This window comes from Sparus aurata, chromosome 2 (genome assembly GCF_900880675.1).
Source record: "Sparus aurata chromosome 2, fSpaAur1.1, whole genome shotgun sequence".
NCBI lineage: Eukaryota > Metazoa > Chordata > Actinopteri > Spariformes > Sparidae > Sparus > Sparus aurata.
The window spans coordinates 19,378,610-19,522,788 of record NC_044188.1 but is presented as its reverse complement, the minus strand read 5'-3'; the positions used below and the strand labels follow the sequence as shown (position 1 = coordinate 19,522,788).

The window sequence follows — 144,179 nt, the reverse complement described above, 5'->3', positions numbered from 1 at the left end:
ACTCGTATGGCCCCCCCTACAGTAAGTCATATCAGTAACATATACATATAAATCACATTAGTTAAGAGTGACTGGCCTCAGTGTGGGAAATTGATTGGTAGAAGTCACATTGCATAACTCACTTTGCAAGCGGTTCTCAGTGTCTCCCACTGAGCAGAGAGATGAATTAAAATATTGAATCAGATTTTCTGCCCCAAACTTTAGATAAATTACAATGTGGAATCACATTTTCCATCCCATTGCTTCTGTTTCTCGCCCCCTCCTACCTCCTCCACACTCCCTGTCTGTGAAGATCTCTATGGGTCAGGGGCAGGCTGATGTGGCCTTGGCTACACTCAGAGAATGTTCCCGAAATGGAGACTGGCTTTGCCTGAAAAACCTTCACCTTGTCACTTCATGGCTACCCCTCCTGGAAAAAGTAAGTAGTCTGTATGTGTAAATGAGTCTTTCTGTGTTTTAAGGCTGTTTTGTTGCTAGGGGTCATGACTAATATTCTGTTATCTCTAATTATTGGATAACAGCACAGGTAGAGAGTGATCAAAATGATTCTAATGTGATACAGGATGTGTGTCTGTCCACAGTAGCATCACATTAACTAGCATCACATAAACACGTACTGTAAAATGATATTAGGATCAGGATCTGTGGTTGGAAAAAAGTTACATGAGAAATTACAAAAGATAAATAGAATATGTTCAACAAACTTTTCTAATGCATGATGCAGTGATCCAGCAATGTGACAATTACAAGTCCAAGAAAATGGTCAAATAAACAGTTTGAGTTACATCCAGTGAAACAAGCACCTCCAAGATCATCTCAAGCCCACGGTGACAATTATTTAGTTTGGGGGCTATGGGGAATGGTCAGTGGAAACAGGGAGCCTGGAGGATGTTGTGTACATAAAGTGTATGTGTAATTTCATGTTTCACACCGCTTGTCAGTGTTTATCTGCAATATTACAACACTGCTGCACACACCCAAACACTAGAGCACATTCTGCTGACTGCCCAAATTTCCATATCTAAAATTACCTTCTGTCCTCGCACTGCACAAACACATTTTGCTCTCTACCTGTCGGCCCATTTCAGTCACTTTGCTGTTGTTTGTGTGGTTCTGTTTGTCATTGTATGTTTGTATTTTTTGTTTTTTCAAATGAGTTTGTATTTCTGTGTTTGTCTGTTTCTGGGCATACATGCATGTACAGTATGTATTTGTATCAAGCTTCTACACTCAAAGGCCACATCATTTTGAAGCGCTCACTCAATCTCAACCACCAACCTAACCCTCTGTATTTACACTCAAGCACTTTTGTCAATACTTTCAAATTTACATTCAAAACACAAAATAACATCAGACTGCAAGAAGGAAAGAAAAAGGACGAAAGGGGACATGTTAGGCGGACTCCAGAATGGACATATGGGAAGATATGACATTTCACCATTCTCTTGGAGTCACAGAGTAATTTAGTGACCATCCCAGGATGCTGTCACTTCTACCCTTCATTTCCCAATGCCACAAAGAAATACATTTCCTCCAGTGTTGGATATCTGGACATAACTTCAGAAGATTATCAGGGAATGGATCAGGCATGCAAAAAATAAGATTTTCCGGTCGTATTGTTGATTTTTGAAGTCTGTGGCTAAATGCAGAAGACAGGCTTGACCCGCATGGTTGTATATGCATATCTGTAGCTATCCTATACAAATGCGTGTAGTTAAAATGTACAGTTTTGTTTTGCAATATTGGACAGACTTAGGCTTAATTTTTTTTTAAAAAAGGCAAAAAGATTTAAAAAAAAAAAAAAAAAGCATATTGCAGCATTTGTGATTACTTTCTGTGACATTTACTATGATCGAGTGGTCCGTGCAATGAAGATGTCCCCTTCTTTTTAGTAATCGTGGAATCAAGGTTTATATCAAATAGATAAAGAAAAGATATTTCAAAGGCAATAGTGATACATATTGTAATGTTTAAATTGTTAGCAGAGCCGGGCAATATGGTCTTGAAATAAAAATGCAATATTTTTGGCTATATGGCAATGTACATAATACATCTTGTTGTTTTAAAATCTCCTCCAAAAATACCTGTGTTAGTGGATTTTCGATGTTAGATTAACTGTGCCGAGCCGCATGTCAGTAAAGAGAAATGTCTGAGCATTAGAAGTGAACTCATGTGTCCATGAGCTTTTCCCAGGGTTCTGTTTAGTGCTGTGTCACTGTAGCAGGTCATATCACACTGGGAGGCACAGCTGTTGGCGGTGATTGGCCTGTGTGTGTGTGTGTGTGGGGGTGGGTGCATGTGTGTATGAGCCCTCACCTGTGTGTGTATGTGTGTGTGTGTGTGTGTGTGTATGTGTGTGTGTGTGTGTGTGTGTGTGTGTGTGTGTGTGTGTGAGTGTGTGTGTGAATGAGTGAGAGTGCGTGCCCTTTGGTTAGCCATAGATCCTTCCTGTCTAGAGTTGTCTGTGCTCAGTGTGACTGAAACCATAGATTATTACAGCTCTCCTCTTCTACTTTTCCCCCTCTCCGCCACCAGTTTTTCTTAACACCCTGCTCCCCTTATATTGGATAACTCAAACTCTCTTTTTGTCTGTTTTGTCCTGCTTTCTCTCACTGCCTCGCTCCTTCCCCGGCAAACCGATGAGGTTAGGTCTCGGCAGTCAAGCCTGAAATGAAAAACTGACGCAACAAGGGGAACAAGGGAGACAGGGAGCATAGAAAAAGAAAGAATGAAGACACAGTGAATGTGAAAGGGCGGAAGTAGGGAAAGATGAACTGAGCCCCTGCCGGCAGGTGGATATTCTGGATGAAGAGGGCTATGTTTTAGGTTCTGCCTCTGTTGTCTCTGTGTCCATCTGCTCTGTCTCACTGTATTTCTCAATGTTGTGTCTAAATTTTCCGGCTTATTTTCTTGCCATCTGTCTCTCCGGTCCGTCCCTCCTTCACTAAAGCAGTTGGTCAGTTAGAGAGAGGAGAAAGGAGGGAAGAGAGGCAGAGAAAGAGAGCGGTCAGTGTTTATAATTGAAGTTGGCAGTGCAGATGTCCTCTCATCCCTGTCCACTCACATTCTTCCACTTGCACAATTTACTGTCTCATTTTTCATATCACCCACACCATCCGTCTACTTATGGATCTATCTTTTTAATCTCCCTGCCAATCTAAAGGTCTCTTTGTCTGCTATTCATGTAAATTGAATTAGGACTGAAACCCTTTCAGTTATGTGTTACAAGGAATAAATTAACTGTATCTTGTGAGATCTAATCACAAGATACAAATGTCCATCTGCAAAAATATGTGTGAGTAAAGCCTGTGGGGTATGAGTATCTGTGTGTGGTGCATCTTTAACACTATAATAAAGATTGGTTTTGATGTGCTAACAACACACGCATGCACGCACGCACGCACGCACGCACACACACACACATACACACACACACAATAATAGACAGAGAAGTTTTTCTTCAAGGGATGTCGGTTTCTGTGTTCTTTGACTTTCCGCAATCATGTCTGCTTCCATGGGAGCGAATTAGTTTCCAAATGATGCAGAAACACATTGATTACGATTATGTGTGTGTCCACGCACGCGTTTGTGTGTGCGTGGGTGGGTTCTTGTGCGTGGGTACCCAATCAGATGACACAAGACCCTAAGGTGTCAGTATGCTATTTTTAACTGCAAGTCTTTGAGAAAGATAGAAAGCGAGGGGGGAGCAATGTAAGAAGAGAAGTGAGAAAAAGAAAGATGGAAATTGAGATGAAGCGACAGTGATGGAGACGGTGAAAAGAAGTGAAGCAGAAAGGGAGAGAGACGGATACTGTATATCAATGTGAGGCAAATGACGAAGAATGGCATAGGAAGAAAAGGAAAGAGGATTAGAGGAAATATATTTGATTTGTTACTAGATATGCACTATAAAGCTCTTCCTCCTTATAGTTTTTTGAGCAAATATAGTTAACAGCTCTCGTTGGACCACACCTTATGAATAAAGGTTGAATATATCATCATCTTTACAAAGATCCTTTACAAAGATAAAAATATGAATAGTTAACTGATCAGAAATGTGCTTAAAGGGAATCTGTTGAAGTAAGTCTATTGTTTCAAGCTAGTGCATATGAACAAGGGCAGCAAATTTATACTGTGTGATAAAGTTATTACTCTATTATTTTACCTCTCGGCAAGAAGGTGCTGTGTTTAAATCCAACCCAGCTGACTGAGGTCTGCCTCTGTGGATATACTGGGATAGACTCCAGCTCTTTCCAACCTTAACAACATAAGCAGTAGAAAATTGATGGACCTGTGTGATACAGTATCTGGGCTCAAGTCTTCTCTAATTGCTACAATTAATGAGCAAGTTTTGTGTTTTGATATACCTTATGTCTATAGCCTGATATTGGCGCAAAGGTAGTCTGCTTCCCTATAACTCTCATTTTCTCTAAGAGCTGTATGTGTATAGGTGTATAATGTGTGTGTCCTGTCTCTCCTCCACAGGAGCTAAATGTGCTACATCCTAAAGCTGGCTTCCGTCTCTGGCTGACAGCAGAAGTTCACCCCAGATTTCCTCCCATACTGCTGCAGTCCAGCCTCAAGATCACCTACGAGGTACCAACACACACATATAGGTTTCAAAACAATAAGACTACAGGGTTCTCCCCAGAAATTTTGAGTGTAGCGGCGCACCGTCTGATACGTCTACAGCAGCTTACGATTGACCCAACTTATATCACAAAAACATGCAGGCACACATTCTTGTAGTCGCTAATTTGGGCCATGTTACCAGGATGGCAAGCTCATAAGAGGGCAGATTATGTAAGGACGTTGTGTCTCCGAAATGCCATTTGAGTTCATGACCATGTGTGTGTCTTTTATCCTCTATATAATGGCTACATCTGCAATGCAGCCACACACACTGTACATTTGTCAGGAGACGTAGAAGCCTGCAGCTTGTGTGTTACTGATGCGTGCTTTAGCGCTTAGTGTGTTTCTGATGGGAGTCCTGCTCAAGGGGTTAGCTGCTTCAGCAGCCAAGCATGCTGCACAAACAGCCCCTCTTTCTCTCCCTGTCTCTCTCCCTTTGTCTCTCTCGCTCTTCTGTTCTTTTCTCTTTCTCAGACACACTCAAACTCAAACTTATTGACATGCTTTACACTGAATGCACAGTGCAGACAGGACAAGGACAAATAGGCTAAATCAAAGCTAATCTGTCAAACCAAAGAAAAACAGTATAACAACATAAACAGCAAAAAAGTAATACATGTCATCTTACAGAACATGACATGACATGTCATTTTCACACACATCACACAAACTCATCAGTATAGGAAAATCACTGTTGCTAAACAACAGTCTGTATCTCAGCTGCTACAGTTTCTCCACCCTGGAGCCCAAATACCTCACCCAACACCCAGCTCTCCTTTGCAGTTTAGCGTTGAAGCTGCTTTACTAAGTTCATTTATTTAGTTCCTTGTTGGTGTGGTTGGCAGTCTGTTAGATTTTAAGTGTAATTCAACAGCTCAAACCTAGTGCAAATGATAGATTCTTCAAAACAATTTCAATGTAAAAAGCACAGAGGCAAAGGTGATTTATTTGTCAGTGTTTAAGCAGGGCTAGTCAACATGGTGCCCACAAGCTCCTGGTATCCCGCTGTGAGCATATCAGTCGCCCGCAGGGCACCTTAAACCTAGACTGCCTCCTAAAACATGTAGCCTACTAAAGACATAATGTTTATCATTTAACAGTAAACTGAGCAAACGTGTAGTCTTCCATATTGCTCAATTTCACTGAGGTGGCTCACAGTCTCCAAAGGGTTGGTGACCCCTTTTCTAAAGGTAGAGTGAGCGTATTGCTTTCTTACGTGTGAATAAGAGTATAGATTGAAACTGTGCTGCAGCCGAAATGGGTAAACACAGCACCTTGCTAATACGTTTAATCTACTGAAGTTGGTAACATATGTAGTAATTTTGCCAGTTTTGGCAATTTTAGCACATATGCATTACTGGCTGTGCATATGATCAAAACCTCCAGATGGAGGTACCAAATGTTCAGCAAAGCTATTAATGTGTGAACTGATTTCAATGTATGCTCATTGTTTCTATTATATACAGAGCATATTGTTGCGAGAGGAATCAAATATGCATATAACTAACTAAACACTATCCAAAGTAACTACACTGTATAACAAAGGAATACAGCATTTATATACATATACATACAGTGGGATGGCTGTATACAAGAGTGTCTGTGTTATGGGCTGTGGTCCTAATAATCCTTGTGGCAAAAAATGCTATTGGGTGTACAACACTGACCAAACAATGTTCTTTCACTGTACTCATAAACTGTTTGTAATTCACATAGATACTGACAGTGAGCTATAAATGACTTCATTTTTCTTTCTCCTCCTTCACTTGTTCCATTTTTTCTTTCTTTTCACTTGTGGTCACATGTAGGCAGGTCCTGCATTCTGGCTTGTGCTAAAAGAGCAGAACAACACTAAACAGACTGTGAAAATAAACAACATGACTCCTTTTTGGTCTTGTCAGGCACATATATTTGATAGAGTGGATTTGGGAATCACACTGTGGGTTATGTCAGGATCAAACACTACTCGTTTCTTACAATAATACAAGCTCAAATATTAATGTAACATAGAGATAATTGTTTAGCATTCTAGCAACACACTAAAACTTTGTAATAGCTTCTGGTTCCACATATGATCGCCCACCCTTTCATTCTGATTAGTCCTCCTGGATGCTATATAATACATAATACAAATACATTTGCGCCACAGAATTGTCTTTAGATATGTAGCATATATATAAGAGCACGTGATTCAGTTTTCCTTTAGGCAATTCCTGTGGGGTGCTGTGGCTTAGTTGGTTAAAGCGCCTGTCTAGTAAACAGGAGATCCTGGGTTCAAATCCCAGCAGTGCCTTTTTTTTTTTTTTTTTTTTAGTGCCTCCACAGCATGTTCCATATTAATTTACCACGGAGCACATAAGTCTTTCACACATGATACATGTCCCTGTATTATTTCCATGTTTCTGTGCCTGTATCACAGAACTATGTTTGCTGTTTTTGATTTGAACTTGAATGTTACACGAGACTCTGTAATAATAAAACCATTTATTTCTTCCCTTTCCCCTCTATCCTTCTTAATCTTTTCTTAACACTGTCTGTCTGTATGTCCTCTATTTTTTTCTCCCGCCTTCAGGCGCCCCCTGGGTTGAAGAAGAATCTGCTGAGAACATACGAGTCATGGACTCCAGAGCAGATCAGTAAAGGTTTGTCTCTTCTTTATCTTCTTGTTCAGCTTCTTGCTCTTATTCTTATTCCAAGCAATAATGATAGATTTCTCTCTGACTTTTTTTAAGGGACAAATATCTTACAGTATACCCTACATTTAAGCAGCAACCAGCTTATGAGCTAGCCCTATGTTTAAAAGAATTTGTGCTTTGTTTCCATTTACAGTCAAGGGATTGTTATCAGTATGTGATTATTAGCTTAGACTTTGAGTCCTGATCAAAGGAATTCTAGCAAGCTTGCTGGTTCTGGGGCAAAGAAGGAACAGCAGCAAAGGGCTCCAACATAGAATTCATTAAAAGTCCAAACAGCATGCTTCATTCTCCTCTCTGTCCTTTCTGTTGAATATTGTTTGATGAATAATGAAAAAATAACTGAACTCAAAGGTTTGGACAACACAGATAATGACTGATTATTCTAGTTATTTTGGTTATGACATGCTGTTGATTGTTTGTGTGTAGGGGGCGTCCTGGCCCGAGCCCAGTCTCTGTTCTGTCTGGCTTGGTTCCATGCTGTCTGCCAAGAGAGACGCAACTACATACCACAGGTAAAATACACAAACACCCCAATATAAGTGGGAGTAGTCATAGTTGTACAATTTCAATTCAGGACAATAAACTCAACTCTACTGTAGAATTGCAATGTTATTTAAAAGAGGAACACTACAGCATGTTTGAATGTTGTTGCAGTAGATGTAGAACTAAGACAGTGGCACCAACAGACAAACTAACAAACCAGCTCATTTTCTTCAGTTTTCCTGCCTTTGGAATGAAGCTTTTTTATAAATGTAACTGGCATTAGCTGCTGTCTCATGTAGGTACTTAACTCAGACGCTAACGGCATGATAATGTCCTTTAATGCCCTTTAAAATCACGAGCTTTTTGTTGGTTTTTACTTGCAAAACCCAAAAATGTGTTTACGTACACCCACACAGAGAGTCTATGGCCTTATCAGAAGTGCTTAATGACTGAAAGTGCAGTACATATTCACAGGACACATGTATTCACACGACAGCTGTACAAATGCATGATTTTTGTATTTCTTAGCCATTTCTAGTTGACAACAAGTACATGACATGAAAAGCCACACAGTCCACACACAAACGCCCACGGAAAGGGTAAAAAAAATCTCCCCTGAGATCAGTTTTCTCTGTCCTTACTGACCAGCAGAGATAGCAAGCCTGTTTGCTCTTTGTGCTGTGCCTCCGGCGGTGTCTTTGTGTGTGTTGATGTGTGTGTGTGGCTATGTATGTGTGTCTGCAGCTATGGATATAAGCCTTTGTTGTATACTTGCCTGTCGGTCAACCCGCACATTGTACACAACACAAAAGACATTGTATAAAACAGGCACACACAACACACTGGTGAGGGTTCAGCACAGACTGGCTGCCTCATACTTTTCAGGCACACTGCTGATAAACCAAAGGATTTGCAGTGTCAAGTCAGGACAATGGAGGCATGGGAAATATAATCCTGTGATGTCATATACTGTTAGGATATTTATAGGAGACGTATAAATGTCAACCAAAAATGGATTTCATTGACTCACTGTATTATGTATTTTTACACAAGTGTTATTCAGCTTTAACGCTCTCACAGCAGCTCTAAATAAATCAAAATGGTGTGTTTTATGCGTATTTACTCTTTTGAACTGAAGGCTTGGTGATAAATCGACTCCACATAACAAGATAGAGGGTGTGAAGAATGACATAATTTGCATCCCTATGGGGAAAACCAGACTATTTATTTTCTCAGTCAAACCCCCAAGGCGTTGACGAATCAGCACAAAATAGATAACAAATCGAAGAACATTGCGGGAAATGATACTGAGCAATAGCCTGAGTGAGAAGGCTATTAGCAGTACCCTTATGTCCAAAAGAACACATGTTTGATAAATACTCAAATCAGGTTCACAAACTAAACTGTATACATTTTATATCAAAATCTATAATCTGTTTAATTGCTGTGCTAAAGTTTATAAGGAAATTAATCAAAATTGAAGATTTCGATTAACCTCATCACTGACGCATAATGAAAGACTAAATAATTGGATTTTAGAGAGGATTTCCGAATGCCCGATGCAGCGGCAGCCATGACCCATGAAGACAAATGCCCCTGTGCTTTCTGTGATTCTCTGCCTCCTCCTCCGTCTCACTTTTCTTTCAAATGTCTTTTGTTCATTCTCAAAGTGTCACACAATTCCTGTAACTTTCCGAAACTAACAATCTGACATCCAGACCCAGTTCACACACCCTTAGGTCTGTTAAGTTTAGGTCAGAAAGTAGGCGTTGAGCAGCGTGAGTCCAGACTAATGAGACATGAACACACAGACACGTTTTAACTCAAGCAAAAGGAAGATGCGGTTGTACCTGTAATTGCTTGCAGTTTACTGCGTCATGTTTCCACTTGTCAGCTTAAACAGATGCTTTTGTAGTTTTGGTAGCATGCGGGTGTGTGGCAGTCTAACCATGCACTGGGACTCATTTGTCTCTGTGTGTATCACCGTGATGTCTCAGAGTGGTCTGTCTAATGGAATAGTACAAGATGTCTGCAGTTACAGCGGTAAGATATCCCTTTTTGTCTGCTGAATCAACACACGACCAGCAGACTCTCAGTGAACCCAAACTCTGGGGAGGAGTGTTGCGGAGAACATGTTTTTGTAATTAAACTGCCACAACGTTTGCTCACTTGTTTCTCCTCTCGGCTGTCTCTCTCACTCCCTTAAGCTAGGTCCAAATATTCCCCTTTAACCATTTCCCTCATTGTAGCGATGTTTGGAGAAAAAAGTGTGAATTGTCCCACATGATGATGTAAACCCTACATGACTTACGTGCAGTATGGATGTGTCTTGTATTCTTGTGAATCTGTCTCCAGGGATGTATGGTAATCGGTTGCATGTAATCAGGATTATGTAGTCAGATTATATAACTAACTACAATCAACCAAGATTAGATTTGAAAAAATGTGTAATTAGAGTAAACTTCCTTTTTACAATTTCAGTACGTCTTTAAGATATGGCAATTTTTCATGAATATGACCATGCAGAATATGATGAAAGTGGTCACTTTAAGTGTCTGTGAGCTTTGAAGCTAACTCCCTGCCCGTTTTGCAGTTAGCAATTGCCTCCCCCCTCTCTACGTCACCTCACTTGCAAGACTCCTTTCTTTTCTTTTTTTAAGGCAGCTAGCTTTGCCTCTTTCTTTTCTTCAAGCGTTTTTCATCACATGGCTTGTTTGGTAGAACGACCTGTCACAGGGAGCGCTGGAATTAGTAGCTTTCCCTGTTCTGCCATGAGCATAGGTACAAGAAAAGGAGGCTCCTGCTCTCTGCGTGTCCTCTGAGCGAAGTGAACACCTCTCTGGAGTTTTCTGTCCTGATTGGATAAAGTCGGTAGGGATACCAGAAAATGTCTCTTTTACTGCATGACTTGGGGGAGGAGAGACACGTGTTATTGACCAAACACTCTATTACAGAGCTATTCATTACTTATTTTGATAAGAGAATAATGCTTACAGCGACTTCAACTGATATTTGAGCCAGTCCAATAACAGATCTCCTGTGTCCATTTTCTTAGTATCAAGCGCAATATTTGCAATGTTTGATTTTGAAATAATCCAAAAGTATTCAGATAATCTAGTGGATTATGTTACTAATCATAAATAGGGCCATACAATCTTAACTGACTACATTTCAAAGTAATCTGACCCAACCCTGTCTGTCTCTCTCTTGCGCCTTGCTTACTCATTGTTTTCCCTAATTTTCTTGTGACTGGCGTCCCTCCCTGGCTGGTGTCGCCTCTCTCTCTCTCTCTCTCTCTCTCTCTCTCTCTCTCTCTCTCTCTCTCTCTCTCTCTCTCTCTCTCTCTCTCTCTCTCTTTTTTCCTCTCAATCATTGAATCTGTGGTAAGTGTTTCCATTCGAGAGGGTAATGTTGTTCCTCATCCAAGAACATGATCGCCCAATTATTGAAACAGTCACAGCTCCTTTTGTCCACTTCTCCATCGCTCATTCCCTCGTCTCTTCATCTACTGTCCTCCCTCCTTTTCTCATTTATTCTCTCTGTTTTCATCATTGCATGTCTATGCAGAAATCTTTTGAAAAGCGTGTGTGTGTTTGTGAGTGTGTGTGTGTGTGTGTGTGTGTGTGTGTGTGTGTGTGTGATCATAGCGCTGCAGCAGAAGAAAGATTAGGGTCTCTGTTTGATGGCCATAGGAGAAAAAATACTGTTGCCAGTTATAGCTGGTGAGCACAGCATGCAGCAGGTAGTAATAATTGAAAACACACGCACACAATTATGCACCTTTATAAGAATGATGAATAAGCAGCCGCTATTGTGTACATAAAACAACTGAATACATGCATGAGCACAATCTCACTCATACACATTTATCACATCAGTGCACATTTATCCAGTGCAGTAGAAGCGTGCCCCTTTTCAGTCTGTAATACGCACAAACTACATACACTTAATCGTTCAAAGAATAACTGAACATGCCTTCACAGTTTCCTCCACCCCTGACCTCATCCACCCAGTCAGTGGGCAGATCACAACCGCTGTTTGAATAGCAATGAAGTGCAACAAACACGTCCTCACTAACTGAGCCTGCCCTCACACTCAATTTTGTTTTAACACTTGTGATATATATTTTTTTTTTCTTAGATGGTCAATACTCTGTGTATCTGTGTGGTTAACTGTGTGTGTTGCTCTCTACATGTGTGTGATTGCAGCAGACATCTGTTTTCCACCTAGATGTTTCAGTGCTAATTCCTTGATGGGAACATGTCTAGATTCAGCCGCTAACTATAGGAGATTTGTTTGTGATCGCTTGCCAGATGGTTGGATCAAGAGAGAGTGAGAAAATGATCCAACAATAGCCTTCATGCAACCTAATAGTTTATTACTATAAAATCTTGGTTTCTCTGGGTTTCTGAAACATATTAACAAAGGTAGCAGTGTTACATTTCAGCAGGTCAATTAATAGGCAAGTGAAATAATGATGATGTGTGGAAGTGGTGATACACATGATGGAGAGATATCTGGAAATCGTTATTTTCTCAGGTTTCTGTACTCACTTCGAGGACAGAAAAATAGGACAGGCATGGTAGTTTAGACTGTTCTTGCAGACAGTTGTTAGAAGATTAAAAAGAAAAAGGAATATGTGTGAGCGATGAAACTTCAGTCCTCGATCATGGTGTGACTTTGAATGCCTTCTGTTCCTGTTTATTTGACAGATTCTGAAAGTAATCCATTAATACCATATCAGTCAGGTAAGTAAAAATAAGTAGTAAAATGCTGTGAATAAATTGTCTTTTTGTACTTCTTCCTTCTCTGCTTTGCTTCATCCAGGGTTGGACTAAGTTCTACGAGTTTTCTTTGTCAGACCTCCGTGCTGGCTTTGAGATCATCGACAGGCTTTTTGAAGGTAGGGGGGCTGCTAACAACCATTACAATGCAGTGAAGGGCTCTGCTGTGCTCTGCAGCACATATGGTAATGAGAAGTGGAATCTGTGGGTTCTTTGATCAATTACCTCTTTAATTTACTCTACCCCTGATAAGCATGACCTGCACAACTCAGCATTTGCATTTATATTTGAGTACTTGCCCTTTGTTGTATCTCCCTGCCTTTCCCTACGTATGTTTGTGTGCACAATTCTTTTGTTCTGTGTGCTCTCATTACACATGTTTGTAGCTTTTTTTGTGTCTGTGTGTATTTCTATCTGTCAAGGTGGTAAAGCTTTCCAGTGGGAGTTTGTCCACGGCCTGTTGGAAAGTGCCATCTACGGCGGACGCATCGACAACCCCTCTGACCTCCGCATCTTACGTTCCTACCTGGAGCAGTTCTTCTCCGCACATCTCTTCTCGTCCTCCCTCTCAGCTGGTCAGAGAAAGAGCAGAGGAGGAACGCGCTTCTTTCCTCCTCAGATCAGCCTTCCAAACTCCTGCTCTATATTGGTAGGTTGTCAGGGGTGACGCAGTGGTGTAACGTGTGCATTTGCCAAGTACGCATTTAAACACGTTTACAGTTGCAGGCGTAGTTGATGTTTGAAGGGCTCTTGAAGATGATCAAGAACTGAGTTCTTGCTACAGTGAAAGTAGGAGCTGCACTTTAAAGCTAAAGCTGCAATGTCCTCCTCAGCTCTCTCTAATGGTCCCAGGTGCGCTGGCAGAGAAGCAAAAGCAAATCAAAGAAAGACTACTGAATTAATGCATCCGAGCTTTTCACTGACTCGATTTACTGTTTGGTCAGTATTGAAGATTCATTAATCCATGTTGTGTGTAGCTTCATTTTAAGTTGGTTTATAAAGAAGCTACTACAAATACATCCAATCAGTTAGCCTTAATTTGACACAACCAGTTGTGGTCTTTTCATTACTTTGCTTTCTATTAATGCAGTTCAGTATATAAAGGAATGAAGTGGGTATACAAGCCCAACGCTGTTCATTAGGTCCCTGTTCATTTGAAGTCCTGCTAGAATGTGTTAGTATAGTGCAGAGACAGGGAGATACTATTTGCTATACAAAAGAAGTCAATATGGAAATGTACACTTTGAATTGGCAATCGCTGCAATTTAAAGTCAGTAGTAAGTGGGAGTGCAAGATGGATTCCTTTAGAGAAGCGGCATCAAACCGTATAAACAACACACCTAATAAAGGACAATACAGCTTTATTAATCCGATACTCCCAAACAGCAATCCAACAAGCATGCTACAGGGTTTTACATTTTCAGTTTAGTTGCTAAGAAACGCTCATATTTGTCTTGTATCCTCAAGCCACAGTATAAATAACCTTTCTCTCTTTAGCCTTTCCGTGTGTGACTAGTACATACCTGTGTGTCTTCCCAGGACTACCGCAGCGTAATAGAGAATCTCCCCGAGGATGACAGACCTGCATTCTTTGGTCTGCCTGCCAACATAGAGAGATCCTCCCAGAGAATCATCAGCTCCCAGGTGCACCGACACACACACATACACACACACACACAGCCACCTGCTTTTTCTCACACACACACACACAGACACCACTACCACTACCGGCACAGCCTCCATCTCTACCTTGCACATGCAGAAATGCAAATGCAAAAGGCACACACACGTTTATTCACATACATTCAGGCAACTATGCAGATGTGCGCTGACTCGAACTCATGCAATCGCACAGGAGAGCACATTCATCAGTATACATGGATTCACATAAAGCGTTCCAGTGCACACTTAGACGCTCATGACCATTGTGTGTATCAGGACTATCCTGTGCTGATGTGGCCAGTAATTGAAAGGAAAATGTGCATATGTAAGATCACACACTGTTCAATAGTATGCTCTAATATATGAATTTGTGACATGGGTATATTATCACATTGAATTATGCTTACTGCTCACAAAGCGGGACCGGCAGAAAACCACGCCATCATAATTTGGTGTCCTTTGTCATATAATAACAAAACAAAATGAACAATCAAAAGGTCTGCCATTCCCACGGGTTGTGGATTGACATCTGTTTCACACAACATGATTGGTTGATGCCTTCATTCATTCGCATTGCAAAAGCTTAGAAAAAGTCTCATTCACAAAAAACAGTCATATGACATACGATTTAATCACAGGAAATAAATGCCCCGGTGAATCATGGCCTTTAGTTTTCAGCGCATATTTAAATTGATCAGTATGGGTCATATTAAACTGATTAAAATCTGTGTTGTTTATTTTTTATCCTACTGCAATTTTCCTTTGCTATGACTCTACAGTTTGTTCCTAACACACATTATTGTAGACCAGCAAACTGCACAAATGCCTGAAAGAAATAGCAACCGGCCATCCCCCTGATGATATCCAAATTGAAAGCCTGTGTCACGTCGAGACACACATGGATCTGGCCACTTCAGATGCGGGTGTTTTCCAGTTTATGAAGCTCAAAACAAACGATTAGTTACTGCCAAAAGGAACTCACTTTTTCACTCTGGCAGGCTTTTCTTTTTGCCCAGTCACTGCACTCTTTGTACAGAAAGGCAATTCATCTCCTAATTACGGTTTAAATTACACAGTTGATTGCTCTACCAGATTGTGGGTGAAACCTGTGGCGATACATTGTATGATACTGCAGTTATTTTTCTATTTTAGCAGTCAGCTGTAATCTGTATGTGATTGAGTGTGCGAGTTAATACACATGTGCGTGTTTGCCCTTCAAACAAACCCCCAATCTCAGTGATGTTGCACTGACTGTTCAGGGGACATAAAAGCAGTTTATTTTAGGGTCAGGACTTGAGGTTAAAGCATTATACCAGGCAGCCATCCTTTTCCATTTATTTCACTACAAAATAAAATTCACCTTGCAGAGACATGAAACAAGGTTTAGATGGGTAATCCATCACAGTGAATACCATGTCTGCTTTTATCAGTTTCAAGGTTATGTTGTCATCACACCCGTGAGCATAAGTTGGTTTTAAAGAGTCTGCACGGCAGCAATAATGTGAATTAAAGGAGCAGAGCAATTAAGCATACTACAAACAGGAAAACAGATTTATTTAGATTATTACTGACCAAAAGGTCTAGTTTCTTAACTCTCTTGACATGCGGGTCTCCAATGATGGTGATGATAATATGGTCAGCATCTTCGTATCAAAAGTTGATCCAATCGACATCTGTACATCAACTTTGACTGTGTTTGAGCACCAGACATCAATACCACCTCTCCTTGTCCAGCTGTAGTCCTGCTCTCTGTTGGCACAGAATATGGTCCGCCCAGCGAGTGCAACAGCTTGACCCAGCATGTCATTTAAGAACTTACATCTATGTAATTAAGATCCTGGGACCCAAAACTGGGCTCATGCACAAACAGAAAATAAGGACCCCAGATTAGAAGCTACAAACTGAATTTAAGCAACGGAAGATCGCACAAGGCTAATGAGGCATGTCACCATGAGGATATGTGTGTGTGCGTGTGTGTAGTGGTTGATGGTCACTGCAGATTGTGACGTAACTCAACGCAACACCAAATGTTTTCTGCAACTGTCGGCGGTGTGTGTGTGTTTGTGTGTGTGTGTGTGTGTCTCTGTGTGTGTTTTTCAAAGAGAGAGATTGCACCATAAAGAAACGAAGAGAAGATACAATCATGAGAGACAGAAGAGAAACAGGATGTAAAATGACAGGTGCACGGCTGCACTGCTCTCTGTTTGTGACCAACCCTTTTATTTGTTTCTTGCATGATTCACACAGAACAAAAACTGCTTTTGTAACAGAACTTCATACACCTGTTCATGGAAATGCAGGGAATATGAAAGAGAGTGATGGTGACTGTTAAGGGAGTGATGGTTTTGGTGTTTCTGTGTTTGTACGTGTCTTTCTGTGTGCAGTCGCCCTCAACAAACACACAGAGCTGTTACAGCCTCCTGCAGTTCACGTGTTGTGTTAATGTGTTTAAGTCCATTCATACTGTCAGTGTGGTCTGCTAATCACCGCAACCACCAACGTAGTTTAATTCACACAACACCCACATGACCAATTGTGTGTGTGTGTGTGTGTGTTACTGTGTCTCTCTCCGTTCGTGATCGTCTCCCCTCCTGCCGTCATTTGTCACTGTCATGTTCATGCTCTCTCGCTCCCTCTCTCTGTCTCTGTCTTTTTTACCTTAATTTATGCCCTCTCCTCTCCTCTCCTCTCCCTAAAGACCCATGTCACTTTCTGCAGGTCGGGCACTTAACCACACACACACGCACGCACACACACGCATGCACGCACACACACACACACACACACACACATAAACATAACACAGCCCAGGGGACTGTCTGTGGGTTTGGGGGTTGCCATGTAAAATTAATGCATAATCTTAGTGTGAATGACTCAAAATGGGTTAGAATGGTCCTTAATGTCTACTGAGGATTCCCTTTGGGAATGTGTGTGTGTGTGTGTGTGTGTGTGTGTGTGTGTGTGTGTGTGTGTGTGTGTGTGTGTGTGTGTGAGACAAGCAGGTGGAAATGTATTACTAGGGTGTTAAAATCAACAGAATATAAAGATGTGAAGTATCAACAAAGTATATATTTCCCCATTAGTCTCAAAAAGTGAGATCTCTCTAAATGTGCCTCTATACACATACGTCTGGGTAAATAGCATCTGCTTTTGTTTTTTACACAAACACCATCTTGACTGAGACCATAAGAAATTGTTACCTGATTAAAAACCATGAGCCACATTTATGGATTGTACTGAATTAAAGTGAAAGCCTACCTAAATTGATTGCATCTGCTGCAGTTAACAGTGAAGTTGCTTGCACAGAGACGTTGTCTACTAACCTTTTACTCCCGGTTAGTTATGTCAGTAAATGCAGTTGCCGCCTGGTAGTCAGTGGATGAGATAAGAGTAAATCGTAATGTATTTAAATCCCTATATATTTGAACCCCAATACATTTCAAATCTCCATCCTCAGCTGCCCTAATTTTTACTGCTATCTGGTTTTTATCCTTCTCTCTCTCTCTCTCTCTCTGTCTCTCTCTCTCTCTCTCTGTCTCTCTCTCACACACACACATCACGCATGCCCACATACATATACACACACTTCCCCTCCTGAGCAGAGAAGATAAAGCAGGTGTTAGTAAAGAGTTCTCCTGGCCCAAATGAAAGCCATTTATCAGACGCTTTGCCTTCCTCACAACACACACACGTATAGAGACACACACAAACACACGTACACACACACTGAGTCAAGATAAAAGCACTATCCAGGACTCTAAGCCTTAAGCTAAGCATGCTTGATTAGGTGTGTAAGGAGCTGTTAGGAGATGTTTTGGGGGTTTGGCCTTTTTTCATTTGTAATATTCCAGGACATGAAACAGTGTTGACTGTCGCCGGAGAGTGTAGCCACTGGAGATGTCACTGACATTTTATTACAGGATTTTAAGAACTTGTTTTTTTATCGTACATTGCTGAAATAAACTGCACATTTTTCACAGAAGACAGGTGGGATATAGCAAATACCACATGTGCCTCTTTTGTGAGGGTTTTTTATCATCATTCACTCTTCGACTTGAAGGAAGCTGCAAGCAACATATGCCATTCATTTTTGGCCAACCTTTTACAAATGTGCTAAAGGACCTGTCTCATAAATATATATGACATTCAGGTAACAGATATCTCTGTCTCCACTTTCTTTATTAATTCTGTGTGTTTAAAATTGATTGCCTCACAGGTGATTTCGCAGCTGCGTGTCCTGAGCCGCTCAGTGGCAACCGGCTCAAAGTTTGACAGGGAGCTCTGGTCGAACGGGCTTTCACCCGTCCTCCACTTGTGGAAGAAACTCAATCAGGTCAGTTCATCTTTCCCTCTCTTCCTTTTCCTCCTTTTCCAAACTGAAAACTCATGCTAGTCTTCAACAAGAATCAGACCTATTTCTGTGATGTTGCCAAACTGCAAAGCTAGCCCCATAAATTTCATCTGTTCACATCTTGATCAGTTTGATTCAAAAGTTTTAAAGGTCTTTCCGTGTTTGAATCTTTCCCTCATGCATTGAAATTGCATACCATGTTGTCATCAAACTAATAGTCCTGCTCAGTATTTGCTATTTGGTGAGATTAGTTTAAAAAAAAAAAACACTAGAGCTGCAATGATGAATCAATGCCTTTGTAAAGGTAAACTTAACAACTGTTGGGTTGTGGGAAAAAAACAAGACATCTGAACAAGTCATCCTGGGCTTTATTAAACTCTAATCAACATATTTCGCCATTTTATGACATTTTATAAACAAAACAACTACTGTTATTAGTTAACTGAGTAAATAATCAACAATGAAAATAATGATATATAGTTATAGTTATGATAAGTTACAGCCCTAAACAAAAACACTAACACTTTCTAGTCAAGCTTTGACAGTTCCATGCTAATCTTTTTGTATGTGAAAATCATGTTTTTACATTTTCACACAGTAGCAACAAGTCTAAATTAAAAGCTGTGAAAGTTCATTGGAAATTAGCAGGGTCTACCTGAGCTCTGTGTGCGATAGCCAGAGGCTCGTCTGGTCGGGCAGCCCTCCTGAGTGTGGTTGCTTGGAGACTGGCACCTTTTCAAATCAAAAGGACATCTACCTCCACATTAAATAATTTAGCCACCATATTCCCTCTCTGGCGCTCTGCCTCTCTTTTATTCACTCTCCGGCTGTAAATCACACATGATCTCCCGCTCCTTTTCTCTCATTTTAATGTGTGGCTCTCTTTCCATCTCCCTCTCAGTCTGTAGCAGGCACAGTTGTTTTCTACTTACTGAGAAGAGACTGATTGACTGTGTTAATTGTTGCCATTGTATCACTAGCAAGCTTCCCATAGATCACAATTTACCCCCGACTGCTTTCAATTAGCTGGCCCTTTGTCGTCAGCTAACCCTCCGAGTTTGACCATCAGTGGATGTGTGTAGCTGGAATGCACATCCTTTTGCATGCCCATTATTTCTGTGTGTGTGTGTGTGTGTGTGTGTGCCCTTGTGTGAGTATATGTGTGTTTCTATGGATGCACTTTCCTGTCAGTGCCTGTAAACTGTGTGTGCATGACTTTGTGTATATGTGGAGATATGAATGTATTCATTTTGACAAATCTTTATGTAGTCTCCTCAGAGGGGAGAGAAGCACCAGACAGCGGATACTGTTTATTTGGCTGTTAACTCACATTTTTGAATGGAGACAATAGCAGAGCTGTAGTCAAGCTGAATTTTCTGCTCATTGTCTCATTTATCTCCAGCTCTCCATTGTCTCCATTTCGCCATCTATCCCTCCCTTCCTCCGTTTTTTCTTCTGCCCCTTACTAAGTAGAAGAGAAGAAAACAAAATAGGATATCTGCAGAGCATAATACAAAACAATATCAATGTTTGTTCACAATTATTTTTTTTCTGTATTTGTGTTTGTACACCAATACCAACACAAACACTTGGTGTACTTACGATAATTCTCCGTATTAACTAATGTAAACAAATTGTCCCTCTGGTTTCCACCACAGGGAAGCAATTCACTTTTTGGTTACATCTTGTTATTGTGGAAGAAGAAGAACCAAGTACAGAAGAATTTAGTTTATGTATGTTGAGCTGAGGAAAAACCCACAGGGACCACTGGGTAGATGCACTGTAGTAATGGAAGAAATAATTTGAAAGAACAAAGATGCATGCTGATGCACTGCAGCAGTTACAAAATGCATTATACATTATACTCGAAATAATGTCCGAGCTGCTGCTGTGTAGCAATCAGTTTGAGGAGAGTGATTAGTTGGTGTGGTGCCAGTAGTGCTTCATTGATAAGAGGGGCATAAAGCAACTGTACGATAGCATACAGCCTTGAAGCACTAAACATAGAAATATCTATAGCTCTGAGGTCATTAGTATAAGGATCAGCTGATTATATTTGCTGCACTTTCTCTGCTCTTTCTCTTTTTTAAATGACTCTACCCTTCTTATCTGTCTGTCCTCTCAGTATGTTAATATACTGCATCTGTCTGTCTGCTTGTCTTTCTATCAGGGCTCTACTCTGATTCACCAGAAGGTGGCCCCACCTACAGAAGGTCAGGGCTCCCCAGTCCTGTCATTCATCGCCCTGGAGCAGTTCAATGCCATTCGCATGGTCCAGGTGTGTCACCTTACCAAAGCTCTTACTTACTTACTGTTACATTATTTCAGAAACGATTGCTTCTTGTGCTTCACATTATCATCGGCTTGATGTATTCAAACTACTGTACAAGTGCATTACTGCTATTACAAGACACATTCATTCATTTTTTTTAAGAAAGCAAGGTAACTCTCTCTAACTACATCTTTGGTTACTGAGCACACCACTGAGCCCAGTCAGCCAATCACAGGGCCTGTCATAATGAACCAGCTCACAGAAATCAGATGGCAAAATGTCAAAGTATGTGCACTAAAACTGTACGTGTCGTCACAGAGTATCCACCAATCACTGGCTGCACTGAGCAAGGTCATCAGAGGGACCCAACTGTTAACTCCTGAAGTCCAGAAACTGGCCACTGCGTTGCTTAACCAAGAGGTAAGACATGCAGAAAGAAAGAAAGTAAGAACGAACGAACGAACGAAAGAAGGAGAGAGTGAGAAAGAAAGAAAGACACCACATTGTTTTAGAGGTGAAGATGTGGTGAAGCTGAGGCCACAGCAGCTGGCACACATATAGTATGCTAGTAAACTTGTAGAGTCTCGCAAGCACAGCATGTATCCTTGTGTGTGTCCTCGGGCTGAGATGAAGACAAAGAGGATGTGATGAGGTAGAGCAGGAGAGATGCACAATCAACCTTTTACTCCATCTATGTTTGTAATCTCCTGAGAGAAGCCTGGGGCTTAATTCCCTTTCCCTTCCTTAATTCCCCTTTTCACTGCTTCCCTCCCTCTCTTATTGTATTAATCAGCAGGTCTTTAGTTTCTCCCAACCAACTTTGTCCAGTTTTCTCCTCTAATGTTTTTCTCTCTCTTCCCTGGCCTCTCTCACATATTTCTTCACAATCCTCTTACTTCTTAACAATCAGTTCTACTACCAATATAAGATGTATTAGCTACCACGTAGGGCTCTGTGATAAACTTGGAATCAATATCACAATATTCATAGGAAGATCTTTACAATAACAGTGTAAAACATGATATGGGAAGTGTTTGCAAAATCAAAAACTAGATATTAAAAAAACAAACTGAAAAATATAAACAACAAAACCCCAAAGATTTTTCCAGTCCACTGTTTACGGCTACATCAGAACTGAATGTTGCAATCAAGGACACTCACATTACCTCACCAATGTACAGTAATAACTCAGTATATAAAACAGATGAGCTTGAATTTCTTGTTTATCAAATCTATAACTGTTTTGTATCCATTAAACTGGATGGCCCAAAGTACAGAGCCATTTCTACAACCCATTTTAAGGCCATCTCTATTTTTAGTTGTGCATAATCAAAATGCATTATTTCAATGAGTTGTTTGATAGCCAGAAAATGTGCATTTTGTTTATTTTGTTTTATAAATTAAGGTGGTAACATGTGTAAAAGTGTGTCAGTGTCAGACTTCTTTTTATCAGTTTGTAGCAAAATTAACTTGAAAACCTCCCATTGTCTGCACTTGTTTGTAACGTGTAGAATACTTATGTAGGTAGTGACAGTCAGTCCATATCTCCACCCGTAACAAAATAAATGCTAGATAGAAGAAAATAGAGTTTGTTCGCTTAAGCTGAAGCCCAACATTTTAATGTATACTTCACAGTATGTCATTGAATCCTTAAAGTCCTGTTTGTACTTGTACTACTTTACCTAATGAATTATTCAAAAAAGGAATTCTGTAAAACATTTCCACATGAGGAAACAGGTGGTTGTTGCAAGTACTTGAAAACACATCACAACAAAGAATGTGACTATAAGATACAACTCTGCAGAGTGCAGTCTCCAACCACGAGCCATTATCTGTTTAGACTTCCATAACTGATTGAACCAGTCTCATCCCACGAAGGAGAACAGAAGGAGCTGCCGGTGTGCTTTATTTATTTGGAAAATGGATCATACGAGGGGTGTAATGTTGTAAAAGTATGGCAGGCAGCTCTGGATGTATCAGCTCCATTGCCCCTCTCCTCAGCTGTGCAGTAAAAAATAATTAGATACTTGGAAACTACCCAAGTATCTGAAGAGAGTGGTAAGCAGCCCTGCAAGACAGAAAATAAATATCACCACTGCCTTAACTCAGCGAAAAGATCATTAATACCAAGACATGAGGGGTGATGCAGCGCTGGCATTTTGATGAAAGGTTAAACAATCTCTAGTATTAGTCAGTTTTTCAGTGCCAGTTGTAGTAATTACACACAAACACATAGCAGGGGAGTGTCTGAATGGTTGACCTGCAGCTTATAGATGTACAAGGTCCAATTTAATTCCATTAGCACTTCTAAGATTAAAAAACAGCAAATTCCTGGTTCACAATCTCCCGCTGTGTGCGTTTGTGTGAGGCAGCTCTCTGATCTCTGTTTTAACAGTTGAAGCAACACAGACTGACTAACCTGTGTTAGAGTTTACAGCTGTTTCCTGAGGGAAGCTTTCTTCTGCATCCAGCACACAAACATCGTAATTGTCGGGGGCCTTCCAAAATGAACCATTTGAGCATTTCAGAACTACACATTTATAATTAGCAACCTCTATGGTCAAGGTGTGGTTAAGGTTAGGCAACTCAAAGTACTTAGTTGGCATCTGGAAAGAGTCTCGTCATTGTTGAAGTAAACCAACTTTGGTTGTACTTTTGTACATTCATCCACCCCTTCATCACCCATCGCCCTTTTCGCTGCATCATAAGACATCACACCGCTTCCTGCTTTTGGGTGTCTTTTTCTTTTTCTTTTTTTAAATGAACAGTGCCCTCCACAGAAAAAAAACCAGCAACATTTGTTGTTTTTATGTTGAGGTAAATGTGCTTCTGCTACAGTTTCAGTGAGACAGAACACACAGCCGGATTATGGGAAAGGTGAGTCAAAGGACCTTTACAGTGCCGTTACATAATTAACAAAATATTTAATCTGTATTGTAAAACAAGCACTTTACAGATTCTGCATATCTGTTATCTCTAATGCTTCATTCACATGGATTCAGGCAGGCAGTAGACCACAAATAGTTTTAGTGCACGAGTGCAGTTAAACTAAGTAAGGCCTGCAGAGAATACTGGAGATGGTAATAAAGTTACAATATTTTATCTTTTTGCCCTCTTCCGCTGCAGAATGTACAACTGGATGCTATGTAGTTCCTTCACATAAGGACAACTCATGGTTGATGTGGCCAATGAGAAGCTATTTCTAGAACAATGACATAAAATAATAGACATGAAATGATAATGCTCATCCAAGGTCAGCTGGGATCAACTCCCTCAACCCTTCAAAGGATATGGTTAACCCTAACTCTTTTGTCTGAATCCATGTGAATTCAGTCTTACTAACATCAGGAGTTGTAGAGGACCTCTGACAATACATAAAAAACTGGATAGATTATGTTTTAACTGGTCACACTAGCAGTTCAGCCTCGGAGAATGCGTGGCATTTAGTGACTGATCCACAGTGTTTAAATGTGTGTTTGGAATGGTTTCAAGATGACCCAACAGGGTCCTGTATTGTCAGGTTTATCTGTCTTTGTTGCCAATTTAGTAGCTTTGACATCCTTTAGTGATAGTAGAGAGAACAGGAAACATGACAGCTTTATCAACTTTATAAAAATAGCTCTGGGCCAATTTTTTGTGCAGGACATTTAGCTACTTTCCCTTAAAGAATGTGTTCAGCACAGCTCAGAGAATCTGCAGTCCTCCTGCGTGTTGTGGCTCTCTGGGTTGACAGCTGCGACCACACAGCAGCCTGACTGAAGCCAGTAGCTTGCTGATTGCACAATGTCCACAGCGATAATAACATGGTATGCTTTGCCTTCTTGCTGACACTAGTTGTTTGGTATGCATTTTTTCATTACGGCTCTAAATAACTTCTCTTCCTCTCTGCACCTTTTATCTCTGTCTCAGTGCCCTCTAACATGGCAGAACAAATGGGAGGGACCAGAGGAGCCAATGCAGTACCTCCGAGCTGTAGTGACACAAGCTCTCGCTATACAGGTAACACATGCATGTGTTTATATAAAGAGACCTTGACTCTGTTTCTCTGCTAGTTCATCTGTCTCTAGTACTTACAAGAAATATGCATATGGAGCAAGGCAAACACACGTACAACCATCTTTAGCTGTGAGAGTACATTGTAATCCTTCGGGGGCGGAAATTTGCACCAGTCTGCTCCTTTGTCTTTAACAAAAAAATCAATGACAGACCCTCTGTGGGAGAACTGGTAGTAAAGGCATTCACTGACAACGTCACTGGTTATTAGAAAGCACCAGATGCCCCTGGGAGACCTCTGCGCTACTACTCTGAGCTTGAGATTTAACAGGCCTAAGAGTTTTCTAATCAGCATTAGCATAATGATGGAGGGATCCATTTAAATCCATGGAGCATTTATATCCTACCGGGAGCCTCGTCCTTCAGTTGTGATGAATATTTTGAGAGGACACTTTTGGATTTCTTTGGTTGAAATGATTTTTCAAAAAACTAAGACCTCAGATTATCCCACAATGGCCCAAGAACTTTTTTGCATGGTTTTGCAAACACGACGAGAAACCTTTAACTGCACCCGGGTCCAACAACCAGACTTAGCTTATGCCTGAAATTGTTTATGACTGGAGGCAACCTGTTGACTAAAACTATGAGAGAAAGTCTAATGTTTTTTTCAAAAATCCTTTATTAGAGAAAAGCAGATTATTATATTCAAACATGAGGTTTTGGGAAGTATTTGCCCTCAGTTGGTGCAAGGAAAGAAAGTACGCCTACTTCAATAAGCTTTGGCAGACTAGAATACACGCATGTACACACACACACGCACACACACACAAACACACACACACACACTTATTTCCATGTGAATTTGATGTGTTTGATTATTCATGTGGGCGAGCCTCACTGCCTGTCTATCTGTCTGTCTGCTGGTCTGCCTGCCTACCCATCTGTGTGTGTGTGTGTGTGTGTGTGTGTTTCTCCCTGTCAGCCTGCCTCTTCCTGCTCTCCATCTGTCTTCATGTGTGTGTATCTGGAGGCTGCACTGTCCTTAACTGTCTATTTCTGCCCATCAGTACTGAGTGATATCTCTGTTAGCAGCGTGTCTGTGTCCTGTTAGCTAATCAGTCTAATAAAGGCGGAGACGCTCAGAGATGCTGCTGTGTGGAGCCGCTGAAGAATAAAGAGCGAATGGCACAGCAGTGCACCCCAGACGCGCAGGACGACCTTGAAAACAACCAAATACTTACACACACGCGCACACGCACACACACACACACACACACACATAAATGCTATGCAGACCAGCACACACTGGCTTGCTGTATCATTAATACCCACAATGTTTGCTGCACGTCTTCCTCTGTGTGTCTGCATCTGCCTGCAAGTACGTGCCTGTGTGAATGTGGGTATGGTCTTGCATTTGTGCATATTTTTTCTTGGCATTATGCTCATCTCAATTTATCTCCAAAGCCAGTGCAGTCTGACGCTGTGCTAAAAAGGAATCCATTTATAATAGAGATGGGATCAGATGTTTGCACATTTTGCCTCGTGTTTGTCAGCAATTTTTCCTCAGCTGACCTCCAGTATCCACTAGTTTCTATGGTGATTTGGAAAAAACTGCCTACCTGTTAAAAAAAAAAGAAAAAAAGAAAAAGGAATGCAAAATAAAAGGGGGCCCAGAATCGATCAAGGCTTCAGTCTTAGGTCAACTCTCAAGGCTTAAATCTGGCCACTGCAGCCATATTTTATGATAAACAGGACAGGGATCAACAGATCAGTTGTTGGAAAGGAAAAACATACAAACTGAGGACTAAGATTGTGTTGTGAGATTTCATATCAGGCAAAGTTCTGAGTTATGCCTTTGACCAAAACAAAAAGAATAGTTTGCATGCTGAGAAATAAAGAAGCTGCTTATCTGATCAAAGCAGATGTTGCTGATGTTGCAGGCTGGATCGACAACATTTGATAGGCCCGAGAGAGGTCTGTCTCCAGTCATATAGATCCAAACTGTGTGGTTGTCATACACACCCCATTTGTCTGATATTAAAATAGGATCTGTATCTTGCTATGTTGTCTGTGTAACAAACAAATCTTATCGTGCCTTTGTGTTTACACCTAGCATTTTTAATGTGCTCTCGTTATCCCTTTTGAGATCAGTTCTCCTAATTTTAGGTCACGGCAAGTTCTGTGAGTTGTTGAGTCAACTTTACAAAGTTTGTAAAAACTCAGTGCTCTAATGGCACAGAATAGATCACACACTAAAACCCCAACATATCTACATAGTACAACAAAAAATGAAAGGACACACTTCAGAGAGGTTAGCCAGTGTTTTTTTTCTCCCATATTTTTGACAGGGCTGATAATATTGTGACCAAACAGGGCAGGTCCGAGCAACAGGAGCCTTTCTCACCTAAAATCGAGGGACAAGCCAAAATGTAGTTATAAAAATCAGTTGTTAACATGCTCTCTAAAGTGTGTCCTTTCATTTTCTGGAGGCGTTTCTTCATCAGAAGTCACGCGACGTAGATAAGTTGGGTTTTGGTGTCTTTCTCAATGCATCTCCCGTAGACTTCAATACAGCTGTCACCACAGTCTGGCCCCAAAGCAAGGTTCCTAGGGGCAGATAATGTGCCTGGATACCGATCGCATTTTCATAGAAACTGCAGTACATACACACACCGCTGTCTCTGCATGCATGTGCCACTTTATGTCTAAGTATACAGTATATACACACTCAAATGGGAACCTGTATGTTTATGCCTCTGTGCGTTTGTGTGTGTGTGTGCACTCTCACTATATTCCCATCAGCAGGTAATTGGGGTCCCCGTGTTATCAGCTTGTTGATGCGGTGATAAAAGGACAAAGGGACATTAAATACTCTATTGGCCCCACATTTTTATTGACTCCCTGTTTTGCCCTCTCCTTCTGTAACCCTTTTTATCTCTCATTAACAAACACACACTGACTCGGGATAGAAATTATGATCATTCCACTCACAGATCGATGTACTCTACGAAGACTGAAAAGAGCCAAATACAATAGAAGCACTCGCTGTTTGTAATCTTTGCAACTAAAACCATTCATGCCAAGAGAGCGAGTATTCAGAGCAAATATTTCTGCTCTCTTTTTTCGTGTCAAATTTCACCGCTCGAGCTGAAGAAAATTATATTCTCATTATCTTCCATTGATCCACTAAATGTTTTGCCTGACTCTGGTGTGAAACTGACTTTATGCCTGAATTACGTGCAGCCTTGGAGTGTTTATTCGTTATTTACTAGGTTTTTGGTTCATTAATCTGCGTGTGCGTGTCTCTCTCTGTACTCTTGTCTTTACGTGTGTGTGTGTGTGTGTGTGTGTGTGTGTGTATGTGTATCCAGAGTTGGGTGGAGCGTGCAGGCAGACAAGCTCTCCTATCGGACACCCTCGATCTGGCTGAGCTTTTCCACCCTGACACCTTCCTCAATGCACTGAGACAGGAAACTGCCAGGTAACACTTGACCCTTTTCGGGGTTTTTGTGAGATGGAATGAAAACATGTCCCAAGGTCAATAACACCGTTTTTTTCTGTGGTTTTAGGTCCATGGGTTGTTCTATGGATAGTTTGGTGTTCGTCTCGTCATGGAGGAGTCCCATCACGCAGGCGAAGCTGCAAGTCAAGGTAGAATAACAACAAGCGCACATTAACTTCAGGATCATGCATGCAGACACACACACACACACACACACACACTGCTCCCATCCAGCTGCAGAATACCGGCGCTATGAGCGAGGCAGACTCTGGCTGAGTGATAATTGGAAAATAATGGAGTAAGAAACTGCAGGAATAGAATACAGATGCAGATATGAACAGAGGAAAGAAAGTTGGAAAAGAGTTTGCTGCATATCCATTACAGACGAGTCTGCTGCCATTGAGTCACCTCTGGTCATCTGTGATGCATTTGATGGGCACAAATTCATACAGTTAATGGACGGCACAATACCACTCTGTCTTCTCTCTTTCCCTTTCATTCTCTGATTTCAGGGGTGATACAATTGCATTGTCTGCAATTCAAAAACTTTTAGGCATTTGTTTCTTTTTCCACCATGCCAGTAAAAATTGGCCCGGCATGACTTGCACTTAGTTATAATATACAAAGAGAGACGAGAAGGGTGTGGGTGCTTAAAAAGGGAGGCTGCAGCTGCAGGGAGGGAAGGGAACATTCAGACATCTGAGAGAGGAAGAGAAAGGGGATAATTGTTGTGAAGCAATGAGCTCCCTCACACACACTTACAGGCACACACTGTAGCTTTTTCTGGATCGCTCGCTCTCTCGCTGTCTCTCGCCCTGATTATGGTGATTTAGTAGTTGTCTGTGTATGTTCGACCTGACGCCAGAGTTCCCCTTATTGTCTGTACGTGAGAGAGTATTTACATGAGTGACTCAGGGATTTTCCACAGCAGGCCAGTGTGCGTAACATGCTTAGTTTTTCTGGTGACAGCGACTTCTTTCTTCATCGTCGTCGTCTTTTGCTCCCTGTCTCATTTCTCTCGTTTCATCCCTTTATATCTCACCACACCTCATCCTCTCCTTCTGTTTAATCTACTGTTTATAATCTCTCCTCTGTGTATCTTTCTCCTTCTCCTCAGTTTACAACCGCTGTTAATGTTTTAGTCGACCTCGCTCTTTTGGTCTCCCTTTGCTTCTCATCGTCTCCTTCACTCTTCCCTCAGGTCGGAGGTCTCCAGCTGGAGGGTTGTAGCTTTGACGGTGTTCACCTTTGTGAGAATCAACATGACTCTCCCAGTGTGTCAGCTGTCCCACCCTGTTACATGGCCTGGGTTCCACAGGTACGTATTTGTGTTTGAAACAGCGACATATTCCGTTTCACAGAGGAAATTTGTGTGCCTGAAACATGAACAGACAGACTTCGGGGCCAACAAAACACATTTGTGGCTCTGTTAATATACATTCTCTGATATAATCATGAAACTAACAGTGATTTACGTTTTTTTTTTTTTTTTTTAATCTAAAATGAAACAATACAAAACAAACCCTGCATTCGCATTCAGAAAAATACGCACTATCACGGCTTTCTGCCTCGCTGCAGTGAAGGTTCTGCAAGACGAACAAGGAGTCCCACACACACACAACGTCACTGATGTTGATCAATAATGAAATGTAGGTCAAGCCGAAAAAAAAGAATAACTCAGCAACAGCTTTTATGGCACTGTAATGTGTCGGTACGTGTGTCTTTTAAAAGACGTGTTTATGTTGAAATGAGTGTACCTATGCAGGAAGTTGTGTTTGTATTTGTGTCATCAATTTTGACAGCTTAAAAAACTTGCGGTGGCAGAATGTCAACACTTACATTCATTGATTTATGCTTCTATCATAGAACTCTGCTGCTGACTCCACTGCGTCGGAGGAGAGTATCTGGCTGCCGCTGTATACCAACTCAGAGAGGGTGAAGGTGGTCACGCACATCTGCCTGCCGTGCGGAGCGAACCCCAACCAGTGGATACAGACCGGAGCCGCCCTGTTTCTCAAACAGCAGTGAGCGGATGCTGCCTTAATGAGGGAGAAGCCCGTAGCAAGAGTGATGACAAGAACTTGTGTTGAGCACTGTAAGCCTTAGGTGGTGATTGTATTCTCATGAAAGGTGGATTTGAGCGGGCCGACGAAAACAGGATAAATTATTAACGCTCAGAAAATGAGCAGGCTTTTATATGGACACGACCGTTTTCTTGTTAAGCACCTCAGCTGAGAGCCAAAAAAACTAAAAAATCATCACACCATGATTTGCATAATGCGGAACAAGTGAAAGCACTAGAGGAGAAGAAAACAGTTTATGCCGTCTGTTCTGTGAATTAACAACAACACTAATATTTGAACGAGAAGACTTTTCTTTTTATGGAATGGAAAGAAAAATAGAGCAGCAGTAAAATCTTTAATGAGAAGCTTTGATACGACTGGCTCTTCTGCTGTTGTTATCATAAAACACTACTCCACTCATCTCATATATTTTAAAACAAATAGCGTTTAACTACTTCTGTAATTCTGCTTAGTTTCAAAGAGCAACATTATCCCGATTGTAAATTGCATTTTACTGAACGTGGTTTTCCTTGAGTGTTTGTCTCACGGTTATTTTTGTTTTGTTTGAGTGTATTTATTGAAAATAAAGGTTATATAAACATCATTATTGTTGTAAAGTTCAGCAGTTGTAGTCACTTAATGTTCCAGCATGGTGGTTGGTGAAAAAACTCAAAGTTTCTGCCGATTTGATTTCAGTTCAGCTTGAATTACTGGTGTAGGTTTTGAAAAATTTATTGACAAAGCACCAATGCAGACGTGTGTGTGTGTGTGTGTGTGTGTGTGCGTGCGTGTGTGCGTGTGTGTGCGTGTGTGTGTGTAGGTGTGTTTTGGAGCTGGACTCACCCTCCATCACACACTATCAGCAGTCACAACTGTTCAACAGTAAACAACACAGATCACAGTTCAGTATGCCTCGCACTCAAATCTGCTGAAACAGGCATGAAACGCTTCAGTGTCTGTTCCCAAAGCAAATGCTCTCTCTCTCTCTCTCTCTCTCTCTCTCTCTCTCTCTCACTCTCTCTCTCTCTCTCTCTCACTCTCTCTCTCTCTCTCTCACTCTCTCTCTCTCTCACACACACGAACACACACACTCACACACTCACTCACACACACAGGCGCACTGACGATTACTCAGTCCCTAACCTCTGTGTGATTGGTTGTGAGTTGAGGTTGAGCGGAGTCGGTGAAGCTGTGATGGATGGCCACAGAACTACAAAGAAGGGGAGGGGTGTGAGGTCTGTCAGGTGTGTACCTTTGTGTGTTTGTGTATGAATCCAACCAAGAGCCTCAAATTTGATTGATGGCTTAATTAAGACTTCTATCCCTCCCGTATCCCCTGTTCTCCGTGTTTATGCGTTTGTTTGCGACCGTGACTATGAGTGTGCACCCCCCCTGTGAGTGTGTGTGTGTGTGTGCGTGTGCGTTTTGCGGAGACAGAGAGAAAAAAGGGTTGGAACGAGGGAGGAGCGGGTATTGTGTGTGCACTGCAGTGTGACAAAATGGGAGTGAAATGGAACAGCGGGTTTAAAAAAGAGAGGGGATTGGATTTCGGCGAAACACGGCCCTCTGGGTCAGAGAGGGGAAGAGAGACAGAGGGATGGAGGCACGGAGAGAGAGAGAGTGTGTGTGTGGGGGGGGGGAGAGCGAGAAAAAAGGCTATAAAACTCAAAAATTGTGGAGAAACAGGAAAATGAGCGAGGCACGGGGGACAGAGGTTGGGAGGGTCAAAGGGAAAGAGATGGATGGAGAGGGTTGGGACGAGTATTGAGTGAGTTACGGAGAAACGAGCAGGAGGGCAGAGTGTGAAAGAGTGGGAGCAGATAGATAATATTCATTCAAATGATACTACAGAGCTGCTTTCCTACCAGGGTGTCAGTTTTGTTCTTCACCTTTTTCTACAGTCTGAAAGGGAACCTATTATGCTCATATCCAGCTCTGTATTTTTAGTCTGGGACTCCACTGAAGTAGCTCTGCGTGATTCACAATTTTTAAAAAAAGAAAAGAAAAGGATCCCTATTTATCTCACACTGGCTCTTTATGCAACCCTCAGTTCATCCTCTGTCTCAAGCAAGCCGTGTAAGCTCCATAAAGAATTCCGTAATTTTTTAAACCTGGGCCCTATGTATTCAAAAGTTTTGGAATCGTTCCCGTAGACCTCCTGCGCCGGCAGCAGCGACACAGCTGCAATGTGTAATCCCCTGGGGTAACTCTGACCGACGGTTTCGTCCACTAAAAGTGCTCGTTTTAGCCACTCACAAGGTCGAGGTAGCTGTTCCAGGCGTCTGGCAACATTACGGAAACAATTCCTACAGAGATAGACGTTTTCGTTTAAGGGAATATCCTTAGTAAACCAGAAACACAAGGAGGAGGAGAAGTGTCGCTCTTAAATCTTGTGAGAAGAGATTGTTGCAGGAGATGGAAACTTCTTTTTCAGAGTTGGAGAGTGAAATTTATTTCCAAAGCCGTGGGTGCATATTTCAGCTAGATGAGGACATGACAACTGTAACAACTAAACTTCAGAGATATTAGAGCAAATCTTCTGAAGTGAGTCTTGGAGTTGCCCCAATGAGGATTACATTGCAGGGTTATTACATCAAGTATGAATCATTTACACACCAAAATGTGTTAATATACTGTATACTGGTTTAAAAAATACCAGGATTCCCCTTTAAGGCCAACAATCTGTAGAACCCGCTCTCTTCTGATTGGACAGACCTCCTGGACAGCCAGCTTTAGTTATTGTTTAGCTAGTTAGCTCAATTAGCCATGCAACTACTTAGCTCAGTTGGCAGCCATAGCTAGTGGTCTCTGGCTCGCTGACTCTGGTCACACTGGGAGAGTTGTTTACATCTCTAGCATGGGAGCTTTATACCCGTGGCGGGGCACCCAGTGGGTAGAGACAGCGAGTAGGACCGCTAAATGTACAGCTATCTGTACAGCTAACTGTACAGCTAACTGAGCTAACTTGCCAGTGGCAGCAAATTTAAGAGTTAGCAGCAGTAGTATCCAGATCAGAGCCCTGTTTGGAGCCACTGTAAAGTATCTTGGTATGAGTAGACCAGTAGTGAAGCCATATTGATTCCCCCTCAGTGGCACATTAGCCAGAAATGTTTTTGCTCTGTGTAAAAATACCTGGATCTTCTGCAAAACTTAAGGATTGCAATGTCCACAGAGTGTGCACACTAGATGCTCCTGCTGGCTGAGCGGCGAACTATGTGAGTCTTTTGGGGCCCCGGTGCATCACATGACATTATAATGACACAGTTTGGCCAATAGGTCGAATTGTCCTGGGGGCTTTGAATAGAACAACTGACTGTGTGAATGGCCGTGTGGCTGTGCAGAAAATAAGGAAAGCACTTGGACCCCTTCGCATTGAAATTCAATGCACATGTCTGTATGCATGCACTCGGCGCACTGGTTGCTGTACGATGTGTAAGTCAGAGCCGACTCGAAAGCCTTTTCCTGAGTTGTTTAAGCAACCTAACAAAAGGCTGGTTGACATTTCTCCATTGTAGAAATTAGATTCCAACAGAAAGCGTTATCGCCCGACTCTTCCGTAACTTCTGATGACAACTAATCCCGCAGGCAGAGGTGGGGGAATTACCATCAGCATCGCAGCAAACAGCGAATAGCAAATGTTTTGCCGTGGGCTTGTTTCCAAGGTAATGTGTTTACAGAGTTTTTCCTTTATCACAAATTGGCATGCCAGGTTTCAGAAACTATTGTGATAAAAAAAATTCTGGCTCGGTGGCATTCAGTGGCTGCTTTTAGTGCGCCGTTTGTTTGGGTTTTTGATCATGAGCCCACACATTGTGAGTCACTGCAGAACAATGATTTAAATGCAGCACATTACATTGCATTCCTACAACTGACAGGAACTCTGATTGTCCTTAACATAGTGTTACAATCCAAACAGCCGTATGTTCTATGTAGAAGTGGAGCCCCAGGCATGTATGTAATTTGAATGCCTGGGCTGACTCCTGAGAGTCACCAAGCTTGTGTTATGTCTTCTCTCAAATCCCCCGCTCGCCACTCTGTTTTAATTTGTGTGACCCTCCTTCAATTCTTCTACAACTTCCTGCATTCATTCTTCCATGACGCCCAACAGTCTCAGTGTTTGGGGCTTTCCCTCAACTAAGATACAATGCTTACATAAAGCTCGCCTATGTGAGACATAAACATTTTCAATATCTAACACGCATATTTGCAATGTTCAGTCCAAATAAATACTAAGAAACACGAGGATGTAAACAGAAAGGAACAAGACCGTTTCATTTGTTTTCCTGTCGTGTAGATATGCAATCTCTCCATCTCATAGCGGGAGTCAGATTTGTTCATTTAGTCTGTCCGTTACACGGCTCGTCTAAAGCATCCAACCCTGGTTCTTTCTACCCAGCATGCTGACTGGGCCCACATCTGGTGCGTTCCCCTTATAAGACAAGAGTGGTAAAATGTTGTTGGTTCCTGCGCAGGGCTTATATTCTCATTTGGGTGTCTGGATTTAAAATGTTTATCACTGCTGCATCAGGTGTACGTACTCCAAAAACATACATGAGGTGATTCCAAGTTAGAACATTTTATTCTTTAATTTTTCACTGAACACCAAATGTATTGTGCCAGGATTTAGGAGAAGGTTTTGTGACTGTTTTAAGACTCCAGTCCTGGTCTATGGGGCACCCGCTGAAGACACCTCCGATCTCTCCCACCGCTTCCATCAGCTTCACCGTGGACGCTGTGTGAATCCCACATCTGCTCTGTGCCGTTTCCCTTAATAAACACCCCGGACTACAAAAGTTGTCACAGTATGTCCCATCTCAGCAGAGGGGTTTTTCAGGGGATGGGAAGTGAGAGGAAAAGCTAACGCTGTCCACAGGATGCTCAGGAGGAGGAGGATGGAAAAGTGCTGAAAATACACTGCAGCGGAGCGGAGTGGAGTGGAGGAAGCGTGGAGAGACATGTGGGGTGCATTACTTGCAGAATGGCAGAATGTTGTGGAGGACAAAACACTGGGCAGACGGGGCATTGAGAGAGCATCTTACTGCTGTGTGGGGTTAGTTGTTCCTGTGTTAGGAGGGGAGGATTGCTGCCTCATGTAGAAAGTCAGGGCCGGGACTGTAGAAGAGTGCAGTAGCCGCCACTGCTCCTTGTATGTACTTCCTGCTGCCGTGTGTGACACTGATGCCCGGCTGAACTCCGTCCATGCCGTCCAGTGAAGCCGTTCCCTAGGGAGTTGGATGGCATCTCAAGCTCAGACCCCGGGGGAGGGTCTCGCCAAGCGGGCGAGTTAAGTATGGTTTAAATATTGTTGTTATATGTATCTCTGTATGTGTGTGTATATAGGCCTATTGTGTAGTTTGCATATTGCGGGAGTGAGTAGGTTACAGGTGAGGGAGGGGTAACTGTAAGATGGTTTCACTGTAAACGGTATTGCAGTGCCTCCTGTGTTGAGGGTGGTAGCGTGCCATGATTTAAAATGGTGTGTCTTAAGCTAGAGTCCAGCCCTGTGTGTATTGGTTCTTCACTTAAATGAAGCGTGTATTGGCTGTCCTGTTATGACTGGTGCCTCTAGTTGGCTGTAGCCCTCCTCACCTCCATGAATTAGCTTTTTATATATAACTTGTGATGATTCAATAAAGATTGCCTTTTAGTGCTGTACCGTTGTGTGATTATTTAAAGGCTCTGACACTGGCAGTATTTTCCTGCTAAAGGACAAAACCCACATATATTACACCTATATTACCCACAATGCAATGTGGCTTCCACTGGAGCCAAAGAGGACATTGTTTTATGGTCTTTCACATACACAGTAACACTCCCCAAGACCTGTAAACACACTTTTTAATGGAGCTACCCTTTCAATGCTCACTGATTGACTGCACCGCCTGGTGTAAGAGCCAAGTGAAACAAATCAAGCACACCCGTGACTTTGCGTGACCAGCAGGCGCATGTCGGGTCAGGCTAAAAGAGGTAACAGTTACAGTAACAGAGTTACAGTAACGCGTTACAAAGTATCCTGTATAAGTAATTCCACTTTTTTTAGCGGTAACGAGCGTGTAATGAAATATTTTTTTAATCAGGTAACGCAATTACAATTACTGAAATTTAAATGAGTTTGTTATTCACGTTACTGTTACTTTTGTGAATAATTAACACTTTCAGACAAGAAGAGAGTGTTACACCATCCTGCTCGGCTCCTGGACCCTGGTCGGGAAGCACAGGGGAGATGATTTCCTCCAGGGCCAAGTTTATGTTTACCTTTGGGGTGAACCACCTTCATGTGTTATGTTGGTTGAGAAATAAAACCAGGTAGATTTGCTGTATCTTGAGGAGGGGTTGCCTTTATTCCACAGCCAAACTGCAGCCTATACTGTGCATAAATTGCTTGGTCGACTACTGTTACCTCCTTCGCTTTCCTTCCTCACACCTCACACACCACCCCATTCCTGAAAGGGGCTACGCCACTCTTACACCAACAGATAGGCCTACTTTAGTTGCTTCTGATCTGACGTCGCAGGACCTTATGGTGGTGCAATGATACACCGATCAAATCAATCAATCAGCATTAAACCACAGCATGGCAGACAGCGCTGATAGAATGAGCTCTCTCTACTGGAAGTATGGACATTGCTTTTCGCTCGATGAAATTGGAGACAAAAATGTAGTGGTGATTTGTCAATGTGAATTATGTGCAGGTGTAAAGAACCTATCCACATCAAAGAGTAGCAATTCAAATCTTATGAAGCACCTGTAACACACTTCGACAAAGCTAGTCCCTGCAGGTATTAAAGGGACTTTTGTACTACTGCTTGATTTGAAGGCCTGTTGCCCTGTTGATTACAATAAATAGGTCTGAAAATTATGCTAATTGTGTTTGACTGTTCAGTACTGTTCATATTTGCATTTAAAAAGCAGACATAAAAGTAACTTAAAAGTTACTTTCCCTAGTAACTAATTACTTTTGATATACAGTAAAGTTATTTAATTACTTTTAAAAGAAGTAACTAGTAACTGTAACTTATTACTAATTACTAATTTTCAGTAACTTGCCCAACACTGGTTTCGATATTCCCTGATCCCTGAGTCACAGAGATCAGAACCTTTTTAGTCTGATATATCTTCCTTCTCTATGACACAGAGCTCTGTTGGTGTAGAAGATGAAAACACATCAGCCACACAATTGAACTGGGTGACGGTGCTTCAGGTAAAAGAGACCTTTGCTGCGATTAAAATGTAGTTTATTTTGATTCAATCCCACATTGTCCTCCTTCGATATCCTCGCTTCAGCTACAAATCCGAGACTGAAAGTAGCCGAAAAAAAATGCACCATTTCCTCCTGTCAGAGTTTGCAATAATTTGTCCGTTATTAAAAATAAAACTATATATTTTTCGACCAGTGCTTAAAGGTTGACACATTCAGGAGGAACAAATGGGCTCGGGGCACAGAGCCAGAGACAGGCTGGCGAGCGACAAACAAACTGCTGTTTTTTTTTTTTTTGATTTAATGACAGCGAAGAAAGTATAAAGAATTGGCATCCTTAACCTATAAAACTGCTTATTAGGAGAAAAGCTTTCACAACACAAGGACACACACACACTCTTTAGAAGTAACGCATAATTGCTCAGCCTGCATATTTGCTGCAAATTAGTTTGTCCCTATAATAAGTTAACCCTTACATTGTCTACGTGTGTGTGGTTGATTCACGAAAAAGATGACATGCAGAGTGTTGCAGCCTGTTTTCTGACATCCTGCACTTTTTTTTCCCATTCTTTATATCCCGGCTGTAAACTTCCTCAATAATCACGAACATCAGTGTGATGTAAAATAATGTGTGATAGCATCTCTGCAGGGATGCGTTGCAGCGCCATCTAACATGAGATCTGTGATACCTCCATCCTGTAATGGACCTCTGCTTTAATGCAGCCCCATCATCCGCAAGGAGAAGGTAGATTTTAATAAGGCTCTGTAGCAGGCTGTCAGCAGCATTAAAACGTCCTGCACCTGCTAGTAACAATATATGATCCCCAATGAACATTAGAATAATTGCGCGGCATTTTCACCCACATCGAAAAAGATGAAAGGCCCAAATGAGCGAGCATATTTTTTTGTGTGAGAACACTGACCTCATGCTCTAAGAATAAATACAGCGTCATTACGGCAGAAGAAAGGCTTTGCAGTATTGTACATTTTGGCTATGACATCACGCACAGCTCTCAGCTCGGAGATGTAGCCAAAAGCTGGGTGAAACTCCCGGAGAGTGGACCATGAACTAGGATTTTTTTTTTGTCATGCAGCATTGGCAAATTGGTATGGGGTGTGGGCGACCCAGGGCCGTCCAGAGGATCATTAGTACCCATCTAACGAGCACTCCAGATATCAGTGAGCTGAGATGTCCATACAGAGCCCAAAGGAAATTATAAAACACAAGTTTCACATGGGAATTAACATGTTTAACAGGGTTTCACATGTAATCCCAGAGGTGTCACATGGGAATTCAGGGTCTATCAAGTGTATTTACATAGGTGTCACGTGTAACCCACTGGATTTTCACATGTAGTCCGAAAGATTTAAACTCTAATTTCTGTGTGTTTAACAGTGGTATTTACATGGGTTAAATGGGTTAGATGGGCTTCACATATTATACCATTAATATGTTCCGTATCCCCATTACCCATATGGAAAGCACGCGTTCCACTTGTGCAAAGTACATGTCCCAGTTATTCCACCTGTGATTTAACGCATTTTCACATGCAGAGAGTTGAAAATCATGTTGTACACTGAAAGACTGTAGGATTTAATACTAACGCTTGATTATTAACACACAACACGCAGTAAGTGAAACAAAGCCTTTGTTTTGTTGTGTGTCAGGTTATTTCATGCCTTACCTTTGTTTATAATTGTGAGTGGGAACATTGGAACACGCATATGTTCTCCTCAGTATATTGTACAATGGTGTCCAAGTGTGTGTGTGTGTGTGTGTGTGTGTGTGTAGTGTGTGTGTGTGTGTGTGTGTGTGTGTGTGTGTGTGTGTGTGTGTGTGTGTGTATGAGTGTGTGTATGTGTTCTTTCCCTGGAGAGATATCCTGCCTCCAGCAGAGTCAGAGGGGCTGACAGATGACCACAAGGTCACTCGTCTCTCTGATCTGTGATCCTCTCCGGAGACACCAACACTTCAGGGAAATTTCATGCTCTTTTTTTCTCTCTTCGCCTCTTCTCTCTCCTCTTCTCTCTCCCTCGACTCTCCTCTGTTGTTTTCTTCTACTGGTCTCTAACTCTTGTCTCCTCTCTGCGCTCGTATTTGTTCTCTCACACCGTCCTCCCCTCTTCTCCTGCTCTCTCTATAACTTCTTGCTTATCTTTCTGGCGTGTGTCTTTGCTTCTCAAACGATTTCTTCTTGTGTCCCCGTCTCGCTGTCTCTCTCTCTTTCCTACTGTAATCCATGATCTCCCTGCAGACTAAACGGATTATTGTATTATTGCTAGATGTTAGACAGGATTCCTCCAGGACTTTGTGCTGTTTCTCATGCAGTCAGACCACTGACTGCTTCAAATGGTCGGGACCACAATACCTTTTACCTCTTTTAAAGGAGACATATTCACATGCTCATTTTTAGGTTCCTAATTTTATTTTGGGTTTCTACTAGAATAGCTTTACATGCTTTACTGCTAAGAAAACACGTTGGTTTTCTCAAACCGTCCAGTGCAGCAGCTCTGTATTCCCCCTCTGTATGAAACGCTCTGTTTCGGCTCCTCCTCTATCCTTCTGAATACCCAGTCTCCTCTGATTGGTCAGCTCGCACACGCCTAACCAAGCACCGCGAACAGCAACAGAGTGGCTGTACTAGATCAATTCTTACGTGCCAAACTAACCACTAGGCACACATTATGCAAATAAGCAACACGGTGACAAAGTGTGATGTCACAAAGTCACAGACAATCCGTTTCAGGAGCCGTGTTTTCTGTGGGAGAGAGGAGCTTCTATAGGTGTGGATTTTCTTTTCTTTAACTTTTAAGATCTTTTACATGCACAAGAACACATAATATAATACACATAATCAGCATTGTAGCTAAAATGAAGCCGTACACTTCATGATAAGAAACCAACAATGGCAGTATGTGTAATGTGTGTACATTAATTCAACATTAACATATTATTGTATTACAAGAATCTGTGCTGGACTGATGACTGGAAGAACGTGGGGTTTTTGCTACTTACTGCTGTATTTGAAAAAGAAAATCCACCTTTTCTGAAAGGTACTTATAGCTTGTGCATGGATTGACTGAATATATGTGGTTCATCAGGGTTAACGTGCAAAGATATGCATTTGATTGGATACACACAATCAGTTGAATTAACACAAAAGGTACATTTTCACACACTGAACATTAATATTGAAATGACTGCCTTTTTTAAAATAAATATCTTGAACAGCCTCTTGCATGCTACTATTTTGCTCTCTGCAAACAACAACACAGCTCGTGATGACTCAGCTTGGCTGCGTTTCGGGACTCTTCAGTTTACTGTGAGAGAATCGTGTCCAAGAGGTGAAGAGGTCGCCCAAATAAAACAGGGAGGGCAGAAATGGATTTTGTATTCTGTTAATACACTGGGACCTTACATTGGCAGCGCTAGAGGACGAGTTTTATGTTCTTTAAGCACTTTCCGTGCTCAAGGTTGGGCTTTTTAGCTTATCTGCGAGTTTGGAAAGTATCCAGTGACCCCCATTCAAAACTCTTTCAAACGATCTGTTGTGATTTATTCCTCATCATCAAGTTTTGTAGAGGATGTTCGCCAGTTTCTCCTCTGAAAAAAAATCAGTTTTCCAAATTGCACACACAAGAGTTCAACGACTCTAACGACGGAGAATAAAACCTCGGCTCCGTTGGCGCCTTGTGAAGCAGCTTGAAAATATTTGGTGAGAGGTTTCTTCATTTCGCCCAGCATCCTTTTAATGTCAGCTTCAGCAGTTTTGTAGCTGTCAGTACAGCCAGAAATGCTGTCTTTGCAAAAGCATTTTCATTCGGTACAGATGCTCAACAGATGGCTGCATAGATCGCTCAGCACCAGGGTACCATTCTGTACCCACTCGTTCCAATAGGACAAACACAGATGGATGTAGGAATCACATCAGGCTCTGATCCTTTGAGCAGAGGCCTTTCAAAATTGAGGAGGTCGACATGGTGGTAAAAGCAACCTCGAGCCACATTTATCCGTATTAATGTGTGTTTGATATGTTCTACAAGAGCCGAACCGTCCTGTTTTTGAGCTCGAAAGTGGATTTTTATTTCCAAAAGTCTCGCCGAGGAGTTTTACAGGCACATCGTCTGAATGCCTTTTGAGACAAACTGTTTCTCTGTACTCACTTGCTCTTTCTATAATCTTGCTCTGTTCAGAAATCCATTCGAAGGGCGACGCAGACTCTTTTCCCAGCTATTGGAGCTTCAGCAGGCAGTGTTTTTCCCCCATGCTGGATCGATGTCACCATCACCGGCCACACACACACCATCCAAAAGCTGTTCTCTGGATTGATTAGACATGAGGCCTTCAGTCCGAATCAATCACATTTCAACTTCGGGGCCACAAATGGTGTCTGTCCGCCGATACAGTATGTGTTATACTGTTACAGTGGGCAGGTTTAGAGCAATTCTGAGGCCCAACCAGACAGAAACTCTTGCTCTCTGTTCTCCAACATGCTTTCGTATTGACTGAGTCACTGTCCAGCAGCTGTTGGCTGTAATACGAGTTGAATTACATTCTCTCATTGCAACAAAAACGTTGTAAACAGACACCCCTATAGCTACTGTAGGATCCTGCTGCAACGGAAAACAATCTCACAGGAGATTGGACTGTCCATCCATCCTCCTATAAAAGAGGAAGGGGGCTGGGGAAAGAGGGTGGAGGAAGGGTGAAAATAAAAATGATTAAGAGGAGATGAGAAGAGGGAGAAGGAAGATAAAAAAATATAATTAAAGTGGAACAAATATTAGATCCTGCCAACAGCCTCACTCTCCCTCATTTCATATAGACTCATACTGACACTACGTGTTTTTGGTCCCATACGTTGGTTTTGTTTTATTTCCATCCTTGTTGTCTACATGATCTATTTTGTGCATTTACACAGTATTTTACATCTTACTTCTAATTCTGCATCCCAAATATATCTTGTTAATCATGCTGTGTTTTTCTAATTGATTGTCTGAATTTAATGTGTTTTAAAGTGCATCAGGCGCCTCATTACAGAAACGTTTTCAGTCTGACGTCTTATCTCAGTTGAGGGAGACGTTTTCGATTTTCATTGGGTTTCATAACTGCGTTTAAAACAAAATCTTATTTTATCTTAGTATACACAATTACAGAACCCAAGTTAAGTATCCGAAAGATTGCAAAGACCCTGTCCTAAACTTAGAATAACTGCCAGCTTCATTGTTGACAACGAAAGATTATGATTGAAAGGTAAAACTACTTCTAAATGTACTACTCCAACTGTAATTGTTGGAGAAGCTAACAGTGATGTTAGCCTGCTGGCCCTTAAGATAAGATATGAGATCTAACATGGGTTAGGACACAGCCTAGGTTTACGAACTGCTCCTTCAATAGGAACATTTTTCTCATCGTTGCACCTTCAAAACTTTACAAGTAAGACAGGAAAGGCAGCTGGGAAGTTTTTTTTCTGTAAAGACGCCTGCAGAACCTTTGCTGAAAGCTTGAATGTGCTCCCCACAAGCCTGGACCTCTGTAAATAAATAAATAATCAGGAGGCTGTGCTGCCTAATAAAAAAACTGTGCGGAGCTAAAGAGACAGGACAGAGGAATCGAGTGTTTTAGTGACTCCAGTTTGGCCTCAGCGATCCTCTGCGCACTCCATCTAATATTGAAGAATGTTCCAGATTAGAAAGCTGACAGCAGCTAACTGACCAGCTGCACTAACCCCTCCCCTCCGCCGTCACAGCCAATGGAGCAGCGTAGATTAATGACCTCTCAGACCCTCGGCCAATCACCAAACACGACTCTCATCTCCAGCGAGGGATGCCCTTGAGCAAACTCACACACACACACACACACACTCACCACTTAATTCAGCCTCCTCTGAGGGCAGCGGGCCGCTCAGCGCCGATGTTTATGGTTTCTCTGAACCTGCAAATCACTGTGGTTACGGCTGGGCGGATTTATGACCACGGCCCTGTCTACCGGCCCTTAGACAAACCGTGGATCACCCCCACACACATGCGCACGTGCACACACACTCTATATTGAGGATGATACAAATGCTCAGACAGCATAAAGGCTTTTTTTTCACATTTTGTGGCTCGCCGTCCGTCACATGTAAAGTGATCCAATCTGTGTGTGCGTGTCAGCAGATGTGCCGCGTTCACCTCGCTATTACAGAGCAGCATTCAATCTCACCTCAGTGGACTCTGGGGCGTTAAAAAAAACAAACAGTAAATCATTCACACTGTCAGATTTAAAGCTGATAAATATGCAGGATTTTTTAGGTAAATTAATCTCTGCAGAATTTCCTTTTACAAGACGGCGGAGTGTCGGATCTGACAGCAGGGCGTCTCATCGCTTAGATTTGGTTATAACCGGCCTCTGCGGCGCTAGAGGCTTTAAGGCGTAAAATACAGAGATGAAGGTGAAGATCCTCCCTGAATACTGCAGTTTATTTGATCTTTTCTGAGGCAGAGAGGGGCCCATTTCCAGTGGGTCTCATGAAAAACAGGCAACTCAATCATTTCCTTGATTTGTGGTCAAAGTGAAAGGCTTTGTGAGAAATTGGTGAGTTTAAAGAGGATCTATGTTCATGACGGTGCGAGCGGCGCTGTGGGGAATGTGCACCTGAAAGAAAAAACTGCATTTTCATCGGTTTTATATCCTTACCTGTATCCATGTTTTTGATGACTCATCACGACCTTGGCTGCACTTACGTGGGAGAGGAGACCCAGTCGGGGAAGTGTCAGTAACAATCAAGCAGTGAACGCCTGCCGATTCAGGCAGCTTGTGGTCTGACACCGGCCAATTTGAATCACATAAATTCTTACGAAAAAAAAAAAAAAAAATCTAATGTGCCATTTTACTCCATGCAGCATGAGAGAGAGTTGCTCTCTAAATATCCAGGTGGTGGTTGGCGATGACCCCCGTCTGTGACCGAAAATTGTCTTTACAATCTCCAGCTGGTTTGTCTAATATTGTTGAACTGTTTCTTACATCAGGCGACCTTTCTCAGAGGGCCAGAGTGACACCAAACGTGTCATTTTCTCAGCCTATTTTAGCATGAGCTGCTCTCACAAGCTGATTTTTGTGTAGGGCGTGATGATTCTGCACCTCCCACATCAGTTTTCTGCTCAAGAGGAGCTGATCTGCCCTGGACTGTCCTCTCTGTCACCAAATGGTCGGAGTGTCTTGCAATATAGAGCACATCACTCTTAAAGGGGGGCAAGTCGTTCGATTATATAGATAGATATGTTCCTTTTTATGTTTCTATCTGCCCTTAGAGCAACATTATGTCACCATCACTTGTTTCTGCACTATGTAACTTCAGTGAGAGGGTAGGATCACAGCATTACATACATGTTTCCTTCAACATACAAGTTCTCAACGCATAACATTGTTGTGATGAGTTTTGTTTGTAGTCGAGCACCTGCATTACAGACCTGGGATTTGTATTTATGACAGTAGTGTTCCACTCAGAAACTGTGGGGGGCACCAAATCTCAAATGTTTTTAAATGCTCTGTGCACATCTAGATCTATAAGCAAAAGAAAGAAAATAGACAGAGGAGTCTGCTGAAGACGGGATTTTCCGTTAATTGGTTGGTTTGTAAGAGGTAACACACAAAAACTACAGAGGGGATTTCCACAAAGCTTGGATGGAGGATGGGTCTCAGCTCAGAACAGACCCCATTAACTTTTGGTGCAAATCCGGATAAACAGACAGACCCAGGAACTTTTGATTTTGCATTCTTTAAAACTGCAAGGGAGGACATGCCCGAGGGAAAAATGCAATGTATGAAATGCCTCAGATCTTTTAAGCACGCCCTTCCTTCATTTCTCATTCTTTTACTTTACCTGCAGTGGACCAGCTCCCAACTGAATTATGTCACAATGCAGAAGCCTAGATTCTCAACACTTGTTCGTGTCTTTGGGTGTGAGTATGTCCCAAAACTCATCATTAACGTAACAGGCAGGCAGTGGATTGGTCTCGCGTGTACATAACATTTGTTTATATAGACAATTAATACGTGGGTGTTTGTGAGCGTTCTCACATCTGCTTTTCTCCGTGTGTATGCTCCAATGTATTTGTGCATGTGAGAGGCTGTTATCTCTGACTTTCGTGTATATCATCAGAGTTGCATCAGCAGAGGGTTATATAGACTCGTTTCAGAGCGGCTCAATCCTCCAGTCTAGAGGAACACAACAATGCTCCGGCCTCTTCTGCATGCCTCGAAAACCTTTTTAATTTTGAAAAACTTTCACGTGCAGTGGAATTTTCTAAATCTGTCTTGAAAAGATTGAACGTGCTTGTAATTGTGTTTTTTTTTTTTTCGTCCGAGTTGGACGTGCCAGCATGCGCAACAGATTACCTCCCAGAATGTTCCCAAACGGACACGCACACTCTCTCCAAAATCAGACCGGCGCTCGTGTAACTCCGAGTGTCCACGCAACAGAGTGTGTCTACAATATGTTTATCAGCCTGCCGGATAGTCTGCCTGTTCATTTGTGTGTGTGTAATTCTGCTAAGTGCTGTGGTCGGGGCAGGATTAGCTGAGCGTTTCTGTCACTAGCATGCTTCATTAGTAAAGATGAGCCCAGCCAAGCAGGCAGACAGACGCAGTCTTACAAAACAGCTGAACAAACGAGGAGCGTGCGCAGAGACGCGAGTGGAGACAGGTGGTGAGTGTAGGGTTGGATAAGGTCACGGCGTCCTCAGCACAAAGTTTTTAATAAGCATTTTAAATACTCTACGTGCCGCATGCGCTCAATCGATGTATTAGTAACTTAATCTGCGAGGGCTGAGAAGTAGACGAGCAGCTCCCGTTCGGCGCACGTACATTCAGCTCTTTGGGTGATCATGCAGAAAAGTTTGAAGTTAATAACTTTAGAGGTATTTCTGTTCCAGGTGATTGAAAATTCCATGTCAGCACTGACGGAGACAAAACTAAAGCTCACAAGTCCACAGTGCGATCCAGGAATGCGGATTTGAGCTCATCCAAACTCCTGCCCTTATTCACCTGATGTGACACCCTACAATTACTTTTCTTCCCCTAGCTGAAGGAGCTCAGTGGTCACCATCTTCACGGTTCACACTATTAAGGCCCCCACACATCGCCCAGACTCAAACCAACAGCCAACTGCCTTTATCCGACCACTCTGTTGCCTCTAGTCTGACCCGTTAGGCAGAAAAGTTGCATTGAACACACCGCTTCGACGTGCTGCCCGCTCCACAGTAGCATGTACGTTCTGCGTTTGCGCAAGATGCAATAAGCGAGTGGCGCTACATGAAAACAGGAAATGACAGAGTGCATAGAAAAACAAAGCGCACACATTATTCCGCCCCTCCCACACACCATACTGATTCGCTAGCACACCGCCAATCAGAATGGCCATACAGCTAGCACATAACCAATCAGAGAATCCAATGGCTCAGACGGCCCACAGCCAACCTCCTCAGACTTCACATGTTGAATTGGAGCAAATAACGTCCACGCGGCTCCGAATGCTTCCAACACAGCTGAACACACTGAACATTTTTGTTCCTGACCTCGTCCGAGTCTCCCCAAACGCTTCAGACGTCCAACGGTTGGGCCGGTGTGTTCCTGCCTTTAGACTTTGGTGTCATTTCCAGTAAGTTACTGCAAATGCCCCATACGATACAATGTATTTACTTCACAGGTCACTACAGTCATATGCATTGCGTTCTGTGTATTGTTTATGATGTTTCATTTATTGTAACAGTGACTGAGTATTTGCTGTATTCTACTGTTCCCAACAACAGCTGCAGAAGAGAGATTTTCTAGCAGCATGAATAACTTAAATATATTGTGGAGAGAAAAAGGAAAGGAAAATGTACTAAACCCACTGAAAAGTTATCATGCCATGAAACTAAGCTGCAGGAACGTTACTGTACTATAAAGGAAAGTTGGGATAAGGGTATAATACTGTGTACACTTTCTGGGGGTTCGAGCTGATGACTTTTGCAATAAAGACATCTATGTGCTGCACGACTGCTGCAAGTAAGTGTGTTAATGGAGGAGGGGACAGTGTCTAAAACTAAATCTGCTAGGTTTTCTGAAATTTGGTCCTTCTTTGAGCTGTTTGGATAAACTGATTAGGAGATTAGTCATATCAAAGAAAGTTGATAAACCAAAATTTTGATAATTAATTGTTTCAGTCATTTTTCAAGCAAACATGTCAAACATTTGCTGGGTTCAGCTTCTTAAATGTAAAGATTTGCTGCTTTTTCTTTGTCGTTAAAGGGGCACTTAGGCTCTGGGAAATAATGATAATCACTTTTTACATCGTTCTTAATGAAATGAATTCAAGACGGGACACAGAATGAGAAATATAGTTGGACAAGAAAGGCAGAGGAGGAAGCTTAGGAGAAGAAGAAAGAGGAAAATATGGGACAATGGGAGTGTGAGGAGAGAGGAAGATAAGAGGCGGGGGACTTTTCTGTTGGCAGGAGTGAACAAATCTGCAGTGAAGAAAAAGAAAGATGTGTGAAGAGGAAAACGGGTTAGGTGTATCACTCATAGTAAAAAGTAAAAACATGAAACAGGCAAGACATAGCACCTAGAGATTTGTTAGAAGGAAAAATGGTCAGAAGGGAATGTACGACAAATACGTTTACAATGTCCACATCAAGAGGACAAGCGAAGGCTCATGGGAAAAGTAGACATTACAGATGTTTATAGAAAAAAAAGATGAAAAGGGAAAAAAAAGGACATACTGAGTGAAAGAAATCAAATGTAGAGTGAAAGTGTTTCAAAGAGGACAAAGATGAGGGAGAGCCACAGAAAAGAAATGATGAACAAAAAAGCAGGGACATTAAATATCTTTTTAAGAAAGATAATATCTCAGACAGAGTGCTCGTCTAACGGATGCAAGAAAAAAATGAGGAGTGTGTTCACATCTGCTTCAGAAAAGTGAGGAAGATGGAGAGGAGGAGGAGGAGGAGGAGGAGGAGGAGGTGGAAAAACTTCTTCAAGGGAGGAGTGTGAGGTTGACTCATCTCCATCCAACATGATTTCACTCTTTCTATTAGAGACAGATACACAGCCGGAGCACACGGCGCCGCAGCAGACACAGTGTCAGACTGCATTGCTTTCAAAAGGCGGTGAAGGGAGAGAAAATGGTGTTAATGGCTCCAAAATGCTTTTAACACTCCTTCCCACACGAGCCGGTATCACGCTTTCTCCGTCGCTGCTTTTCACTGGTTGGTTACGGTACTGTTTGAAATTTAGGATGACGCAAAACGGTTTGCCGCAAAGTGGAGCTATTCCATCAAAAGGAGGGAAGATGAGGAGGCGACAAGAAGCGGCGTCACAGATTTGACAATCAAAATATCTTGGGATGAATTGCGCACGTCATTTTCGTGGTTCTCTCCTTGAATTGAAAGTGACACACTTCCCCGCCATCGTGCCGCACCTCAGTCAGATGTCAACATACTCTGCCCCGAGAGCTAAGTGCTCTACAGCTTCCAGAAACACATGCAAAAAAAAAACATAGAAAGGGTTCCATACAGCTTGTCCAGCATAATCCAAATCTCTGGGAGCCCAGCGATCCCAAACTGATTTGACAATACTTTATTAACTCCCTTTTGAAAGCTGAAATCTTCACTGTAGCTGCTGCGCTGTCCTGTATTTAGGACCTGGACAAGCTGTCCTAAATATCATCTTTTCAAAACAATGTCTACAGACTTGGATTGCACCGGGAAAAGCTGTATGGAGCACTTTTATATTTATGCCCCCGTTTACTTCAGTTGTTTTCCTGTGAAGCTCCAGAAATTTTTTTTGTAGAGCTGCAAAACTTCACCTGATGATCGGCTTGGAGGTTAGTAAATAATGGCAACATTATCATTTTTGGATGAACTTACCCTTTAAAAAACAACATCTTCACCAATTTGACAACACAGGCACACCTTTAAAAAATATACTACAGTACAGATGAAAGTGGACACTGTTCGGAGGGGACAGGGTCAGGGTCAGTGATGAACATGGCTGGGACACACTTGTTGTCCCACCAAGAAGTGTACATTTTATGCAATGTTCCAGCAACATTAGGGCAGCAACTTCAATAGCTTCATGAGTCATAAACCCTGGCAACAACAAGTGCGTCCCAGCCACGTGAATCACTTTTAGGCGGTCCCGTGATCTTAAGATTCTCCATGGTAGACGTGTTTATTCACCACAGCAGGAAAAAACACACAACTGTGATAAACCACATTAATGATGGGCACATTCCTCGAATGGAGCGCGGCAGACATTTTGAGGAGAAGCACACAGGGAATTTATAACATTAACGACGGCTGTATTCCATTTTTGTCTCTGGTTTGTGACAATGAACACAATGGCGCACTTGTTAACGCGGCTGGTCACAGCGGTGCCTTTCCTGCTTTGACGTGTCAAAATGTCCGTTGTGAAAAGAGCCTTTTGTCCACGCTGACTCACCTGCATTGTTCAGTGGAACTCAGACATCGTTAGCATTATGAGCAACACCTGCGCTTTTTCCTCCAAGGACAACTCAACGAGATGTTTGGTGGATAAAAACGGCCTGTTGTTCGGAAAGCCACCAGTCTCCATGTTAATCTTTATTTAACTCTGAAGGCCATGGGTTGTATTGACATTACGCTTCATCTGAACTGCTCGCTTGATGATCGGATAGGAAACCCTCTCTCTCCACACTTTATACGTTCTGTAACTTGAAAGCAAAAAAAAGAAAAATTGCTTAAATAAATGAAAATCAATTACATCCACTTCACGCTGTGATTTGTCAGCAAACCAGGGTTTGAACTGTCCCTTAAGCTTTTCCTTTTTCATTCTTGACACAGCTACTTCTGCCACTTCTGTGTAATGTCTCCATGTTTAAATGTTGTTACGTCTTTGTATGTCTAGATATGAGAATTAAATTGTCAGGGGATCTTCATGCTGACTAATTTACTGGTATAACAAGCTACATTAGCCACACATCATTCTATTCAATTGTGATTTAGTCATTTTTCACTTGAGTTAGACATCTTTTCTTGTTTCTTGGCCTGTTTGACTCTAAAAAGCAGCATAACATACTAATAAGTAAAATTATCTTGCTGCATGACTCATTGTTTTCTCAAAGTCAGTGTTAATTTCTTTATTTTAGCTTTCTTTTGTTTGATTTTGGAACAGATTTACACATCTTTACAGATTTGACAGAAAAAAAAACAGTTTTGAATTGAGCCTCGTTTCAGGAAGCCACATGACCCGGAGAAGTGTTGGTGGTTTAGAGCAAGGCCACTCAGCGCTTTTCAGACAAGCAAAAGGAATCTTGAAGTCAATTTTAATTTGCGATGAAAGCCGGGAAAATATTGATTATTGCGCACTGTCAGGTCCTCTGTGACCCATGTTAAGAGAAAGTTGTCCTAACCTTGGTACATGTTGAATAAATGTCAGTTTTATGAATTCATCTATCAATATCCTGACCTTAATTAATTAAAAGTCCAAGTGATTCACTATGATGTAGAGGTTCTGACACCACTGGCTTGATTTTGACAGTAAGACACATTTTAACACAGTGTCCATGTGTAAAATATGATGTTGACTGCTGTGAGCGGGACGATGCAATTTATATTTTTCATCTACTTCACCATAATTGCAATTTTCATTAAATATGGAGGGACGATGCATCTTGTCAGAACTGCCCAAGGGGCATGTACATTATACATCGAGCATGATATATTTACCGTTTGGATGTCTTAAAGCACCATTAAATTACACTTTTTGGTATTAACATTTAATCAAATGTCCTCCTCGTGATGTAAGATGCTTGGAAGAACTGAACCCAACACGTGTCCCATGTTGCACTGCTGAAGTCTTGGAAAAACAAAATGTTTATCATACGTAGCAAATAAGCAGCCCAGGAGCCAAACAGACCTTTTCCCCTCCAGCACATTGTATTGCACTAATATATATGTGTGTATATATATATATATATATATATATATATATGTATATATATATATATATATATATATATATATATATATATATATATATATATATATATATATATATAGTGTATCCCTGAGTCAGGAGTCTTTACAGACATGAATAATGGTCTGGAAGTTTCCACCAACATCATCAAAAACAGGTCACACACTCACAGACGCTCACTATAAATTATGTAGCCGAGGGGCATCGAGGGCAGCCAGTCTGGACTTTATTTAGTGACACTGTGAGTGCCTCCGTGTGTGTGTGTGTGTGCGCGCAATTGTGTGTTCACTCCGGTGTAATTGCCCAACATCTGTAACTACATGCTGTGTCTATTGTGTGGGTAGGTATCTGTGTGTTCGGATGAGTTATGGTGGTCAGATCGACGTGTCAGAGAACAGACTTCCTTTCGTTTCTGCTCACACACACACACACTTAAAAACACATGCACCCACGCAGATAGACTATACGTCAGTGGCGGCTGGTGACTGAAAAAATTGGGGAGGACAGGAGGAAAACCAGTCCACGGTGTCTTATTATTTTACAAGAATTCTTTAAAAAACCTTTTCATTAAATGGCTAATATATAAGACAAAAAAATAATCAAATTTGTATCCTTTCCGGGATTCAAACCCCAGTCACCTGTATGATAAGCAACTGCGCTACCCCGTGTTCTATCTTAGCAGTCAACATTTACATTTCACGACAGTGACTTTGTTGCTACTCTGTATTGTGTGCTCTGTAACTGTGTTGCTGTCCCGGTCGTGCCGCTAACGTTATGTCCTCCAGCAGGCTCCTCGCTAGCCTTCTTCCTCCCTCCAGCAGGCAGCCTGGCCCTGTTGCTGTCCTCATCGGAGAGACGCTGAAGCTCAGTTTCTCTCCCTCTCTTGGGGTCGACAGAGAAACATCTAGCGGCTGCTTCTCCCGAGTTTTCCTCTGCATATTTTACGACAGAAAGTTTGAATTTGAAGTTGTGCTTTTTATTTTTTGCTGCACCGGAGCCATGGCGATCATCAGTGTGATACTGACTGACAGAAAGCAGCACAGCACAGGAAAAAGGCGAAGAAGAAATGACGTGCAGTGTCAGTGGTCACGTCTCCTTCTTTAATAAAAAACAATAATAATAATTAGACCCGACATTTATTTGGAACCGGCGGTTATTTATCAAAATATACACCTGAATCCGGCGTTTAAAGTCACCTGACGTTTTCACGAGCAGGATGCTTCCATTGAAAATCCATTAGAGGGCACCGGCAAGTCACAGTCCGCAGCCACGCAGTAATGGCGGCAGGCAAGATGGCAGCGCCCATAGATTTCGCCCCGGATTTGTGTATCCACCTGTTTCCTCGGGAGCCTATGGGGGCTGCCATGACAGATAACTACTTCCGCCGGCGGTTTTCTGTTTCCGGTTGCCTTGCAACTGCATGATGGCCGCTGCCGCTAAGCTAGCCCTAAACAACTAGCGTTAGGTCATAAGAGCTAAATTGTTTTTAAAATGAGCTCAGGTACAACATGTGCTGTTGTTGGTTGCCACAACAATTCATGAAAATTGAAGTTTTTTTCAGAAACGTCTCGTGTAGTACATCAACCACTGAGACAAACTTGTCCTGCCCTGCGCCCTACACGCCATGCTGAGGAAGGAGGAATGGAGACTAGCGCGGCTCGCGGCTTTGACACTAAAATAAATATTTGGGTTTATGAATATCTTCCACAGAATAGCTGCTGCATGACTTTCCTAACCCGGCAACGTCCGAGCAGCCGCCTTTCTCCACGGCTTCACTTTCCTTCAGCATTGTCCACGCTGTATGTTTAGCTTGATTGACACTCTGGCTGGGCGCTACTGCTGCCTTCAGAAATATAAACTCGCTGTGTTTCTTCAACAGTACTTTCCCTATTGTGTTACTGTGCAGGTAGTTGTATGCTTCTGTGCTTTTGTAACTGCGTAATTCTCCACCCGTCAACATCTTCAGAAAATATAAGATAAGCATTAGCCCGACGTTAGCTACATCGCTAACGTCAGGCTAATGCCGTGCTAATGCTTCATGTCATCTGCCTACTCCGTGAGAACTGACGGGTGAGGCACTATGAGAACTGTCCTCACGACTTATTAAAAATTCTGTACTGTGTATCCACCGCCGATTTTTATCTATTCTGTCGCTTTCTTTGTGTTAAAAGCCGGTTTTAGAGCGAGCATGACAGCTACGTTAACGTAAACACCGAGGTCAGCCAGTTCAACCGGAAGAGCATAACCGAATACCGCTATGAACCATGGGTAAACTCACAAAGTCAGGAATAAGGTGGATAAATGTGAGAATGAAATTTAGGAACTGTTATTGGACCAACCTGTTGTCAATCTTGCATTCTGGTTGCTGATTGGTAAGGGAGGACGTACTCCCTTAGCGCGTCATTTTACGTGTCTTAGCCAATCATAGATCAGCATGAAAAAATCCTTAATGCACTGAGTGAATGGAAGGAGATCCCTCCTACGGAGGACAGAAGCCCTCCGTCCTCCTCTAGCCCCCACCTTCCTGCTCCCTGCTCCTCTCACAGACTGCTCTGTCTCCTCCGTCTGCAGCTGTCGCTGTTGAACCGTTTTAAGTGGATTTTCTTCCAAAGAAGAAACTTTTTTATGATATAATATATATATATATATATATATATAATATTTTATAAATGATACTGAGATTTGGAAATGATTTATTTCAACCAGTTACTCTTTCTTAAAAAAAAATGTATCTTCCTCTTGCCTCTCAAAAATAGAGGAGGACCAACCTCCTCTGCCTCTATGGACGAGCCTCCTCTGCTATACATATGTCTGCTACTGTGTGATCACACACATTTTTAATAACACACAAAAGGTCACACAGTCAATGTAAGATGGAACTTCTTGTATCGTCAAGGTTACTCATGTGTTTTCCAGACTGATCCAGGAAACAGTCCTCAAGTGACATTTACATAACGTAAAATAATAAAGACTCTATTTTGGATGTTAGATGACTCTTCTGTGAAGCGTCCCTCCAACTCAACAGCTCACACTAGAGCCGATTAAAAACAACTTATTTTCCTCTCAGTCACTCCACTTCTGTCCTTGTCTTTAAAGAAAACTTCCCAAAGTTAGCCCAAAGTTTTCAACATGCTCCAGTAAAAACAAAAGCTGACAGCCGGCTTGCCAGACTAATGCCGGAAACATCTCCTTCACGATGACGGAACAGAGCACGGGGTGATATCTCTGTCCTCTCCATCTGGGATTTTACCCACACCAGAGTAAAGCGATTACATTTTGGAGACCTTGTCAAAATCAACTCATTCTGACGGTGAAGCATAATCAGTATGACCAGCGTGTTTTGTGGTGGGAAATGCTGCTCAGAGGTGAGCAGTTCATGCTGGTTGTTTACTCAGTGGGTGAAGTCATGTCCGATTTGTTTGGCCTTGAAGATGCTTCTGATTTTCTGGAGTGATGGTATGTTTAGGAAAGTAGTCCTGCAGACTGCAAACATTTTTCTTTATTGAGTAAGTGAAATTTATGTCTGCATATCTCCAGTGATAAGAGGTACTTGCACTTGCAATATGATGATGGTGATGCCATGGCTGTGTGTAAACTGCAACTTTATCAAACTGTTACTATAATGTTATTGCTTTCCCCAGTAACAAATAGGATTACAATTTCAAAATCAGTTGCTGTAGCTATATTACAGTCACTACATTAAGTAACGCCAAATGTTTTTTTTTGTCCATGCCAGGCTGTTTTATGAGGCGTACGCTCAGCAGGTCAGGGCAGATCAACAGTGGATAGAGGATGAGGGAGACAGTATATTTTCAGTGAAAGTGTTTCTGTTTGTTGTTTTGTGTTCATCTCGGTCAAGCAGATAGAGATCACTGTCGCCTGTTCCCAACTTTATGTAAGCAGCAAAATGTTTTCAACAAGCATCTCATACGGCAGCACAGCAACTTGAAACTTGTCTGTCAAAACACCGGTGATGACAATGGGGTGACGCAGCAAGCACTCCGGTTAAGCAAGAGAAATCTGGATTTCAGAGCAGGTCATGGTTGTGTCGAGTAATATGTAAAAACTTACAGTATTACACTTCATGAGTCACTTGCCCAACACTGGATGTGCACAACAGTTGGCCAGGAGTAGACTTACTTTTAAACTATGCTTGTATGACAGGACGGCAGCTTGTGTTAAGTGACCTCCTGTAAGAGGTTTACTTGTCCAATAAGGCTATGGTACGTGGCTATAGCAACACATTCCTCATACCTAAAGGACTGAATAGGTACATTTTCAGTGTCCCTTAAAACAACATGTGCCCAACTACAACATGAACGTTGCAACGTGACAGCAACACACCTTCATCTTACAGTCTCAGTTTGGTAAGGTTTAGGCAAAGAAAACTACTTGATTTGGGTTAAAATAAATATATCAATTATATACATGATGTTAGTTCTCTATATTAGTAAGTTAAAATAACTTACAGTTGACTATTGGTTTTACACTGCTCATGAGCTACGGTCCCCTCGATGAAGGTGCTGTGCTTGGTTATCCTGACCGTCCATCTCTGACCTCCTCCCAACACAGACTTTATCGTCTTTATACCATTTCCCCTCACTTCCTCCTTTGAAGCTGTAATAACTACTATAGCCCCTAGAGGTCGCTGTAGATGTACATCATAATTAGCTGCTTTTCCTTTTTTTTCGTCTAATGAGGATAGGCTTGTGCCTTGTGTTATAGACTAATATCAACATGATAGAAACACAACACAGCCACTTTTTTGGGGGGGTGGGGGGGTGGACTCTGTGGTCATCGTCACATTGTTGGGACACAGATGCTGTCACACACACACACACACACACACACACACACACAAACAATGAGATAGCTGTTTAGTGGATGCTGAGTCACAGCTATGAGCGTGAACCCAGGCATGACTCCTTTTTATTCCATGTGGTTTGATTCCACATGAACCAACAGGAAATTCAAACTGTTAACGGGACTAAACTTAAACTGCCTGTACGACACACACAGCAACAACCACATTACAAAGCTGAACAGGCAACCGATCTTTTAACCAATATGGAATAAATATAACTTTTAATATAAGAACTATGATGTAAAAACTGCAACCATATTAAATCTTATGTCCTTTGCAGTGTTGTTTACATATTATCTTGTTACTTAAAATAACAGCATCCACAAATGTGAAACAATCTATGTCATTGTACCTTTATTTTGAAACTTTCTATTACCATTATTACTGAGTAAGTTCCCATATATTTTCCCCTCACAGCTGCTGTTACCAACAGTGGGAAGTTAAAGCTAAACAGTGTGTTTTGTGCGGCTCACATTCCCGTAACATAAGTGGCTGTGTGTTTACCAAGTGATTCAGGGAAACAACCTTGGAATGCAAAGGCTTTACAAAGCAGCCGAGGATAAAGTTTGATGGAGTGTGTGTGTGTGTATGTTTGTGCTTGTACAAAGACCACAGACATCCAGAGCCCAGCTGTGGTTTAGCTAAAGTTTTTATTTATTGTTTATTTAGTGGCTTTGGTTTTTTTTTATATAAGTCTCACTCTCATTGGGTCTTCTGAATCATACCGTACCTGCAGGCAACAGCCACTGGGTAAACAGGTATTTCTGAGCAGACGGCTTTGGATTCAAGGGCACGGCTGAAACTTTCTCTGTTTTTCTCAGCTCCCCAACACTTCCACGTCTATTATCAGAAAGACGCAGCAGATTTCTTTCCAATTAAATACTTCACTGCTAAGATGTTGGTGGAGATTTATTGTAACCATTTTTTCTTCTATGATTAATGTTCCAATCGGAGACTTTCCCGCGTCTGACATTTGGAAGGCAACGCGTGTTAATTTACACCAGCAGTAAGATCTCATCAAAGTACAATATTAGCATACTTTTAATGCACGCTGGTGGTTTTATGATCAAAGAGGACGTTTGATTTGCCCTGACTTTTCAATTCGTGCCACCTGCAGGTCAACGTCAAGGTCATATTCTGTGAAGTTTCTCACCATGCTGGATGGCTTATAACAAAATGTACCAGAGGATGAATTCCTCAGACTTTTGAGATCCCAAATTTTGAATTCGTCCAACATTCGTTTATGAACGAATTCAAACCCTGTAAAGGTTCATTTATTGTCATTATACAACACCAGGGTTGTTAAATGGGAGAGAGTTTAGTCCCTTTATGTTACATAACTGAAAAAAGAAAAGAACAATAAACATCATTTTTTATTTTTATTCAGTGGAGTGCAGAGGATGATCTGAGGAGTCGAACAGCCTGAGGGAGGAAGCTGCTCCATGTCTGGTGGTAATGTAGCAGATACATATGCTTTTTTTTTTTTTTTTGCTTTTTGCCAGATGGCAGCAGGGTGACTTTTATTATTATTGTTATTATTATTAATATGGTTAATAAGCAAAAAAGTTACTTACAAACTAAATCACAGTGGTAAAGATTATACCTGATCAACATCAGTCTGTTAGCATTTCTCACTTGAGCATGTTAGCATAATGATGTTAGTATTAAGCTGGTAGCACATCTGTGTCTCAGTACAGAATCACAGAGCAGCTATCATGACTGTTGACTGTCTCTTTTCTTAATTCATCGTCTAGACGGCAGTTGACACAACAGACGTTATGACTTAAGTACTTTACTGGAATGATTTCCTAACTTATGACTTGAGTAATTTAGAACTGATCTCTTCTGCTGGATGTCGATGAGCATGTTACTTGTGTTGGGGCGCGTTAATGCGTCTCCTGATGAGTTGCAGTATGTCAGTATATCATATTTAGCTTTTCTGAGCTTTCCTCTTATATAAAATATAGTAGCTCATGTGAGATAAATACTAAAAATCATGTGAACTTATCTACACAGAGTCTGTTCCAGTGAAGCATTTCACAGCATCTGTATTCCTATAGTGTGATAAGGAGCACAGCTACAGCTACTGAAACCTCCCTAGAAAACATCTATTACAGTGGCTCTGTGCATCTTTGTGTGTGTGTGTGTGTGTGTGTGTGTGTGTCAAATGCTCTTTGTAGCCTTCACTACCATGTGTTTCCTGTTATTTGCACCTTTTTTTGGTCTGACCAGCCGCCGATCTCCCAGACAGGTCTCTCTCACATGCTCAGACACGTAAGACACAAAACAATTTATAATTCAGAGACAAACCACACGACAACACGCTTTCCTGCTCGGAGCGGTCACTCTGTGAAATCTGTCACTGCGTGATGTTGTTTTCCGAAAGGGGCTGTTATTTCCTTTTTTCTTGTTGTTTTTGGATTCGCTGTGTTCCCTCCATCTATTTTTAGAGGCGGACAGGTTGAGTGTACGTGTGTTGCTTTATTTGCTCTGCTGTTTCTTATTTTTCTGGAGTGACGTGGGGAATGGAAGAGATCAGATGTTCGATTTTTTTTTTTTCTCCATTCCTAGGGGCTGGTGGTTTGTAGGTAGGATGAGAGTGAGAGGTTGGGTACTGTAGATAAGAGAGTGATCAGGGTTACATGTTGAATCTCATCAATAAGAGATGAGCGGGGAGCCTGTCGGAGGGCTGGATGGAAATTGTGAAAGGGCCTTGGGCAGATTCAGAGGGGTTCGGTATGATATGCAGGGAGGAAAAGAGCTCAATATATGTGTATCATGAATATAACATGAAAGGACCGATTTATTTTTATGATAACATGTTCAAATGTACTCAGTAAGTTGGCTTATTCGAATTTTTTAGGTTATTTATCGGATGCAGTGCACATTAATAGAGGATACTTCTGTGTGCACGAGTTGGAAAAATTGCTATTTTCTGCATAGGTCTTAGGTAGCCACCCGAAAAGAGTTCTTAAAAGAAAATTCAATAGCTATTGATAAAAGCATGTAAGGCAATAAAGGAAGACAGGACGACATTCATTCATTTACTATTCACATTGTGCATGCAGTGTGTGTACCTGGCATTCATCTCTTGTCCGGGGGGCAACCAGTCACCTCTTTGAATACACAGTATGGAGATTCACCTCGGGAGTTTCTTGTCGTCTCCTGCACATTGCCCCGTCCCAGTTGGACATGCGTCCTGACCAACCTGTAAGAGTCATGCAGCGACCAGGACACAATTGGCAGTGTTGCCGCCTGTGAGCTCCGCGAGCTCCGTTTGTCGCTCAGGCAGAGCCGGCAACGCTGCCAAGAGCTAAAGCCGAGGGAAAGCAGGTGATTATTTTAGAACTATTCCCCTCACAGCACCAAGGAACGAGTAAAAACGTTGGATTAATGTTCCCTCTATGTTCCTCCCAGGCTACATCATGATCCGATGTAACGTTTTAAAATAGGATCGCCCATTTCTTATACATAAAAGGCTGGTTCGTATGATCTAACTATAGAGCAAGGAATCTCTGTCTGTCTGAAAAAAACAAACAAAAGCGTATACATTTAGAAGTAAAGTTGTCTTGAAGATAGTGCTGGATAATCTATTGATATTATATTGTTATATATCATCTTAGATTTACTTAGAGTATACAGTGTTAACCTGCTCATACAGTAAAGCATTTGTTTAACCTACCAGGCTGTTTTATTTGTTCTTATAATTGTCTCTACCCATTTCGTCACTATATCCACTTCGCTGATTATTATTTTTCTTGTTTCATTTTTTGCAATATTGTCAAAACATCGATATCATGGAACTGGTTAAAAATTGCATGTTTGATTTTGTTGCCTAGTCCTTGCATTTATGAAGTACCTGTAAGAAGATTAAACAATTTCAACATGTAGCCTTAAAAAAAGCACAAGATTATTTTAAGGCCGTATTGCCCAACCCCACTTAAAGAGAGTGAGACACCTGATTCAAGTGAACAGGTCGTTATCAGACTTCAGCAGAGCTTGATGATGAGCTGAACATTTGAATCAGGAGTGTCAGAGCAGGGAGACTTCTAGACATGACGGACAGGACTGAAGATGCACATGTTGTTGATTGCATTGAGTCAGGCTGTTATTAAATGTCATTTTATTTTGATGTGGACAAGTGTTGAGTTTTGTTAAAACAAACAAACAAACAAACAGAAAAACAAGTAAGGTAGAAAACAACTTGAATTTCCTGTCGTGTATGTGGAGTCAGACCACACAGAACAAACAGGAATCATGCCTGCATCCCCGCTCATAGCTGTGACTCAGCATCCACTAAACTGCCATCCAATTATATGCATGCGTGTGTGTGTGTATCTGTGTGTGTGTGTGTGTGTGTGCGTGTGTGTGTGTGTGTGTGTGTGTGTGTGTGTGAAGATTGAAATGTATGCCTGCCACAGAAGATCCACTAGTTTCACAAAGCAAAACCCGACTACAATATGTCACTCGGGAGGTAAAGCTCTTAATCTTATTTTAAATGCAGCTCAAATCTGCGTCTTCCTCTGTCTTGTTGATGTTTACAGTTTTCTTTACGCAGCGTTCGGTGTGTCGTATGTCTGTATGGCGTCGGCATGTGAATTCATTTGCTTTTTTTATGCACGTTTTGTTTGTGTGAGGAGTGTCTGCGTGTGTGGCGTGTGTGTGTTCTTGCGTGCGTGTTTAAGCTCTTTAAGCATGTGCACCAGGTAATTCAGGTAATTGAAAAGTCTGTAAGAATATAGTACACCGTGAGGTTCCTGCGCTGCCAGAACAAACTGTTTTACGGTTAATACCTAACTACACACGCACACGCACACACACGTACGCACACACACACACACACACACACACACGTACGTACACACACACACACACACACACGCCCGCAGACGCAGCAGTGAATCACTTCCATCGAATTAAAGTGACTCCGGTGCCTCAGGGGTTGTGTTATTTGTTTGTTTCCGTCTTCCTCCTCTCTTTTATCCCTTTGCCCCGTTTCCTACCAATGTGACGCTGTAATAAATGTGATCTCCTAAACTTGACTGTCCAGGAACTACGAAACAAAACATTTGTTGTGTTGTGTCGTCTTCAACCTTTTAGAAGTCATGTTTAAAACTTTCAACAACCGTAGAGTGTTTCATGCATTCAAGGGGCATAAATCATAACAGGAAGCACAAGAAAACATCCCATGTCGGTTGGAATAAACAGCAGCGTCTCTTACTGGGGACATCAGGATGTCTCTGGGATTTTGTCCATTCTTTTTTCAAATATTTAAACTCTTTTAAGTCTGCCCTAGCGATATGATTTTTTGAAATATCATCTCCGCATAAAGTTGAAATGGTGAATCAAGCAGCCTATTATCGGTGAATGTTTCCGTATCCACTGCCCTCCCCTCGGCCTCCAGCTGCATTGGGAATGACAACAGCTGCATCAGCATGTTGAATGTTGACTTCAGCTCAGTGTAAATCCAAAATCTCAGTGTGTTTCATGTGTTCAAAGGCCATACAATAGAGCAGGAAGCACAATAAAACACCTGCAAAGAATTTCACTGGATCCTTGAGTCATAATACAGAGGGGCTTGCAGTGGCCACGCACAGAAAGACACACACACACTCACACAAACCTCACATCTTGACTTGCACTTTAAGTTAATCATTTATTTAATGGAACAGTTTGGATCTGAGAATGTCATTTTTATTGGACTATTTTAAATGTGCGAGTGAGGACCCACAAGTACGACTGTCCTTTTTTCTCCTTATGTCTGCAAATTCCTCACATACGGTCTTTCTCCATTATTCAAAAGAAATATCTAATATTCATACCTAAATGAAAGCTGTTCTATAATGTAGTGTGAAAGAGGGAGGACGATGGGAGCAAGGGAAAAGGAGGGCGGATGTGACTGGAGGTCGGGAAGGACAGAGAAATGATGGTGTGTGTGTGTGTGTGTGTGTGTGTAGTGCGGATGGGTGACTGCTTATGTCTGTATGTGTTTGAATGAATTTCTCAAATCGAGAGAAGGAAAAACCGGAGAAAATGTGAATTCAAGTCTACACCCACGGTCTAAACAAACTCAACATTCCTCTCGTCCTTGGCGATGAGGCGATTCACGGTGCACAGCAGCACGAAAATGTAATCACGATAAAATGACTGGATGCGAGTGGAGAAACTGAATGCAACAATAAGTCAAGCGTGTTTTTTTTTTTTTCTCGCGTTAGACGTTGACCAGATGAAAAAGAGAGGAGGCCTTTCTCTTCGAAAAGAAAGGACAGATCGACAGTGCTCCTTCAATTCATTTCTGTCGCCTCGCTGTGTGTGATGCAGGGCGGCGCTGTCTCGCTACATCGTGTCTCAGTTATGGGTCATATTCTCACCGTTCCTTTCTGCACGCCTCAGTGACTTCATCAGCTCTCCTCCACCTCCTCATCATCTGTCCGTGTGTCACTTTTCAACGTCGGTCTGTCTCTCTCTCTAAAACCTCCTCTCAGTCTTTTCTCTGTCTTTGTGTGTCTACTTTTTTTCATCAGTTCTCTTCTTTCTTCTTCCTCTACGAAGTGTTACCTCCTTCTCATTGCGCCTGCTTGTCTTTTAGTCAATTCATCCAACCCTATCCTTCTGAAACATTATCGAGTCTCATTTACTGTGATAGGCCTCCACCCTGAATTAGATAATTCACTGTAGTGCAGTTCTTTTTTCTCTTGCCTGTTTTTCACTCCAGAAATGACTGATCTTTAACTCTCGATGGGCACCAACATGCTGAAGGTGGCCAGATCACATGGGAACGCAATTTTAACAATTTGATAACATTGCATGATAAAAAATTACATTACTGCAGAGACAGTGGACGGTCTTGAAACCAGGAAAATGAAAATAGATTACTCTTGAGGGTTCCTCCTTCTGACCTTTATCTAAATTGAACTGTTGGTGAGCTTACCTGTGGTTATTGGGTCAGGTCACCCAAATCACATAAAGCATTTTCCCATTTGATTTAATTTCCTCCATTCCCTTGCTGTTTTACTGCAGTCTCCTTGAAAGGTGTTGCTTTCCCCACCATCCATTCTGAATGAACTCAGGGGATGAAGGGTACAATCGAGTACCCTTAAACAGGCCCTCCACTTCACGTTGAACGGTCTGTCTTCTCTACCTAGTCTGTAAAAAGGCTTAATAATTTCTGGTTTTGGAGGAAGCCTTAAAAAATAATCATGATGATGCTTTGGCTTGAAACATTTCTACCGGAAACCATGCACTACAAACTGGAGCTACAATCATGACAAATTGTCTCAAAGACAGTAGTGGAAGTTTTGAGCCTCGTTGGCGCAGTAGGCAGCGCGTCAGTCTCATAATCTGAAGGTCGTGAGTTCAATCCTCACACGGGGCAGGAATTTTAAAGACAGATTGACCAAAATGGAAGAATCTCAAAGAAGCTACATGTGGGCCAGATTTCTACAGATATTTGATCTTATCTCAGTGAAGTAATGCTGGGGAAACAAGCTGTCAAGAGTGTTGTACAAGTTATCTGCTGGAAATCCTAGATTTTCAACACTTGAACTTTACAGATGCACATTCACGCTCAGTTTGACCTATACGCAACAAATGCCCTGTTATGTTTTGTTGTCAACTGCCTTAAACCACATGCCCCGTGTGAGGGTTGAACTCACGACCTTCAGATTATGAGACTGACGCACTGCCTACTGCGCCAACGAGGCTCAAAAAATCAAAACTGACGATGACTGAAGACAGATAACGTAACTGTCATCTTAAGAGTTAATTTTCGAAATACAAGTTTAGGTATTGAAGGATTAATTTTTCTTTCTTACAGCACATACATGGTACATTACTTTTTTACAGTATGTAGTTTGTGTCTTCAGCATTCTACATTGCTCGGATGAGATATACTTTATACCGGGGCCGTGAGCCGGAAGTAGAAGGACTGCGGCGGCGTCTTTCCTCCGAAATAACCGCAAGCAAGAGTGTCATTGTGCATCTAGTTTGTGTAAATATCATGTACACCATATACGAAATGTACAAAGATGTAGCTTCGTCTCGCTCTTCGTACGCCATCTTGCCCGAATGCCGTGGCAGTTTGTTGTTGCTAGTGATGTAAAGAGGTCAGCTGGAGGTGGCTCTGTTACCACTAGTTGAAATGGGTACAGCGCCACCTATCGTACCGGGGTATAACATGCTCCGGCCAATAATTCGATTTCCTCATAGGCATGTATACTCGGACAACTGCAGTTGTCTGATTGAGTAGCATAGTCGAACTATGGCTGTAATCCGACTAAGCTGTGCATGTAAATGCACTGAATGTAACAATACCGACTGAATGTGCATCTGTAAAGTTTTTATGTAAAGTTCAAGTGTTGAAAATCTACGATTTCCAGCAGATAACTTGTACAACACTCTTTACAGCTTGTTTCCCCAGCATTACATCACTGAGATATCTGTAGAAATCTGGCCCACATGTAGCTTCTTTGAGATTCTTCCATTTTGGTCAATCTGTCTTTAAAATTCCTGCCCCGTGTGAGGATTGAACTCACGACCTTCAGATTATGAGACTGACGCGCTGCCTACTGCGCCAACGAGGCTCAAAACTTCCACTACTGTCTTTGAGACAATTTGTCACGATTGTAGCTGTTAGGTCATGTGATTTTTTCATGCATATAGTACCAGGAAGGCAGAAAGAGCCCTTGTCACATATTCAAAGGTGAGCCAATCCACTCACATTGACAGTTCATTGTGGGCTTTTAGACAAAACAACCTTAACACGTCAACTTTATTATTTCATACCTTCTTAAAACTTGCTGTCTTTATTGACTTCAGACTTGACTGTTGACAACAGTGGGGCAGTGCAAGTTGAGGGAACACACGAATACGATAATTCCAACAAAGATTGCAGGAGAGTGAGGATTGAACTCACGACCTTCAGATTATGAGACTGACGCACTGCCTACTGCACCAACGAGGCTCAAAAATGGTATATTGTCATCAAAGTGAGTTCTCATAGTTGCAGTTGTCAAGTCCCATGATTTTTTTTTTTCCAAATTTCTACATATTGTACCAGCTAGGCAGTTAGAGCACTTGTTTACCTCTTCGCTTAACAACTAATGAAACGATTTAAACAAGTTGACTTGCTTACTTTTTACATTATAAAAACGTGGGGTTCTTATTGGCACATTTTCACCTCTGTTAATTTTGTGTACGTCTGACTGTGCCATTACAAGTTGGTTTTCAGATACCTCAAAAATGGCCTCTGCTGTAGTACAAGCTCCTCTTAAGTGCAGCTTGTCCCCCTGGAGTAAATTGTCAAGCCTTGCCTACAACCATAAACTAAAGAAGAACGAGATATGAAAACGATTCGGGTGGTTATGTGAGTGCTTGGAAGCATTATGTATGTTAGAGGCCACCACCATGACTAATACATGATGGTTAGATTGGAAATCGACAGTCCCTTTAACACTACTTCCAGATATGCACTTAAAGTAACACCATCAGAGAAAGGGGAATGTGGGAAATGGCAAATGTGATATAAAAAAATCGAACAAGATAAAGGGTAGACCGGAGACAGATACGGAAACAGAGCTTTTAAATAAAGCTCCTTACATGTTACCCTCTGCTTTTGATTGGTTTAATTTCCTGGTTTCCTTGGTGACAGCAGGGTGATGATTTGTCCCGATAAGAAATACAAAGAAAGCATCGTGAGACAGAGGGGATGAGAGAATAAAGGAGTAGTCAATGAGAGAAAAATGATAGAAATGAAAAATGCATGTGAAACATGACTGAGTGGTTTAACTACGGTTTAAAAAACACAACACCAGGTAAAGAATGAGAATGCATCAATGGTGGTACCTTACTATAGTGTCACCTGGATGTATGTTTAAGAGAAAAGAAACACGGCCTAATCTGCAAAACAAAGCGAGTTGACATTTTTTTTGTGTGTGTGTGTGTTTGCCCTCAAGGAAAAGATAAGAAGCTGCTGACAGTCACAAAAACAGCCGTGTTGGAATGATGAGTTCAAACCCCCCCTCTCTCCCTGACCTTCTCTCTCCCACTCTTCTGATTGATCCGCCTTTCCCTATAGCCTCTCTATGTATTTACTTCGCTGTTTTAACCTTAATCTTAATTCTGCTCACTCTTGTTTATCTCCCTGTATGTTTCTTCTTCAATCTTGCCCATCTCCTTAGGGACTGAGAGACGGCTACTTTGTTTTGTTGAATCTCTTTCTCTTAGAATAACTTGGAAAGCAGTCAGAGATGGATGGATGGATGGATGGATGGATGGATGGATGGATGGATGAATGGATGGATGGATGGATGGACAAATGACTGGCTGGTTGTTGGCCTGTAGTATGTGATCATTGGGCTGAGGGACTGAGACTGCTGTTCAATGATAACAGCACAGGAAGGGTTGCCACAGCAACGCACTGGAACAGGAAACAGCCTTTAGAGATATAGAAATGGCCTCGAATGAAAAGACATCAGTCATAGTATGAGTGGCTGGTTGCAAATATTTGGAAGTTGAGAAACAGGGAAACCATTGTACTATTGTATTGATATCATTGTATAAATCATCCGTCTTGTGTGATGTAAGTGGGACAGCTGAACTTTTCCTTCAGGTGTGGTGACAAGCTAAAACATTTTATTCTGTCATCTAAAGCACATGCCCCTTGTGAGGATCAAACTCACAACCTTCAGATTATGAGACTGACACGCTGCCTACTGCGCCAACAAGGCTTGAAAGTTCTATATTTTGATTAAATGACTCGCCGCAATTGCTATTGTCAAACCATATTATATAGGATGTTGCAATATGGTGATGTAGTCAGTTTCGTCAGTGGGGAATGTGTGTGCATGAATGAGTGTAAGGTATGGTGTCAGGGATTCACACTGCATCCTTTAAAACAAACAGAGCAGGACCAAGAGAAGCTCTAGAGTAGGCTCAATTCAACCTATGCACAATGTGTACCCCCCATTGTGTGTTGTTGTCCGGCCCACATGAATCCATGAATGAGTGTAAGGGAAGTGGCCCATATGAAGCTTCTGTCAGACTCTTGCGAGTTAGTTGTATGTTTGTCTTTTTTATGCAAATCTACCAACAGGTCCAGTTCAACCTATGCATCATGTGACTCCCCCATTTGTGTTTCGTTGTCATGTACCTTTAAAAAACCTGCCCCGTGTGAGGATTGAACTCACGACCTTCAGATTATGAGACTGACGCGCTGCCTACTGCGCCAACGAGGCTGAAAAGTACATATCAGTGATTGAGATCAGCTGTCACAATTGACTCATTACATGGTGCAGTGGTGTCTGTCTACTGCACCAGAAAGGCCATCAGAGCTGTTGTCACATATTAAAAAGGTGAGCAACAATAACCACTCAACTTGTTTTGTTGGTCAGTTTGGAAACAACCACTGAACGTTCTCTTTTTCTTACTCCTCGTCCCCGTTGGTTCAACAGTTAAGCAAAGCAAACTCTTTCTTTTTCTCTTCTTGCTCTACAAACTTTGCATGCTTGTGTTCATAATTTTCTTCACAAAATTAGTGCATTGTGATCGAAATTTCTTGTCACAGTTGCAAATGTCAAGTCCCATGATTTTTTCAAATGTCTACAGATTGTACCAGCTAGGCAGTTAGAGCACTTGTTTTCCTCTTCGCTCAACAACTGATGAAACGATCTTAAGACTTCTACTTGATTGCTTTCAACCATAGGCGGCAGGGTCACAGCAGCAGGTGAACTTGAATAAGGACATGGTGATTAATTTAATTTCAAGTGTTACTTAGTTGTATTAGTAGTAGGTAGTAGGTAGTAGTAGGTAGTAGTAGGTCTGCTCCGTCCCCCGGAGCTGACACGGAGCAGATACGCAGTGCACCAAACCTGGTGGAAGTTAACACATAGACTAAAGTGAAACCTACCAGCTCTGCTGGCGTGGCGGAGACGTAACGCAGTGGACACGTATCTGGTGGAATCTAGGGGTAAGACTTACAGCACATAACTGATACAACACTTCTGAAGTTTGTATCTCCAATTTTCTACATAACTGGGACGCGATGAAATATCTGTAGAAATCTGACCCTCCGCCCGAAATCTACTGACAATCACAATTTATTCATAATTATCATTCTTACAGCAGATAATGGGTGCATTACTTTTTACAGTATGTAGTTTGTGTCCTCAATATTCTACATTGCTGAGATAAGATGAACTTTAACCCTCCTATGATGTTCCGGTCAAATCTGACCGATTTACAACTTCATAATATCCTAAACCTTTTATTTTTCTTCTGATTCTCTCGAGGCTTTATGATATCCTCCACACTAGGCATTTGAACATATAAAATTTCTGATCAGCACTTTCAACGAATTTTGAGTCATCTAATCAATTTTGTAACACCCATGGTGTTCCCGGTCAAAACTGACCGGCATATGAAATGAATGGGTAATACTAGATTATGTTCATTCCTTAGATGGAAAACATCCCCATGTACACCCACACATCTACATCCACAACCACAAACATCGTCCCACCCTCACACACACACACACATACACATATACAGTATATATTCCCCCACGTGTACCACACATTCCAGACTGAAGAATTAGATGTCATTTATGGGAAACTGTCTCTTTCTCGCGCTTATATGCCCACCTGGGAGCCACACACACTCTCCAGACCTAACAATGTACCATACCTGTTCAAAGGCCCAATATATACTGATTTACACATTTCAAACTCAACAATTAGGTGTTTGTTATTGGAAACGATCTCTTTCCCATGCTTATGTGCCCATCCCTACACGTGAACCACACTTTGCAGAATAGACTATCTTCTCATAGACAACCTATATAAAACTTTATTTGTGCCTTTCTGTCATTTGACTCTGTGACCACTATGAGTAGGAAATTTACTGTAATAGAGGCTCTGGACCGATTTTTTTAATCAGATGAAGACGAGATGGAAGTTTAACTGGAGATAGAGGAAGATGTGTCAGTAATGGAAGACAACATCCATCCTGATTTTGATCCAGACCTTTATGAGACTGACCAGTCAACAGATGAAGAGGCTCCAGAGGAAGAGGCACATGGAGAAAAGGCACGAGAAGAAGAGGCACCTGAGGTGACATTCCAGTCCAAGGGTGGCAACTTGCTCTGGTATTCTTCCTCCCAGGACAGAGGAGGCAGAGCAAGAGTGGAAAACTTTGTAAGGATGACGTCATGGCCAACACGATAAGTTATATCTCGTGTGGATGACATCAAGTCCAGCTTCCAACTCTTTTTACCAGAGTCCATGGAGGGAATTGTACTGGACATGACAAACCTGGCAAACCTGGGGTGTGTTTGGGGACACATGGAGAGAGTTGGACCAGGTAGACCTCCAAGAGAGTATAAATAAAACAAGTTAGCTACAAATGTGATGCCTATGTTTGCAAGGCACACTCCAACCTGATTGTACAATGCCACTCCTGTGTCCTATTCCAAGGCTGGTGAGCGTTCCTCCAGTTTATGTTTTTAATTTCGAGGGCTAGACAATGGGTAGGGGTATTTCACACTGAGAAAAACAGCTATTGATGGATTTACAAAAGAATACGGAAATGTTATCAAAATGCACCCAGAAGCATAAATTTTGGGTTGAGACAGAGGTGCACACACAGACACACACACACACACACACACACAGATGACTATTCATGTTGATTTTCTGATGTCCTGAGAATTTGGTCTCCGTTTTGATTATTATTATAATTTTCAGTGTCTATTCTTTGTATATTTACTGCAGTTATGCATGTTCACAACTAGTTGGAAACATTGTTTACAGCATTAAAGGGTGTTAAATAACATTTGGTAAATGATTATGTTCTAATTATGTTTTTTGTGGTAATTTAAGAGCAGTTAAACCTGACCGGTCAAATTTGACCGGGAACACCAAAGTAAGGGAGGAGAAACGAACATAATACAAGGGTTAACAGGAAAACTGGCCCACATGAAACTTCTGTCTACTGACATTTTCATTTCAACCTGTGCACCACATGTCTCCCACTTTGTGTTTTGTAGTCATCTGCTTTTAAAATAACTACCCTATGTGAGAATTGAAGTCACAACCTTAAGATTATGAGACTGAAATGCTGCTTACTGCAACAATGTGCCATCTTTTGATAGAAACAACATTTTACAATAACAATTGTGAAGTCACATGATTGTTTTCAAATGTCTGCATGATGGGCTAACAAGGCAGTTGGAGCCCTCGTCACATACTAAAAGGTGAGCAGATCCATTTCCAGGCTGCCATTCAATGATTCACTACAGGAAGTATTGCCACAGCAACCACTGGAACAGGAAACAGCCTTGAGAGATATAGAAGAATACTTGAATGAAAAAGCATCAGTAATAATATTTTGTATTTGAAAATATCACCATCTTGCTAACATGCTAAACTAATAGGCTGCATCTTCAGTTGACTGCAAATGCTTGGAGGTCTGCCCCATTTGATGTAAAGATTACAGATGCACACAGTTGACTGTTTCCTTGGTAAAGGTGTCGAGCTTAATGATCTTATTTTGTCATCTGACTTTAAAACACCTGCCTCATGTGAGGATTGAACTCAACCTGGGGTCATGTCCCAGCCCAATGAGGGACATGACACAAATGACTTAATCAACAAAAACACAGGTTAAAGGACACCCAAGACTAAGAATACAACTTGAGCAAAGACAAATCAATAGGGTGCATGTGGTAGTCTGTATTTTTTCTTCATGGATGAGTCTGAGGCATGATGTTAAGGGAAACCAGAGGGATTTGTTTTATGGTATTAGCTGAGTTTTGCAACTTTTGCTTAATCTATCCATTATCTGTGTCTCCCTCATTGTGTTTTGTCATCATCTGCCTTTAAAAGACCTGCCACATGTGAGGATTAAACTCACGAACTTCAGATTATGAGACTGACACGCTGCCTACTGCGCCAACAAGGCTTAAAAGTGGCAAAGCATGACTCAATATAGTGTCACAATTACAATTGTCAAGTCACATGATTTATTTTTCACATGTCTGCCTGATGTACCAACAAGGCAGTTAGGTCCTTAGTTATATTACTGTGACATAATTGAGTGATTTTTTTAAATGTCTGTTATTGTACCAGCAAGGCAGTTAGAGCCCTTGTCACGTGTTCACATGAATGGTCCGTGTATCATCTGATCATTCAATTATTCCATTTAATCTGGCAAATGAAAAATGAAAAAACGATCTATATTTTGTTTTTCTGTTTTTGTGTATGCGCCAAACGTTGAAAACTGGTGTTTATTTTCCTATTTTCAGTCCAAAACGGTAAATATGATAAACAAGGACCCAAAACGAAAAAATAAATCTAATTTACATTTTCCGTTGTTGTTATACCATTTCCCATGGTATATTTCTGCTGTGTGGCCATGCTTTGCGCATGTATAGTCTGGTATCTGTAGTCACTAATTACGTTTTCAATAAAGCATTGGGGGAAAAAAAAAATCTCTGGTCGCGTAATATACTGCGGTCAAGCCAGCCGTGGTTCGCGTTTGCTTGGTCAAATCAGCTGCACCTTTTTTTTCAGTGCGCAAATGCACTAACATTTACGGTAATCGCAATGAATCCGCTCTGACTGTGGGTCAGACTGCAGTTTCACAATCAGACCCATTAAACATACGATACTTTTACAGTTATTATTCCCGGTAATAAACTGAAGGTATTACGAAGGTATCCTTCCGGATTTCAAAGTAAAGGTCAACGTGAGAAAAAAAAAAACCAAAACATTGTTTCCATAAGTAGTTCAAGATTCATATACTGCTGAACTTAGTACTTCCTAGAATACCTGTATAACTAGTGTGAAGTACTTTTACTGTGTACTTTTCCGTGTTGACACCAGCACACAAATCTCAAAAAAGAGACAAACACAAGCTCTTCTTCTAATCCTTCAGTCGGGAACACTTCCTGTTGTTGTTTTTATGACACATACCTATAACTGCAGTCGCGAGTGATTATGTGATTATCGCGGAAACTCCTTGGCCTCGCGACGCCAGCTGTCTACCTTACTGCAGACTCAAAATGCAACCGGTGGGGTATACCAGACGGCGGAGCAAAACCGGATTGGAGTCGTAACGCAGCGGACAGTATCCAGTGGAAAGTTGGGGTAAGCAACATCACCAAACACTTGGAGCGTGCGCATAGAATGAAGCCAAAGGAGTGCAGCATGTTTGATTGCTATAACAAAGCGAGTAAAGTTTGCAGCCCGGCTAACGCTAAAGACTGCAGCGCCGAAGCAGCGGCACCCGGTTTCGTTTCTGCGAAGTCAGATGACGGAATTTACCAAAAAGTACTGGTCCTCGGTATACATCCCTAGTGACCAGAGATTTTTTTTCCCCCAATGCTTTATTGAAAACGTAATTAGCGACCACAGATACCAGACTATACATCGCATGCAAAGCGTGGCCACACAGCAGAAATGTACCGCGGGAAATGGTATAACAATAACAGAAAATGTAAATTCGATTTATTATTTTGTTTTGGTTTCCTTGTTTATTGTATTTTCTTTTTTGGGCTGAGAATAGGAAAATAAACCCAAGTTTTCAATGTTTGGTGCGTACAGAAAAATGAAATATTGACTCATTTTTTTCGTTTTGTGTTTTCTAGATTAAATGGAATAATTGAATGATCAGATGATACACGGACCATGATTGAGTGTAAGGCATGTTGTCAGAGATTCACGCAACGTAGTGTGAAACAGACAGAGATGAGCAGGAGAGATGCTGGACTTAGAGCAGCTCAGACTATCACAGATGCACAGCCAGCGGGCCCGGTTCTAGGCATGGGCACGGGGGGGCAATGCCCCCCCAAATGCTTCGGCTGCCCCACCAAACCGACCCCGCTTCATTCCGGAAAAAAAAAAAAAGTGTATTCAAAGATATAATATTGTAACGTATTCCCATAAATGCTGCTCAGAGTAATCACAGTCCACGGCTCTTCTGCCAACAGAGCCGGTGTCTCTCTCTCTCTTGTACCGTGCATACAGTCAGTAGCAGCTTCTCTCAGTTAGCATCACATTAGATACTATGGGCACTCCAGGCTTGTCAGTTGTTAGCATGTCGGCTAGCAACTGCTAGTAGTAGCCTAGTCCCATCGGCGGCTGCCGCTGAGTTTGTCTCTGTCCCGCTCCGCGGCATGGGAAGCGCCACACGGGCAGGCTACGTACCGGTTGTGAAGCGGGTTTCAACTTTCAACCCTTGTTAGCCCCGCTGTTAGTCCTGTTGGCCCACGAGCCTCACCCACCCCCGCAGACAGGATTAAACAACACACGTTAGTGAGAGGGGACTCCATAACCTGTAAATTCAGGTTAGCACCGCCGGCCACTGTTTAACGTTACTTCCTGGGGCCAGAGCCTCCGACAGTGGCTAATCTGAGGCTGCTGGCATCTGGCAGGGGGAAACAAGGAAACCCAGACGGGATCACACGACTTTCCAAAGCGCGAGAAAGTCGTACACAATAATATAGCATCAACCAATCAGACAAGATTTATTTATTTATTTTTATAGCGCTGTTTACAAAATTGCTTTGTCACAGATTATAAAGAAACTTACATTTTGCCCCACCACCAAATTTCCCAACCTCCCTTCATATCTACCACGATTAATTTGGGAAATTTGGTAGTGGGGCAAAATGTATGTGACAGACTGACAATCTTAAACATGGGCAGATGCCAGAGGAACCACAAGTCCTTATGGACCGGCTGATTAATCATTCTTTTCCCTGTCTAGTAGTGTTGTGACGTTCACGAACGAACCAATTCTATTGAACGGCTCGTTAACATGAACGATGGGATCCGAGTCGCAGCTTGGAACCGTTCTTTTTTTTTCTTTTTTTTTTAATATCACTGTGTGCTCCTCCTTTGCTCCTCCCCTGAGTGGGACAGAGAAGTTACATGGGGAGGAGCGCAGTCCAGTTGGACGGTGCTTATTAGATATGCAAATGTAGCATGATGCCACCTGAGTGCTGCCTTTGCATAAAAAAACAAAAAAGGAGAGCAGAGCAGCTGCAGCAGAGGACAGCAGCAGAGGACAGTTTTGTTCCAAATCTCACCCTATCATACCTCCCAGTGATTATTTCCAAGATAAAATGAGTGACCACCAGGCTGGCCTCTTAAAATGTAAAAAATTAAAAAATCAGTCAAATGAGCCAGTTTTTTGAATGGCTCTCTGAAAGGCAGTGGTGGTTCTAGACCGGTTTTAATAGGGGGGCCAGGTTGGGGCCGGCTTTTTTGTTAGGGGGCACATACAACCCGGGAAAAGACAAATCCCTCATTTAGACAAGGGATAAATGGGACTTCAAACAATGTTTACAATTTCAACAACTTAGATTGGGTAGTAAACTGCTGAGACACTTTATTTCCACCTTTCCCTTCAGTAAAAAATCTGTGCAAGAAATCTGTCATTGTATTATTGATGCAGACTCCCTGTCGGGGGGGCCACAGGGGGGTCCAGACTCAGAGTTACGGGGGCACTGGCCCCTGTTGGCCCCCCCCTAGAACCGCCCCTGCTGAAAGGAACGGCTCACCAAGATCCGGCTCCCCTCAAAGAGCCATAAATCCCATCTCTACTGTCTAGCGTTATTCAAAGGCTAAATGACAATTTAGTCTCTCCAATTCTTTCACATTTGCTGAAATTACAATCTGATCACTATTTATATACCACATACAAGTCTCTTTATCACAGTCATGGTTACCCCCTACAGTCACAAACTTTTACATCAGTCTGCATTCTTTTGTAGCGAATTTCTTATTCAGATGTTCAAAAATGTGCATGGTTTGAAATAATACAAATCTACCTCAGTTTTTTTATTTGATTATTTGTTTGCAAAAGTAAAAAATGAACCAATGCCTTCTGGGAATTTCAAGACTGTATTGAGTGGACCATGCCTGCGTGGTTGTTGGAAGTTAGAGATTGAAAATTGGAAGTTGAATGAGATTAAGCTAGCAAAAAATTGAAGGCATCAAGCGACACAAGGGGTGAGCGGAGAAAAGAGGGAGAGAGAAATCTGAGAGCACTGTAGGCTGACGGAGAAAAATGCTGCAAACCGACTTGATTTGTTTTTAAAATCAAGTGCAGCTTCATCTAGAAGAGGTAAACATGGATAACGAATGATGGCAAGACATTCTTATTATGGAACGGCTGGCTCTGATGATTTTTTTTATGCATTGGGGTTGTGCATTGATATGTCCATGTTTTGGTGCAGTTGTTTATAGCATCACTGGGGCTCAAAAGTGTGTGTTCTTTCCGAGCGTCAAAAGTTCTATCTGCCAGTTGCGCAATATTTAGGTTTAGATTCCATTTAATATTAGATAACAAATTATAATTGGGCATTGATAAAGTTGTCCTACATTGGGGAGGTGGAGGTGGGCTTAAAATGTAAAATGCCAATTACATTGTAGCTTCAAATTTAAATAGAAAATACGTTAGTAGACTGACATCAATAATTTGTTGGCCACAGAATTTGTTTTCTTTGTCAATCCAGAAAAAGAATTCCCGTTAGAGCTTTGCCGATGGAACCACGGCGAATCTGTGATGCTTACGTCTGGGTTGGCATCATAGACTGGTAGGCATACAAAAAAACGTCATCCCTATGGCACTCAAAAAAGTAGCAGTTGGTGACCCATCAACATTTCTTACTGCCCCCCAATCAAGGCAGTCTAGAACAGGGCCTGACAGCCAGTGTAGCCAGTCAGTAGTTTGGATCTCCAACATTCTACATCACTGGAACGAGATAAAGTACCTGCAGAAATCCGGCCCATGTGTTGCTTCTGTCAGAGTCTTAGATTTTTTGCAATCAGTTGTGTGTCTGTCACTTTTATGTAAATCTGCCGAAAGGCTCAATTCAGCCAATGCAATGTGTCTCCCTCATTGGCTTTTAAAACACCTGCCCCGTGTGAGGATTGAACTCACGACCTTCAGATTATGAGACTGACGCGCTGCCTACTGCGCCAACGAGGCGTGAAAAAGAGTCATCATGACTGACATCAATTGTCACAATTACATTTGTCAAGTCGCATGACTTTTTTCACATGTCTGCTTGATGGGCCAACAAGGCAGTTAGATCACTTATCACATGTTCAGTGGTGAGCAAATCCATTTACCTTGACAGTTTATGGTTGATTTTTCGACACAACAATTAATGAAACAATCTTAACACGTCAGCTTGATTAGTTGTGACGATTCCAATTGTGAAGTCACATGATTTTTTTCAAATGTCTGCGTGTTGTACTAGCTAGGCAGTTAGATCACTTGTTGACCCCTTCGCCCAAAAATTGATGAAACGATCTTAACACTTCTATTTGATTATTTTCAACATTTTTAAAACTTGGGATTGTTATTGGCTTCAGATTTCACTGTTAACAAAAGAAGATAAGTGCAAGTAATTCCAACAAGAAGTTGTAATACAATGATGTTGTAAGTTTTGAATGTGTGTAAGGAAAGTGGCACATATGAAGCTTCTTGTAAGTTAGTTGTGTGTTATTTTTATGGAATTCTACTCCGTTCAGCCTATGTACCACATGTCTCCCATATTGTATTCTCTTGTCATCTGCCTTTAAAAATCCTGCCCCGTGTGAGGATTGAACTCACGACCTTCAGATTATGAGACTGACGCGCTGCCTACTGCGCCAACAAGGCTTAAAAAAAAGCAACCTTTTTGTTCAACCTGCTTTGTCGATGTTGCAGCTGGAGACTTGTTGACGTAAGTGAGTGAGCTGTCGCGATTGCATTTGTCAAGTGATGTTTTCAAACGTCTGTTATTGTACCAGCAAGGCAGTTAGAGCCCTTGTCACGTGTTCAAAGATGACCCAAACTACTCACATTCACAGGTTGTTGTTGATCTTTTCCCACAACAATTTACGAAACAATCTTTACATGTCGACTTTATTACTTTTTACATTTTTAAAACTTGCTGTCCCTATTGACTTTGGGGTTGACTGTTGACAAAAGAGGGCCGGTGCAAGCTGAGAAAACACAAGACTACGAATGTAATTCTAACAAAGAAGTTGTGACACAGTGATGTAGTGAGATGATGTAGTAACTTGACTGTTTATTGTTGGTCTCACAAATAATAACTGACAACAACGCTTTTTACATTCTTGACTCTTAAGAGTTGATTGTTGATGTAAATGTTGATGTAAATGTTGAATTACAATTTGAAATGTAACAACAGTAAATAAATGGGGAGTCTTTGTAAAGTTTCCAAATACAGGTTCAGGTATTGAAGGACTAATTTTTCATTCTTACAGCACATGACTGGTACATTACTTTTTTCCTACTTTGCGATTTAACATTCTACATTGCTGGGACGAGATTCACTTTCACACAAATTAGGTACTTATGATGCTTCTGTGAGATTCTTGTAATCAGTTGTAAGTTTGTAATTTTTATACAAATCTATCATGCACATTTCAACCTACTGCAACATTGTGTTTTGTTGTTATGTCCCTTTAAAGAAATGTGCCCCGTGTGAGGATTGAACTCACGACCTTCAGATTATGAGACTGACGCGCTGCCTACTGCGCCAACGAGGCTTAGAGGGATAGTTCGGGTTTTTTGAAGTGGGGTCATATAAAGTACATATCTATAGTCGATCTGTTTCCTACCGTAATCACCGATCAGCGCAGCCTCAGTTTGGAGAAGTAGAGAACCGCTCCAGCCCAGACGCTCAGCTGTGTACTGCAGTGAACGGGGTTCAGCAAAAAAGCGAAATTAACCACCTAAAACAAGGCTCACGTAAAATTTTTTACACCAGTTCAAGTGTACGTTGTATAGGTAAAATTCACACCGCTTTACATCACTGTCAGACAGCGCTTTCTTTTGGCACTACATTTTCTCAACCACAGAACCTTCGTATCCCTACGCATTAGCGTAACTGGGCAACAGCTGATCTGCGAGCGGCAGCTGGACGAGAGGTTTCCTTTCAATAAAAACGAAACTTAACTCTCCATATCCTTCCGCATTAGCGCTCATGCGTAGGGATACGGGCCTTCTGCGGTTGGGAAAATGTAGTGCAAAGGAAGCGCGGTCTGACGGCGATGTAAAGCGGTGTGAATTTTACCTATACAACGTACACTTGACCTGACATAGATTTTTTTAGGTGAGCCTTGTTTTAGGTGGTTAATTTCGCTTTTTTGCTGAACCCCGTTCACTTCAGTACAAAGCTGAGCATCTGGGCTGGAGCGGCTCTCTACTTCTCCAAATTGAGGCTGCGCTGATTGGTGATTATGGTAGGAAACAGATTGACTATAGATATGTACTTTATATGACCCCACTTCAAAAAACTCGAACTATCCCTTTAAAAGTGGGTTTTTATGATTGAGATCAGTTGTCACAATTTTCACATCACATGATGGGTTGAAACGTCTGTCTACCGCACCATCAGAGCTGTTGTCACATATTAAAAGGTGAGCAACAATAACAGCTCAATTTATTTTTGTTGGTCGGTTTGGAAAACTGTGACGGTCCCTGTCTAGTGTTGATGTGATGAGGTGGTTGATCAGTTATGGTTTTTCCTATGTGTCCTTGAAGGTAACATCAGCAGAGTACAGATTGGGAGCACCCTGTGCAGGCGCTCCTAAAAGGATAAAAACCCAGTCGCAACCCGGCCCTCGCTCTCTCTGATTGGTGTGCATCCCCGCCAGCAGCGGCAGCACATTTTCTTTGTTTGGTTTCTGCTTTGTTTTCACTTTACAACATTTACACCCCATTTTGCCCACGCATCCACATTTACATTACTGATGTTACTGACTAACACACTTCATATTTGTATTTATAACCTCAGTTGTTTAAGTTAATTTAATAAATTCACTAATTTACTGCAATCTATTGTGTCCTATGCCGTATTTGTCATAACCTATGAGCCGGGTTATGACAAATGGGGGGCTCGTCCCGCCTTACTGAATCAGCGGTCAACAGTGCATTAATACCCACCCTAAATAACCACATGAAGACTAGGGGGGAGTTTAGTAAGCTGGTTGGGTTTAGATAGTGGGGAAACTCCAAACCGAATGGAGGTCTTTTCCTCTACTGTGCAGGAGTGAAGAAGTCCAGGAATCTGGAAAACGAAAACCTCAGATCATCCCGGATTACAACAGCTGCAAAGGGGCTGTGGACAACCTAGACCAAAAATAATAATGCATCAAAATCAATGTTATTAGCAATTATTGACCTAGTCAAGGCTCTAATAGCCTCATCCTAAATATTCCATTTTGCACTTTATTTTTGGAAAATATTAATATTTTGTGTTTTTATCATTGAGAAAATCAGGTGTTTTATGACAAAAAGGGCATAAAAACGTAAAAAAATACAAACATATATAAAAAACTTCATATCTATGGTTAGGTCTGAAGTTGTTGAAAAGATCTGATGCAGTGAAAGTGAAAAAAAATATTTATATATGACATTTTTATCACACTTTAATGAGGGACCATTTTGGGCCCCAAGGTTAAAACTTGTAGGTTTGTTGAATTAACTCTCATTGCTCCAAAACTAATAATGCATCAAAATCAATGTTGTTATCAATTATTGACCTAGTCAAGGCTCTAATAACCTCATCCTAAATATTCCACTTTGCACTTTATTTTTGGAAAATATTGATATTTTGTGTTTTTCTCATCGAGAAAATCTGGTGTTTTATGACAAAAAGGGCATAAAAACATACAAAAACATAAAAAAAATATGAAAAACTTTATACCTATGGTTAGGTCTGACGTTGTTGAAAAGATTTGATGCAGTGAAAGTGAAAAAAAATATCTATATATGACATTTTTATCACACTTCAATGAGGGACCATTTTGGGTCCCAAGGTTAAAACTTGTTCATTTTAAAGGTGCCTCAAGGGTTAAAGAAACATGCCCCGTGTGAGGATTGAACTCACGACCTTCAGATTATGAGACTGACGCGCTGCCTACTGCGCCAACGAGGCTTAAAAGTGAGTTTTATGATTGAGATCAGTTGTCACAATTTTCACATCACATGATGGGTTGAAACGTCTGTCTACCGCACCATCAGAGCTGTTGTCACATATTAAAAGGTGAGCAACAATAACAGCTCAACTTGTTTTGTTGGTCAGTTTGGAAACAACCACAGAACGTCCTCTTCTTCTCGTCCCTGTTAGTTCAACAGTTTACCAAAGCAAACTCTTTCTTTTTCTCTTCTTGCTCTACAAGCTTCGTGTGCTCGTGTTCATACTTTTCTTCTCTCCCAGTACTTTTCTTCTCACCTCTTTTTCCCCAGTGTGAGGTATCCACTGAAATATAACGCATTTCCTATCATACTCTACAGCTAATCAAACAAGCTACTGTTCCATACAGTATCACATAAAAACACTGTGCCGTCAGATATTTGATAAAAGCCCTTTTTGGTGAGAGAAATATCAAACACCGGAGGCAGGGATGCTAGAAACACTTTATTTATCGAAACAACCAGCTGATGTTTGGAATAAAACATTACAAAGAAACACAATAAATTATTTAAGTAAAGCATACAGTTTTTGTCATGAATATTTTTCAGAAAACAGCAAAGCAGGTTGACTTTTTTTATTGCTAAAACTAACAGCGGCGTCTTTTCTCGCAGTTTGAAAACATGACGGAGCAGTCCTCACAATCCCACGAAGGGCGGCTTAAACTCTGGACCAAATCTTGCTGAAGCTCTGAAACTTCTAATGTGTAGGAAAAATCCAAACAATTACACAAGCAGGTTTAAATGTGTGACCGTGAATTACATGTAGGTTCCTTTGTTTAAAGAAGTGGATGTGAAAACAAACCGTTTATGAGCAAAAAAGAGGAATGTCACTTTGAGGCACTCAACAATGGAATGTGCTGATGATGGCAGAAAGCTGGCAGACACAGGATGTGCACACACACACACACACACACACACACATGCTTCACATACATTTACAATACATCTCCTGCTGGCAGCTTATGTCTGAAAAACATAGTCGTTGGTACAGTAACAAAAAGAAATTTGCGGCGAAGCATCTTGAAGAATGACACGCTCCCTAAACACACCATCTGGCTCGTTAGCTGCTGAGGATTTAACGGAGTCATTTACCTGCTAACCATCCTCTGAGAAATTTGAACAAATCTTCAGCTTTGCATGAGCTTTGTGTTTATCTTTGTGTCTCAAAAAATGCATCATGCGGGAATTAAAAAAAAAACGTTCACAAGACAGGAGACGACAGAAGCTTTGTAGCAAAGTGAGGATGCTACAGCCAGAAAAAACAGTGTGTGTGTGTGCGCGTGTGTGTGGAGGGTGTCCGGGATAAATTACTTGGACTGTCACTATCGCACAACCCAACGCATCTCTGGAACATTTAAGAGTGTCTGGTGCCCTATGCCTGCCAAATACCACCCTTCACTCAGAGAACACACACATGCACATGAAAGTGTCGCCTGTTCACAGCTGATCGGGTTTCACTGTGACCGAGGAATCGTCTCAGTGTCCGGTTATTCCTTTTTTGTCTCTCTTTAGAACAAAAAGTAGTGTGCAAAATCCCATTTTCTCGCTGTAGATCTGGCCTTGTGAAGCGGGTCTCAGCATGCAATGGCGATGGTGGGACGATGATGGCGTCTTTTTATTTCTCACAGCCGGGTCATATGTATGGAAATGATAAGCAGTTAGTTTGAAATCTCGCTCAGCGGCTTTGATACTCCTGCTACCGACACAGTCCACATGAACTGAACTGTTCACAATGCTTGTATCTGCTGCCAGCTCTCGCAGACTGTTGGTAACCCTCCACCCCTTGAAACAAAAGGACCCCTTCCTGAGCTGTTATAGGCAGACCGGCAGAGAAAAGGAACATTTCTCTGACTTAGTTTCTCTTCTATTGTGGCTGCTGTTGCAGTGGGTCAGATTGTGATACATGTGAGCGTCCTCATGAGTAAAAAGAGCAAAAAAATAATAATAAAAAAACACAAAATCAGGCGAGCGGAATGCATGAACGTGCTGATTGAACCCGCTGAAGTAGCTGCAATCTTTCAAGCGCTGTATCTCGAAAAGTGGCTCTCATCCAGGAGCGCTGGTAATCTACAAATAGGAGGCTCGCTTGATTGTCCCTTTTTCTGTCAGTCGACTCCCACCCCCCTCCCCTAAAAAGTCCCTTCCTGAGTGTCTGTCTTTCTTTCCTCTCATGTGCCCCGGGTCTAAGGATCGAGGTTTTATCCGCTTTAGCAGAATTCCTGTTGGCAGTAGGAATGCCTGGAACGCTCGGAAACCTGGGTAGAGCACTTCGGCCTCATCTGACATGCCTTTTGATGTGTTGGAAATTGAGTGATGGAGGGAGAACAAGCTGGTGTGTGTGAAGCGTATGGATGGAAGGACAGACAAAGGGAAGTGCAGATATGCGCAGACAGGAATCTGTGCAAAACAAAAGAGGGCTGCACTGAAAAATAGAGCAGTGAAAGAATTCAGTATAAATAACTGCAGTGTTTATCTTTAGGTAGGTGCAGGAGCCTAGAGTTGAACGTGTGTGTGTGTGTGTTCAGATCTGGAGGGTTGTGGTTAGCCTAATTTCACATCAAGATAAAGTGTTATTTTGGTTTACACTTCCTCCGACACCTCTCCCTCCCTCCGTCTGTCTCACGCTCACTCATCTCAGCATGCTCCTGGCGGAAGAAGCACCTGAAGTTTCTAGAAACAGTCTTATTATAACAGGAAGAAATGCAAATACATGCACATGGAATGAGGAGTAAAAAACAGTTTGCACAGCAGTTGGAGTCTGTTTCAATTCAATCAAGTTGCCAATTATTGAGCTGCTTTAATCAAAATATAGGCTGAATGTAACTTTAATTGAATTTGGGTGTTTTTTTCTTCATAATATGGTATGTTTGTACTCCAAATGTTTGTTTTTTGGAGAATGAAACTTTGATTGAATTGAAGTAAATTTCTCTGGCGACCTATTATGCTCTTTGTTTTTGTCCTTTCCTTCAGTGTGTTATACATGTTCTTGTGAATGTAAAAGATCTTGAAAGTTTAAAACGTCCAAGTCCGCACTGTCAGAAGCTCCTCTCTCCCACCGAAAACACTGCTCCTGAAACGCCTCGTTAGTGGTCTCGTCTTTAATTCTTTGACTTTGTGAAAAATAAACAATTTATTTATAAGAATTGATTCAGCACAGTGGCTGTTGTTGTAAGTGGCGCTGGGTCAGGCGTGCGTGAGCTGACCAGTAAGAACAGACTCGGTATTTAGGAGGCGAACCTTAAGGAGAAAGGAGCCAAAACAGAGCGTTTCAGACAGGGAAAAGTTTTCTGAGCATTAAAGCATGTAAACCTACTCTAGTAGTAACCCGAAATAAAATCATCTCCTTAAGCACCTTCTATGGTGCAAAACTGATGTTTAAATGCGGTCTAAACAGGCGGGATTAAGTCTCCAAGTCGCAAGAAAAAAGAAAACGAACACGTTCGGCTGGAGTTTGGAAGGCAAGTGGTCATTGAGTAGGATGCAAGCTGCAGTTTGTCGGTCAAATTGTCGCCCTCTTCTCTGCTGCATGTGTGTCTGCGTTGCTTATATTATATGAAGTCTGTTGCAAAATAGATAAAAAGAACTTGTCCAACAGTTCCAGGTGCACGTCGCCAGTCTCAGTGTCTCAGCGAGGGGGCTGGGAGGGACAAGCACACTCGCACTTTTCATGGTGCGTGAGGTGGATCTCATCTATGTTCCAGCGCACCCGCTGCCGCCGATGGCGCTGATACAGAGTGACCTCTGGGGCGTACTTCAGCACCTACAGGAGTCAGAGAATAAGACAGAAATAATGAGGAGAGAGGGGAGAGATTCACCATTACTTGAATTGCTGGTAGGTGTTAAAAAATACTTTGCCAAAGTCATTGTTGTTGATGCCAATAAATCCAATTGAATACGAAAGAGGGAGAGACATGCAGAGAAAATAATGAGCGGCTGAACCCTGTTTTAAAGAGCATCGTTCATGACAAATCACCGCAGGAGTTCGACAGAGAGCAGAGAAAAACACTGCTCTCTAACACGTATCACAAAAAACTTGACATTGAAGCCAGTCAAGGACGTTGAAGTAGAGGTTATGAGGAAAAGGCAGGGTTTCTATGAGTGCTGTAGTGCTCGTTGAAGCTCTGGGGGCTGTGAGGAAACAACGTGCCCACCCTTCCTCGTGTTAATCATAACGGACCAAGCGGGAATTCCTGTTTGATTCAATACAAAGAGAGAACATACCAAAAATCAGGCACTTAAAGAAAAAAAAATACGCTACACACACATATCAAAGAAATTGATAGAACTGATATATAGAGTTTGCTGTTTTGATTGTCTCAGAAAGTTTGATAATGGTTGTTTTAAAGGAGACCTGTGGTGCTTTTTTGTTTGTTTTCCACTTCCTTAGTGTGTTGAAAATGTTCTTGTGTATGAATGTGCTCCTCTCTTCCACAGAAAACACTGCTCCTGAAACACCTCGCCAGTAGTCTCAACTTGAACTCTGTGACATCACACTATGGCATCATGTCACACATTTGCACAATTCATGCCTAGCTGCTAGTTTGGCACGTAAGAACTGATTTAGCACAGCTGCTCTGTTATTGTTAGCGTTGCTGGCTCAGACATGTGTGAGTTGACCAATCAGAAGAGACTGGGTTTATTCAGGAGAGGGGCTTAAAGAGACAGGAGCAAAAACATAGTGTTGAGGGGGGATACATTACTGCCGCACTGGACAGCATGGATAAACTAGTAGTAACTGTAAATTAGGAATCTGAAATAAATTAAAGTTTCATTGTTTACAAATGTGGAGGAACAGGTTACAAGACTCTGTTTACACCATGGAACGGATGTCATAGTAAGATTTAGTTGAACTTTAGTCGACACTGTTTGCCACATAGTTCGCAACGTGCCACCTCTAATGTGAAAACAGAGTGGAAGTACAGACTGTTCCACTGTTGATGCAGTGAATTTGTGCTCCAGGGCTTAGTGAAAGTGAACCTGCCCGTGATTGATGTCAGGACTTCCCAGCACTGAAACAATAGGGTGAGTCTTTAGAAGTTCAGTCAGTGAAGGAAGCAGTTACAGGTCTTAGACTGCCTACAAGGAGATGAGATGGAAACACACATATACATAAAAAAAAAACACACTCATGAGAGCATGACAGCTTTATGTTTGTACAGTACACACATACACAAACACACCTTTATCATGCTGTTGTACACTGTGACTTACATACACACACACACACACACACACACACACACATAAGCGCAATTACGACCCAAATCCCACTTTTGTCTAAATTTCCATTGTATGATTTTTAACAGAGAGAGAGAGGGAGAGAGAGAGAGAAAGCCCTGCAGACCAAGTTTCAATAATGAAGCTATATGAGAACAAAGACACAAAGAGATGGAGGGAAGAGAAAGAAAAGAATGAATGACAGGCTTAAGAACAAGAATGGTTCATTGCAAAGGGATAAATTGAAAATGGGAATTGGGAAGAATGAAAGGATGATGGAAGCCCACAGAGAGAGAGAGAGAGAGTGATAGAATGCTAACAATGCACTGGGAGAGATATGGAAAGATTGGAAAGAGAACGACGGCGTCGACATAGAAAACGAACGGGGGGGAGCGGCAGGGAGAAAGTGTGAGGCTACTGGTGCATTGCTGCTTCATTGTGGATGCAGCTCCTGCCTCTGCACACCACGTCTCTCTCTTCCTCGCTCGCTCACCATCTTTTTAGCCCCTCGCAGGTAGCTGCCTTCAATGCACTGGAAATTTTTACATGTTTGAATAAGCACCCCCATCACTTTTCTGTAACACCGCCACCAGGGCTCGAGTCTAAATTAAACGCTGTGGCATTAATGGGAAAGCCACAGCATGCCACCATATGCAGGGATGTATAATGCATATCCTTTTCTGCATTCTTCACAGCACTAAATCTATTATCAATCTTATGGGCGAGGAAATCAAATCAGTTTAAGTTTAAAACAGAATATCGTAAACACTGACGTTGTAATGGAGATTCTTCTGTAGTCAGATCAGTCTACAAGAAATATTTGGCTTCAGTTTTTCACTCTTGGGATGAAGGACGAAAAGGGGAAAAAAAACGACAATATTCATCATGAATCAGTCACCCTAAAGTTCCATGCTAATGTTTCAAGTACGAATATCCAACAAATCCACGTTGGTTCATTGCCAATGGCTGACAGTCATGGACCACTGAGACCTGGAGTTGTTGGCACTTGTGACCTGTGGGAGCTGTGGGAACTACATTGTACACATATTACACAGATTAATTAAGACAACATCACCATGACCCATGTAAGGCCAATCCAGCATGCTAGATTATATTAGTAGCCAACACATTCTCAATCTCTACTTGTCAAATACGCCAGCTCGGTCAGATGGGTTAAGCTTCACACTACTTAGCCCTAGTGTCAGTTTTGCACACAGAAGGCTCTGTGGTCAAGTTAGCTACAATGTGGCATATGCAATGTCCTATTAGACTTTCAAAATAAAGCTTGCTGATTTTAGTTTATTGCGGTTTGGTTATGTTTAGACACACAAATAATCTGGTTAGGTTGAGGAAAATATCATACTCTGGGTTAAAGTAACTATATTCACTCTCCTAACTACACAAGTGACACAAAAAAAAAGAAAAAAAAGATAAAAGTGAAGAAAAATGTTTTGCGTGATGCTTTGACTGGTCCAACACTGCGTCTCCATGTTGGAAGACCTACCTCATGTAGTTTGGCTGTGGTCTTGGAGGCCTGACAGGTGCAGCCGTTGTTCCAGTTGTCTGTTCCGCAGCCACAGTTTCCTCCACAGCGTTTGACCAGCAGACATCGAGGGAAGAAGACGGCGTTGGTGGCCCTCAGCTCCTCACGCAGGTTCACAGAGTAGTTGCGAGGCGTGCAGCTGTACCGCTTGACGTCGTCGTACAGACGGTTCAGATCAACTGTGCAGAGAGAGGAAAAGAGAAAATAGGTTTTTTGTTCTGTTTGGCCTTTTCTTTCCTCATTTGCATTTGTTGTCATGGCAACTTTACTTTATTTGTTTCAAGACACAGAAAGACATCAGTTCCTCATCAACTAGTTATTGACAAAGCTACTATTGTGTTACATGGAATGAAACAATCAATAAAAAAACAAATGTTTTTTTTATGTAAAAAGTAAGGGAGGGTGAGTGAGACAAAAAGCCATTTTGATTTATATTTGCTTGTCTGTTGCTTCGTATAACTATTAATGTGTGGCTGTGGAGGGAGACCGAAGCAGGGGGAGGGAGGCAAATAGGGCAAAGTGGCTATAATTCACACAAAAAATATGCTCAGTATTGATCGAATGAAAATGGTTGGAAGATGAGGAAGGCCTATTAGGTATGAGTACAATTACAACAACAATTGACTGTAGAGGAACAGATGGAGAGATGAGTGGAGGAAAGAGAGACATTAAGATGCAGAAAGAGCGAGCACACAGCAGTACAGGAAGCGGGGGCCCATTAATTGATTGTAGATTGAATGTATTGATTGCGGTCTTTCTTCATGTCATCACTTTGGAGAAAACGATCTTGTTTGTGCACACAGGAGCTTTGTTCATTGGCCTGTTGTAATGGTTCAAAACGCATTTCAGGAGAATTAAAGGGACTATGGGAGAAGCTGACTGGAAATAAGGGACAAAAGCACGCAACCAAAAAGGGAAAACTAGGAGTGCCAGATCCAGCTTGATCAATATTGGCCTTTTCTCCCTATATGTTTCACTTTGGCATCGGAGACTGAGGCCAAACTGTAGCAGGTGTGTATTAATTTGAATGTTTGCATGGCAAAGGTACGTAATGGAATGAACCATCTCCAGCATTTTCTCGGATTAAGTTGTAAGCTAGAGGGATGAATGCATGAGTGAAGGAGACTACGCATGTGGAAAACAGTGGTAACATGTTATTTTCTTCATATTCAATTTCCTTGAGGGAACCTCCCAAAAGGATGAATAAAGTATTCTGCAGGCTATCCAGAATGACAACAGGTGTTTTGGCAGATAGATGAGACACAAAGTAGGAAAAAAGAAGAAAGGACAAATATGAAAGAGAAGAGAGAAGGAAGAAGAGCACCAATCAGCAGCAGATTGACTGCTCTCTCCACTGAGGTCATCAGCAGGATAATCATCACCCTGCTGTCCATACCATGAGTGGCAATTACACCAGGTCATTGAACTACTGCTTATGTCCAATTTCTAAGATAGCTGATTGTTAAGTCACATTCCCAACTTGTCAGATACTGATGCTTTAGGCTGGTGGCCAGGCCAACCAACCAAAGAGACAATAACAATGTAATACTGCCGTAGTTACGCATCACTCTCTCATGACTATGTACATTTGCAAAGAATACACAGTAGTTTTAAAACCTTTTTTTTTTTTTCAAGAATACTTAAAAAAAATCAAATCTGAATGACTTAATTTCACTTGTTTGCAGTGCCGTTTATTTTATTGTTGGAAAAAGAAAGGTTATTCATTTAAACTGTTCCAAGAGAACAAAATGAAGCCAAGTGGAGCCATGTAATGTTGTACCCTTGTTTATTGCCCCATAATAGTTGCCTGTAACTACTCACATCACTTGTTAAACACAATGTGGCTGTTCTGTATGTTTACAGCATGATGGTAAACGTCTTTCAGAAGCATTTTCATTCTGTAAACAGGCTCTGAAGACTTTCCCTTGGAGGAGCCCTCAAGGACCCCCCTGCACTGGGAATGGTTAGGCAAGGCCTCATTCAAACCAGCTTGATTGATGTGACTACACAGTATCAACGCAGGCGACTGTCACGGTAAACTGGATTAGTTTGGATATTTTAGGAAGCATCAGGATTTGATCCATCAGTCACCATGGAGTCTTGGACCTTGCTGTAGTGACACTCCCTTAATTGTTGCCTAAGGTTTCGAGGAGACAACCTTGAGGATCATGGGAGGCACCCACTGGACTTAATTCAGGCACTTCACTACCTGCAGAAACCACTTCGGCAGAGGTTGACTGAACAACCCCCTCAGCAAAAGCAACACGACAAGAAGAAATCGCTGATGCGTTCACCTTCATGGTAGAGTGAAACTGTCCTCTGTGCAACAAAGAGAGGCCAAAAAATTCAGTAAACTGTTCTGAGTGAGTCCTACTAACGGTGGACTCAGGATGGTTGACTCCATAGAGGGGGGGATTACATGCTCTCCAGTCTGAAGCCAATCAGGGCCAAATGCTTCAATGGCTGCCCAAGTATTTGAATCTTATCACTGTTAACCCAAGACAGGGTCCCACAAAAGTAGGGTTAAAGTGGTCCCCGATGGGCTTTCTTTGGAATATTGTTCATCCAGTCCTGACTACCTTTGCTCCCATACAACATTAAAGACCAAAAGTGGTGTGGAGATCTTCCAGCATGAGTAAACTGAAAAAAAGTAGAGGCAGGGTTTTTCTCTGAGGGCCTTTACCAGTACCATGTTGGGTTGGTTGCTTTCCCAATAAGCAGACCTAACAAAAATCAAAGAGCCGATTACAGAGCAAAGCCTGGTTGAAATGTGGTAACCCTTTCCAAGTAAAATATTCTTGAAACAAGTCCATTTGCGGCGAAGATGAATGTCATTTCTTGGCTCATCACTAGCTTTTTCTCTTCACTGAAGCACAATGGGCTTTTATGACCCAATACAAGAATAAATGACTTGTCAAGATCGATACTTGCAGTGAACTACAACAGTGACACTTGCTGAGATTGGCTTCCATTGGCTTGTCTTTGAGCATTGCTTCAACAATGCAACAATGAAAATCAGTCCTGCATGAGAAACTACCTTAAAATCACGTCCTCCACGTTAGTATTACAATGACTTAATTTGCTTGATGTGCAATATTGTGTGAGAGTGAGAGAAATCAAAGGGAAGTGCAGTGGGGTCAAGGGAAGCCCTAATGGCATTGATAATCAATAAGCAATTGTTCACCAAAAGAAATCTTTGCAGTGGGGGTTTCCACTCGTGACATAAGGCATGTGGGAAGCCTGATGAACAACAATGAAGAGACAGAAGAGCAGGGGATTTGATCATTTGCTTTGGCAATACAAAGAAAGCGAGAGAGATGAAGGTGGAGGCTGTAGTATTCATCTTGACAGCGCTGATTGTCTCCTTATCGAAGAAGTAATACAGCACATATTTACAGGCAGTGTTTTCCTAATAAGATTAGATACAAGAGGGATGTAGAAAAGAAATGCGGCAAATGAAAGCGACTGTACTGTATGTGCATTTGCATACGCTTGCTGTTGTGCGTGGAGTCTTGATTGCGTGATTGCCCGCTCCTCTAAAATCCTGTCCCGCGTGCCGTCTTAGAGAGTTGCTGTGAGCACATTGGCTATTGTACAGTAGGCTAAATGAGAATGGGGATTATGTCTGCATTTATGTATTATCAGGCTAAATGAGGACAGCAGTATCAGCCAGTGGGCCTGTGTCATGTTTCAAATATAAAAAGAAAAACTGAATTTATTGGCGTGTTACTTCGGATGGAGACGTAACATTTGGGTGAAAACAAGTTACCACTCATGTGCTACTTTGAATCCATAATGGTATTTTTAATACAAATGTGACAACTGAAATTATATCATTTGCTAATGACTGACTTGGCCTTCTCAATTGATTTCTGCTATTGACTAAATCATGCAAACCACTATTGGTGCTATTTAAAAGCAATAGTTGTAGTACTGCTATAATCATCATAGCTTCAGGGGGATACTGAAATGTTCTACTCTGCACCAACTACTGTACTCTTTGTGCATCCCATCTGTTTGCCTTTACATAAAAACACCCAAGACACCATCAATGAAAGAAACCCTGTGTATCAAAGGTGCGATATGTCAGATTTAGTCACCTGTCGAAGGTGTTCCAAACAAATAGGGGGCAGCACATCACCAAAGGAACTGCTGAGTGCTGCTCACTATACTCTTTGCCGGAGCTAACACTGGCTGTAGCTATGAGCTTCCACTGCCCAGCTAGCTAAATTACATTGTTTTACAAAGAGTTATCAAGGCAATAGAGACTTGAATTTAGAAAGTCCAAGGTTTTATTATCTGATAAATAAGGAAAACAGGTGTTAGCATTTTGACTTCATTGACATTTGTGAGTTAATTCTGTTTATATATTAGTCTACACAAGCTGAGAGAGACAGGATGGGCTAGCACCAGCTGATTAGCATACTGATGTCAGTACTCTTGATATTCTGCTGATTTCTTACTCAAACCTAGTTTTGTTTTTGAAACCCTGGTATTGATCTTGAACCTTAACTTAAACATACTTTAAGTTAATTTTTTAATTTTTTACAGTGAAATTATTTTGTGGAACATATTACATGTATAACCTATAAAGATAGTATTTAAATTGTCATAATAGTGTCTCAATTACAAGCTCTTAGGCTTTATGTTGTATGAATACAAAATACTGATGATGACTGCAATCCACGTCGTTCTTCAGGATAAAGCAAATTAATCTCTTGCTAAACCGTCAGAATGATACTGGATATGCAGCAGTTTATTAATGATGTATTAGCCCTATCTACATGAGAAAACGTACAATTTATTCACTCATGTATCTTTGCAGGTCAGCAAACTACCATAACTAACTTGCTAGGCGAAGGTGAAACATGGAGGGGGTGTTCAGCATTACGGATTCATCTCATCTTCTAGTGCAGACCCAGCACTCTGACACAGCTCACAGCTGAATCACAGAAACCGTTTTTTTTCCTACATCTCCTTTTGTTGTGAGAGGTAGGCTACAGGTGACAGAACCCATCATTTCTCTTTTCATGATTTAACCGAAGAGCAAAATGACAGATTTTCACAAAGTGAAGGTCTCACGGATGATGACATGAATGTGAGGATGACAAGAGTAACGACATGTACCTCTGACATTCTTAATGTTTGTTTACATCTCCCGAGGTGATGCAAGGCGTGATGTGAAGGAGCCGAAATCTTCTATGATGCCTTTTAACACTAAACACCGGGGACAACAGGTACGTATGCTTACGTGGGAGAGTAAACTGCATGTTTATGCAGTTAGCAAAGGTATAGACACAGGTCGTGTGTGCGTTGGCTTGCAGGGCTGAGTTTGTGTCTTTTTAAGGGGAATAAGTGTAATCTCAGAAAAAAAGCAGTGTTGTGGAACCTTGTCAGGGAGTGCGGGGGAGACAAAGACAGAAAGACTGAGAGCAAGCAACGCTGCAAGAATGACTGTGTCACTCACACAGCCACCAATGTAAAAAAATTAAAAAAAGGTGTAGCATCTGTGCATGTGAAATGTACAGATATGATTCTGCTCTAAAGCTTGAGTATGGATGTTTTATATAAGAGTGTTTTTGTGTTAATTTTATTTATGTGTGAGTGACTCTGTCTACAAAGTGTCCCAATTAACATCAGGATCAGACTCTGTGTCCTTCATGGGAACAAAGGTGGGTGTGAGCTTTCTGAGTGTGAGTGTGAATGTGTGTGTGTGTGCGCGTCTTAATGAAAACAAAGCTAAGCTGCTGACTGCGGCACATTTCTGCTCCGCTGCACAGGTTGAATTTCCAATTAGAGAGCGCTGCGCCGGTACAGTATATCAAAGACCCGCAGCACCTATGCACCTCTCTGTAGTGCTGCAACATGCACAAACTTCCCCAACACGTGGAGCCTTTTCATGCCGGCCGAGCACACACATGCGCGGATAAATAGAGATAGATTTGCTGTCAAGCACAAATATTTACTAAGGAACAGGAGAGCCCTCAGGTAGAAAAGAGAGAGGGATACAAAGCACAGGTGAGAGAGATGGGGGCGAAAGCACTCTGGTTTGTTGCAAGCTTCAGTGCTTCTATACACTAAACAATCACATGCACATGCGTGAACACACGTGTGTAACATGTAACAATAACAAGTAACAATCGCTTGCGTGCCAACATTTCATATCAGCTCTTAAGGACAAGATGTATTGCCTCGGTGACTTGAGGTTATTGACTTCACAGTAAAGAATTGCCCTGAACTTCTGGTCCTGTGTCACCTTAAATCTGTCACTGACTCACTTTGAGACCTACTTGAGGCAAATTGCTCATTTTGATGATGCAACCACATATTCAGGCTACGGTGTGTTGTTGCATCAGGAGCTGTTTTCCTTTTTCATCATGATCTTTTATGTTCAGAAAAATAGGACTTCTTTGATTTCCATACACAGGTCTTTCAAGTTCAAAAAGTATTTTCACACCCAAATTTATCCGAATGTTCTTCTCATCAATTTTTTTTTCCCCATTTGTATGTTCAGCTAACATGTTTTCACTCTAGTCAAATATGGCAGCATGGTCGGTGGACGTGATGGACTATGGACCATGATGCTTTCCCTAAATTATTAGCATCAGCTTTTGACGTTAATGGTGCTGCAGTGGTATTAGAAATAACACATATGCAATGTCCAGTTAGATTTTCAAAATAAAGCTTGCTAACTAACATTTCACATATGTCATATTATGACTTTTTGACTGTAAGCTAAAGTGTTTGTATCACTACAGACCAGATGGCAGTTTCAGCTGCAATGTGCAAAAAGTAGTGTTTTCACTGACTGTCACCTGCACGATATTTGAATATCAGGTAGCAATGTGGCTACTGAGCTTTCTGTATAGCTCAAAAAGTGAGAATGGGCCTCTTGCTGTGTAGGTCTGTCTTGGTCAGCACAAGGCGGCATGCTCTCCCCTCCCCTCTATCACATCAGCTACCAACGACTGCACCAGTCTGCGACGAAATACTGTGAACGCAGCAGAGTCACTGAGGATCACCATCTGTAGCACAATAAAACGGGCTGAGAACATCGCTGCGCTCATCTTCACACATTGACTTTACTTCTCGCAACATATCACTGTCAGCAATCTAGCCTCTCAATATAGTTAAAAAAAATCCTAATAAAAACAGAAGAAACCTAAGCAAGGCAACAGAGGAGAGAACACAGGAGGGACAGACATGTATGCATTTCTGATTATTTACTGCTGCAAAACTAAAGGACACCTATGTTGTTGTTTTTTTGCTCTGCAATCCTGAAAGACTGTGTGATGGTAATACATGTGTTTGAGATGATGAACATTTGTTTGTTCTGGCTTGTAAAACTTGGAGATCTTACTTTTGTTATGTCTGCTCGCCAGATGATAGGCCCTGGATCTGTAATGTATGTGTGTCTGAGTGTAGATGCTGTCCAGGTCCTGTCTCCAGGTGTCTGGGCTCAGGGATCTGAGAAGCTGTTCGACAGTGTCAAAGGCGGCTATGGTCCGGTCCAAGTCCTCCAATGAGAAAGGAACCTCTGTGACTGCTGCTGGCATCTGTCCTACACTGTCATCCTGCAAAGAGGAACAGCAGGATTCACAGTTAAACTCAAGTTAAGTTTTCTGAATGTGAGATCCTTCACATGTTCTTGGTGGCTCACAGGGTGCATATTTTATTGTTCCCGCTGTGATTACAGCATGCGCTGTGGTTAGAAAGGATATCCAAGGACTTATTGGAAGATTTAGAGAAGTCAAGAGACATCGACAACCTTCAAACTGCCACACAGACACAAGGAACAATGAACATAAAGACCAAAGTGACGGTTAGTCATGGTGACTCAGATTCTGACACAACCAGTAATTTCAGAGAACCCTGCTAAACATTTCAAACAGAGCTTTTAGTGAAATGTAATCATTTTCAAGGAGATGTCTTGACCTGATGTCAGTCAGCATTCCCTTCTTTAGTTGTACTTGGCTTTCTTTCACCATCTGTGATGCATTTCAGTGATATAAAACAGAAAAAGGGGGAACTCTCCGTATTTGAGAGCCTGAAAATAGCATTTTATGCAATTTTTTTCTAAATTACTTTCAGCAACTGAAGAGTGCCTCCAGTGATGTCACTCAGTGACTAAAGTGCCTTGTGGGTAATTTGGGTGCCAGGTTTTATTATCAATCAATAAGTTGACTAATTGTTGCAGCTCTGGTCTTGAAGCAAACCTGAGCGTGAGACTGAGTTTGACCGTGCTAGAAATGCTCGTAATTATTACATTCTTGAAAATCTGCATTTCAGGTAGTCTGAAATTGAATCTGAAACCTTCATCTGCTATATTATTTTCAAATGGGATGAGGAAAGCACCAGCATTTCACAGATGATTCCTAGGTGACCCAATCTTTCTGCTGCAAGCTATTCATCTAGCTGGGAGGCGATTGCAATCAAAGTCTTATAGCATGTGGGGCTATTATGCCTGTGACTTTAGCTGCCATAATCAGTACTGACTTCTACATGGGTCAAAGGATGAGGGTAAGTAATGGGAAGATGTTAGGCGCTTATGGAGGGAGACTCGGAACTGAGAAACTGAAGTGCTCCTCTGAGACATAACATTTGTCAGCATGTATTGTAAGAACTTCAATATGGTGGCTTAATGAGTATACGTTACAGTGATGACTTAAGTAGCGTTACGTGATTCTGACTCATGCAGCAGCTCAATGGAAGAAGTTTACTTTCCTAATTAAATTTGTATTTACGTTCACCATAAATTGTTTTTTTTCTATTTAGAAATGAAAACCAGCATATCACTGAGGTATTCATCATTCTGTCTGATGAATCACACTGTTTTTCTCAGTAGTATGTAACATTTACCTTCATGAATTCAACGTGAAACGACCACAAATCATTGGAAAAACCACAAAGCGGATAGTTGTTCAGAGCCTCATTTGAATATAAAGCGAAGAGGCCATCAAACTGTACATCGTGCACATCTCATCTGCACTGCCAGTGACACATCGATGCATATACGCGCCAAAACATCCACCCACACCCTATTATTATTAATCCATGCAGAAAAACTGCCACACAGTTCGACGCACACTAATTATCATGGTCACGTATGTCACTGAACCCCACTGCTCGTACACAGACACACACAAATTACACTGATGTTCTTAGGAAAACATTAGTCCAAGTAAGCATGTCATTTTACATGTCAAGCTTCATGCATATTAAACACAATACATACATGCATGAGTGTATTTTGTGCGTGGGTGTGTGTTTCGCCTATGCAAATGGACCATATGTCACGTTCATTAGTGCAGCCAGTGTCATTTAAAGGATGCGCATATAAGATTTTCATTCAAGAATGAACCAAAATGATCAACCCACTTTGAATAAATAACAGTAACCCAAAGTAAAATTATGAACCTGAAAATGGGCGTTATAAAGGTATCTTTTAATTCTGGAATTTTACATGTGTTTGAGTATGCATGACTCACCGACATGGGCATGGTGACCACCTCCCAGTTGGTGTTGGATGCAGGCAGTGGAGTGTCATACTGCAGGAATGGACAACAGAAATAACCAATCAGCAATTGATCGAGGCAGACAATGCACGAGAAATCACACTGAATGGGTGAAAAGGAGAGGTGATAATGAGTGACTATGATTATTTTTTGTTTCTTCTGAAGTTGCTTTAGCACTTCACAAAGCTTTACAGTGAGTGGTAAAAGCAGCTTGATAATAAATGATTGAGGCTATCAAGTACAATTAAACTGGTGCAAGTAGTCCAAAGGAATCATGGTCTTGTCATGATCAACGTGACCTGTGTCACCACAGACATCTATTTGGTGTGGATTGCACTTTACCTGCATTACTTCTCTTCTATATTTCTCAGAAATATTTCTACATTTACTCAGAGCTACTTTCAGTGATGTTTGAGGCCCGACAACAACAGTAAAACCACATGAAAAGGGTTAGATAAAGATCATGATCATCATAAAGCCTAAAGCTTACCGCTATTGCTGCTGTTCCCTTCCTTTGTTTACTTTTCAAACACATGCCTTTAAACGCAGCTTGTAGAGACAAGGTGAAGCTTCACATATAATCTAAGGTTATCCAAGACATTCAGGTGTCTGCCTGTCTAACTGATGGACTGTCAGCATGTCAGGAAAATCCTGAAAGAATTTCCAGTGAAGCCCGTCACAGCATGCCTGTGTGTGTGTGTGTGTGTGTGTGTGTGTGAGAGAGAGAGAGAAATCAAACTCTGGTCAAAGCATGTTTAGGTGATAAACACTCATCAGACTGACATATTTGGCACACATGCACGCATTCTTTGTCTTTTTCCCTCCATCTTGCACACACACACACACACACACACACACACACACACACACTGTCCCACCCTCTTGACTACACACACATAAAATCTCCCTGGCTATCGAATCCCTCTCCTTGAAGAGTCTTAAATACCATCTCCGGTCAATATGGAACAGTTAATCTGTCTCAACCACACTTCAAAGACACAGTGCCCTCACTTTGCTTCGGTGTGTGTGTCTGTGTGTGTGTGCGCACGAGCAAGTGTGTGTCTGCTAATGTAGTAGAGCTGACATCAAAGCCTGTCAGTGTGCAAAGGGTTTTGTTTAACAGATTCTTGCATTCTTGTGGCCTTTGGATAAATGTACTCATACACATAAACGCAGGCTCGAACCAGCTGTGAATGAGGTCAGAAGGTTTCCTGTAAGTGTGTGTGTATGTGTGTTTGACTAAATGCATGTTTACAGATTCTTGGTCTCATTTCCTTTTAAGGTTACATTCTTGATTTCATGCACATCTGGGTCACTTAATTGGGTTGTAAAAGAGTCAAAAAGACAGGGGATCAGGGAACATGTGGAGGGAGGACCGCATCCCTTCTGAGCATATACAGACAGTCACCTGCCAGCTCTCACAGTCAGCCCAACATGACTTTGTGCATTTTTTTTATTTATAAGATGTCTTCCTGCTGGGAGAGAATTGGATATGTAAACGTTTGCACTTACTGAAAAGAGGAAACAGATGAAAACTCATTGCAGATTTATGTTTTAAACAATTGGGTCACTTTTCCACCTGCAGTTTGGTTGCTTCATTCTGGGCGAAAAATGATAAATTGTTGCCTCCGAGTTCTTCTGGGTTTTAATGTTCACACTGACTTATTATAATCGAGTCAGGAGGAGTAAGTCGAGTGTTCTGACTGGCGGCTCTGTGGGGAAATCAAATTCTGGTGAAAGATAGCAAGCCATGCTGCACTTTACTTATTTAACAGAAAAGAGGTGTCTTCTACTTTATTGTTAGCGGGGATAGTTACTGTGTCACTGGTGTGTTTCGCTAAATTCTTATTGACAAACTGCAAAGGTACGTGCCGTGACACATTCCACTTAATTTGGAGTCTTCTTCACTTTCATAGTTCAATCCCTGCACTCATGTGCAGTGTGCATCAGTGCTGCTGTACCATCATTACCAATTCATCCTGCATATTTATAAACGTAGCGTGTATAGATCACTTCCTTTACATCTTCAACACATGGATTTAATAGCAGCATATTTTTTAAATTCATGCTAATGTCACATCTTCTATCAAGCTAGACTGGGGTTAGTCTGTTTTGCCGTTACACCCCAAATCAACCACACCACAGTGGACTGCAAAACATAATTTAAAGTGGTTGGTGGTTGTATGCACTGGAGTTTGATTGACAGCTGTTACTGAAGCCTTAATGAAGTGAACCATCGTTAATTTCAACAATGTTAAAGGTGCAATATGTAAGAATTTTAGTTTGAAAGATTCAAATATTAACTCAAAATATCAACAAAATGTAAAGAAATTTGGCATGTCAGAGACGTCTATGTCTTTTGCTGCAGGGGTATCTACTATACTTGCATGCTAGCCAGCTGGCTCCATGCCTAAAAAAACCTCTTTCTCCCAGTGGTGCAAAACTTTTGTGCTAGCGGTGTAAACACAACACTACCCTGGTTGTCCAGCTAGCTGCACAGCTAATTGCGCTAACTATAGCTTTGGTCGTGGATGTATAAACAAGATACAGTTAGCAGTAACTCTGGTGATATGATGCCCCTGTTCGTTTGAGAGACCAATTCTTACATATTTCACCTTTAAGAAAATAAATGTTAAATATAGCAGCTATATCTGCTACGCCGGCCTCTCCTTTAAAGGAGTCATCACCTGGTTTTTTACATATCCAGTCCCTCTTGGATCGCTTTGGATCAATTCTTAAAACTTATTAGAAAAAAAAAAAATCAAAAAAATCAAACATAGAGCTTGTTCTGACACTTTTTCATACCGCGACTTTCTCACGCGAGATTATGTGCGAGGTTTTGACCGGTCCGGATGTGCATTGTATTCATATGTAATGAGGCGCGCGTTGATTGGCCGCAGGAAGGACAGAGCCGGAATGGGGGGCGAGCCTGCATGCACACACAGACTCTAAAACATAAACAGCCCCCTGTCATGGCGCACACACAAAATGACGAACCTTACGGAATTCAGGCATTTATGTACGAGCCGGAGTCGGAACCTGAACGGGAGAGTGAAGTGGCAGAGACGGTGGAAGAGACACGTTTACAGCAGGATGTCTCTGAATGGTAAATTCTTTTTTTTTCCTTCTTACTTTTCACACTCGTGTTTTACATGTAAGACCTGAGTTTTAATGCTGGCGGTCACGATGTATGGCGTGAAAATGACAGAGAAATAAGCAGATTCGGCGTGCTCACTCTGGCTGAGGACGGCTGTGGGCCGATGTTTATGCAAGTAGCCTCCTGTGGTAACGTCACCACAGGAGCAGGGTCAAAATCTCGTGCTTTAGGAACGCGCACTATTGTGCGCTATTCCTGTTCGGAAAAAGAGCCAAAGCGAAAAAAATAAGCCACTTTCAAACTCCAGCTTTTCAGGCAAGTTTCAACAGAGGTCCAACACCAATATGCATGATTTAACGAGAGAAATTGCGATTTCCGGGTGATGACTCCTTTAAAAAGTAGTATACAGGACTGACAATGATCTTTGCTGGAAAGTGCTTGTCACGCCGTGAAAAAGAAGCTCATCCTATAGGTAAATTGTTTTTTCATGTAATTTCTTGCACATTCTATGAGCCAACATTTGCTATTGAAGCAGACAATGTATTTCAGACAGTGGTGAGAGTGAATTCACTGGTGGTGAGGGAGCACATTCTTATTTACAGTAGCAGTCTAGTGGAGGGGACATCAGGGAGCTGCCCTTTTCAACCTCCATTTTGTACAGCTGGACAGTGAAACAGCTGAGGATTGAGTGTGCAGTAGATGGTGAGGAAGGCGAGGGCATTTCCCTGTCGACTTTTACTTCGCATGACCAGTTAGTGTCTCGCCAGAGGGCTTTTAACTTTGTGGATAAATTTCACCAGCCACATTTTCGCTGTCTCATCTGTGCCTCAGTCTGAGATGATCTTCAAGTTGAAGCCAGTAAAATGTTTCCCCTCATGTAGATCAGTGGCTGATCTTGTTGTTCTTGAAGTTTGCTGATCCTAATATGCAGTATATTAAAATATATCACACAATGCTGGTTTAATTTTCACATCCCTTGGAATATCCATTACTTCAGTCTGTATGGAGAGCACACATGTTGGATGACTCAGAATGGGATTTTGGGAAGTAACTCGGATCATATTCCTCGATCAATAGTCTTTTCCCGCTGTTCCAGCAACACATCACAGGAATACCCAACCAGAATACGTTACAACTGCTTGTATGATCCCAGACAAGCGAAATCAATAGTGGAAACAAACAAACACAAGCAGAGATCTATAAGGTTCTAAAGTCCTACAAAGATACTCTAAGGGCTGCGTCTGTTCACAGTAAATATAATGAGGCTGATTTGGCACTTGTGGAGCGTTTCTTTGAACATTAATAACTGAATAGCTCCTAAAATGTTTATCTTATGCAATCAAAAGCTCTCATTACTTCATGTAAGACTGCACTGCAGATGATGAATCACATCCTTTGAAAAACAAGAATTCAAAAGGATCAAAGAATAATGATTTGGGCAAAAACAAGTGACATGAATAATGAGAAGGTCGCTGTTTGACTGCAGTTTTTCCTGAGGGTTGTGGGCTTTTGTTTCTTTGGAAGGGGTAGCGGTCGTATTCTTATTTTTTTCGACATAATTGTCAATTCAGGTCCCAATCTTTCGAGACCTACACAAACTTTCTTTCAAAGAGACGCAATCCAAAAAAGATCTAAGGAAAAGGGGACCCAATCTAAAACCTATATGAAATACCAATAGTAAAATTTGTATATGTACATATATTACAGAAGACTTATTGATGTTTTTTTTTTTTTTGCCTTTGCTTCAGTTTGTTATAGATGTTCTTGGCATGTAAAAGGTCTTGAAAGTTATATGGCAGCTCATCTCTCCCACAGAAATAACTGGTCCTGAAACGCCTCATCATTTCTGATGAGAATTCTTGGACTTCTTGACATCACACTATGTCACCGTGTCACCGTGTGAGCTGACAAATCAGAGAAGACTGGGTATTTGGGAGGAGGGGCCTTAAAGAGACAGGAGCTGAAATAGAGCACTTCAGACAAAGGGGGGAATACAGTGATTTTGGGTTACCAAAGTATGAAAATCTATTCTTGCAGTAACACAAAAAAAAAATTAAAAACCTGAAAATTATCATAATATGTCTCTTTTCAAAATTGTATAAACATACATATCTAAAATAAAAAAATGTGACATGTGACACATACGCCAAAATATGTCATTTACATACATAAACATGAGCTGGACATGTTGATTTATGAAATTGTTCTAATTAACAATAGTTTTTATATATATGTTGTAAATATATGCACATATATTGCATTTGCATATGGGCTGATTTTCCCGGGCTTCATGCAAAACTGCATAAACCTCACTTGGGCAAAGCAAGTAGTGGTGATGATCCTGAAGCTGTTTGCATCGGCTAAATATCACCCGTGGAAGAGTAAATGGACACTTAAGCATTTAATAGTTAAGTAGCTATCTACTGTAACAATTGTGCAGAGCCTAACGCAATCACAGATAACTCGCACTGATGAACTACGAGGAAGATAGGTGTTTGGCTTGTCTTTCGACTCCTATTGACAACGCTCCCTCAACACATCAGACAAATGCTATGACATGTTGTTATGTAATATGTCTATTACCAGAGGCACTGAAATTGTTAAAGACTCTTTTCCCTCATGCTCAATGAGATAGAAAGAAAACAAAAAGACAGATTCATTAACACCTTTTCAATATGTGGGTGGAATGTGTTGCAAACCGCCCACCATGATGACTTGAATGTATAGATTTCAATCAGCTTCTAATGGAACCTAAAACAATTCATACTTACCATTTTTGAGATCAAGCACCCACCAATCCATCTAAGACCCATCAAGTGCTTGAGTCTGAAGAGAGAGACCGTCAGCACTACAGTGGTACGAAGCTCCTCTAATTAACAAGCGGCCACTAAAGGTCGTAAAGAGCAGCGACAAATCATTTCTCCTGCATAAAAGTTAACACTGCTGACCGTTTCTGAAACACATGTGATCAGATCTGACAGTGAGTCTGCATGGATCCAATCAGGACTGTAGACCCAAAACATCTGGCAAAGAATGAAACCCTGTCCAGACCTGGCTCCACTTAAGTCCCAGAAGAACTGTGAAGAGCTCCAATCAAAAAAGGCAGAGACTTGATTTGGAGAAACCCGACACATGGATTTGAAACATGGCAGAGGTTTAGTGGTGACAACATGTTTTGCTTTGGTCTTTAATCACTGTCTTCCTCGTACACTTCCATCAACCCTAACGCTGTTTCACTTTCCCTCGTGGTTCTTCTTCTGTCTAGTCAGCCTCAGTTGTATCTCCAAATGCATCCCCCCTTTCCCTCTCTCAGTCTGCCTCTCTCAGCTCAGGTTGTTTTAGTCATTAGCTGACACACCGATACCATCTCAGACACCTGTTCTCTCCTTCCAATGGAGCTTCTCCTCATTCTCCCTCGGCCTCCTTTCCCCTTCGCCGCCGCCTCTCCTCCTCCATCTTATCTGTTCGACAGGTCTGGAGAGAACAAATTAGACCTGCTAAATTAAGCCACACACACAGCTCCCGTCTAGCTGAAGGCAAGCTGTGTGTATGTGTCTCGGTGTGAAAAAGATGGAAAGACAAGAGCGCGCTCAAACACTGGAGCTCTTTGAAAAATGGGTAAAACGGATCAAAATAAGATAAGCCCCAAGAGCTGGATTCTGTTTAAATTGTACTGAGGTGTGATTGTTTGACCAGAGGAGGAATAACAAAGGGTGCGGAGGAAGGGGAGACAGGGAGAAGCAGTGAGAGTCTGAGGGAGAGAGATAAGGGAGTTATAATTTGAGGTACTTCTACTTTGTTGTTATTATTTTGGGTTGAATGAGGTGAGGCTGCTTCCTAGGACTCATCCGGCTCAAAACATACAGTTTATGGTTGTGGGATTTCTCTACTGTCCTTAGACGGCGTGCCAAGAAATTTTTCAGCTGTTATTTTATGTTTTTGTCAATGCTTTGACAGTACATCACATGTATACCTATGTAGGCAGATGGAAAATGTGCCGTGCTTAGTCTACCAGTTCAACCACCTACAGCATGGGAAAGAGACTCAACAATCAACGTTCTTAGATATTGAACTTTGAAAATGCTGCTTACAAATTGATGCATCAATAACAATCCAGTGATATATATATAAAACACTAGACAGTGGTCATTCTGCATTATGGGCACTGTTATTTTTATTTCTCTACCTTTGAAGTGACATTTTCGAAAATGTTTACTCGTAGTTGAGTAATTTAACAATCGTGATATTGTTTCTTCTACTTGAAGCATAAAGCATGATAAATGCTGCGCTGCTTGAGCCTGTACATTTGCAGGAGCTTTGTGATATTGTTATTTAAAAAAAAAGGAAAACACATCAATGAGCCACACCGTTAGAAGCTGGAGATATACTTTTCTGTTGAACCACATATTCCTGATGACAACTGGCCGTCGGATGCAGGATACGTGAGCCAAGTATATCTGTGGCCTTGCACTAAGTGATGATTACTTCATTATGCTGGACATGGACGCTGTATTTCATTTTGACTCGATCCCCCAAACACTATCCTGCTGCCATAAACATTAGCCAGAATACCAAATGTATTACATTCTGCGGCTAAAAACTTTGTCCCCAACAAATGTGCTATTTGCTCCAAAAACAACAATGCCCAGCTGTTTTAGGAAACTGCTTGGCTCATTTTGAATAATGAGCGAATTGCATGGACTAAGAAAGTATCACACACATTGGTTGGTCCTGATCTTTTCCAGAATTTTTGGTGGCGACTGTGGAAAGTGAGGGATCGTCTGCAAACGCAGCATCTCTCTTTTTCTCTCTCCATGTGTCGTACCCTTCTGTGCTCACACCACTTTTTCCCCCCCTCTGATAATAAGCGATGCCACCAGTTCAACCCCGTCTGTGATGCTTTGTCTGTTCCCCTGTCTCTCTCCTCTGCACTCATAAAAGGTGAAGCCAGGGAACATCTTTAAATGCCTCTCTGTCTTTCCACTGCTCTTTCTCTTCCCCCTTCCCCTCTGATTATAGGGTGGGAGAACATCTTCAAAATCAGAGTCCCTTTCTTTCTTCTTTCCTCCCCCTGACAGAATGACAAAGCTAATCTCCTTATCCGTTCCTTTGACAGCCTTTAAAAGAACCCTCTCTCATCATCCCCCCTGCCCTCCCCCTATCCCCCCGTCGTTCCTCTGCTGTCGAGTGGACGCGTCAGAAAAGAACAGTCGGCTAATACATTTTGGCATTTTACCGACATTGCTACCAGAATCCCACCTCTCTTCCTTCCTTTTTTCTCACCCCGTCATCCCATCTCTCTCTTTATATTGCCAAGTGGAAGTAAAAGAGAGGAAGAGGCATTTCACCTGGAGCGTAGCAATGATTCTCGGGCAGAACCCAGTGTGACAAAAGAAATACTACAAAACCTTAAAGTGTGTCCCAAATAACATCCCTTGTGATTCATCATCAGCTGTGTGTGTTTTACAGTGTGTACAGTGTATTTGTCTCAGCAAAAGAGCGCGGCTCACCAGCAGTGAGTAGTAGACTTTGAATCCCGGCTTTGCAACAAAGTAGTCATCAGACTTGAAGGTGACTCTGAGCTTGTTGGTTTTGGAGTTGAGACTAGGCGGTGCCTTTTGCCCACACCAGCGACCCCAGGTTATCGTGCTGGTCTCCGATCGGTCCTCCACTTCAACAAAGTCATACCTGTAGTGAGAGAGATGGAGAGGTGGATGAATTAGTGGGAGGGGAAACGAGTGGATGTCAAATAACTGTGATGTCAAGAAAATAGACGGGGTGGAAAAAAAGCAAAAGCAGTGTTAAACGTGGGTTTTATTTTTGTGGTTTTCATCCTGTGGGGATTTTGGTGACAACAACATTGCACTCACTAATTTACTGTCTTTGGTGATGAATTCAGCGTCATTGCTCAAAAATGAGAGAACAAGAGCAAAATGGCAAAACCCTGACCAAACTCTGTGCTCAGGGTATTCCGATGAAATCTGGGATTATTACAATCTTTTTTGGTATTGAATGTATAAATTCATGTTCTTGATAAAAGCTAAACGAGAAGCTCAATATCACTCTCATGTTCCTAGAGGCTAAATATGAAGCTGGTGGCAGTAGCTGGTAAGCTTGGCTTGACATACAGATGAGAAGGAAACAGCAAGCCTTCACTACAGTTTACAAGATTAAGTAGAAATTGTCTTTCTTTTTTTGCGATCTGGGGTCCCCCATAGTTTCTGAGTGCAACACCACTGTCCCAGATCAGTAACAGTCCGTCAGATGTAATATAGGTGCTAACTAGAAACTAAACTCATTAAGTCATTATAGTGTTACGTGTTGAGAGTCCAAAGTGAGGGATCCCTTGTGTCAAACCAACAGTCCCATACCCAACGAAAAGCTGAAAATCTTTACACTCTTTACTCCAGTTTACACACTCTGGAGCAAGCAAATGTAAATGTATGAAATCATGAATTGTTTATCAAAATAGTTGGCTTTTCATTTGATTTCACACTAATCGATAAAGCGACAGATTTTTTCAGTCCTATAAGCAAGCTTTAGAGTTAGCCCACCGGTAAGAGGATGTTGTTCCTTTTGGACAGAGCCAGGATAGTTATTTTGTCGTTTCCAATTTTTGTGCTAAGCTAAGCTCACAAACTTTTGGCTCCTGCTTCCTATGGAATAGATATTGATATTCTCATCTAACTCTCGGCAAGAGAGCAACAAGCTTAAAAAGTATCTTCTAAATTGTTGAACTTTTCCTTCAGGTAGTTGAGTTCAGTTTTGCACTGCTGGACATGTGCATTCAGCTATCGCTCTGTCTGCAGATACTTTGGTGAGTACATTGTCATTAAACTGATAACAAATGATGGCCTGATGGTCCGTTCAAATGACATTCTTCACATGTAGCTACTTCTGACCATCCTTCACACAGTTTAAGTAGATTGTAAGATCTCGAGATTAGTCAGGTGTAGCGATGAGACAATTAAATGATGCACTCTCAAATCCCCACCCTGCCAAAGTGCTCGACAAGAACTGTTTTGCAGGAAAAGTTTCTTGATAACTTTAATAACATTCCAGCAATCAGTGCTGCGGTCAATTAGTGAGGCCATCAATCAAGCACGCACAAATACACACAGTCAGTGTTACAAAACAGATTGGAAAAAACTGGCAAAGCTACTTCCTCCCTCTTCCCACCTTTTCTAAATCCCTCCTCCCCCCTCTCTTCCTCCCTCTGCTCCCTATTGTCTTTTCTGCAAAGTGCTTACAAAGACGGCTGAGTTGCATATGGGGATTAAAAAGTCTATTTTCTCCCCTCAACCCTCAAGGACAAACTTCTAACGCTTCTTGCCAAGAAAGTAAACTTCAACTATCCATCTCTCCCGCACTGATTCCACCCCCTACACCTTTTTTATATTCTTCTCTCTCACACCCCTTCAATCACAGTTTATTGTTGGTGCGCTAATGTGAATACGTTAGCAAATCATTTCCGCGCACTTCACTCCTGCTGTTTTACGCTCTTTCAACTTAAGACTCCATAAACTTTTCCTTTGCTCTTTGTCACTTCTCTCTCATCATTCACTCTTACTCTCATCTGACTTTCCCCCTTTAAAGCCGCTTGTAATTTATCAACGCTTCCCTTTTTCCTTTTGTTCTCCGAGCTTCCATCCCTCTTCCCTACAATCAGGTAGGTATCTCTGAATCTCATTGTTTTACCTGCACACTCCGTTCTCAGCCTCCTCCAGGCCGAAGTGCCCGTCGAACTCCAGGTGTATGCGGCTCCCCGGTGGCGACAGCAGTTTCCATGACAGCAGCAGATTGCGGGGGTAAGCGCTGGGGTAGCGTGGGCTGTGGACGGCTCCACCAGCCGCCGTTACCGTGACGTTTTCCTCTTTGCGGTAAAAGTCTGTGGTGAGGCGATTGCTGTCTGTTAGTGATTACAACTAATCAGTTAGGTAGTCCAAATGTGAATAAACAAAAGTGAAGCAGCTCGTTCACAAACACACACATCCACGTGCAAAAGCAACAAATGTACAGTATTTTTATGGGTATTGGCACAGATAGACAAAAAGCAGAAAAACATATATGAACAACACAAATACAAATGTGCCATTTCAGTCTGACAATAACATGAACTCAGTGAGGACAGGCACTTTGAATCCAGCTCGTACTTTAAAGCTTTCAGCCTAATATATACAGACATATTTCAACAGAGTGGTTGAACAGCTCTGCAAATATGCTTACTCACCCTCCCAAATATTACATTAGAGGATGATACAACTCTCATATCTTTCCTTTGTAAGAGGCACTGTCACATAATTGCCTCACATATCTGCTCTATCCTAGTAAGGAGGACATACACAAGATCATAGTTTTATGCTCTTTAAATGGCATCGGAACTGCATTTAATTAGCCAAACACATGAACAGCTAAGGTGGAGCAGGTGAACAGTTTTAGGTTCCTGGGCATCAGCATCTAGGAGAACCTATCATGGCCATCACTCATCACTACCCTTGTTTTTTTTTAAAAAGCCCAGTAATGTTCTTCTTCCTACGGAAACTTAGGGCTAGGCTAATTTCTGGAGCCACATAAACCCTGCGGCAATCTGACAAAAGATACAGAAGTGTCCGATGCCGTACCACAGAGACTAGAGAGCACCTTCTTTTCCTCAGGCTCCTGAACTCATCCTAAACACTTATGTGTAAAATTGTTTTACAACCCAGGTGTTGTTATATGAGAAGTAAATGAGGCTTTACCTTTTAACCGAAATGATTAAGTCACAGACAAATGTCATGTTATTACAACAAGGCCTTTCACTGTAAGCTGAATGAGCTTTAGAGGTGCTGGTTGGCAGATTGGTTGGCAGATTTGTTAACCTTAAGACAGAGCCAGGTGAACTGTTTCCCCTCTGTGTCCAGTCTTTATGCTAAGCTACGCTAAGCTGCTGCTTGTTGTAACAAGTTCATATTTACAGACAAAGAGTAGCGTCAATCTTCTCATCTAGCTCTTGCAAAAAACTCAGGCCCTTTGTAGCGCAGTGTAGAATTTGTACAAGCAGTGTGAGAAGAAAACATCTGATGTACAGGTTAACAGAGGAGAGGATGATACAGCTCACCTCTATTATGATTCCGTGGAGCTGAGAGTGAAATTTAAAGAATGAAAGAACATTTTGCTTTCATTTGTGGATAGACGCTTTTAAATACCTGCTCTTGTTTTGAATTGTCTGACCTTTTCACACCCATTAGATTTTAATAATTCTTATGTGCAAGTGGAACATTTAGCCTGACGGTGGTTTGAGAGAAAAGGTCAACGGGTCCACAGAAATATTTAGAATCATCCACTGGCGGTCGTAAATATCGGAACAACAGATGGACAGACCGACATCACTGCTTTTTTTGCCGGAGAAAGATAATAAAACTGTAACTTCCTGGAGTTGACTGGGGAGTCTCACCCCCGGATTGTCAAATACTGACAAGCTGGAGATGAGACCGAACAATCAACTACCTGTGTGTAAATACCACGCAGCATGTCTCGACAGTGAAGGCCATTGCACGGATGTACCGAAACAGCTACAAGTACTGCGTTTATACTGTCTCCTGTTCTGTCAAGCTCAACACAAACACACTTCATTCAATAATAAGACACAATATGATAACATCTACCTGCCTGAGACATCTGAAAACGAAGGAGAAGGATGAGGAATGATATGCTAACTATTATCTGTTTATTAGCTGTAGTGCTTTACCGACGACTATAAACTGTAATGGTGCTTTTTAAAGTCGTGTTTAAAGTCTAATATTTGCTCATCAGTACCGATGAACATCACAATCACGCCCACCGAATAATCAACTCAATCATTAATCTAATTTCATATCGCACAACAAAACTCATTAGTTGTCCCCATCATTTTAATGCTGACTTGCTAGAAATTAGAAAGAAATTCCTCCATACACACACAGAAACACACACACACACACACACACACACACATTGTAAGGTCAGGCTGTGTGCTGAAGCAGGCTGACAGGGTTGTATTTTTTGAGGGGTGTGTGGTTTTTTTGCGAGAGAGAGCTGAATGTATAATCAAGGCACCGCAGCCTGCACCCCTGGGAGATGATGATGAAGCTTTGGCCTTCTCCTCCACCTTCTTCACTGCAAACTTCTCTTAATTCCTCCTCTCCATTTTTCCCTCTCTCTCTCTCTCACTCTCTCTCTCTTTTGCTGTAAGCCGCTCCTCTTTGCTTCAGTCAGTGTTTCTGTCTCATCGGTCACTCAGCGTTCTGCAGGAGCCGCACCCTCTGCCACTTCTGGCCTCAGCAATTAGCACTGTAGCTAGGCGTGCGTGCGCGAACAGATTGGTCGGTGTGTGCGCATGTTGTTGATGTGGTTGGTGAATCATTAAAGTCAGCTGTAAGGAGTAGTGAAGATATTTTCCTTAATGTGCTTGTGTTTCGGCCTATTTGCATGTGTTTCTTTAAGCTGCAGTGCATCAAACTCTCAGGACCACCGTCATTTCTGCTTGTGTGATTCTGTCACTGGGCATGAGTGTGTGTGTGTGTGTTGATGTTGTGTGTGTGTGTTCAAGTCAGTTTGTAATGGGATTCTTCCACTCTGCTGATCAGAAGCCCGACTGTGTTCGTCCATTCAGTCATAAAAGTGCTTAAGTGTCAGGAACTTTCACCCACTAAGGTCACCTGGGAACAGAGATCTTTGTGTGTGTATGTGTGGGTGTACATCTGTGAGCGTGTGTGTTTGTTAGAATTCACATATGTTCATGGGTAAATTTGCGTTCTACATTTTTCTACTCTCCAGTGAAATAAAACATCCACAGGCATTCAGGCAGCTATTCTCTACGTCTGAGCTAAAGTGTAGTTACAAGAACTGTTCATGACCTTGAGTTTCAGTATGGATGCATAACGCTTTTTTGATTTAAAAAGCCCAAGGTCGAGATACACCTGGTAAAAACTACAGGCAGTGTTCCTGGGCAACGTTGTAAATCTCTGTCAAGTTTTCCTCAGCAATGAAAAGATCCTTTCTGTCAGCTTTAGAGAATTACTGCACCACATGTATATACGAGGACACACGACTGTCTTCACCTTCTCCGGGCCAAAAGATAAAATGAGCGGTGACAGGATGCAAGATGAGCAAGTTAACTTTTAATTGTAGGAAAAAGAGCAAAAAAAAAAGGATAAGTGAACTCTGTTGCCCTTCTCCACAAGTTTGTAAGTGAGCTAATGAGTTTCACTAAAAAGTCGTATGATATCATCTTGGCTGTGAAGTCTACATGATATTAAGAAAGGTACCAAGGGATGAAGAGGCCTTTCAAACAATCTGGATTCACTCTGTGTTTCACCGTTCAATCTAATGAAGGATATTTATCAGTTTGAAACAAAACCATCGGAACAGTTTCTAACAGGACTCTTGTTGTGTAGCTGAGCCTGACAGGACCTGCAGGAGGACAATATATAATTTTGTTATTCTTTCTAACATTCTTCAGTTCTTCAGTGTTTTTCCTGTCATTTCTCTCGTATTATAAAGTCCACAAAAACTTCTTCTTTGTACAATTGTTGCCAGTATTGTGTTTCCCAGTGCACAGATAAGCTGGAAAGATTCAAAACTTCAAATGAACTAAGTCGTAAGAAAGCCAACTCTGGCTTAGAGGCTGAACTGCAATCATGCAGACTCTTCTTATGTCTCTATTTAATTTGGGTTGATCTTTTTATATCCATATTTTTGTTTTGTTTCATTTGTTTTGTCCAGGACTCTGAAAACTGATCTATCCTGATGGAAGAGAGACACACCCGACATCTCTAGCATCGAAATATGGATAAATCGTTCCAAATTCTCTGTGGCTTTAGTTGCTTATTTGGCTATGACCGTTCATTTTGTGTGCATGGTTGTGTGTATGAATGTGCCTGTACAGTAACAAGAACTGACATCTGTACATCCATGCACACAAATGTGAGTCTGTGTGTGTGTGTGTGGGTGAGAGCGAGAGACGAACAGTGCCAGAGACAGAAAGCATTAAGAGGAATCAAGATGCTTAAATGAAAAAATATGTAAATTCGCTTTAGCAGAACTTCAGCTTTTTTTGGTTATAGCTTCTGAGTTGCACTGACTGACCATAAATCATGTAGTGATATCAGTGACACTATTGCAAATTCATGCAAATGATAGTCTGATAAAAAAAGAGATTTATGTTAAAGATCCAGTCCAGAGAACTGACAGTCCTGGAAACTGGCAGCTACATTTCATCCGTCTGATTTACAAATGAGTGTAAGGGTATCATACGGGGGAAGAATGAAACGGACACTTCTTGTTTTTTGTATATAATAAGCTTGACAACTTTGAAAACAGAGTTTGATAATAAAGCAAAGCATTCAGCATCTGTCTCTTAGTCCAAATTCTTTAAGAATAGGGTCAACATAAACAAAAAGAATACATCTGACTGTCTAATCTTAATCATTCCATGACTGATATAGGATGATGGACATCCATTAAATTATGAGAGGCTGTTATTACCAGGCTAGACTATCTATATAACGACATGTTCTTCTGGTAAATCGCCTCCATATTTGTGACCAAATAAAGGTTCAGACTCTCTCTTGCCCACTTTCTTCTCCTCTCTCTATTCATCCCTCTAAAATACCACTCGCACTGTCAGCTACACACGTAATTAACATCCAATGAAACCACCATTGTTTATCCAAATCTGTTCTGTAATCTGTAAGCACGAACCATCACTGCTGCTCTAATGCCTGATGTTCCAGCATCTGGTTCGGTCTAACAACTGGAAATGACACTTTTAGTTGTCAGTGCATCAGGCTGACGATGCTTTTCGTGTTTGTTTGTTTTACTTAAGGTGCTCTGTAAGATCATGTGAAACATTAGACCATCCCCGTCTCTCTCAGTTGCCTGCACAAGCCTGTGCACAATTTGTTTAAGTTGCTGCTGGACTGTGGATTTCTTTGTGAAGGACCCCGGGGTCTGATTTTCTGCAATAATCCGAAAGATGTGACTCTTCTAAGAGAGAGGAACAGTAGCTGACTTTAGTTTAGAAAGGGAGTCCGCTAATGTAAACTAACGGCCGCATTCCAGCACAACACAAAAATTCCACAGAGCCCCTTTGAGGTATTTTTTAGGCGAAATGCTGTTTTATTGTGTATTTCTTTTCAACTTTTTTTATTGAAAAGTTGTAACTGTAATGCATTTCTGGGCAGCACATGTACCACTCAATTGAAAGCAGGTGGGAATGATTAAAGTTTTACAGGCTCTGCTTGAGCGACTTGTAATAGTTGGGAATCTTTGGAGGAGCAGGACAGTGAAGAATTGAACAGTCCCAGATATCTCTCTACATGACTAATTCTAGTCTTCATGTTCTGTCAACCTTTCCTATGATTGTGTGCAACATAACATCATAGCTCCTAAGACCAGCTAGTGCATCAAGAACACACAACTAGAGAATCAGCCTCTTTAAATCATAGATAACATGTGCTCCAAAGCAGTCACATAACACTTGTCTCTACTGAACTTGACAGAAAGTTAGAGTTCTGCAAACTCAGGAAATCAGATGATGTCAGAAGTGCTGATAATATCACTGACAGTCTCTCAGTGACTCACACCTCTGAGTTTAAACACACACCTACACATGCACACACACACACATGCATGCACACAGACACACGTAATGTCTGACACTGGCAATTAAGCTCTCAGTCTCCCGATTCCGACACCTAAATAACCGTGACAATTATGCTGCGTGACTGTGTGATTTGTGTGCGTGGGATCTATTAAGAGTGTGTTTGTGGATGTGCCAGTGTTCCAAGAAAAAAAAAAAGTTCTTGATTGTGCGTGTGCGCGTGCATTCGCGTGGATTGTGTGTGTGTGGGTAAGTTCACACTAATCAAACTTGGCTCTCCCACCTCCCAGTGCCAGGGTGTGATGTTCTTCGTGCCTCTGAGATCTATTTCTGATCCGAGTGCCAATCACACTCTGATCACCCAGCAACCGGCGTGCATCACACACCAAAGAATAGCTCTGTGGGGTGAGTACTGAAGTAGCGAGAAAAAAGAACTGATGATGTAGACGCTTAATTAAAAGTGTATTCTGGTTAAGACACAGGTGTGCAGATACTCGCTTAATATTAACTGACACCCTCCTCTTTTTTAATTCAAGTCTCTATTCTGTGCAAACTATTTTTCTTGAGTGACAGTTTGCATATGATACATTCTCACTCTCTCCCACAGGACATTACCTATAACAAGGCAACCCCATTTCCTACATCTGCCACCCCCATGTCGAACACATCCTGTCTGACTTTCATCTTCTCAAAATGAATTCTCATAAGCCCCAACAGGAGCTAACAGGACACACATAATGCATTCACTCTCAGCTGTGGAAAAACTCCCCAGAGAAATGTGATGCTGCTGCTCTCAATTCTTGGTGGCATTCCCAGTTTCTGTCTAAAAAAATAGGTGTTTTACACAGTTATGGATTGCGATCTGAGGGGCTTTGAGATTATGAGATTATTAAAAATAAAAGAGCGTCCTATTTGCAGGAATAGTTCAACATTTTGGAAGATATGCTTATATGCTTTCTGGTGGAGACTTAGATGGGAAGATTGATACCACTTTCAAATTTGAGTGTTCAGTGAAAGTTTACTATCAGCTGCCGGTTGGATTGACCAGGTGAGCCACATGTGGAGGAAGCTTGTTGATAATGAGGTAGCCAATCAAAAACATTCTGCATGGCATGACATTGCAACAACCAGTGCACCTACAACGGCATAAGTAGGTAAGTAAGTAAGCCTTCAGAAGGAGAGGTCGCATCCTAATCAGTGCAACGTAATACCTTAGTTTCCTTGTCTACAGAGCATGTGTGATCGACAGTGGACAGGAAGGGAAGAGAGATGGCAGATTGTCACCTGGTTAATTGATCCCGAATGGCCTCGTTCTTGCAGACGGATTAAAAAACATGACAGCAGCCTATCAAATTCTTAAATGGGCTGCCAAATATACATGGCTGGATGTTAATATACCTCAGCTGCTGGATAAGTAAACTGTACGTGTGGAAAACACTGGAGAGACACAGCTAGCCTGGCTCTGTCCAAAGACTGTAAATCAGCTAACAAACGTATCTAAAGCTCACCAGTTAACATGTCAGTGTCTCTCTTTGGTTTCCATGTCTGTACGAACACCAAAAAGTCAAATTGACTTTTACCGAGGGCTACATACTGTATGTTGCAGACTTTTACTTGATTGGGAGCAGGAACTGCATACAGTGTCTGTTGTTGCCTGGCAACTGAAAACAAATAAGTGATTTTCCCTAAAAAATGGTGAACTTTTACTATAAATATTAGGGCAAAGGGAAGTTTTAAGCACACAGAAAGTGCATTGACAACAGGGAGTACTTTAATAAAGACCAATCTGTTTGAATGTGAAAGAATGCGAAAAATAGGTTTCTGAAAAACATGCCAAGGGAAAGGCTAATAAAACAGTCATGCTACCTTGTAGATTTTATTAAGCATCAGATTACTTTGGCCAACTTCATTCATTATTTTTGGACTCTAACTGGCTCATGGTCTAAAGGCTGAATGTTTGTAAGGATGACACGAGCCAATTTGGCCTTAGCATGAAAGAATCCATCGATTTTCCTTTATCATTATCATCATCATTATTATTATTATTATAATTATTGTACACTAATTTGCTGTCATGTCCAGTTATCTGCTGAATTGTTTGTTCATCTGTGTTTAGCAGCAGAGTGTAAAACATTGGCCATTAGCAGCAAAAACTGCTGGTAAACATCATGGGAGCATGTGTGTTCTTGTGATTGTGTTTGGATATAAATGTGTGTGTTCATGTCATTGATGGTTTATAAGTGTGGACAGTGTGTGCACATCTGTTCCTCACTACATATGGGTCTGTGTTTGTGTGTGTGTGAGTATGTACAGTATGTGTGTATTGGTTGTTGATGCGGGAACTGTACTTGTGCCCTCAGAGTATTTGCACCCATGAGAAATAACCAAAGCCCTCTCCATCTGGCTAAATGTGAGCTCAAGGCCTGTGTGTGTGTGTGTGTGTGTGTGTGTGTATGTGCGTGCGTGCGTGTGTGTGTGTGTTTGTGTGTGTGTGTGCCTGTGCCTGTGTGTACTGCTTATCAAAGCCTGTGCTAGCTCCACTGTTTTGCCACTCTCTCATGACAAATCAGCTTTAAATATTCTCCCTTGTTTCTCAGTCACGCCCACAAGCATAGAGGCATAAAAAAGACACACACACACACATACACACACAGAGACCCTGGAGGTGAACACTGCATGCCGAGGGGTGTCAGCTTTGGTCAGCATCGTCTCTCAACCCGCATTTCTCCTCCTTTCTCTTGCTCACTTCCTCTGCTCCCTCCATCCTGCAGCATCTTCTCCACCTCTGTTTCTCTGCTCTAAGTTTCCTTCTCCAACAGACACTTGATTTACCTTCTCACATTTTGACATATTTCACGCCTTAAGCACCCCTGAGGTGTGACTAAGATTTAACTTGGTCCCCGATGTGTGAAATATTAGTTGAAAAACGGTCAAAAAACATCACTTACGTCACCACTGTATCTCTCTTCTACTGTCTTATATCTTCCCCTTTTTTCTTCCAGATTATCATCTTGCTGCAGCCCCACCTTTGCTGCTAAAACCAATTAACTTCCGTCACTTTCTTCTATGCAAAGAGAATACATGTTTTTAAAGTCGGTGTAAAAGTGTGGGGAATTGGGAGGCTGGAGAGGAGCGATGGCAGGTTGAGGAAAGCAGAATATAGAAAAGGATAGACTGGAGGGACCTAACTAACAAAATGATGATCAGGAAGGGAATATGCATGTTTCAAGGATGTGGGAGTGTCTGGTGCATTAGGCAGGCCACACAGGCATTCATCTGAGAGCAACATACATGGCAAGGCAGCTGGGGTGTACATATATATGAATTATAGAGGACAAGCATGCCTATATAATTATAGAAAGGAACACACTTCATGCATCATGTCCTCTCAGTTGGACACAACAGAGCTGCTGCCTTAGCGCGGCAACCACAGAGCTGTGGTCAGAAAAATGGCACACGATAACATGAACATGGATTTTCATCTGAGGTATTTTAAAAATTGTGTTCAATTGCCTAAAGCATAAGAAATATAAGAAAAAATAAATACAATATTTGTAGCCTTTCCTAAAAAAATAGTGGACAAGGTTCAAACAACAGAAAAATAACTACAGTTACCTGTGATAAAAGAAAATCAGTCAGTTATAAAAGCTAAATTATGACTATTAGGGGTGTGACCACTTTGAGTGACAGCGAGCCGCGACCTGTCTGCTCAGCTTTATCACAGATAATTCCATTCACAGATCTTTACCTTGTCCACGTTTGTCTTGATGCCTTTTGGAGACTTTTTTGTGCAAATATCAGGCAAACAACAGGGCTTGCTGTGCAGTAAATTGTATTAACAGACTGGCGTGAAGGGACAGATGCCGGTGTTTTGGATTAACGAGCGACCGCGTTTGCATTGACTGGCAGACAGCTGGTGGAGCCGGAGGAGACAGCTGTGGGCAGAGCCGAAAGCTTCTAGAGAAATGAACACCTGTAGTCGAAGAGACAGACTTTGATTTTTTAAACTTTGGGAATTTAAAGAGTGGATTTATGTTCACTCCCGCCTGTCCTAATGAGCTGCGAGGTGCTGCAATCCACTGTGATGTAACGTTACTGTAATTCTTTCTTATTCGACTGCTGAAGCGAGGGGAGCTGACGGGCGAAAGAAAAGACACTAACAGAAAGTAACACAGTATTTAGTGAGTGACATTTCTGCATCCTGGCATAATCTCTCAAAAGAGAGATGACATGCATCTAATTTTTACCCCACCTCTGTCAGTTGCACAACAGTGCTCTGAAAGAAACTGAACATTATCATTTCAACTTTTTCAAACAGAGATTTTTGTCCATGCTGGTTGGCTGAGTGCAGCTCATTCCACCTCTTTGAGCCCATTAAGCTAAATTGTCGCCATCAACAGGTGTTGAGTCATAGACGCCTGAGAGGCTCTAGTGGATACTAATGCTAATCAAAGGCCCAAAAGGACCATTGAGACTTCCCAGTGAAGATGTAAGGACCGGCTAAAAAGCTCCAGCACCTGGGGAAATGTTCAAATGCATTGTGAGTCACAGCTTTCCAGTGATGTCTCTCTTCTTTGTTTTTTTGCCTTTGAAACAGATGACAAAAGTGAGATAATGATGAATTTGCACAAATCGACGGCGCACATCACAATAAAGCCAGTGACACCCTCACACAGACATTCATTTAAAATTTGGATGCACACAAAGCAGTTATCATCTTTGCTTATTTATGAGTGTTACAGTGCTTGATGTGTTGAGGCATTTCTGGGTTTTGTGGACTTTCCTTGTCCTTTTCACAGCACAGTAGCTGTGGCGATGTTTCCATCTCTGCCTTTTCCCGCTGCTGTTGGGCCTTCTTTCTTTATCTTTTCTCTTTTAACATTTATTTTGCTTCCCCGTTCTTCTTTCTCCTTCTCTACCTCACTCAATCACTGTCTCCCTGCGTTTCTCTCTCATCCATCCCACTGTCCTTCGTCTCTGCTCTGTCTCATTCTTGATTCTCAACCTCTCTTCACCTTCATTTTGTCTTCCTCTGTATTTGTTGTCTGTCTGCTCCCACTCTTACTTCTCCACTCTGAGTCTTTTTGAAGGGACCGAGTGAACTTGGTAAACTGTGTTTCAGTCTGTGGCTGTTTGTCTAACCTCCTCTGTCCGTGTCACAGGACATGCCTTTGTGTCTGCTTCAAAGGAATATGCACACACACACACTGACACACACACACACGCACACACACACACACACACACGCACACACACACACACACACACACACACACCTACACACACACACATGCACTCACACGCAAACTCTTCCAAATCCTTAAACAGAGGTATGTGCTCACCCAAAGCCCCACATAGCACACACACAAGCTTTTTCAGAGACCGTCTGAAATGCTGACGGTCACTGAAAACATCCATTCCCCCCCACACATGGGAGAAATTAGTGGACTGATGTCTACCTAATATTTTCTGTAGGTTGACTGCAAGAGAAAACGTGTCTGTGTGTGTGGATATTGCCCTTTATATACTGAGCGCGGGGTTGTATTTGCTTGTGGAAAGACTAATATGCGTGCATGAAAGCTTTTGTATGCGGAGGATTTCAGTTGAGAGTGTGAGTCATCAATATCTATACAGTTTTGTCACCGAAGACACTGAGGTACCGGTATTTTCCATAGCCCAGGCACCCAAGATATTTCTGAGCAGATGTTTGAAGCTTCAACGGTTAGACAAGGTAGATGATTGAAAATGGATGGAAAAAGTGAGAAAAAAAAGAAAAAAGAAAAAAATAATAATCCAGATTTGTTGTGCGAGGAGATCTATGTACGGTCTACGCATGGTTAAGTTTGCATTCTACTTGAAAAGTGCGAGCTTGCTATTGTAAGCACGTTATGTTTGTCCCATATTATACTTAGGAGGAGGGTTTGGCTAATGTTAGCTATCTCTCTTTCATGTCCATTTGTGTTGACAGCACAGACTAATAAAATTCACAATAACAAATAGTCTTGTAACCTCAATGCTCCAAATGTCACCTGGTCACTCGAATGACAAAACTGGTCCACCTTAAAGTGGCACTATGTAGTTTTCAAACTAAATAATGAGGTATAATACAAACTCAGAAGTATTTATTTTTTCCATAACTGAATAAACAAGCTGTTCTCAGAGGCAAATAAGTTCCTCAGAACACTGTTTGAAGCTAGAAATATGGCAGGGTTGGCTAAATATAAACAAAGTAAAACAGTATGAAATTATGCTGTCCTTTAAGGTCAGTTTGTCTATTCAGTTTGTTTCAGCATAAAAAAAAACAGTTAATCTATCTTTTGGTAAAAATGTCCTTCCCAAAACTACACAGTGCACCTTCAATGTGTAAGGTTCAGAAGTATCGAAGTAAAGAACTAAAATAGAACCAAAAGTGTCAACTTTTTCTATTTTTTCCCCCGTGGTGTTTCGAAGTGGTATTATTTTTGGCACCGCTGTTGCAGAGACAACTAAACTGTTTGCTTAGAAACACAAATAAGAACAACTCAGGACAAATAGTCAATCACTTGCTCTATAATGGAAATGGATCTCCTTTCTTTTTCCAGCTGACCGCCTGCCAGGTGGTGGACAAAATTGTATAGCGAAGTTTATGAACCACTGTAACACCCAATGGCTTCATTATTCTACACCCATTACAATGTGCAATCAAAATTTACTTCATAATGATTCATTGAAGCAGAAAACTTGTATATTGCCAGTTTAAGTGAGCTTGATTAGCGATGTCGTCACTATCTCCACGGCTAACACCATCACTTGGATAATCACGTTGTAGCCCTCTGAATTGGAATCGAAAAAAAAATATATATATATATATATATATATTTATAATGGAAGGGGTTTTATGTGTTTTACTTTAAATGTGGTATTATCCTTTGTGGTGGTAACCAACAGCATAAAATTATTTTCTTTTGCCCTTTCACCCTGCACACACAAACAATTGTCACACACTTGCTTTAAAATCACATTAAAGACCATGTAAGGGGTTTCAAATAAATTCAACCACACATTATGGACATGTTTTACAAGGAAAAGGAAAATCAGTGTCAAATCCAAGTTGAAATCTGTGTGAATGGAAAAAGGGACAGAGCTCTGGTATTGTTTCTACATGCTAATCTCTTTACTGCACTGAGCTAACATCTCTACATCCTCCTTGTCTTGTGCCAGTCCACTTAGCATTGCTCCCATCCTCTGCGGTGATGTGTTCCTGTTTAACACCTTGGCTAAGCATGCTGAATAATGCAGCGGGGACCAACACTCGCTGACTCAGCAGCGAGGACAGGTCAGTGGAGACAAGGTGGCTGAACAGCTCCCACAGCCATGACACACAAATGCAGAGGTGGTAAACACACACATGCAGATGCAGGGGTGCTTGGTAGCCAACATATACATATTCATGGACACACACATTGACAGGAGATGCTTAAAGTGAGGAGCACATACAGTATATAGGTGCAGGGACGAGAAAGGAAAAAACAGAAAAGAGACATACAGGTTGAGAGAAACCCAACAGTACAAAATGGCATTAAGCTCTCTGGGCATGAGATGGGGATGAAATGCATGCACACATTTGCTTTCATATCAATGCATTATGGCACACCAATAAGGTACAATAGATTCTAATGTATATATTGGTCACTTTATTCACATTTGTCTGCTTTACTAAACAGCTTTAATAAGCATAATCGGTGAAACATTTATGGAGGCAATAACATCGTTTTAAGACTGTGTCAGGGTTTATTTTTGGATTTAGAATATATCCAAAAAGTATCCAGAAAGTAAGTCATTTGAAAGTATATGAGTATTTCCTATGCAGGACCCCAGACTCCAACTGTTTATTCGCAATTTGCTACCATTTTTGGAGACACTGCGACTGAATTTTAGAATTAGGAGCACCAGTGCGAATTGCAAATATGTCCTCCATGATTTGTTTTTTTGAAATCATATCTCACGCTGTATCACTGTTATTTTACATCAAACCACCTTGCTCAGCATGACCTTCCATCCACTACCTCTGGTTGGCTACACCCCGCCCTTTAAGTAATGCACAAGTGCAACTTTCCCCAAAGATTGAACAGAAGCGGGATGTCTCACTATGTAGCTAAAACAGAGCGTTCAAGACACAGTGTGAAAAGGGATGCTGCAGCACTGCACCATTTGAGAAAAATAATGTGTTTTTTGAAAAATTAAAGTATGTAAACCTATTCTACTAGGACCCCCCCAAAAAGTACAAACCAGAAAATTAGCACAACATGACCTCTTTAAAGCAACACTTTTTCCTTAAAAAAGGAAACAGAACATTGTTATTTCTGTAAATGTTCTGTTTGTTGCCAATGGATGTATCAGTAATAGAATAAAGATGGAATTACGTTTCACATTGCATGTCGACTTTGGTGGTGCTTCTAAATTTTGAGCTGAAAATTTAAAGCACAGACAACTGATGCTAAAATGTTCATCTTGAGCCTTGCATTCAGATAAATTCTTGATGCACGTTTTTATCAAAACCCTACGTTAACCATATATTAACATCTAGTCTGGTCACAGATGCTCACATATGCTTAATGAAATGTATTCATAAGGATAATGAACAAAAATGCAGCAGAACAGCAAACACCTATACAACCTCAGTCAGTCACAGAAATGTAAACATTAATTCAGAACTGATGCAGTCTTACACATGCACACAAGCTGCGTCATGCACATTCATGGTTAACATCCACATCCGCAGATAAAGTGTTGCCCAAAACAGAAGGATGAGGACGAGTCAAAGGACAACATCTGTCAGAGAGCTCCAACCCGCTGAATGCGGAGGAAGAAAAACACATTTCAGGAGAAAACTGAGAGGAGAGAGGGATGAGTAAAAGAGAGACAGAGAGGACGTGGAGAGAAAAGGGTAAAGAATCTGGGGAAAGGAGTGATAGATCAGACAGAAATCCATGAAAGAGGATGGGCGTGCGAACCCAGCTCAAGTTGTAGCGACAGATTGTGAGGAGGTTTGGAGGGTGGGGCAGGATAGAGCGAAGCAAAGGATGAGGGATGAGAGGGGCTTGTCCCTGTGTAACCTCCTACACTGTGATGGAGTGTATTTACCAACACTTCATCAGCAATATCCTCCCTCGATGTGTGTGTGTGTGTATGTATGTGTGTGGCTTCACGCACAGTGATGCATTATCTTCCATGCTATCTCTTTGTTACTGTACTTCATAAAAATGTGAAATTGGAAGGTTCCAAACAACGGATCACTGCTGCTGTAAGTCACACAGAGGGTGAATTTCTGTTTGGCTTAAGATTGGATAGAGGGCCAGGCCTTTGTTACACTTGTCACGTAACTAGAATGCTAAGGGGATCATCAGATACTTCTGATGTCTGTCGCTCAAAGTGGCAAATGTAAATAATGGCGGCTTAGGTACAATCACACCACATGCATTCCATGGATTTCTTGTGCTTCCTCTCCTCTGTGTGTGTGTGCGTACGTTTGAGTGCGTCTGTTTCGACATTAAGGGCTAATGTGATAATGTGTATGTGTTTGTGAGAGAGAGCAAAGTGTGTGTGTGTGTGTGTGTGCGTGTGTGTGTGTGTGTGTGTGTGTGTGTGTGTTTGTAAGGCTTGTTAGAGTAGCAGTTGGCTCCTGCTGACAGCTACTGCAGTCTGAACAGCAGGGCTGACGAGGACAATCAATTAGCCCTGCACACACACACACGCATACACAAACACGTTATATTCACATAAATATATGCACTGAATCTAATACATATACAGCCATATACAGCTCATGCAGTTACAATATAATAAACATCTAATGTCATAACAGTGCACAAATTAGGTTGCTTTTTTATCTCCTTGGCTTTATGTTTAGGGTTGGAAATCAAAAACAAGAACCACTGACGACAGGTTCTGAAATGTCTGATCCATTAGAATCACATTCCTCCAAGCTACTGATTTCCCTTTATCAATGCCTGCATGTTTTTTTCTGGTAGTTGCGCATCACAAACCAATGATGTAACAATCCAGTCGGCAAAACCGATTTATTGAAGCTTTACATTTCTTTATGTTTAAATATGAATTTTTCACACCATCACCACCCCCTCCACCTCCTAATATGTGTATCTTTATTAAACTTTAGCAGCAAACATTTTAACCCAGTGACTGGGCTGCAACATCAAAAACTCGTGTCCACGCTGCTGGAAACTTTCAACAAGAAGTTGTGGCGGGCGGGGAGAAATGGTTTAATGAGTGGCTTCATTTCACAAACAATGATGAGAGCACTGCCACTTATGATGTTTGTAGAATGAGAATTTGATGTAAGGGTGAACACTAGCAATACGACGCTGAAACATCGGCCTTAAATTCTAGAAATGCCTTGTACTTGATGCTCTGTGAATAGGTGTCACTGCTTCCTAAACAAGCAGCATATCCGCCACTCAGGGTACATATCCTGTTTTATAATAACATTAGTGTTGTGCAGGGTTACCAGATTTCTCTAACCAGACTAAGAAAACCGAAATGAAAATAAATCCTGCACAAGCATTTTCTCATTTCATCTATTTAAGATGACAGACGTAGCTCTCAGGCCAAAGCCAGCTGGAGAAAAAATTTATCAGGATTAAAAGGAAGCACTAGAAGGATCAGCAGGAAGCCACTGAGGGAACTGACAAAGACCTGGCCCAATAAGCAGAATCGATAATTGGCATTGGTATGAATAAACTCCAATCTTTTCTCATCTCTGTCGATGTTCAACATCTAACTGTATGAAAAACTGGATGCATTTTTTTCTGTTGCTGGGCTGTGTGTGTGTGTGTGTGTGTGTGTGTATTATAGCTAAGCCCCAGCTGCGGTAGTGCGAGTTTATCAAATATCAGCGTTGAGCCCTCTGAGGGCTGCTCGGACGCTGTTTGCTGGATGTAAGTTTGTGTGTATGCGAGTGTGTTTGCTCTGAGCGTTGTTGTGTGATGCTGAGCAGATGCTGATGTTTTGACAGCCATCCTGCTCCCGGTCTGTCTGCCTCACATCAGCCGAGTGCGAACACGCACACAACAACGTGCATATATGGGTGTGTGTGTGTGTCGGGAAAAGCGCGCGTGTGTGTGGTCAGAGCGTGGGGTTAAGCAGTGGTCCGCCTGTCAGTGTGTATCTGACCTTCTATCTACCACTGGGATCACTTATCCTGCTGCAGGCTCCGCAGTAGCACATAACACCACCCTCCCTGCCATTTTCCACTCTCTCTCTCTTCTGCTTATTTTTTGTTAACTTTTCTCTCTGCCTCTCTCTCTCTCTCTCTTCTCCCTCTGATATCCCACTAACAATGCCATCTCCCTTTTTTCTTCTGCGCTCCTATCCATGTCCCACCATCCCCATTTCTCTCTCCACTCCCTGTCCTCTGTGTTTGTATTCTCCGCACTTCCTCGCTCTCTGCTGCGCGGATCCAAAAATTCAGAGAGTAAATGATGAAATGGAAACAGGAGAGGGGGAAGCTAATGAAGACAAGAGGAGACAGAAAAAAGGAGGGGGGGGGGGGAGAGACGGCGAGAGAAATGCTGAGGTACACAAATGGCGAATCAGAGAGGGTGAGGGAAATATGGGGAGAAACGCTGACAGTCGGAGAGGGAAAGATAAAAATGTTTGACAGAGGAGGGGAAAAAAAGAATCTTTTTCATTTGTGTCAGAGCACCATTGTCAGAGTAACAAAGAAATAGCTCTCACAGTGCACTAGAGGATTTCTCTCTCTCTTTCTCTCTCAGACTCACACACACACAAACACACACACACATATAAAACACACAACATGGATACACAAAGTGTTTATCTCTTTCCTTCAGCAGGGATGAATCTCCTAGGGTGAAAGAAGCTCCTGCTCTCATCTTTTCTGCAGTGTTACTTCTGACATTTGTCACGTTGTCACCCTCGCTTAGCCCTGGTAGAAGAGACTCGCTTGCATGACACCTTTCGTTCAGATTCTCAAAACTCCTCCCGGCAGGTATTGAAAACATTTGAAATATTTCATTCAGTTGTGTTATTTATGCCTCCTGTTCTATTTCACAGGGGTCGGACTCTCAAACCAGACCCTCAAATATTCCTTCACAAGCAATGGATGACTTGATTAATAAACTCTGCACTCTCTGCACTGGTTGTGTTATGCTTCACTTAGTAAACACATCAGTTACAGGGGAACTGCTCAGGGGCGCTGCAGCAAAAAAGTGAACACAACACTCAGCCTTAAAACACTGTTCTATGGCAAAGGGCTCATTGGGTTAGTGTTGCCTTGCGTTGAGTGTATCATGATTGGTTGTAACAGTGCACTCATGTTTGTCTGCTTCAAGTACCTCCAAAGCTTCATGATTATTTCCATCCATCTGTTTATCTGTCAACTATTTTTCTACCTATTCTACCTTCTCAAGTTCTCAGAGCCAAAAGAGGTCAGCTCAGCCACCAAAGTAAAATGTTGCATTTTGATTGATGTTAAACTTTAGAAGATGACAAGTTAAATTGAACTGTTGCTGTGAGAGATAAAAACATGTGGGACAGTTGACATGATGGACTGTAGTGCTGCTGTCATTAATGGGCTTTCATCATGTTCTTCTTGGGTGCAGCTGAGTCACATGCAACAGCTAGTGGGGAAATTTGGTATTCTTGCTCTGGTATTAGAACTCATATCAAAACGGTGGCCACTACACAAAACTGTGTAATTGTAGCAACCTTTGGGACATTTTGCAGGTGCTGTTTGTTTCCCAGTTTCAACGTTTGTATATTGTATGTTGTATGTTATAATATTTTTAGAGAGACTTAAAGACAATTTACATGGCAGCGAAAACAAGTACACTATATTGCCAAATGTATTCGCTCACCTGCCTTGACTCTCATATGACATCCCATTCTTAATCCATAGGGTTTAATATGACGTCGGTCCACCCTTTGCAGCTATAAAAGCTTCAACTCTTCAGGGAAGGCTTTCCACAAGGTTTAGGAGTGTGTTTATGGGAATTTTTGACCATTCTTCCAGAAGCGCATTTGTGAGGTCACACACTGATGTTGGACGGGAAGGCCTGGCTCTCAGTCTCTGCTCTAATTCATCTCAAAGGTGTTCTATTGGGTTTAGGTCAGGACTCTGTGCAGGCAAGTCAAGTTCATTCACACCAAACTCTCTCATCCATGTCTTTACGGACCTTGCTTTGTGCACTGGTGCAAAGTCATGTTGGAACAGGAAGGGGCCATTCCCAAACTGTTCCCACAAAGTTGGGAGCATGGAATTGTCCAACGTCTCTTGGTATGCTGAAGCATTCAGTGTTCCTTTCACTGGAACTAAGGGGCCAAGCTCAGCTCCTGAGCAAACAACCCCACACCATAATCGCTCTCCACCAAACTTTACACTTGCTACAATGCAGTCAGACAAGTACCGTTCTCCTGGCAACCGCCAAACCCAGACTCTTCCTTCAGATTGCCAGATGGAGAAGCATGATTCGTCACTCCAGAGACGATTTTGCGTTGCACTTGCTGATGTATGGCTTGGATGCAGCTGCTCGGCCATGGAAACCCATTCCATGAAGCTCTCTACGCACTGTTCTTGAGCTTATCTGAAAGCCACATGAAATTTGGAGGTCTGTAGCGATTGACTCTGCAGAAAGTTGGTGACCTCTGCGTACTATGCGCCTCAGCATCCACTGACCCCATTCCGTCATTTTACATGGCCTACCATTTCATGGCTGAGTTGCTGTCGTTCCCAATCACTTCCACTTTGTTATAATACAACTAACAGTTGACTGTGGAATATTTAGGAGCGAGGAAATTTCATGACTGGACTTGTTGCACAGATGGCATCCTATTAGAGTACCACGCTGGTACTCACTGAGCTCCTGAGAGCTACCCATTCTTTCACAAATGTTTTTAGAAACAGTCTGCATGCCTAGGTGCTTGCTTTTGTGGCCATGGAAGTGATTGGAACTCCTGATTTCAATTATTTGGATGGGTGAGTGAATACTTTTGGCAATATAATGTATTTTTCAATGTGAGTTAGGACATCTTTAGCTGTAAATGTGTTGTCAGATATCTGGCCATATCTGGACATCTCCTGGCATGTTTGTGATGACCACAACTGTTATTTTAAGGCAAAACATGCTGTTTTCCTAGCCCTAACCAAGTGGTTGTTGTGTCTAAACCTAACCAGACCACAAGTACAGTGTTGTCACAGCATAATTTGAAAATTTTAAATGTAAAGTTTCAATATATCTGTAGTGTGAAGAAGTATACAATGCCATTAGGTTGAAGGTTTTGTCAATTTACTTCTCAATCAACTAATTCAGCACTGCCTCACTGCATTTCTGTGCAGCAAGCACAGTCTACTTTGTTATTTGAAATGTCCCTGAAGACTTAGTCTGTGGACGTGAGCAATTTTAAAGCAGCAGCTCTCAGAGGTTTAAGTAGGCTCATGCTGAATAGATAGAAATTGCACACACATAGTACCACACGCTGAATGCCAAAAAGCTACTTTAGGTGTGAAAAAACGGAAAGATTGGTGGGTCAAAGCTACTATTAGTCTGCCCAAACAGACAAGCGTGTTTTAAGTTTGTATAGTTTTGAAAAATCAGCCCAGGGAATAAATGCCAGAGTAAAATGTTGGCATTGTCCTTTTATGCAAACCATGGATATGTGTGTTTTAAATAAAATGATATATATGTGTATATCTATATATATATATAAATACATATTTTTAAGTTTATATAAAGTTTCAAAGACCCTTTGTACATAAGCTGACTTTCAATTCTTTTAGGGAGAGTTACCAGGAAGGTGGTGGCATAACATCTGGACGAGATATCGAGAGACCACTGTTGGAGAGGACGGTTCAACAATTGTAAGCTTGAAGCCACTGATGTATTTAAAGAGATTTTGGCGACAGAACCAACTAAGCCAAAACATGACCCTTTCGTGACCGTAACCAAGGGGTTTTTGTGCTTAAACCTAACCAGACCATAAAAGGTTGGGAGGTCGCTGGTTCGATTCCCCTGTCCAAGTGTCCTTTGGCAAGGTACTAAACCCCAAACTGCTCCTGTTGTGCTGGTCGGCAACTTGTATGGCAGCCACCGCCATCCGCGTATGAATGTATGTATGAATTACTGTAAGTCGCTTTGGACAAAAGCGTCTGATAAATGTAAATGTACAGTGCCAACATTTATTCTGCCTATTCAGTTTTAGAGAATGTACATATCACGTTCTCTGTGATTCTGAGGATTTTAAATTGTGTTTGCAAATCACTGAATGAAGACCCCGCCTTTTGCCACATCCATCACCTGCTTTTTTATGCATACTTTGCCTGCAGCTTGAAACAGATCAGCTGGCTTTCCCTTATTATCCACCTTAAATCTACACAACTTCCAAATGGCTGCACTAGAGATGCTTTTAATTTCTCTCACAATCCCCCCTGGAGAGCCTGTTTCAATGCAACACCTTGTCTAGAGGGATATCAATGTAATTAACAAGCCAGCTGCAACTACAGTACAGAGGCGTGGTGCTGCAGTGGAGTTATTCCTGTAAATATAAAGTGTGATGTGGCAGCTCATGGTGGTCCAACCCTAGAAGACACTGACTGTTGCTAGTGCCTTTAATTTGTAATCCAAATGTGAATGCGTGTGATTGTATTCAGGGCCTCGCTTTGAGTCGATTCACAGACCGAACACAAGTAAACTAAATCGCTGGGTTCATTACAAACCACTGCTGATTTACAGTGAATTACTTTCCTCAGTATACTTTATTTAAACTGTTAGCTCAGCGCAGTTCAAGGGCGAGACTATTTGTATTAGCGTGGATCTTTGCTGTAGGTCTGAGAGTGTTGCTGCACTTAGTCTTGCACGCTCCGGTACACACACACACACACACACACACACACACACTTCCTACAGCACCATCCATCCCCAAACACACAAACACCATCCCTCTCTCTGTCCGTCTCTATATCTCCCCGACAAACTCGCACAATCGGATCAGCAGTTTTTTTATGCATTTACCGCAGAGTCACATTAGCTTTGTTTGTCAAGGACTCAGACTGTCAGAGAAGCTCCACCATCCGTCTATCCTACGTCTTGTTAAAACCACACACTCTGTTCTGATGCCTTTATCATCCTTCTCTCTGATTCATCAGTGTTTATCTCGCCGTCGGAGGTGTTTAAACACTTCCTCCCTCCTTTCCAAACTTTCCTCTCCTTCTTTGCTCCTCTTATCCCCCACTCTCCTGTTCTCTTTTTCACTTTCACTCTCTTCTTCTCTATCAGTCTTTTCACACCCCTGCTCTGTCTCTTTTCATATCCGTCACTCCCTCACTCAGCTCACCTCATTTCATCTCCCTCCTCTCTTTCCTTCACCCGCTTGTCAGCTAATTTTGTGAAGCCAAGTATTGGCAGGCTACGCCAGCGCTCTCCTCTCAAGCCCTCCCCTTGGTTCCTCCTCTCTGTGTTGCCCCGCTACCCCTTCAATTATAACTTTTCACTTGTTTATTCTCCAGCTTTTTTCCAGTTCTGTTCGTTAATTCCCCTCTCCCTCGCTCCCTGCCACCCTCCCCGAAAAAACTCCTCCTTTGCCATCTTTATTCTCTTCTTGTGCCTCATTTCATCTTCTCTTGTCTTTCATCCACTTTCTTTGTTGCTCCCTACGTCTCTCTCATCCCGTCTCTCTGCACCGTCCTCCACCTCCTTCTTTTTCTCCGACTCATTTTCCTGCTCCTCTGTTATCTGCATCCGACGCGCCAGTCAGATGGCTCAGCTGTGAGACTGACTACCACTCGACAAGGACTCAACATCAGCCTGCCTTTCTCTTTCTTTTGCTCTCTAAATCCCCCCTGCAGTATACCGTGTCCTCAACTCGGCTCAATTTCAGAGCGAGATTAGAGCATTATTGGCTTATAAATTGGGTTAATATAGCCAAAAGAAAACAGTCAGCATCAGTGGATATAAATAAGTCTGAAGAAACCACAAAAGTGTGCATTACTAAGCAAATGCATGAGTTGTAAAGCTACATAATGTACTGTTAGTGGATACCGCCCCGTTCTCACTCTCAAACACTCAAGTACAGCAGCCTGGTCCGTTTCCCTACACTTCTCAGTTTGATGCCAGCCTAACTTGAAGTCAAGTGAGGTATCTGAACAGCAACACATTCTGATCTTTGATTTAACTTAGTTTAGATTTAACTATGACCAATTGCTTCTCCTTGTGTGAGTCAAGGAATGTAGAAGGTGTGGCGCTTACAGGTCCAGGGGTCCCGGAGTTATTATTTAGCTGTGTGTGTTAAAGGTCAGCAGAGGGCAAGGCCACCAAAAAGTTCTAAACTGAGTTTGACCCACATGCCAGTTGGTGGGAATTGTCGAAATGTTTACGTTCCCGTAGAAGGACAGAGAGACCATTTGGGCCATTTTGGGGTACAAGGCCCAAGAAGGGACAGCAGCAGTTAGGTGATTTATGGGAGATGAGCAGGGAGACAGGTCAACTCCTCTTTCAGTCTATTGGATAGATGGACCTTCAGTTCATCAAAGTGACCAACTTGAAGAAGTAGGTAGGCACAGGCAAAGGGACTTTAAAAAGGCCCGCACAAGCAGAGAAAGGGGGGTGGTTACTCGTAGAGTTCCTAAGATTGAAGGTTCAAGAGGATTTCTGGTAGAGCAGAGGGCAAGGCATTGGGCAGAACTTTGCCAGGATTTGAGAACGCCGCCGCCGCCATCCGTCTACTTCCGGCTCACGGCCCTGGCGAAAAATCTCGCGCCTGCGCAGAACGCAAAATCCGATCCGCTGGAACGTATACATGCAGGAGTAATGCGACTATCAATCGAATAATCTGGGTGCTTTAATTCGACTATGAGAAATCCAATCCGGTCCGATTTTAGTCAGACTAAGGTGTATACATGCATCTTAGAAATCCAATCATAGTCAGACTAACCCAGTAATTCGGTTTTCTTGAATGTCATGTAAACACACTGAATGTTCTCAATGCTCGTGTTCATGTGTAGAGACCCTGGTGATACTGCGAGCAAAGTTTCATGTTGTGTCGAGCCTTATAGTGTTTTAAAAATAGCGATTTTGATGCTAGCGCACTCCATTGAGAATTTGCTTGTCCGAAAACGAAACTACGGTAAATCTTAAAAAGTGCCTCTTTCATCATAACTATGCTTTTACACAAAGGCTTGACTCATATTCAATCACAAATAAAGCCTCGGTTGCTTTTTGGCAAGAGTTTCACTTTAAGGTTAAAATAAATTAGATGTTAAGTGCAGTGAATCAGGAGATGTTGTGGTGCTAGGCAGATTTTAAAGAGAGGGAGGTTTTGATCCTCAATTATGCCTTTTAGCAAAAAGGCAATTAACTATCAAACTATGCCAACATTGTCCTCTATGAGCTGCTGAGCTGACCGAGCAGAGGTGTGAGGTCAGGAAGAAAAGTAGTATTTTCACATGTCGCTCACACTGGCAGGCGGGTAGCAGCAGGAAAGCAAAGATAATGTAGGACGCCAGTGTTGCTGCATGGACTGGTACCAGTGTCCAGCTTGATCACTGTGAATCAGTGATTTACTGCACTGGCATCAAATCCATGAACAATGAATAAATTCTGTACGATGTTACGGTCACATTGGGGTAGTTCTTCGCATGCAACCCAAGTACGGAACTTATGAAGTATTACCCGTTTCGTCAGGCTCCTTTTTATCTTCAGCTCCTCGTTTGTGACAATGGCTGCTACGTGGACGACATAATCAATGTCAAAGAATTCAACCTTCTTCTGTGTCAGGGTATTCTGTATGTTTGGATAATCACGAGGAATTCATTGTTCCTTTTCAGCAATCACATGTGGGGCATGAGGTGAAGAAGCTTAATGGTGTTTCCACTTCACTGAGTGTGCACAAATGTAGCCTGACCCTCCCAATCTGGGAGGCCGGATTGGTCCTAAGCCTTTATCGTGTTGACAGAGTCGTGCCTTCTTTTTCTTTCCTCTTTATACTTGAGGTTTTGTTCGGATACCGAGATCAGATAATCTGCTGATGTTTGGCACTTTACTCAAGGAATACCTTATCTTCCTCCTCCTGCACTCCTCTATCAGTCCTGCTTCCTGCCATCTCCTCCTTTGTACTCTGTCCATTTGGCTTGCCGTCGGTCTCGCTATCTTTCTTTGCAAGCTGACAGGGCAGAAAAGTGGAGGGACAGGTCTTTTAACTTGGCATATCTCTCTCTACACACCTTTTCCTCTCCTCCTCCCCCTGTGCCCTCTAACTCCTCTAAGCTCCCTTCTAAACTTTCACTTCTCTCCCGCTGCCCTCTCCTCCTCAGTCGGAGCACAGCCTCCTACACTATGTGAACCTACACCAATATCCACTCACTTTCCAATACATCATCATACACTCCGCTACTTCGAGACAGTCCAAGCAGTCGCCACCCTATTTTCTGTGCAGGGGAGGAAAACACTGTCTGCCAAATGTTTAGGGGTGGGGTACCTTTGGCTCATTCTCGCGTAGAACGTGTGTGTGTGTGTGTGTGTGTGCGCGCGTGTGTGTGTGTATGAGACGACAAGTGATTAATGTGGGATTCCCTTGAAAGGGGAGATCCTGTAATTGTGTTTGTGTGTGTCGGCCTGGGTGGGCGGGTGGGTAGAGTTTCCATATTGGGTGTCCTGAGTGTGACTCATGAATTCCAATAACCTCAGTGACGCTCCTCCCTGTTGTCGCCCTCGTATTTTATAAGGGGACAAAAAGACATGTGGAACCTTTGAACTCGCGAGATAAACCAGGTTGATGGCCAGTCACAAGCAAATCTATTTTTGCCGGGAACCTCAAAGGGAGAGGTATAGATTTCTTTCAGAATAGATGAGATGAGATGAGGTTTTTTCAGAACGTCCTTTGACATTCGAAGCTTCAATTTCGAATTAGGCGTTGAAGATTTGCCATCGCACTTTATGACATCAGAACTCTGAAAGAAATAAATCAAACAAAATCCTCAATTTGAATAAAGAGATTCGTCTGAGTCATCTATAGGAGCTTGAGTTTTTAAAGGAGTCATCACCTGGTTTTTTACATATCCAGTCCCTCTTGGATCACTTTGGATCAATTCTTAAAACTTATTAGAAAAAAAAAAAAAAAAAAAAATCAAACATAGAACTTGTTCTGACACTTTTTCATACCGCGACTTTCTCATGCGAGATTAAGCGCGAGGTTTTGACCGGTCCGGATGTGCATTGTATTAATATGTAATAAGGCGCGCGTTGATTGGCCGCAGGAAGGACTGAACCGGAATAGGGGGCTAGCCTGCATGCACACACAGACTCCAAAACATAAACAGCCCCCTGTCATGGCGCACACACTAAATGACGAACCTTACGGAATTCAGGCATTTATGTACGAGCCGGAGTCGGAACTCGAACGGGAGAGTGAAGAGGCAGAGACGGTGGAAGAGACACGTTTACAGCAGGATGTCTCTGAATGGTAAATTATTATTTTTTTTCCTTCTTACTTTTCACACTCGTGTTTTACATGTAAGACCTGAGTTTTAATGCTGGCGGCCACGATGTATGGCGTGAAAATGACAGAGAAATAGGCAGATTCGGCGTGCTCACTCTGGCTGAGGACGGTTGTGAGCCGACGCTTATGCGAGCTTATGCAAGTAGCCTCCTGTGGTAACGTCACCACAGGAGCAGAGTCAAAATCTCGTGCTTTAGGAATGCGCACTATTGTGCGCTATTCCTGTTCGGAAAAAGAGCCAAAGCGAAAAAAATTTGCCACTTTCGAACTCCAGCTTTTCAGGCAAGTTTCAACTGAGGTCCAACACCAATATGCATGATTTAACGAGAGAAATTGCTATTTCCGGGTGATGACTCCTTTAATTGAATCAATCTTTTTCACGAAATAGAACTTATGCTGTGAGACCAGCTTGTTTATACATTAAATTTATATCATAATCGCACATTCCTCCTTTTTTGTGCTGTAAGCAGGAGAGCAGACTGTTTTTTAGACCACAGTGAAAATTGTGCTTTTGAAAGGCTGAACACCAACAATTATGGGTCGAGGCAGAAGGATTTGTGATGATAAAAAATGCTGTGAATGTTTGAAATTATATAATATCTGTGTTTAATAATACATTTTGATTCTGACTGATATATTGGTTGGCCGATATTAGCAGCTTGTATTGTTCGATTACAAATATATCGGTATTGGCGCATATGTTGTCCAATATGTGCCAACATTAAGGTTATAAAGTAGAAAAAGATGCTGGAGGTTATTTATAATTATTAAGTTCACAGTAAAGTTCCCAATTTTATTGCACTTTTAGACAATAAATGTACACGCAAAACTGGGGAAAAAACAACAAATCTAATTTTCTAATAATATATCTTCGATAACCACATTTAGGGATCATTGCAAAACAATTGTGTTAGATCAGCTTCAGAATTCAACCTCCTGGAAAATCGAGCATTGGTCGGGCTTCAATTGTCCTTCACAATGCTTTGGAGTTGTGCAAACAATCTAACACTAATATGATACTAATAATAGTCGAGCAGCCTAATCTATATCCACAGCTGTGCAGTACTAATATATTCAAACAGAGGAAAAACAAGTGCTTAACAAAGGGATCTGTGCACCATTTAAATGTCGATTAAGAATTTTAATGTTATTGTTAAAAATTACGTTTCAAAGATTTTTTTTCCTTTACAAATTACCTCAGATTTAAATAGTTTTCATTTAGGAAAAGGTTGTGTGATATGACCGAGGGCTACAGGGCAGTTATAAAATTGACCTTTAAGTGAGATCGATTTGCCAAACTGCTGTTTCTACGACTGAGAATCGAGTCAGCATGGACATGACAGAGTCCTTCAAGTGCTGAGGAAAATAAAAAATGAAATGTCTACAACTGGGTGGAGTAAATCTACTCAGGAAGACTGAAATAATCACTACTTTTCAAACGGCCTCATATATCTTTACTGTGGTGTGTACAAGGACATTTTTCCCTGCATGTTTGGATGCTCAAGAATGTTTTGAATGACTGTGTATCCTTTGTGTTAGTGAGTGAGAGTGAGAGAGAGAGAGAGAGAGAGAGAGAGTTAGTGTGTGTGTGTATGTGTGCGTGTGTGTGTGTGTGTGTGTGTGTGTGTGTGTGTGTGTGTGTTATCGGAGGCAAGGCCACTTTGAGTTCTCAGACACAGTCAAGGACCATGACTGATCACACCCTCTGATATCACCACCGCCCAGCTCAGGACTTTGACAGCGTGCATGCTTTCGTGAGCAGGATCACTCGCATTTTGCTTGTGCATATGCGTGTACTACTGTGTAACTTTTTTCCTTTTTGTTAAATTCTCTATCTATGCCCCATTTCTTACAGTGTGAATGTAGGCGTGTGTGTGTGTGTGTGTGTGTGTGTGTGTGTGTGTGTGTGTGTGTGTGTGTGTGTAACACAGTGTCACATTATATTTGCTCACAGGTTGAAATAGCTTTTGATTAAAAAGAGCTGAAACGGATTGGGGAGCGATGGGGAGATAAAGACAGAAATGAGAACGGGGGAGACTGAAAGAGGAGGACCTGGAGAGATGGAGTGATATGTAGCAGGAGACAGACTGATAAGGCAGCACTGAAGGAGGACGGCAGCAGATAAGAGAAGAACTACTGGAAGAAAGGAAAGGGGGAATCAGAAAGATACACTGTCATACGAGATGATGTGGCTCTGTCACTGACTACAGGTTATAATCTCTATTTAGCATCGTGTGTTTTTGCAGACACAGTATATTTGCAGAGTCGACCTCTATAATGAAGGCTTGTGAGTAATGGTTGCATAACTGTTGGTAATGTTGGTAAAAAAAAAAGATGACAGTGGACAGTCCCTTAGACTCATACTGTTGTAAAACAGTGATTGTGCTCCTTGGTAGTAGTATTCACATAGGGCTGATGACATACACATCTCTGCACTGGGACTGTTAAAGTGGAAACAGACACCTTATCCACCCTTTGCATTTCCAAGTGGTATTATCATTGTAGCCGCTGTCAACTTTTTGCTTACCTCGGAGCAGCAACTACTGACATCACAGCACAAAACATGACTTTATTCATCCACCCAGTTTCTGATGGAGACACGAAGGCATAAAGAAAGAATGTCAGGCTGCATTTTCCATCAAGATTTTTCCTCGGTGGCAAAAACAATAAAGTTGCACATTGAAGCTTGAGTTGATAGGGAACTGATCTAAATACCGATGTTTTTTTTTAAAAGCCATTTTTATAGTAATTTATACTTCATGATTATACACCTGTATCGTTACCAGTCCTGTGACATACAGCACATTTGTTTAATAATCTACATCGGTACTGATATATTGTGTTGCACATTGTACATGTTCTGTATGCACTTTATGTCATTGTTATATTTTTGTATTAATTATATTTTTCTTTGATATTCTTTCAACTTTGGTGTGTTTTTCATTGCAAAACAGAATTCAGAGTGGAAAGCAAAGGAAGAGTTTCCTTGTACGGGAAACCCACTTCTTTATTTGTGGTAATAAGACGCTTTGACGTTGACTTGATAATGATGAGTTAAACCAAAAATGTGTCTTTTGCTAGTTTCAAAAAATTAATAACGGGAATCATTTAAGCACTTTACTGTTGATTTCTGGCGAGAAAGGTTAAGAATGTGGGAATTTCTGTTGGATTCTGAACATCTGAGGATAGACTCTCTCTGAATGCGTTTCAAAGATTCACACAGAATGGACATTTACACACTCACGTCACAAATTGCCAACCAGTGCCAGACATTTTCTCTACTCACAATGCGCAGGAGAGACTCAGAACAGAAAGCCGCTTTATATTAAAGATAAATGATACCGTATTTGCCCGCCACATTAACACAGTTAACTGTTAAACGTGTGATCAATGTGTTGACTCTGGAGTGAATTGTATGATGGTTTTCAACGTGCCATTTTCTGGCTGGCAGTGTCAGTGTCTGACTACTATATTCTGTCTGTGCCTGCTTTCACATGTACATATTCCCCTGCCCGCAAGTGCTGCTCGCACACACACACACCCACCCACACACACACACAAAGACACACACAGAAACACACACAAAAACAAAGTATTGTGTAATAGGTTTTATCCTATCTGGGTCATCTGGTCTGCTCAGCAATGATAATAAGTTATTCAGGGCAGAAAGGCCAAGCAGTGTTTACTCTGCTCTGTGTTGTTACATGTGTATTTGTGTGTTTCCTTTTCTTTTTTTCTTTTTTACAAATACACTCTGTCCCCACATCTCACCCCCTATAACCTCTTTACTGTAATGCACACACTTTAATGCCAGGCCAAAAAGAGCAAGCGAAGCGCTGAACAAACACAGGAGGAAAAACCTTGGGGGGAATTCCTAGAAGTGAGCTGAGACATTCTGTCAGAACACACACACACACGGGCCGGTCACAATGGATGAGTGAAAGCTGCGGAGCCCCCTATCAGCTTCAGGTTCACTCCTGCACATGGAAACACAGCTAATCAGCAGCAGTCAATCAAATAACGGAACTAAGCTCTCGTATTCCACATAAGCTGCCTGTATATGCATAAACACGGGAACACACACGCACACACCAACACACACATGCACACACACACACACACACACACACACACACACATACGTACACGTTTGTGAAGATAACTAGCGGGTGTTTTTGTAAGACTGCATGCAGCAGATTAAAGAGATGTTAAGAGCCTGTGCAGCAGCCGGTCTCAATAGTAGCTATCACAGAGGCTCATCGCCTTTGTGCAACAAAAGATCATCAAGTGATCAAAGAATCTGCTCTCAGATCTGATCAGATCTGATCTGATTTGATGGGAACAGAACATAAAGATGACTTCAGTGAGCGGCTGCTGCTGAGCGACGGCGTCCAAAAACAGTTACATCATCTCATCTTCAGACCTCCTTTGATGGAACGATTAAACACTCCACTGTTTTAAGGACTGCCGCTGACCCTCTGAAACAGTGCAACACTGTTCAAAGGGCCAAGAATGACAACTATATCGATGATTATAACAATAACTAAAAGGACAATGATGATCATCGACACTGATGAACCATATTGTTCTCTAACAGCAGCTTCAGCTTTGTCGGCAGCTTAGAAGAAAATACACTGATGACCTGTTACTATACACTGCATGAACAAACAAACAAAAAACCCCAAATTCTTCAGACACAAGATTAGTTGGGAAAATCTTACACTTGTGACCCTGAAATCAAGCTAATTTCTGGCCTTATAAATGTGTTAGGGTTTTTGGCTGGCTGTCGTTTCTCTCTTCATCAAATCGAAAGTGATCTCAAATATATCTTCAACCGCTTTCATTATAGTTGTGGTGTGGTTGTCAACTTTATATTTATAGTTTTTGTTATTTCACTGCTCTCGGTATGAACTCCCACTTCAAGTTACTTACATGACGCATGCTGTCGTCCTGTGTCTGATGAAACACAGAGAGAAAAACTGCCTCTTTAATGTTCAGGGCCACGCTTTCCGTCGTTGATTGCATCAAACCGATCATTTCCTGACAACATCATTACAGGGAGTTCCCAAATTTTGGATTAGTTCGACAGATGGCAAGTGTAGACAGCTCTGGGACAGATTATTTCTTTCGATTTGAGGCCCACACAAACCTTCAGTAGGTGTTTATAGTGTAGAGTATTTATTCAAGGCCTAGTGTGGGTTTGAAACACATGAACTGAGACGTAGGCCTGCTCCAGCACAAAGAAGACTTTTTCTTTTAAAACGAGGCAAAGTGTATTTTAATCAGAATCTGATCATGTGTAGAACATTTCTAAGAATAAAGACTGGCAACGACTGCAGTCTTGAGTGACACTGCTGACATGCTGATCTGATACAAAACTAATAAAAACGCCTACTTTTCAAGAATCGTAAAAGCATGTTGAGCTTTAACGCTGCCTTGTTCAGATGTCAATACTTGCTCTTCTCCCATGAGAGAGCAATGACTTTTTATGCCTCTGGTGTTTCGATTCTTGACCGAACAGAGTTAGTGCAGCTGCCGCCTCCTCACAGCATCAAGTTCTATGTTGTAACAAGCTGTTTCTTTGTTTTCTCTCCTGTCTGTCTGACATTCAGCCACTGCACTGCAACTGTCATGTTTCCACTGAGTGATACACAAAAATTATCATATTGCAGTTATTTTTAGATATGTTGTGAATTAGATATATCAAAAATTATATATATGTGTATATATTTAAATAATGATGTGATTTTTGCTTGGGTCTTGGCTGAAAAAGTGTGTTTCCCTTGCATCTTGAGAAAATGATTTGTAGGCAGGGGCATCTTTATAGCACCACAGCGCTTAAATGAAACCTATTCTGAGACCCTCTTGACATCAGGTGATGTCACAATGTCACACATTTACATAATTTATTCCCGTAAGCATGGAAGACACAAAGCTAACTGGAAGCTAAAAACACCACATAGTTGACTGGTGGTGTGGTGAGTGTTGCTGGCTCAGGCGTGTGTGAGCTGACCAATCAGAGCAGATCGGGTATTACGAAGGCGGACCTTAAAGAGACAGGAGCTAAGACAGAACCTCTCACATATGGTGACGCTGTACGATAATACTGCTGCATCTTTTGAGCTTAAAAGCATGTAAAGCTGTTATAGTTGTAACCCAATATAAAATTATGAACCTGAAAATCAGCATATCTCTCTTTTAATTTATAAGGCTACTTTATGACACAATTTACCTTTACCAAAAAGCTGCAGCTCCTGTGATTTTGCACACTATTGTAATTTCAATCTGATTTGGACACAAGTCTGATACTGACTTCTCAAGTTGAATGTGTTCAGATTGGATGATCAGCATCATGTGCGACAGGTTCAGTTCAACAGCAACTCACAGTCACAAGAAAATAATCTGAGTTTTTTAGAGGTATTTGATGGGGGGCAAAGGTCACTGAGATGTAGGCTACCTAATGTGTCCGTGTTATTCTTCTCCTATAAACACACAGGCGGGAAGAGTGAGAGGTGAAACAGGCCTTGGGGCAGTTGTCCAGGTCCGAACCTAATACAGTGGTATTTTCATGTTTCCCTGCCAAAAGCAACCCTGCAGCTGAGTGCATGCCTGTGTGCATGTGTGTGTGTGTGTGTTTAATCAAAGGTACTGTAGCACCATGACTTTAGCCTCAGGGCCAAGTGAAAAGTAAGCACTGGCGCACCTGCAGGAAGTTAGTTAGTTAAGCTTGGGGAATCTGAAGGAGATGAAGGAGATGCACTCAAGCCAAGTCTTCCTCTTAACTGGCGTGTTGTCCGACACACACACACACACACACACACACACACGCTCCTTCTTCAGTTAAAAAACAATCTGAAATATGTGGAACAGCTTGTGATCTGACAGACTGCGCTCTTCCTCTGTGTCCACAACTTCTTCTCCTTCTTTCACCACCCTGCTGTTGCCCTCTCTGCTTTTGGTTTTATCAGTGTGCAACAGCAGGTCGTTTAACTCAGCAAACTTTTTCGGTCAGTTGTTACATTTAGAGAGAACTGATGCCTGTAGGCCACCACAAGAATATCAAAACAATATTTTCTGATTTGGCACTTAAATACAGTTTTATCAAAATCAGTATAACAACTCAGAAAGGGCATAAAAAGGACAAAAAAATTAAAACCTTATGCTCTCATTTAACTCTAAAATAGAAAAGCCTGAAGCTTGTAGAAGCAAAGTTGGACACATCAGCTACAGTCAGTGTTAAAAGTCATTCTTGAGTAAAAGTAAAGATATCATCAAAGTTAAAAAATGACTTTGGTCAAATTGAAAGTCAGCCATATAAATAGTACTTAAAATCTTAAAGTAACTCATATCATATATAACAGTATTTCAAGTATTTTTCTAGCAAAAATTACCATAAGCATCAAAAAAGTAAATAAAACTTATATTTCTATGCATGTGTATACTGCATACTATGGATCGATTATCGGCCTGACCAATTATCGGATCAGATATTCCGATTTTTTTTTTTTATCTGATTGTAGATAAAATAAGTTTTGCAAGAATTGCACTCATTTGGCTCTTATGCAGCCTGTCATCTGAAAAGTAACAAGGAACTTAAGTTATTAAATTCGTATAATGAGTTTAAAGTACAATATTCCCCTTCCAAAATAAAGTATAAAATACCAGATAGTGGAAAATACTCAAGTAAAGTACAAGTACTCACTTATATATTTGTACGGATACTTTTCTACAAGGTGGTCACTTTATCCCACAGAGACAGTTTCAGCAGAACAGACATAAACACTGAACACAATAGCAACACACGCAGCGACAGACTGAAACACTAAAGACACCTCACCGTCTCTCCTGATGTTGCCCCTCATCACTCTGGCGGTGGAGACCTGAGCCCTCCCGAACCCGGCCATCGAAGTCCCCAACAATAAAACCATCCACATCTGGAAAAGCAGCGCTCCACTCATGGTGATGACGGACTCTACAACACACGCTTAAATAAAACACGAACCCCTTCAAAAAATAAACTTTCCAAACTTTCTCACGGGATCCACTTTGCCTCCTTTATGCCCGACGCCTGGCGCACACGATGTCCCGTCTTGTGCCAAATACTGTGTCCTCTTCCCGAAGTTGCGCGCCGACAGACACCGAGAGCAACACTCCGAAACTGTGCTGTGCAGGTGGCGGGTAATATAGCTCCCTTCACGGCCAGACATGAGCTTACAGGCGCCGAACTTCTTATCATAAATTCTGTTCAAGTCACTGAGAAATATCCCGCATACTTTACTAGTTTTCTGTCTGACGCCTTTGCGCTCCTCTGAAAGTCAGCGCGTCAAACTTTGCCAACTGAGCGGTGCGCGCTCACGGTGTCTGTGTGCGTGCGTGCGTGTGTGTGACTGTGTGCCTGTGTGATGTGGGTGTGTAACTGAGCGAGATGCTGAGGCGGCAGGTTAGGGAGGGAGAGAGTGAAATACACTTTAAAATGTACTTTATTTATCTATCTATCTATCTATCTATCTATCTATCTATCTATCTATCTATCTATCTATCTATCTATCTATTTATCTATCTTAATTTAGGAAAGGCACAAACAGGGAGTATGTACAGTATGGGAGGAGAGAGCACAGGGAGGGTCACCAAAGCCAGGCACAGAAGAGGAAACATGCCATGAACTAACCGAAGAGAGGGGAAGTCTCTTGAGGTCAAGAGCAGCTCTCTAGTTCAAGAGCAGCAGGCAGAGAGCGAAGGAAACAGCTGACATGAGCCCACTCGGATCCTGGGGACAGAAGGAGGGCCATTAAATATCATATATAACACGCTGCATGTGTTAAATTCAGTGTTAGCTGGAGGAGAACAGGAGGTGGGCATTAGCTATGTGAAATGGCACAGTATATAAAAATCATCCCGGAGGTGTATTAAAGAAGGCTCTGTCAAATTTTTTTTTTCTTCAAGGAATCAAACGCTTTAAAGGATAACTTTACCCACTAGGGGTGAAAAGGTATACCGTATTTCGGTATACCGCGGTGGTGACACTGTGAGATTTCACGGTGACGTTAATTAATTAATTATTTTAATATTATGCGGCGCTGCTGGCGCAACTCCACTTACACGAGTAGGGAACTCACAAATAAAACATTTTACTTCACGTTCACATTAAGATCAGTGGTGGTCAGTTGTCACTCAGTCACATTATAATCTAATTTTACAGCTGCAGCAGTAGATTGAAAAAGCGTTTCCTACCTGTGTGCTGCTCAAATGTAGGCCTATATTCCATTTAGTTCAAGGCAGGTTGCATGGTCAGCGTCTTTTAGTTGGTTCAGTGACAGTCCAATCAAAAAAGGTAGTTTTGGTAAACACACGCGAGACCCACATGATCCAGGAAGCTAGAAAAAAGCATGGCATGATGATGGCAGACTCCGAACCAGAGGCAGATTTACCCGCGGGCCCGGTTGACCCGATGTCCCCTACTTCACCACCTCTTTATCCTCCAGCCAAGCGAGTTTTTTGGAGTTTTTTGGCTACCCAAAACAACCGGATGGATCCATAAAGGACGACAGAGAGCCGACTTGCAAACTATGCAACAGGAAAGTAGTTGCAAGATCGGCGAATATATCTAACATGATGTCCCATCTCCGCGAGTGGCATAAAAAAGAATACGCACAGCTTAAGTCCAAGCAGGTAACATGAATCATTATAAATCCCACTGTAGCCGGTCTATGATGTTTCATTCAAAGAGCATGGTTATTGTTGTTGTACGTCGCTTTCATTCTCCGTGGAACGGCATGGTCTTGTTGTCTACAAAATATGCAGATCTACAAGGCATCACTACGTCGCTTTGCAACGCTTTGTAACGCTTTGTTCACTTGTAGATTAGTTGTTTGTTTGGCGCATGGCAGTGACGTCATGCCAAAGAAAAAAAAAGACGAAAGAAAGAAAGAGAGAGATTGAAGGAAAGAAGGAGAGAGAGAAAGATGGACTATAATAGATAGATGCACGGAGAGATGCATAATAGAGGCTGTGTGTGTGTGTGTTATTTTGCTTAAATAAAGCAATGTTTTTCTTCTAAGAATGATACTTGTCTGTTTTGTTGGTTATTTAATGGCCCCTAGTACAAAAAAAAATCTTAAAAAAAATAAAATACCGTCACCGTGAAATACCGCAGTGTATACTGTACTAACACCGTCACCGTACCATACTGTAAAATCCCAT

The 144,179-nt window shown here is 41.7% G+C and overlaps 2 protein-coding genes and 8 non-coding genes across 17 annotated transcripts in view; 3 read left to right on the top strand and 7 right to left on the bottom strand.

Moving 5' to 3' along the window:
• The window catches only part of dync2h1 (dynein cytoplasmic 2 heavy chain 1), a 119,872-nt gene extending 88,830 nt beyond the window's left edge, over positions 1-31,042 (top strand). For 6 of the 8 annotated variants that reach the window (XM_030393404.1, XM_030393383.1, XM_030393365.1 and 3 more), the window contains 15 exons: positions 293-418; positions 4,486-4,596; positions 7,205-7,274; positions 7,755-7,840; positions 12,639-12,714; positions 13,018-13,244; positions 14,135-14,239; positions 18,474-18,590; positions 20,779-20,886; positions 21,199-21,300; positions 24,790-24,879; positions 28,245-28,354; positions 28,443-28,524; positions 29,577-29,693; positions 30,242-31,042. In XM_030393404.1, coding sequence (XP_030249264.1) covers positions 293-418; positions 4,486-4,596; positions 7,205-7,274; positions 7,755-7,840; positions 12,639-12,714; positions 13,018-13,244; positions 14,135-14,239; positions 18,474-18,590; positions 20,779-20,886; positions 21,199-21,300; positions 24,790-24,879; positions 28,245-28,354; positions 28,443-28,524; positions 29,577-29,693; positions 30,242-30,403 — 1,689 coding nt within the window. In that variant the 3' untranslated portion in view covers positions 30,404-31,042. Of the gene's footprint in view, positions 1-292; positions 419-4,485; positions 4,597-7,204; positions 7,275-7,754; positions 7,841-12,638; positions 12,715-13,017; positions 13,245-14,134; positions 14,240-18,473; positions 18,591-20,778; positions 20,887-21,198; positions 21,301-23,718; positions 23,758-24,789; positions 24,880-28,244; positions 28,355-28,442; positions 28,525-29,576; positions 29,694-30,241 lie in introns of those variants that run through there. The other 2 variants (XM_030393390.1, XM_030393396.1) reach the window with 2 other exon arrangements.
• Positions 6,852-6,925, top strand: trnat-agu (transfer RNA threonine (anticodon AGU)). Its single transcript has one exon. It is a non-coding gene; the product is annotated as a tRNA-Thr (tRNA).
• Positions 31,043-63,783: 32,741 nt separating the features above from the next.
• trnam-cau (transfer RNA methionine (anticodon CAU)) lies at positions 63,784-63,856 on the top strand. Its single transcript has one exon. It is a non-coding gene; the product is annotated as a tRNA-Met (tRNA).
• A 1,134-nt stretch (positions 63,857-64,990) lies between these two features.
• trnam-cau (transfer RNA methionine (anticodon CAU)) lies at positions 64,991-65,063 on the bottom strand. The gene has a single exon. It is a non-coding gene; the product is annotated as a tRNA-Met (tRNA).
• Positions 65,064-67,642: 2,579 nt separating this feature from the next.
• On the bottom strand, positions 67,643-67,715 carry trnam-cau (transfer RNA methionine (anticodon CAU)). Its single transcript has one exon. It is a non-coding gene; the product is annotated as a tRNA-Met (tRNA).
• Positions 67,716-76,403: 8,688 nt separating this feature from the next.
• trnam-cau (transfer RNA methionine (anticodon CAU)) lies at positions 76,404-76,476 on the bottom strand. Its single transcript has one exon. It is a non-coding gene; the product is annotated as a tRNA-Met (tRNA).
• A 605-nt stretch (positions 76,477-77,081) lies between these two features.
• Positions 77,082-77,154, bottom strand: trnam-cau (transfer RNA methionine (anticodon CAU)). Its single transcript has one exon. It is a non-coding gene; the product is annotated as a tRNA-Met (tRNA).
• Positions 77,155-77,977: 823 nt separating this feature from the next.
• trnam-cau (transfer RNA methionine (anticodon CAU)) lies at positions 77,978-78,050 on the bottom strand. Its single transcript has one exon. It is a non-coding gene; the product is annotated as a tRNA-Met (tRNA).
• A 2,320-nt stretch (positions 78,051-80,370) lies between these two features.
• On the bottom strand, positions 80,371-80,443 carry trnam-cau (transfer RNA methionine (anticodon CAU)). The gene has a single exon. It is a non-coding gene; the product is annotated as a tRNA-Met (tRNA).
• A 470-nt stretch (positions 80,444-80,913) lies between these two features.
• On the bottom strand, positions 80,914-142,322 carry pdgfd (platelet derived growth factor d). The gene is made up of 7 exons (XM_030438565.1): positions 141,817-142,322; positions 107,552-107,741; positions 105,364-105,541; positions 96,730-96,789; positions 94,602-94,815; positions 87,203-87,420; positions 80,914-84,241 (listed from the first exon to the last, which is right to left on the bottom strand). Exons 1-7 carry the CDS (start codon positions 141,935-141,937, stop codon positions 84,107-84,109), a joined length of 1,116 nt encoding a protein of 371 aa, XP_030294425.1. The 5' UTR covers positions 141,938-142,322; the 3' UTR covers positions 80,914-84,106.
• Positions 142,323-144,179: the final 1,857 nt, after the last annotated feature.

What these genes read in the sequence shown, in the direction of transcription:
- pdgfd (XM_030438565.1), bottom strand. Translation starts at nt 141,937, where the DNA reads ATGAGTGGAGCGCTGCTTTTCCAGATGTGGATGGTTTTATTGTTGGGG. An exon ending in TGGTCACCATGCCCATGTCG is followed by an intron (nt 94,816 to 96,729) that starts GTGAGTCATGCA and finishes TCCTCTTTGCAG; the next exon opens with GATGACAGTGTAGGACAGAT. An exon ending in GGCGAGCAGACATAACAAAA is followed by an intron (nt 87,421 to 94,601) that starts GTAAGATCTCCA and finishes CTCTCTGCACAG; the next exon opens with TTGATCTGAACCGTCTGTAC.